Consider the following 140,391-nt stretch of genomic DNA (forward strand, 5'->3'; position numbering starts at 1 on the left):
ACTTTGTAGATGAACAAAAATGTGCTTAAAGAAGTATAATCATATCTATCTTGGTAATAGCTTCAACAAGCATTAAAGCTGTGTTGGTGATGCAGATCTGTGAGGGCAGCTTAGTATCCTCGTCCTCAGTTTAATAGTTTATGTACTTGTACAATGTTCAAAGCTGTTGATCTAGAGCTCACTGCTCCGTCTATGTGTTTTAGTGGAGGTAAATTATTGCTCTGTGTTGTATTCATCTTGAATTATAATGAGATTGTAAAAATTGACGATGGAGATGACCTTTCTTCTTCAGATGACTATTAGATACTTTTGATACATGCTCATGTAGTTTAACAAAAGTTATTATAAGTTTTTTTTCTTTGTTAGTAGTGAGTTGGGTGCCACCTATGCTTGGGAATAGAACTTAATTTTCTCCTGGGTTTGTTTGTTATTTTATTTGTGTTGCATTTTTTTTCTTTTAGGGTAGTTAGTTTATGTTAAGGTAGTGGAGTTATGTTTGTTATTTTGGCTGCAGCCCCTCATAAACTTTAAAGGGGGGGTTCAATGGTATTTTATGCATTCTGACTTATTAACACAGTTATAGAGTTGTTTCCTCATGTCAAACATAGAAAAAGTGTCAAAAAAGCAGTGTTACAGAGTATTTCTGTGCCGAATGCACGTCGCCAGGGTTTGTACAAGTTTCTGAAAGTTTTTTTTTCAATTACAGGTCCAACTGACGTTTCGGGGGTTTCTATAAGTATTACTTCTTTTTATGGGCACTTCCCCTGGAAAACCCCGCCCACCCGTCAATCAGCGGGAGACGCTAGAACTTACAAAAATTACATCACGTGACAGCTTTGTTTAATTTAAAAACTCAACAATGGCATGAAAGAAGAAGTGTGTTTTTGGATGTAAGGAGAAGAAAGCCAGCCTTATGGAAACAATGGATATAGCCACAGACAGTACATAATCATTAACACTTAGCATGAAATAAGTGCATTTTAAATACAAATGTAGTATACATATTTTTTTTTACTATGGAGATTTCCCCATTTCCCCATTATTCAATAGGTGTATTCATTTAGTTAAATCATATGCATTAGATGTACTAACACGTATGACTACGTTCAATCGAACCGTGTGACCAGAAGTGACAAAACAACCAGGAGTGAAGCCGTCAACATGCTGGTCTGACTGCTCGCTTCACCTGAAGAGTAAGCTGTGTTACAAAGGAAAAAAAATATAACATCATTTATTTATATTATTCATTTATTTTTAATAAGGAATATTGTCTCAAATACATTCACAGAAAAATACTCAGTAAAAAAATAACATTGAGCCTGTCACATACCTGTTCCATTTATCACGATTGAATAAGTGAAGATTTTGAAGGGCAGCGTGTTGTTGTTGGCAGCTCGGACTATAGTGTTCACGATCTGGGTGCTATTGGGTAAAGTGCTGTTCGCTGCAAAAGTAAGATCCATTGTGTTTCGAATCGTAGCCTCACTGATTGATTTTACACTGGCATCACTGGAGAACAAGAGTCAATAATCAGAATAAATGTTTTCTTGAATTAAAGCTGTTTTCAAGAAAAGAAACCCCATTGTCCATGTACATACCTGATGTTTGTTAAAGATAAAACTATGAAGGATGTTGGATAATCAGCAATGAAAAATGGTTCCAGCTACAGAAAACAACAACAACAACAAAAAAAACTTGATTAACAGAGAATGGTCTTTTAAATAAAGCTAATTGTAACACATAGCCAAGAAATAATGTGTACTTTTTTTAAACCCCCAAAAAAATAAAAATGGCCCCATGATTTACTCACCCTCAAGCCATCATTGATGTATATGATTGTCCTTTTTCAGACAAACACATTCAAAGTCAAATTTAATAATGCCCTTTCTCTTCCAAGCTGTATAACATAATGTTGTGTCTGATTTATTCGTGATACGATCACAAAAAAAGGATCACGAACAAGAATGAAAAAATTACATGACTATAGGTACGTAATTTGGCGTGACTGGGCTGCACATGTTTACAAGAGAGTGCATTTCCAGCGATTCTTTTTCTTCTTTTTATTATTTTCTCTGCCATTGACGAGTTAGAGAAATCGCCTCCCTGCCAATGACGAGTTTTTATGGCAAACTATATTTCTGCTATTATCCACTAGGTGGCGCTCTTACTCAACTTATAAAATACTGAGGCATCCACTGATCCAAAACAGTAAAAACTCTGTATGTTTTGTTCATCGTTCTGAATCTGCTATCTACTTTCCGGCTTGAAACATCATTGACTTGCCGCAAGTGTCTGACTTGACCACTCCATTTTCAACTCCAAAACTCATCATTCAGTTTTCACAGCGGTGCAAAAAAATGAAAATGATTTATTTTCATCATACTTACCCCGGTTTTAATCATGGATGTCCTGTTACGATATTCAGGTGAACTTGAGTTTGAGAGAGCAGCCACAAAAGTGCCATTGGTCAAGATGGTCACTGGAATTGTCTGCAATGCTCCTAACATGTTTGTTGTTGTTATTTTAGACAAAGAAAAATAGTATCATAAATTTTAAAACTCACATAACCCAGAGTGTTAGATAATTTGTGAAATTGTGCTTTTCTTACTAATAACAGCGATGGATGCAATATCAATGCTGAGGTTCAATCCTGAGGCTTGGTTTGAAGCTGCTTCTTTAAGCGTTTCAACGATCTCACTGGAACCTGGTATCGGATCAGCAGAGGATCCATCGAAGACCAACTCGAGCTCCGTCTCCACATTACCCGTCATTCGGGTTCTGACGACTTGTCTGAAATGAAACAAAGCACATATGTCATATGTCAAGGCAAATGTTTTGTGACAATGGGATTTAAGTTTGTAAGTCACTCTTTAATACTTTAAGATTGTCAAATACGTAATCTGCCTGGCAGTAAAGCCGTGACACAGTCATTCATGAGAAACAGAGTTCATTAAGTAATGATTGTGAAGTAGTTAGATATGCACTGACATACCTGAAAGCGATCACAATGGTCCAGAGGAAATGAGGTCCAAACTTGTTTTTATAGATGGTATCACACTGCAAAAGTCAATTGTTTTGTTGAATGTCAAGAATTCTATTTCATGTCAGTAGATCATGATAGACTCATAAATAGAAGTGCTTGAAATGTTTACTGTAGATGTTTTTGTTCCAAAGCACTTGGATGATTGCAATAGCAGTCTTTTTCTCTCTTTAAAATTTGATTATTTAAGTCAATAAACATACATAGAGAACAATCTCTAAATTCTTGTTAAAGGACAAGTTGGGTATTTTACACTACAAGCCCTGTTTTCAGATTGTTTATGATGAAATAGAACGGTTTTGACTGAAATTTCGACATATGCGGCTGCCCAGAGAATTTTTGGGTGTTTGTGTTTCACCTCACACCTTTACAATGGGTTTAATGGTGCACTGGAACAATCCTTCCTAAAATGCATTAAACTTTCGTTTACAAAGACGTGAAACTCAGCGAGTGGTCAGGGGTGTTCACTGGTATGCTCACACAAAAATCGCAGCAAAATACGCATTCCAACAGGTTTTATCGTGGTTTTTGCCAACTCCATTGACTTGTATTAGTTGTGCTGTGAGGTACGGTATTACTCCACGCCGGGAACTTTGTTTCTATTCTTGAAATTGGCAATGGCGGATTAGCGCCACCAACTGGGATGGAGTGTCTACTATTCAAGTTCTCAGCGGAAGAATATACGGGTGTGAGGTGTTTGGAAAAAAACGTTCTATTTCATCATAAACAATCTGAAAACAGGGCTTTAAGTGTAAAATACCAAACTTGTCCTTTAATGTCATCCGAAACTTACCCCCTTTTTGACGACTGCTGCTAGTCTCTTAAATGTGTTACTTTGGTGATTTCCAAGGTCTGGCTCATACAAGACTGTCAGGACAAATGCTATGGCCACTTTTGGCAGAGGAATGGTTGGATCGGGCGTTAAGATCGGCACTGTTGTTGTTGGCATTGTAGTGGTTGTTGTTGTTGTCTGCGTTGTGATGATTGTTGTCGTCGGCGGTGGCGATGCTGTAGTAGTTTCTATAGTTGAAGTAGTGGAAAGCTGGGGGCTTGTTGTCACTGAAGCCGTGGTTGTTTCTAGAGTTGTAGAAGCTGAAAGCTGGGGAGTTGTTGTCTCTGAAGCCGTGTTTTTTTCTGGAGTTGTAGTAGAGGAAAGCTGGGGGCTTGTTGTCCCTGAATCCATGGTTGTTTCTGGAGTTGAACTAGGGAAAAGCTGGGGGCTTGTTGTCTCTAAAGCTGTACTTGTTTCTAGAGTTGTAGTAGCAGAAAGCTGGGGGCTTGTTGTCTCTAAAGCTGTACTTGTTTCTAGAGTTGTAGTAGCAGAAAGATGGGGGCTTGTTGTGCCTGAAGCCATGGTTGTTTCTACAGTTGTAGTAGCTGAAAACTGGGGGCTTGTTGTCTCTGAAGCCATTGGTGTTTCTAGACTTGTTGTAGCTGAAAGCTGAGGGGTTGTCGTCTGCAAAGTCGTGGTTGTTTCTAAACTTGTAGTAGCTAAATGTAGGCAAGTGTATTTGTGAAACATGTTATGAAGCCTTGAAAACAATCAACCTTTTTCTTTTTTAAGACATCAGGTTTTGTGTGTGATAGTGTCACTTAACTTTGGTGATTCATGAAACAAGTGTGCACGATGCAGTTTTACGTCATTGAATCATGACACAAGTGTACGTGATACAGCATCACTTCACTGATTCATTACATGAGTAAACGCGATACAGCACCACTCCGATGATTTATGACAAGATGGGCCCTTTCATACATCTGGCGCAATGCAGCACAAAGAGAGTGTTCAGGCGCATTGTTGGCGCATTACTATTTTGAGCCAACTAAAACCTAGTCTAAAGTCAATGGCACAATATTTTTATTGTTATCAGTAATATGCACTTATAAACAGGACGACAAAACACATTTGCTTTTTAGACGCATGGATGCGCAGCAGCACACAAATGTTTTTAAATATGAACAATTAAATTATTCAAATTTTAAAGATTATTATTGAGTCTCTTGGACATAAATAACTTTAGGAAAGTGAAACAGTAGCCTTTTTCACACAGTAATTCTGGTAAATTACCATGAATTTACCAGAATGAATTTACCAGTAAATACAAAAATGTGCTGTTCACACATGCAGTGACGTTCCGTCTTTTGTCCGCCGTGTCGTATTTGTAAACGGCGGGTTATGACTTAATATCCACGGCCCGTATTTTGTTGTTTTCACATCTGTGGCAAACGGTCGCGAAGTTGCTCGTGACCAAACAACATTGCGTTAGGCGGCGGCAAACGGAACCTGGCCGTTTTTGCACATTAGGCTTCACAGATGGTGTGCTAAGGACGTCGGCAATTTGGCAATTAGATGGTAAGCTGTTTTAAAAAACTTTGGTGAAGAAATGTGGATGTTAACTTCAGGTGTGCTCGACTTTTAAGCAACATGTGTGTGGAAACGTCCGTAAACAGTCTGGGGGAAACCGCGTCACCTGTATAAAAAACTTTCTGATTGGCCCGCCCGATCTGTCAGCGCGGTCTGACGTCATCTAAATGCCGGTAATGCTATATTTTTCGTTCACACACTGTAAAATATTTCTGTAGAAATTACTGTATTACTGGGTATTACTGGCAACTAGCTGCCAGTAACTTACTGTAGATTTTACATTTATGTTATTTACTGGAAACAGTTTGTTTAAAGTTAAATGAACATAAAACATTTTCAGTTTTTATCTTCTACAGTAAGTTACTGGCAACCAGCTGCATAATTACAGCTAATTTTTTTACAGTGCACACAGCGCTTACCGTTAAATTACCGTTAATCTTACAGCCTGTCTTACTGGTAAATTCGGAGCACTGATTTACCGGAAAGGTTCTGTTCACACATGACATGTTAACTGCAATTTACCAGTAAATTACCAGTAAAGACTGTATGTGTGAAAGGGACTAGTATCTTACTGAATAAAGTAACATGGAATTTATTTCTTAATATTAAGTAATTAAATTCTGTTTTGTCGTTAATTATACAATATTTTGATCTATAAGCAGCAATTATTTAACCTCATTACAATTTTTACCTCATTGAAATTTATTTGAATTATTTAAATATTGCATAAATATGCAAAATAAATGTTTATTCAGTTTTACTAATTGTTTGTATGTTTCTCAGTTACTATGATTATATATCTTAAATATCGGCTTTATATCGGCCAATCAGCCAGATTGCTTTCTTTATATCTGCATCTGCCATAAAACCCCATCGGTCGACCACTAGACATGAGTGTGCATGATACAGCACCGCTTCCGTGTTTTTAATGACACAAGTGTTTGTGATACCGTGCCACTTCAGTGATTTATGACGTGTGTCCGATATAGCATTGCTTTGGTGATTCATGACATAAGTGTGCACGATACAGCGCCAATTCAGTGATTTAAATGCCTAAATAACACTGCTCCCCCTCCTCTTTTCAAACTAATAACAAGACTGCAAAATTGTACTACATACACCCGAGCAGCGTTAAATAGCAATTGAATTATCCCTTACTGCAGAACATTATTTGCCCAAATTGCCTTTTCAATTAAAGGGGCGAAATTATGAAATTATTTGCCAGGACATTTGAAATGTATAAAAAAATTGGCTAATTCAGGAACAAAAATGCTCTCATAATTATTTTTTAAATAAACGTATAAATAAATTAAATTAAATTAAAAAGTGTGTGTAATACATTTATTAAAGATTTAAAATAAAATGTGAAAAGTATAATCAATAAAATCAAGAGAGAATCACTAACCTGCTGACATAAACACTGTAATTATTAGCACTGTGCTTCTCATCTTGAAAATTCTCACCTATAAAGATATAAGAATGAGTATGTAGGTAAATGCTTTTTTGCTTTATTCTGACATTGGGGGCATACAAAAAATAAAGCATGCCCTGCAAATCGACTTTGCCGTGTCACCAGAAGTAAATTAACATGGAGTATTCCTGTAATTAAATTGTAATATTCTATATCATATATAATTTATATCTATAACTCAGCTTATTCTACTAACCCTAACCTCTTTCTGAACCCCACCCCATCTGTCTACTAAGTTATATTGTATTTAATCAAATTTCCAAAGTGAATGTTTGAAATCATAATCATGTTTAGTGCATTTTTAATATGCATATTTTCATAATAGCGCCAATACTAAACCCATCCATTATAGTCCTACAGACAATTCTTTTTTACAGTAAGTACAAATATCTAAACAAAAATTAAATTAAAATGTATTTTCTTGATGAGAAAAATGACCTTAGAAAAAAAAGTCCAGTTTTTAGACAAAAATATCTTTATTTATTTATTAAACAGTTAATAAAAAAATTCAAGAAAAAGTGCTTACCCCATTTGCAGATTTTTTTACTTGTTTTAAACACAAATTCACCTAAATTGTATATTTCTGTCTTAAAACTAGACTTTTTTTTAAATGCAAAGCGTTCTGGGAACCAGACATCCTCATCAACCTTTTTCAGTTTAATCCTTCAGATTTTGTTTCCCATAATGAGGCACGAGGCTGTTATTTTATAGTTTTATTCTGTAAAGATAAAGACTTGTTATATTTAATGTTTTGTAAATAAGATCAATTTAAATCTACTGTCAATTTTTGGCAAACAGCTGACAGCAATCCTGTCATTTCTACAGACGTTTTTAACAGTGCATATATGTGTGTGTGTGTGTGTGTTAAAAATGTGTTATATATGTTAAATATATATGTTAAAAATGTCTGTAGAAATTACAGTATTGCTGTCAGCTGTTTGCCAATCTAACTGTATCTTTACAGGAATAAACCGTCCCCTACAAAACTATGGTAAGCATGCGTTCCTTCATTTTACGTTTTTTTTTGCCCTACATGGTTAAAAGTATTTGACAGAAATATGACAAAGCTATAAACTCACCCAATCCATTTGTCTGCTGTTACGAATTTAAGTCTGGTGTAGAACTGCTGCTACACGCTGATGGTCGATTGTTTTTTTATTAGCTCTGTTTATCTGTTATCTTCCCAGGTCATATGACGTGAACATAAAGCACATTTGTTATCTATCTAATCTAGGTACTTCTCTTCCTTAAAAGAAATGAGATATAACTTAACGAAAAACACATTCCTACTTAGACATGCACTTAAGATAATCAGATTAGATAAATATACATTTACCCTATAGATTAATTCAAGAGAAACTGAAGTTTTCTTAAAAAACTAGAGTATATAGAGTATATATATATATATATATTACTTCAGCAGCAACAACATAAACAAACGGCTTTTGTGGACTAAACGTAAATTCTGGAAGACTTACAAATATAATCAATAACAACAGAGTGCTTTTACAGTAGTTTATTTCTCATAACAAGTGAAGTAACTGACCTTTATTCATATATCATATCTACAGTGTATCAACTATTACACAGAGTTAACATTACTGTGTGAAATGAATGTATACAATGTGAGCGATTCTTACCTGACTGCCAAACCTCTCCACACAGCCGTGATCCACGCTCGTCGTCTACCTGGTCATCGGCTAAGAATAGTCACTGTTAGTTAATAGGTTTAGCTACAACTTTGTGAGTGTTGGTGGTTTGGTATGCTGCTATTGTATGTTTTTTAAAGTGAAATGTGATGAATACGAAAAGTATTAATGAAGAAGAAGAAATATAATAGATTGAAACATGGTGGTGTACGTAAGAATATGGTGGTATATGCAAAAGTCTTATAGGCCACCCTTAGATATTTTTGCAATGGTTTAGTACATATAGACCGTTTCAGCAGTAACAACATAAACAAGCGGCTGTCGCGGTCCGCACGTAACTTCCGGTAAACTCCGCTAAGAATAAATAACAACAAAGTTCTTTAAACGTAGTTTATTTATATAACAAGCAAATAAACAGCACATTGATTACCTAGGAAACCAAAACATTTGTTATTTTCGACGAGGCATTTGTTCAAGAGATCAGTTTAGCAACTTCAGTCAGACCATTAAAAAAAACGAAACCGGAAGTAAAGTTCGGATCCAGACGTGTATCACGTGCGCCCGATGAAACCGTCTATACAGTACTGTGCAAAAGTCCACCATGCAGTCTTAAGAAAAATGGTCCTATATAGTACCAAATAAGGGTTCTTCGGCTTGTAACAATAGCAGCACCCTTTTTGGTGCTATACAGAACCCTTTTTAGATAGTTGTATATAAAACCTTGCCTTGAAAAGTGCTACATAGAACCACAGTGGTGCTCTGATGAACCTTTAATTTATCAGCTGTCAGGAGGATTGTTTTTAATATTTATTCACTTTTCTACTTACAGCGCCTTATAAGGTTTAACAGTTTAAAAACAAAACTGCAAGACATCAGAAAAATACTTTTATTTTCACTTTTTCATTACATGGGGTGTCATACTATAAAAAAATATGTGCATTAAAATCACATTTCTAAGTTAAAAATATACATCAAAATAAATATATAAATTATTATGCAAATATAATAAATCACTACTCAAATGAGATGGAATGGATGTTAAATAACTGCTTCAATATTAAACAAACAATAAAATTTGGCAAAGACAACCATTCTAAATAGACAACAAGTAAATAAAATCATTAAAATCATGACATATGTCACACCAAAACATTCAAATGATAATAAATACTGAATATTAACATATTATGACATTACATCCAGATGTATACATTTTAGCACAAATAAATATACAACATAAAATACAAATTAATGTGATGTTAATAATATACATTACTCACTGTAAGAATAAAAGTCAATAGGATTGTGTCAATCTTTGTAGAAGCTAGCCAAAAAAGTCCATATTATTTTGTTACAGTACATACTCCATCCAATGTTTCTTTTGTGGCAGTGACGTTAAACATTTAGTCAGATAAGAGTAAGATAAGAGATGGTCTGCTATTGTCACGTTGATCTTGAGATGCAGGCTGTGATTACCACAGATTCCCGTCACCTTGCAGTGGTTATCATTTGATGGACTGTAAGGTTGAGCATCAGGCCAAACAAGATTTGGGTCTGTTGGTCATGGGTAAAAAAAGACATGGAGATGTAGTACAGCTGGTATATAATAAACTTTATGTTTATTAATGAAGAGACACTATAAAACCATTAAACCTCAGGTGGTGTTGCTAACCCAAATTTAACCCTCAGGTTGAACTGGTTACAGACATGAAACTCTGTCCTCCTAATCTCTTCATCACAAAGGCTTTTGCATTGTTAGCCTTTAGGCTCACATCACTGGGTATCTGCTGAAATATATATGATATTATGTATATATGTTGTTCTGAGATTGCAATTTTATATTCATGTTTGGTTTCATTTTAAAGGTCATGGTGCGATAAGTAAAAAGGTCTCATTTCTATAAGTCTAAGATAAGATGGATCATGGTTTTAGAACTTAGGATAAAATATGCATTTCTTGTAGAGGTGGGGTTTTGCCAGACACTTCTGGCTAGTTTGACCAGGTGCTCTTTAGTATCACTTGGCACAGGTCAAACTGGATCTTGACCAGGTGTTCTTTAGTATCACTTGGTACAGGTCAAACTAGATTTTGGTAGTTTTCTCAAGCTGTGTATAAAAGGTGGCCTGGCAAAATGTTTTGGGAGGCATCCTGTAACCAGGAGCTCCCACACTCTGTGTGTATTCAAACTTTATGGAGTCATCCTGTAACCAGGAGCTCCCACACTTTGTGTGTGTATTAAAACATCATGGAAGAAATCTTTAACAAGAGTCTTCCTACACCATTTGGGTGTATTATATTAATGATAGAAGTACTCTGTAGCCAGAGTGTCTATTGCCAGGTATGACTTTGTAACTTTTGCAACTGTTGATCATTTTAATTGGAATTGAATCATATTCTGTGTTATATTATATTCTTTAAGCTGGAACCTGCCTGGTATAATAAATTGTTAAAATTGATTCATTTTAATTCTTCAGAAATTGTATTGATTTATTCAAATTCTTTCAGAAATTGTTATGACCAGTAGATTAGAAGGAGTCTGGTATTACCGCAAGATTATTCTGTCAGGATATGTTCACACTGGGGGTTTTGATGGTCGAATGGAGCATGGGGCACATTCATTAAAACTCTCAGATTTATGTCTATCACCTGCCTTAGCAAGTTGCATGAGAGCTAAACTAAAGTAACTATTTTTATGATCGGAGCAAGCATGGAGCGGGCAGACATAGAAATATTAGTTTTCCCGGCAACCTCTGACTAAGATCAGACTGACAATTTTGTGTCCGTGAGATGTACGCAAACGGCCGACGTATACTCTGTGCGATACCGGGTCCCTAATGAACGAATAACTAAGACTATGGGAATTTATAAATAATCAATATCTAAATTATGATCAAGAGATAATTGGAATAATACACTACATTCTTACTTATAAATTGGAGTCATATTATAATTTAACCACAGAGGTCAAAGAAATAAAGTAAATAAATGGAATTATTCTTCTAGAAGCGCTACTGAAGGAAAGAACACGTGATACCTTCACCACCGCATTGGACTGCGACGTTGGGCCAATTGGGTGGCGTCTTACAGAGACAAAAAGTTTATATTAGCCTGGAGTTTGCTTACATACTGTATGTAAAACATGATTTGACAGAAGTTTTAATATGATTCTGCTCAAGATACCCGTTTTGTCAGTAAATTAGGTAAATGCTTGGTAAAAGATTTATTCTTAAATGTGACCCGTCACGGAAACTAGTGACACAAGTTGGCAGCACGAGTTTTGAGATTTTTTTCAAAATTTGTGATTTTCGTTTTATTGCAGAATCTGTTAGTTGAGATCACAAAGAAGCCCCCTTATGTTTGATATAGCCGTTTTTTGTATGTTTAAAAGTACATTTTGCAGTTGAAATCGGCTTGTTTTTCCAGAGATTCTAGCGTGCAGCGGGGGGCGTCAATGTCTCTGTGTATTTACATACTGTATAAGCAGCTTGTGTTTTCGCCCTCGCCCCCATAGGGAACAGCGTGACTACTAAATAGGGATAGTTCACCCAAAAATGAAAATAATGTCATTATTGACTCACGCTTATGTCGTTCTAAACTCGTAAGACCTCTGTTCATCTTTGGAACACAGTTTAAGATGTTTTAACGTCAGATTTAGTCCGATATAATTGGCTACATTTTTGTCTATCAATATTTTCCATGAAGTTATTGGCTGATGGAGGAACGAGCGAGTGATTGGTTACATCCCTAAAGGACGTCACGTTTTTGACGGTGCTGTTTGGATTATCTATTATACTGCCACCCTATTTTAAATACAAACTTTGAAGGCGGATTCATGTGTTTAACGGAACGTAAATTACATGAGTGTTACATGTTACAACGTAAATAGTCCTCAGATTGTATATTATATTCTATTACCAGAAGTTCATGCAAAATCTGATGTAAACAATAGACTATATATCTAGATTTCACGGATTGTACGCATTTTTGGACAAAAATGGTCATGGGATGATTCACACATCTGAAACAGACTGGATTCGACTTGTGATCAACACAACGGTAAAAAGGCATGTTTATTTTTGCATGTTGTCATTTTTGGACTTCTGTCACAAAATACTACATATGATGCTAGAACATCTGTATCTCAAAATGGCTTTACAAGGGGTATGGCTTAGCTAAATGAGATGTAAATGAGCCCTGTTGTCTCCCCCAGCTGGAAAAGAGAGTCCCGTTCGTATCTATTATCTCGGTTTGAGCTTTTCTAAGCTCCTACATTCAAATGGCCTCAACTTCTCCAAATCTTATCAGATTTCCATGTGTTACACATCTTTGGAAAGCTTAGAAACGTCACTTTCAGAATGTGTGAATAACTCAAAATGGCCCAGATCCGACTTGTGTCCCTACTTTCCGTGACTGGTCACAAATTTCCTTGACGTCTCTCTTTCCTGTGAATGTGTCACTGAATTCACATAAACCACTGTTATCAAGCCAATGGCTGACCTGCAGCTATCCTTCACTCATGATCCACCTACAACAGATAACCTACAAGGCACTGCCTTCACTCGCAGCATAAGCAAGATTACCTCACATACGAAAACTCTGAAATATTAATTAAAAAACATAAACATATGTCGTACCACATTCTTAAGATAATTAGTTTAATAAATGTGATGTAAACTATACATGTATTAGTTTTATAAATCATTATCCTAAGTCATTGTTAAAGCAGAGTCCCCTAAATATATCATTTAAAACAGTATGAAGCTTACATGCTATAAAGGGAATGAAACTTACAGTATAAAGTTATAAAATAAATAAAGTACAATAAGAACAAACAAAACTTCAATTTTCATAATGTTTTTAACAGTAAATGATGATTATTTTCCTCTCTTACCTGTTTGTGTTGTAAGTCTGCAGGCGGTTCAGCAGGACCAGGGCCGGCCCTGGGCATAGGCGAAATAGGCAAATGCTAAGGGCGCCGCCGACCCCTTGGGGCGTCCGTGCGCCCAAATTATTATTTTTTTAATATATGTATATAAACATTTAACTATAAATATTTAATTTTGCACAAGAAAACAGCAGTTATTAATGAATTATTAGTAGCATATAATCTCGGAAGAACGTGCTTGTTAAATAGCTCTGTGGCTATACTGTAGTGAAGCGGCAGTTTAAAATATAAACCCAGAATTCAGCAAACGTCAAGAACAAGAAAACGGAAACAACAATCAGACAGAGACGCGGAATTTACATAATGTTACACAGACCATGTTTACATTTCAATGTTTCTGCACAGAATACCAACTTGTTCACTTTGTTTGGTATTAATAAGCTGCGCATTGGAGTGCTGGTCGCGGTGCTGAAGACGCGCTCGGACGGAGTACTGATGGCAGCACAGATATTTACGTGCAACCTTTGCAAACTATTATTCGTTATTATATAATTATTATTCGTTATTTTACTTTATTACTTCCACTTAAGAAGAGTTCTGCGCTTTTTATTTCAATATTTCTCTTTATATAAATACTATTTTGTACTTAAATCTATAATTTTTCATTATTTTACTAACCCAACTAACTCATCTGCGCTTTCCGATAGGTTGCATGTAAGGGGAAAAGTATAGCTTTCTTCCCCTTGAGAAGAGTTGTGCAATTTTAAACTTTTTTTAAAAAAATATCTCTTTACAAAAAAACTGTTTTCTTCTATTTAAAAGCTATAATTTCGTTATATATACGCCGTCGGTGTATGAATGTGCGCGTGAATGGGTGAATGTGAGGCTAATTGTAAAGCGCTTTGGATGGCCATAGGTCTGTTAAAAGCGCTATATAAATGCAGTCCATTTCCATTTACCATTTTACTAACCCAACTAATGACTCCTCCGCTTTCCAATAGATTGCAAGTAAATATGTGTGCATATGTGCCATCAGTACTCTGTCAGAGCGCGTCTTCAGCACCGCGAGGAGCAGCCAGCACTCAAATATCCAACTTATTAATACCAGACAAAGTTGGTATTTCTGTCCAGAAACATTTAAATTTAAACATGGTCCCTGTAACGTAATTTAAATCCGCGTCTCGGTCTGATTGTTGATTGTTTCCGTTTTCTTGTTCTTGAATTCTGGGTTAATATTTCAAACTGCCGCTATAGTGCAGTATAAGTATAGCCACAAAGCTATTTAACAATGAGCACAATCTCCCGGGACACTACAACATGCTACTAATAATTCATTAATAAGAGCTGTTTTCTTGTACAAAATTAAATATTTTAAGTTAAATGTACAGTGTTAAAACATGTAAAAAAGACAAGATTTTAACAATGTCAAGATCAAATGCCTGAGTGACAGGGTATTGTGTGTATGTGTGCGTGTGCGTGCGTGTGTTTGTGTGTGTTTCCAAAATATTTTTTAAAATAAAGAAAAGCAAGACAAAGCTGTTCAGTTTAGGACTGATGAGTCAGGGCGTTTACAGGTGAAAATAAAAAGGCGAGAATTAAAGAACGCTTTTGCCAAGACAAAGAACCATTTCAGCAAAAAAAAAGAGTTCTTTAGTAAGATATGGTTCTATTTAGAACCTTTGTCATTGTTTAAGAAACTTTTAAGAACCATTTTTTAAGAGTGTGCTATACCATTAGATTTGTTGTTTTTGCAATGTTGTAGTGATCATATATAATTATTTCTAAGGCTCTTTATTAGAATACAACCAGAAAATACAAGAAATGTTTATATAGTATAAGTATAAGCTGACCCTTATAAAAATTAACCATGGTTTTATTGTGGTAAAAGTGTAGTAACCATGGTTTTTGGGTGTATTGATTACTATTATCAAAACCATGGTTATTTTGTGGTTACCATGATTTTACTACAGTAACCATGTTTTTTTAACTGTAGTAAAACCTTAGTTAATTTCGTAAGGGGAAGTGTGAAGTATTTAGGGTAAACTCCCATCCCACTTGAGCAATAGCAGGAAACTGCAGGATCTTTTAAAACTAAATGAAACTAAATCCTAATTTCTAATCGAATTACCTCAGGACTTCAATCTCCTAAAAAAAATTCAAGATGTGTTCATTGCCGAGGTCAGACTAAATACTGACTGATGCTGGTACTATTTTTTAATTTTGTGTTCTCTATGCATTTTCTGTTTGTGTCTTGTGCAGTTTTGCTTTATTTCCTGATGTTTGATTCAATCACAAGTTTCCTCTTACGTGACTCTGGGCACATAGACATCTGCTCAATCTTCAACGCTTAAACTCTCTTGACAAATGAAACGGCGTATAGAGGAATTTGCATGTATGGAATGATGTATATAAACTGTACTGCAAGTTTCCTGCTCAAAGACTACATGTCATCCTAACACAGAACTAGCCATACAGTAGCTGGAGAGCTCTAGTTCAAACCACACACGGTTATGAGGCAGTTTTCAAATACTCATTGTCGGGCTAAGCGATTTGGTTTAAAAGTTTGAACATTTGACTGATTCACGATTTTGATTTTTTTTACTCCAATAAAAATCTTTTTATAAGATACACAAACATCTGGTTCAAGAAACTCAAGTTGCACTACATTATATTGCACTATAATTAACTATTAACTATATCATACATTATAGTTCTACATGGTATAAATATAATTTTTTTTATATCTATGCAGAAGTTAGGCAATGTTTAGAAATTTAAGGGTAGCCTAAATGTGAAATCTATCTATGTGCAGGCAATGTTTTGATTGTAGTTTAAGTATTCTCACATCACTTTGTTAAAGGAGCATTTCACCCGTGGAAACATTAATCTATATTAAAAGTGGATCATATTTGTAGTCGAAATGTAACATAAATGTAGAAATTGGTGCCTATTTGACAGAGAAAAGGAGTGTTTGTAGTCTCACCCCCTCTACAAAGATATAGGACTTCCTTCTTTCAATGATGCAATATGATGATTTTTACATCATTGAAAGAAGGAAGTGTAACACTGAAATCCATATTTCTCCCGTCTCAGGGGAAACAGAGGGAATGAGGCACGATCATTCAAAAACATGACTGGGGTTCTAACTATACAAAGCTTAATGCAAATGGGTGAAGTGTCCCTTTAAACTAAACATTTCCAGTACTATTTGTCTTTTAATAATTTATAACATTCTCCTATAATTTGTTTAAAATCTGATTAGTCCTTCAATATTTTGTATAACATATGCTCTGATTGTCTTCTTTTTAACCATTCTTTAAAATGAATCTGTAAAAATACAACTGACATGTGAGGTTTAGGTCATGGTTTCAGTCATCTCTACTTTTATTTGTTGTTTTTGAAGAATAGAGCTGAGGGACAGAGCGTGAACGCAGGAGGGAGAGAGAGATCAAACGCGTACACAGAGGGATAACGGCGGCGCTCTCTATTACATCTTCCATAACGTACACAGAACAAAAGCGCAAATAATAATATAGACTATAGGTTTTGGAGTTCAGAAATTTTTCCTGGGCAGCTGCCATTTCATTTTCAATGGAAAAATTCTGCTGTGCTGTTTCACTTTGAATGTAAAGAACCTCCATTCAAAATCTCCATTACCTGATTTAAATATAATTAAAATTGTGTTAAAACTTACATTTGAATTAATCTAAAAAATGAAATCGCCCAGCACTTAGCTCACTGGAACAATGGTTTCAGGAAACAAAGGAGTAACGGATGCTTATGAAAATTAACCATGTTTTTTGTGGTAAAACTGTTTTGTTTCTTGGTGTATTGATACTACTATTGTACTATTAGCAAAACTATGTTTTTACTACAGTAATCATATGTTTTTGAAAACCATGATTTTACTACAGTAAGCATGATTTTTTTGTTTTAAGTGTAATAAAACCATGCGTAATTTTCTTAAGGGTGGAAGTACTACAATAAACACACCCATATATGTGCCAATCCTGTGGGGCTCGGCTTGAGCACTCCCAGAAATGGCCAAGCACATATATGCCTACATGCTTCACATTTGCTTGACTGTTCGCATCTAAAACAAAGCAGAATATGTGAAGCGCCACTTCCCTGATCGCACATATGTTTAAATCCGCAAAATGTATGTTTTTGATTGTTTGCTCATCTGCAGGGGCAGAATTTAACTCCATTCCAGGCCACCTTGACTACGCCCTTCACCATGTTTCACCAGACTTGCTAATCTTATAGGTTAATATTATTAGTTGAAATAACAGGTACACTTCCAGACGAGTTATAAACTCAGCCACTGTGTTCATCTGACTGGGAACAAATTTATACCAATTTAAAATATAAATCTTACATTGAGTCAGTCTTGTCCTTTTTGTTGGTTTGGTAACTTGAGTGTTAAACAAAAATGCATTAAACAGAATAATTACCCTAAGTGGGAAGATCATAGGCAAGAAGCAAAGAAGCTTATCATCCCTGTTTAATAGAATGACTTGTGCCCAATCTGTGGCTTTAGACAGTGACCATCCACCGTATCCAGAGTTTTCTATGTTCTCCCTCAGGTTTACGTTACAGACTTCCAATGATGAAAAGCAATCGTTACAAATACTTGTTTGTCCCTTGTGCTATCTGGCTGTTAAATGGCCATGGGGATACTTTTAAGGAAACTTAATGTCTAATGTTTAATGTTTTATATCTATTTATATGTATGTTTTTTACTGTAATGTATGAGTGTCACGGGTGAGAACCAGGTTGGACAAGATGAGGCAAAAAGTCAGATCCAAGTGCAGTTTATTCCAAATATAAGTGTAAACAATGAAAAACAGAAATCAGAGAACACTATGAACTTGGGACATCATATAACAAACCACAATCACAGAATGAACAGGCAGGCTATAAATGCAAGACAAAGACCAATGACAGAGCAGATACAATCAGTGACCATGACAACAAACAAGGGGAAGACCATGATAACAATGAATGTCCATGGTAACAAACAAGGGGGCAGAGACACTAATTAACACAGGGAGATACAACTAGGAACAAGGGTACACAAGTAAACCACATAACACACAGAGACACAAGTATAACCAAAACACAAGTATAACAAAACACAGGGAACACTGTTACATAGCCCCCCCCCCTCAAAAGGGCGGATTCCAGACGCCCACCAGAAAAAACCCAAAGTATATAAGTCCAGGTGGGCGGTGGTATGGAGGTGGACCCGGGGGAGGGATGGTGGGCCAAGGCCATGAAAGTCCAAGGGGCAAGGCGGAGCCGCGGGCGGAGGCAGGGACCAAGGCGGAGCCGCGGGCGGAGGCAGGGACCAAGGCGGAGACTGGGACCACGGCGGAGCCGCGGGCGGAGCATGGGACCAGGGCGGAGCCGCGGGCGAAGCAGGCAACCAGGGCGGAGCAGGAACCCAGGGCGGAGCCGGCAGAGCAGGAACCCAGCGCGGAGCCGGAAGAGCAGGAACCCAGGGCGGAGCCGGCAGAGCAGGAACCCAGGGCAGAGCCGGCAGAGCAGGAAGCCAAGGCGGAGCCGGCAGAGCAGGAACCCAGGGCGGAGCCGGCAGAGCAGGAACCCAGGGCGGAGCAGGCAGAACAGGAACCCAGGGCAGAGCCGGCAGAGCAGGAACCCAGGGCGGAGCCGGCAGAGCAGGAACCCAGGGCGGAGCCAGAGACCAGAGAGGGACTGGATACCAAGGTGATGCTGGTGGTATCAGGAACCTGGGTAGAGGGAAACAACAGAAAGAGGCTCTCTGGGCCAGGTTAGACAGGACAGCAAGTTCAAATTTAACCATCTCGGACCAGACAGTGAGGGCAAGGAGCTTGGGGACAGCCATCTTGGGACAGGCAGAGAGTTCAAAACTGGCCATAGTTTTGATAACAATAGGGCAAGACGGGCAGACGACACGCTCGGCTCAGACGGCTCAGACGACACGCTCGGCTCAGACGGCTCAGACGACACGCTCGGCTCAGACGACACGCTCGGCTCAGACGGCTCAGACGACACGCTCGGCTCAGACGGCTCAGACGACACGCTCGGCTCAGACGGCTCAGACGACACGCTCGGCTCAGACGGCTCAGACGACACGCTCGGCTCAGACGGCTCAGACGACACGCTCGGCTCAGACGGCTCAGACGACACGCTCGGCTCAGACGGCTCAGACGACACGCTCGGCTCAGACGGCTCAGACGACACGCTCGGCTCAGACGGCTCAGACGACACGCTCGGCTCAGACGACACGCTCGGCTCAGACGACTCAGACGACACGCTCGGCTCAGACGACTCAGACGACACGCTCGGCTCAGACGACTCAGACGACACGCTCGACTCAGACGACACGCTCGACTCAGACGACACGCTCGACTCAGACGACACGCTCGACTCAGACGACACGCTCGACTCAGACGACACGCTCGACTCAGACGACACGCTCGACTCAGACGACACGCTCGACTCAGACGACACGCTCGACTCAGACGACTCTGTTTCAGGTTTCTCAGATTTAACAGGCACCACAGAGCTGGAGACCACAGGACGGGGAACCCCAGCCACCCGTACAGATATCAATGGTGTATCCACTAGGCTGGCGATGAATCACCGGTACTTTGGCAGTGCTGAAGAGTTCATCAATGCAGTTTGGTGTGGCAGTCATTATGTGAAACGGTTCGGGTATGGGAGCCATCTTGAGAACGGGTGCAGGTGTAACAACTGTACCTTTAACGACTGGTACAGTGATGATGGTGGCATTCTGACAAATCGGAGCTGTTATGGTTGTGGCAAACTCGAAAACTGTGGCAGGTTTAACAACAGCGAACTGAGGCATGGAATGGGATGAAGTGGCAGCCATCTTGAGCACGGGCGCTGACACAGGGGAAACAGAACTCGGGGAATTAGTGTCCGTACTAACAGTGGCTTGCTCGGGCCTGGATTTCTTCCTCCGTCGCCGGTGTCGTGGGCAACGCGAAGGGATAGCGTTCACCGGCACGGAAAGTCTCAATAGTCCTATGCACAGGGGCAGCGGACCGGAACTCAAGTGTCTCTGGCGTGAATCGTGCATACCTCCCGCTCCGCTTGTCCACGTAATGGACGAATTCAAAAAACTCCATCTGTTCGAGCTCCGCCATTTTCCAAAGCGGTAGAGGCTCGTCCAAACAGTTGTTGAAACCGTAGTTTAGCTCCGTTTCGTTGTAGCCCAAACCAGACACCAATGTTAAAAAGACTTGAGCAAGACTACTCACAGTTTGCCCCCGCTAACGGAGGGCGTCTAAGTCCACTGCTCTGTCCCACAACTCCTGCTCCGTGGAGGGAGGACAAACCTGTATTTGGACGCTGCCAACACGCTGCATGCTAACACTAGGGATACTCCAGTGGGTTTGAAGAAACACGGGAGATGAGAAATCGCTGCTGGATCGGTTTGTTCTGTCACGGGTGAGAACCAGGTTGGACAAGATGAGGCAAAAAGTCGGATCCAAGTGCAGTTTATTCCAAATATAAGTGTAAACAATGAAAAACAGAAATCAGAGAACACTATGAACTTGCGACATCATATAACAAACCACAATCACAGAATGAACAGGCAGGCTATAAATGCAAGACAAAGACCAATGACAGAGCAGATACAATCAGTGACCATGACAACAAACAAGGGGAAGAGCATGATAACAATGAATGTCCATGGTAACAAACAAGGGGGCGGAGACACTAATTAACACAGGGAGATACAACTAGGAACAAGGGTACACAAGTAAACCACATAACACACAGAGACACAAGTATAACCAAAACACAAGTATAACAAAACACAGGGAACACTGTTACATAGCCCCCCCCCCCCCTCAAAAGGGCGGATTCCAGACGCCCACCAGAAAAAAACCCAAAGTATATAAGTCCAGGTGGGCGGTGGTATGGAGGTGGACCCGGGGGAGGGATGGTGGGCCAAGGCTATGAAAGTCCAAGGGGCAAGGCGGAGCCGCGGGCGGAGGCAGGGACCAAGGCGGAGACTGGGACCACGGCGGAGCCGCGGGCGGAGACTGGGACCAGGGCGGAGCCGCGGGCGGAGCCTAGGACCAGGGCGGAGCCGCGGGCGAAGCAGGCAGCCAGGGCGGAGCCGCGGGCGAAGCAGGCAGCCAGAGCGGAGCCGCGGGCGGAGCAGGCAACCAGGGCGGAGCAGGAACCCAGGGAGGAGCAGGCAGAGCAGGAACCCAGCGCGGAGCCGGAAGAGCAGGAACCCAGGGCGGAGCCGGCAGAGCAGGAACCCAGGGCAGAGCCGGCAGAGCAGGAAGCCAAGGCGGAGCCGGCAGAGCAGGAACCCAGGGCGGAGCCGGCAGAGCAGGAACCCAGGGCGGAGCAGGCAGAACAGGAACCCAGGGCAGAGCCGGCAGAGCAGGAACCCAGGGCGGAGCCGGCAGAGCAGGAACCCAGGGCGGAGCCAGAGACCAGAGAGGGACTGGATACCAAGGTGATGCTGGTGGTATCAGGAACCTGGGTAGAGGGAAACAACAGAAAGAGGCTCTCTGGGCCAGGTTAGACAGGACAGCAAGTTCAAATTTAGCCATCTCGGACCAGACAGTGAGGGCAAGGAGCTTGGGGACAGCCATCTTGGGACAGGCAGAGGGTTCAAAACTGGCCATAGTTTTGATAACAATAGGGCAAGACGGGCAGACGACATGCTCGGCTCAGACGGCTCAGACGACACGCTCGGCTCAGACGGCTCAGACGGCTCAGACGACACGCTCGGCTCAGACGTCTCAGACGACACGCTCGGCTCAGACGGCTCAGACGACACGCTCGGCTCAGACGGCTCAGACGACACGCTCGGCTCAGACGGCTCAGACGACACGCTCGGCTCAGACGGCTCAGACGACACGCTCGGCTCAGACGACACGCTCGGCTCAGACGACACGCTCGGCTCAGACGACACGCTCGGCTCAGACGACACGCTCGGCTCAGACGACACGCTCGACTCAGACGACACGCTCGACTCAGACGACACGCTCGACTCAGACGACACGCTCGACTCAGACGACACGCTCGGCTCAGACGACACGCTCGACTCAGACGACACGCTCGGCTCAGACGACACGCTCGGCTCAGACGACACGCTCGGCTCAGACGACACGCTCGACTCAGACGACACGCTCGGCTCAGACGACTCAGACGACACGCTCGGCTCAGACGACACGCTCGACTCAGACGACACGCTCGACTCAGACGACACGCTCGACTCAGACGACACGCTCGACTCAGACGACACGCTCGACTCAGACGACACGCTCGACTCAGACGACACGCTCGACTCAGACGACACGCTCGACTCAGACGACACGCTCGACTCAGACGACACGCTCGACTCAGACGACACGCTCGACTCAGACGACACGCTCGACTCAGACGACTCGCTCGACTCAGACGACTCGCTCGACTCAGACGACACGCTCGACTCAGACGACACGCTCGACTCAGACGACACGCTCGACTCAGACGACACGCTCGACTCAGACGACACGCTCGACTCAGACGACACGCTCGACTCAGACGACAAGCTCGACTCAGACGACTCTGTTTCAGGTTTCTCAGATTTAACAGGCACCACAGAGCTGGAGACCACAGGACGGGGAACCCCAGCCACCCGTACAGATATCAATGGTGTATCCACTAGGCTGGCGATGAATCACCGGTACTTTGGCAGTGCTGAAGAGTTCATCAATGCAGTTTGGTGTGGCAGTCATTATGTGAAACGGTTCGGGTATGGGAGCCATCTTGAGAACGGGTGCAGGTGTAACAACTGTACCTTTAACGACTGGTACAGTGATGATGGTGGCATTCTGACAAATCGGAGCTGGTATGGTTGTGGCAAACTCGAAAACTGTGGCAGGTTTAACAACAGCGAACTGAGGCATGGAATGGGATGAAGTGGCAGCCATCTTGAGCACGGGCGCTGACACAGGGGAAACAGAACTCGGGGAATTAGTGTCCGTACTAACAGTGGCTTGCTCGGGCCTGGATTTCTTCCTCCGTCGCCGGTGTCGTGGGCAACGCGAAGGGATAGCGTTCACCGGCACGGAAAGTCTCAATAGTCCTATGCACAGGGGCAGCGGACCGGAACTCAAGTGTCTCTGGCGTGAATCGTGCATACCTCCCGCTCCGCTTGTCCACGTAATGGACGAATTCAAAAAACTCCATCTGTTCGAGCTCCGCCATTTTCCAAAGCGGTAGAGGCTCGTCCAAACAGTTGTTGAAACCGTAGTTTAGCTCCGTTTCGTTGTAGCCCAAACCAGACACCAATGTTAAAAAGACTTGAGCAAGACTACTCACAGTTTGCCCCCGCTGACGGAGGGCGTCTAAGTCCACTGCTCTGTCCCACAACTCCTGCTCCGTGGAGGGAGGACAAACCTGTATTTGGACGCTGCCAACACGCTGCATGCTAACACTAGGGATACTCCAGTGGGTTTGAAGAAACACGGGAGATGAGAAATCGCTGCTGGATCGGTTTGTTCTGTCACGGGTGAGAACCAGGTTGGACAAGATGAGGCAAAAAGTCGGATCCAAGTGCAGTTTATCCAAATATAAGTGTAAACAATGGAAAACAGAAATCAGGGAACACTAGGAACTTGCGACATCATACAAGAAACCACAAACACAGAATGAACAGGCAGGGTATAAATGCAAGACAAAGACCAATGACAGAGCAGATACAATCAGTGACCATGACAACAAACAAGGGGAAGAGCATGATAACAATGAATGTCCATGGTAACAAACAAGGGGGCGGAGACACTAATTAACACAGGGAGATACAACTAGGAACAAGGGTACACAATCCGTAGTAGAGTAACATAATTGATTTCCCAAGGAGTTCACACCTCAGTCCAGAAGATGGCGCTAATGCACACTGTTTGCAAACTGCCAGTAAAAACTACCGAAGAAGAAGAAGGGTACACAAGTAAACCACATAACACACAGAGACACAAGTATAACCAAAACATAAGTATAACCAAAACACAAGTATAACAAAACACAGGGACACAGGGAATACTGTTACAATGAGCCTGTTGAGTGTTGTCTTTCCTTCGAGATTTGTGGTATCCAAAATTGCCCGCAAGGGATTTAAATAAAGCTTGACCTTGGTATATAAACCCACAAGTGATCTACCTTAATGATGATTTGTCAAGAATCATTATGCAGTCTATGTCTATAGGTGAACCCCCAAAAACTTACTAGGAATACACAATGTATACACTGCAAAAAATGACTTTCGTACTTAGTACTTTTGTCTTTTTTTCACTAGAAATATCTAAAAATTCTTAAATCAAGATGTATTTTCTTGATGAGCAAAATGACCTAAGAAAAAACTAGTTTTTAGACAAAAAATATACAATTTAAGTGAATTTATGCTTAAAACAAGCAAAAATATCTGCCAATGGGGTGAGAAAATTTTACTTGAATTAAGTGTTTAAGAAAAAAGAAATCTTATTTTACAATTTTTTTTCTCACCCCATTGGCAGATAATTTTGCTTGTTTTAAGGACAATTTCACTTAAATTGTATATTATTTGTCTTAAAACTAGACTTATTTACTTAGGTCGTTTTGCTCATCAAGAAAAAAACATCTTGATTTAAGAATTTTTAGATATTTCTATTGAAAACAAGACAAAAATACTAAGTAAGAAAGTCATTTTTGCAGTGTACCACCATACCGAGATATACACAGTTGGCTTACACTTTTTAAAGGGATGAGATTTATATTTTAAATGAAATGAAACAAATAATATTTAATAATCTATACTTTACTTTTTTTAAAAGACCTTTTTAATAGTTGCAAAGTTTTATAAAATGATAAACTTCACACATTGCCCTTGATGTTTCACTGTGGTTGCATGAAAAGCAGGACTTAATGAAAATGCAAACTAATGATCTACCTGATGCGTTCAGAGCGGCAGTATAGGAGTTTCCCCGGTAAGGACTGTACACAAAGTAACGCATCACGCCAGCACCTGACTTTAAAACATGTTGGGCTCTATCATACACCTGGCGCAATGCGCAACACAAGTGTCTCTTGCTAGTTTCAACCCGGCGCAATTATCATTTTCACGTTTAGTGCCACGTTATTTAAATAGCAAATGCATTTGCGCTCAATTGTTTTCTGGTCTGAAAACGAGTTGTGTTCAGTTGCATTGTTGGTGTGTTGCTATTTTGAGGCAACTAAAATAGACTACACCAATGACCAACTAAAATCTGCTCAATATTGTTTTTGTTATTTATTTAAATATGGGACGACAACGTGCGTTTGCTTATCATACACATGGATGCGCAGCAGAACACAAACCTTTTTATAAAATGAAAAATCAAATTAATATGTAAACAATTATTATTGAGTCTCTTGGACACAAAGGAGGACCGATTATGAGACGTTAGAAGGAGTAAAGAGCTGCTTTACCTGTAGCCTGGTAGTAATTAAATGTTTTGCTTTAAACACATGCAAATATTGCATCTATTTTTAAATGTTTTTTAAATGCTATACCCCACGGATGTATTGTATATGATGACTCTGTACCTGTGGATATGATGAGATGAGAAACATTTTTAAGTAAAGATTTTTAAAAAATCTTTTAAAAGCTCATGACGCTGTCCGAGTGTTAAAACGTTTCGGCTCTCAGCACACTTGTGAATTCTTTATCTCCTGTTCTTGGTGACTTTTTATGTGATTTTGAAGCATCTGGCCAGTCCACCCCTGCTCATCTGCAATTTGTCTCTGATACATTTCCACACAGAAGTCATATAGACATATTATAGATGTCTAAAAGATGTTGAATGTATGTAAAACAGTTCTTTCTAAGACCTTAATCAGATGTTTTTATACACCAGATGTTTTCAGATCTTTAACAGGCATCTTACAGACGTACCTGTGCTTCTTTTCAAAGCGCTTGGGTGATCCAGAGCCTCTGCCATTTCTAAGTAACTTACACATTGCTTGACGTTGTGATGAGCGGAAAAAGAAATTTGTTAAGAAACATATATCTAATCCTCATTTACATTATTACATTTCAAAATATATGTACGCATTATAAGCCTATAAACATCAATGCGCACATGCACATACCCCCCCACATACACATTTAAAGGAACAGTATGTAGGATTGTGGCCAAAACTGGTATTGCAATCACAAAACTTGTGGCTAAAACTGGTACTGTAATCACACAACTGGTGGCCAATACACAACATGACAACATAAACATCAGTTGAGGGCTGCAACTCCACTTTTTAAATGACAATATCCTGGCCAGACCACTGTTGTCGGTGATATCAGTATTTGAAATTAAAATTATTTCTTAATGTCTAGTGCCACATAAGGGCCATTTTATGATTAATTGATATAAATTTCTTAAATACTGTTCCTTTAAGGCTAATTCACACTGATCCAACAAACGCCAACACATTGGACAGTGCAAAACCCCTGAAAGTTGTAAGTTTTGTCAAGTAAGCAACGCTGCTTACTCAAAATGTGACCTCTGCATTTAACCCATCCCGGTGAGTAATGAACACACACACACAACTGGAGCAGTGGGCAGCCATCTCAGCACCCGGGGAGCAATTGGGGTTAAGGTGCCTTGATCAAGGGCACCACAGTCGCAACCTGCCGGCCGAGACTCAAACCGGCAACTCTTGGGTTACAAGCCCGACGTTCTAAACACTAGACTACATAACAAAGATGTTGTTTGGTACTGACACAGTCCTCCTACATCCTGTCTTTGTCACTAATCTCCTGACTATTCTCTTCCACTACTTCTCTTTGGTTTAAGCATAGTAGACGATGATGTACATAAAATAAAATATGCATGGTTATTGTTTGTAACTTACAGTATATAACCTTAATGAATAACTGCTAGCCTAACTGATATAAATTAAAATAATATAAGTTAAAGACATGTAAATGGTCAGTAATAAAAAATAATCAAGTTTGAGCAATTACACAAACAAATACAATAGCACAAACATACAAATGAAATAAATGGTGCTGTTTATGTTTTCAGGTTGGTCTGTAGGTTGGTTTGTCAGAGAAACTGAATAAAGTAATCAGATAATACCGCAGGGCTCAACCCAAAGAATGTTTTATACTTGTCCAAAAAAAGATTTCAGTGTCACATATTTAAAAAAAAAATAGTTCAAAAGTAAAATATAACTGTATAAATATACATTTCATTTATCATTTGTTAAGACATTTGGCAATTTTGAATACAAACTCTGTTTCTGAAATTTGGCAATCCTCTCATCAGGATCAATAGTTTCAGGTACATCAGGATTAACTGTGCTGTGTTGTAAGGAAGATAATGAACCAATATTAATAAGACAAGAGTTATTAAAGGGACACAAGGCAAGTCTGAGTATTATTTCTCTACTAGCTCCCCCTAGTGTCTGGGAGTAAATGCTTTCTATATCTGAGACTTTACGAGACTGAAGGACACCGGGTCGGATACAGCGAACTTGCAAGTGGGGTATTCTTCCTACAGACGGTAGGGGCGGGCGAGAGAGACTTCATTCGTCATGTAATGAGTCATTTAACCATATACAGACTTACGATGATGATTTATTAACATAAAAATGCTGCCTTGTGTCTCTTTAATATGCTGTGTTGATGTCTCTCAATGCTCTTAAAATTTAATTTTAAGTGGAGCAGATGAAGGGTTAATGGCAACCCTGTTAGACACCATGCATGTTATGTGCTGTCGGCTTTTCTCATGAGCTTCAAGGTTTTGCTTATGGTAGTTGCTTGTTCCAACAAAAAAGGCTCCTGACTTTTCTGCTTTATCTTGGAACTGACAGCAAACTGGGCAAAACATTGCATAGTTTCTTTCATCGTGTTTATCAAAGTAAATGTCTGCTTTCAAGATGTTAAATAATTAAGTTTTTCATTTGGCCTTAAAATTGGAGTGCGCCACCGCCATCTTAACGTCTCTTTGCTCTCCCAGATGATGTAACACGCTACAGTGTGCACAACAACCAATAATGTACAGTAGGAGAAACCTCATGCTGAGAAGTTAACCCTCTGGGGTCCGAACATTTTGGGACACTCTCAGAGGTTCTGACATGCTCTTACATTTGGTCTTTTTTCAGTTGCTTTAAAACATAATAATGGCAAGTGTCTCCTACCACTGTGTTCAGCTCAAACTGGGCTAAAATATTATATGAGCTACATGTATGTACATGTTTGTATTTTTGAGAGAAAAAGGTTTATGCGTGGTTTTTAAAAAAGCTAAAATTTTAAGTCACTGATATATGTTTTTTTTTTTGTTGAGTTTTTTTAGTTTTTTCTTTAAAATAATGTGAAAATCATCCTGCCTACTCATTCACATAAACCAATATATTGATTTAGAAATTGTAAGACACTTTTTGTTTAGAGGGGCCGTATGCGAGAAGGATTGATTGACAGCTAGCAAACAAAGGCTCTCATAATGAGCTGCATAATGAGGCAGGAGGGAACTACAGTAAAGAATGTGAGGACAAATGAACATGTTTGTTTGAGGTTTATTAAGAAGTTAACAATATAATCAAAATAGAAATGAAGGTCTGTAGGACATTATCAGTTTATTTGGAAACTTAACTTGTATAAGAAACTGATAAACAACAGAGCTGTAAACTTCATGTGGCTTATGTTGCCATATAACTTTGTCCAAAAAGTGTGAATATGTTTTTCCACTTCATAGTTCTGTACTGATGAGAGGGATGCAGACAGTGCCGGTCCTAGATGCTGGGGGGCCCTAAGCAAAGCTTTGTGAGGGGCCCTCTGTCAGTGCATTCAGACCCTGATAGCACACATACATCTCGGAGACGTCTATTTGATGTCTGTGTTTACATTTGCAAGATGTATTATTTAGATTGTTTTCTCACCTGCAATACATCTGTGAGACGTCTCCTAAAAGATGTCATATAGACATATTGAAGATGTCTGCAAGACATTTTTGATTTAGAATGTATGTAAAGCAGCTCTTTTCCTTTTATAAGATGTTTTTACACACCAGATGTATTCCAGATCTCCAGGGGCATCATTTATCAAACGTTTGTACGCACAGAAGTGTGCGTAAAGTGTGCGTAGGAACAGTTTTACGCAAAGTGTGGAATTTATCAAATTGCACTTATACGTAGAAATTTGTGTAAATATACGCACACCTCTGAGTATGCGTACGCAGAGCATCTAGTGGTAGAATAGCGATACTACATAGGACCCTGTTCCAGTGAGTAAAGAAGTGTCTATTTTTTATCCACAAGCAGGTGTTAAAAATGATTAATGTCAGTATGGTAACAGCAAATCAGTATAATGATTTATTTGTGATATGTATCTGTATCTGTGAAAGCTCTACGTGTGATTTGTATAAATGAAGTCTCCGACAAATGCTTGACACAGTGCAATGGCTTATCCTTGCGTTATTGGAAGACTTGGCAAATAATCCATTCCGCCGGTAGCGCGTTTTCAAAGATCGCGCCAATGATGCTGGTTATATATGCTGCTGTCCAAGGTGGAAAGTTGTCTGTCCTCCTCCAGTTGCACCGATTTCACGTCGGTGTGCTGTGACGCGTTATTTTTTTATTTTTTTGGCTGATAATTTAATGTCAAACCACTTTTTATTTCTAGAAGTGTTCTTATACACAACGGTAACGGTATTAAACTCACTGGTAACATATTCCCATGCAGATTTGTTTTCTTTTGTTAGTCATTCCTCCCGCACTAAGTAAACCAAACAGGATGTGTTATTTGGATTCAAACTCATCCACCAGTAACTCAATTTCTGTGTCTGTAAAGTTCCTCTTTTTCGCTCTTTGCCATTTTTGCAGTGAGGGAAAAAGCACAACCACGTGACATATAACGGGAGGTGTTGTCGCCATATATGGTTCATTGGAGGCGTTTCGGAATGCAAATGATTATGAACGTGCACGAGCATGGTGCTTAAGAACAAGTGGGATTTATCATCAAGGATTACTTACTGATGTGCGTACGAACCACGTGCGCACGTTTGATAAATCCCGATTTTTTTGTACTTAGGCACATTCTAAATTTCATTTGTAGGTACAAATATAGAACATTTTCTACGCAATGTTGATAAATGAGGCCCCAGATCTTTACCAGACATCTTACAGACGTACCTGTGCTATCTGGGTAAAACCCAGTCAATGTTGCTGTTAGTTAGTTGTTAACTAACCACATAGTGTATTATCTTATAGCTGTAAATTATTCCCATATGCACATTACTTTGAGACCCTGACTGATAACCTTGCTGATTATAACATGAAACATGTATTTGCTGATAAGTTGTTTTGATTTCAAATGTGTTGTGAGAAGCACAAAAAAATTAACCTGATCTAAATGAATGTAAAGAATCAAATTAAATTAAATATAAATACATACTGTTAATACACAGGGGTTAAATTGGGATTTGTTATGTGTGTGTGTGTGTGGGGGGGGGGTATGTGGGGAGGGTACTTCGAGGGGTAACATGTTTAATACTGATGACAGCAAAGCCACTGGTGTGTTTCAATGACATTCTGGACCTCTGATAGGATTTGATAAGTTTCAGCTTTAAAAGAGCATTTCACCCGTAGAAACATTAATCTTTATTGAAAGTGTTATATTTGTAGTCGAAATGTAACATACATTTAGAATTTGGTGCCTATTTTACAGAGAAAAGGGGTGTTTGTATTCTCACTCCCTCAACAAAGATATTGCACTTCCTTCTTTCAATGATGCAAAATGATTTTTACATCATTGAAAGAAGGATGTGCAACACTGAAATCTGTATTTCTCCTGTCTCAGCAGCAACTGAGAAAATGATGCATGACCATTCAAAAACATGACTGGGGATCTAACTATACAATGTCATTATGCACAATTGATCAAACTTTAAAGGAAGTTAAAAGAATCATTGAATAATTCTAGGCATAAGATGCCCAAAAAGACTCAATTAGCAAGATAAGGTACAACACACAGTACTGTATCAGCAACATGTCTTATAAATTAGCCATAGAAATTCCCTATGCTGGTCAGCACCTAAAACAATCATATAGTTAGGTTTGATTTGTGTAATCAAAATACATTATTTTATTAAACTATACAATGAGTTATATGCAGTGTTATCCAGTTAACATACTGTAATTAAACGAGTGACATATACTTTAATCCTTTACAAATTTCAAGTCTTCTAATAAGTTTTCTCGACGTGGGCACTAGTGATGCGCGGGTCGGCGTTTTTTCCAACCCGCGGGTCCCGCTTTTATGAAATATTTGGCCCGCCCCAACCCGCACCGCAACACTGTATCTATTTTTACAACCCGCACCGCCCCGCGCCCATTAAAATAGACATACAAGGCATTTGTAATGTAAATAAAAAGAGGCTTTATTTCAGCCTAAGAGTGCTTGGAAACAGCCATTAGATTACATCGCCCTGTAAACTGGCAACAACATACACCAATGAGCCATAGAAACCAGCATGGTCATATTAATATAGAGATAGGATAATGATAAACCAGGGGTGTCCAATACATCGATCGCAAAGGCAATGCCGGTAGATCGCACAAGTTAACTGTGTATTCTCATGCTGCTCCATGCCTCCACGGGAAAATTGGCATTATGAGTAATTGTGAAACACTTAAGTCTTTTTGAGTTGCTGTGCCTTTCTTCTCATATGTGTTTTTATAAACCTTATGCCTGCCCGCTGCAGCTTCGTCGTGTAAACTTCCGACATTGCTTTCATGCACGAGCTGAAGCACGCGAGAGCGAGCGAACGAGGGAAAGAGAGAGAGAGAGAGAGAGAGAGAGAGAGAGAGAGAGAGGCAGCGTTGTGCTGATATATGCTTCTGATACTATTGTAATTTTCTTTTAAGTTTGTTTCACTAAATCTCCGCTATTTTAAACAGTACTCGACATGTGCTCCAGGATTTTTTTTAACTTTTTTAAAATAGAGTAATGGTGACATCCCTAAATCCAATGTAGAGATATATGCAGTATAGTCCACGCATTTAAAGTGTTTTTAGCATGTAGAACTTGTCGGCTTTATCATTTTAAAAGTAGATCACCACACAAAAAAGCAGCATTTGTATTATCTATTCACAAATTCCCTACCTTAATTTCTCCTGCAGATCGTCTTTCATCTTTTAATTCTCCGTTTGTTTTGTTGTTGTGGCTGGCAGCCAGCGGGAGCTTGGCGCTTCCGTGACGTCAAAGGTTTGGGGATATCAAGTTACGTTGCGCAAGTTACGTTGCGGAAGTTACATTGCCACATAGGCCTACGTAATTTAACCTTATCAAAGAACGTAATTAAATGTAAAAAATATATATTCCCAAATATTTAATATATATGCTACAGGGAATTAGACGCAATATATCAGTTTTTTAATTTTGTTTTTAATGACCCGCCCCAACCCGCCCCGCATTAAAGTTACAATTTCTTTACCCGCCCCAACCCGACCCGCGGGTTACCCGCGGGGCCCGCGGGTTACGAGGCGACCCGCGCATCACTAGTGGGCACCATTCTTACCCCCCCCCCCCTCTCTCTCTCTCTCTCTCTCTCTCTCTTATGTCAAATTATCCTGCGCGAGAGCGCGTTCTTGAAGTTCAAAGGGAAAAGCGCGTGTTTTCGCGGAAATTGCGTCACCCAATTCGCGTCATTTGCATCGCCCCATGCTAGGACGCGTGTGGATGCGTCTTTGCATTGACTTTGTATGTAATCTGCTCGCGCAAATCCTTTAGCTTGTTCCCTTGCTTCACGTTTTTTCCCCTTTATTCTGCCCCAGACGGATAGCTTTGCCTTTGTTTTAAATCAATGGTGGGCATATAATATGCGCATCGTTACCAAATCACTCTTCTGCGTCATGCACGCGGCCGTTTCTAAATTTGAAGGCTGCAACCTCCGGATGTTGCATATGCGCGCTGCATACTACATCATCAAGCCTGATTTATTTAAGTTAAATAAGCATTTCATTTGCAAGTCATAAGCATAATATAACAATTAACCAAGAATAATAGTCAACATTATAATTGTTAGTATTCTGAAGTACGTTTTTATGACGCATATGCAGCCTACAAATGTGACCTCTGAAGGCTGCAGCCTTCGGATTGAGAAACTGCCTGCATGTTGTCCGAGTACATTTCAGTGATTTAAGAAATCATTAAGTATTTTTAAAAACCCGCCTAAATTCGGAAGTTTGCAAATTATTTAAATTATAGCGTCTTGTTTTCGTTAAACATAATAATAATTTTTCTTTGATATAATAGTTTTAAATAATTCTGAGATCAAGGGGGCCCTCTAGTGGTGCGGGGCCCTATGCAAATTGCGTAAGACCGGCACTGAGTTATGAACAGCTGTTAGCATAAATTGTCCACAGAAATACCCTTACATAGCCTACATAACTGATGGGTAAATGATAGCACTACATTCAGATAAACTATCATAAACTAAATTAGTATCTCAGATAAACATCTGCAATGATTAGTTATATAAAAAGCTGTTTTCAGATGACTGTTTTCAGATGCCTATCCCCTTCTCGTCTAGGTGTTTTAAACGTGTTTCTGTAAGCGAGTATGAACTTTAAAAACACATCGCATATGGATGTGCGCGAGCTCGCGTCTCCTTGTAAACAAAGCGGAGCTCATAATAAAACGGTGTCGCGTGTAAAGCGCAATGTATGGAATGCGTTGCACGTAAACAATATCATATTACAGTAGATCCCCCAGTGCAGCATTACTCAAAGTTGCCATGAAGGATACGAAAGTGAATAACTGTGTCTTATGCTGCGTTCCAGGTAGGTTTTTGAGCCCGTGAATTACGACTTCAAAACCACGACTCGCGATGTGTTCCAGGCAGCCTGTAACCCGTGTTTTACAACCTTCTACCTGTGAAAGTGCACTGGAACGGCAGTCAAACCCGTGACTTCCCACCCGTGAGTCGTAGTTTTGAAGTCGTGATTTACGGGTTACAGGTTGCCTGGAACGCAGCATAACACTGTAGGCTACAGCATGTAACAATGAAATCCGCCATTACGTGATCACGCGTACTCGTTTGTAAATAAGCATGTAAACATGGAATCATATTACAGCACACACTTAAAAGATACAGCAGTGCAGCATTACTCAACGTTGCCATGAAGGATACGAAAGTGAATAACTGTGTCTAACAATGTAACAATGAAATCCACCAGTTCATGAAATCACGCGCTCTCGTTTGTAAACAATGCGAAAGTTTTTAAATCCGAAGCGTGCAGTCTGCTGATGTTGCTTATGTAGGCTGAACTGCACAAGCCATAACATATTAAATGATAGCAAATATAAATGAAGACAAATGACTTACAGTTTCTTCAGGAATATATCCATTGCGTCTTTCATTGTTGTTCTTCTTAGGTAACGTTAAAGATAAATGCTTCTCTTCCTCAATGTCCAGACATAAATGAAGATATTCCTCACGTGTGTGTATAAAGTTTATAATCCAAACATGCTGTAAAGTCTTTAAATCTGATAAAACTTTACGCTTTGTTTATTATTGTTGGAACTGCTGTCTCTTCATTACCATGTCAACAGCGTGTGGGCGTGAGCGCATTAGAGATAATGAGCTCAGCCAGTAAAAACGGTACTCTCTTTACTTCAATGCAGATTATATAAACAGGAAATATTTATGTTTGATTATAATTAGCTTGTTTAAAAGTAGACATTTCAGGCTTTCTTTTGATATGTGTATCATGTTTGTGTGACGAGTATTCGCGGGGTTTCAGATGATTTTTGTAAGGTGATTTGAGAGACAGCTGGTGGAGACAGAAATGTCTGAATGTGCACCCTGTTTATTTTCTTTATTTGACAAAAACACAAAGGTCTCTTGTTATTGTGAATGTACACTAATTAAAGAGGACCCTTCAGAGTTTCAAATGATGTCAAACACGTAAGTGTTTGATTATTAATGATGGAGTTGATTCTGCTATGATAAGGAGAAAACACGTCAAAACGCGCACCATCTTCTATACGTTACATTAGTAATACGCTTGCTTATAATGTTGATTCATAGCCACAGTAAATGTAGCTGCTTTTGCTATTGTGTATTATGTTATGCTATCGGTCATTTTTCTGTGCTTTTCACTGCTCATATTAACTCATTCACCGCCAGCCTTTTTGAGAAAAGTTGCCCACCTGCATTTTTGTGATTTTCACAAAATTTTCAGAAAATTCCTTGCAGGAAAAATTATTTTCTATAAATATATAAACATACAAATTATATCAAATTAAAGAACACACCCTCTGCTTTCAAACAAACAATAAACAAACAAACAAACAAACAAAATGGGGAAAAAACGTTTCATTATATATTTACTTTTTCCACTTAATTTAACCACTGAAATATGGATATTTCTCTTCAAAAATACAACATTTTGAGCAAAAAGCTTAAAAAAATTGCGTTTTTTTTAAAGGAATTTATGTTAGAGATCAGACTCAGAATGACTATCAAACATAAAGGCATTTAAAATAAATCTTAAAATCTTTTTAACATCCGTTTTTGATAAATTCGTTTTGGCGCCATCTGGTGGATAAAAGCGGTATTTCACTTTGAAATTCGTCCAGAAAGGCATTTTTATTAGTTAGATATGAACTCATAAATGACGAGATAACTCGTCAATGGCGGTGAATGAGTTAATGTAAAGCTGCTTTGAAATAATTAACTATTGTGAAAAGCGCTATATAAATAAAATTCAATTGAAAAAAATTGAATTGTTTTGTGGATGTACTGTTTAGTGGGGTTAATAACTGCACTTTGACACTGTTTGCGGGGAGGTGTCCCGAAGGGGGCAATAGAGGGTTGGGGAGGCAGTCAAATTTAGGGGGAGAAGAAATGTTTTTGTTGTTAGACTACTGTGCCTTAACATAGTCGTTTTTGTTTCTTTGGTGCCTGCTAGTTTGCACGCGAGGGAGTTAAGGACACCTCCTAATACCCGTGTTAGTCTGGACAAATACAGGCAATAATCCAACAACCCGTTTGGGTTTTGTGTGAAATCTATCCGGTCTCCTGCTCGTTCTTCTGGGGAAATAATACACGCCGCCACAATATGACCATTATGTCGGAGTCAAGTCTGCGGCACAAGCCCTGAAAAGTGAAGCCAAAACGTCTCGATTGCCCCCCAGTGACCGGTCCCAGTATAGGTCATAAAGCCCGCCTCCCCATGTTATTCAATGGGACTTGTGACCAACTAAAAAAATTAATTACACTTCAATTATCTTTTTTCCGAAGCTGGTTTCTGTCATGTACTGTAGTTTTTATCACGCTGATGTAAATTCAAATGTTTGTTTTTAAAATAGGTTTGCGTTTAGTTAGTTATTTAATGATATAAAAACGGTGGTGTCACGTCATGATTGACAGCTGTGATATCGTGTGATATGCGCATTTTACGAGAGCGAGGGCGGGGTTTTGACTTCGCGCTTTCCCTTCCTGCTCACTACTGTGCATGACTGGTCCGAAATCGCTATTGCGCAGACTCAAGACCCAAGATGTCAGCGCCATATCGGGCAACTGGCGGCTTCACTTTTCACCAATGGAAGAGAGCGCACAGGTGTTGTCCATCTTTTTTACAGTCTATGGTCGGAGTAGGTAATTTATGTTAAAAAATTGGTCTTGTTTTAAACCATGCAATAAGCTTCCCTTACAAAAATTAACCATGGTTTTACTACAGTTAAAATCAAAAAACATGGTTACTGTAGTAAAACCATGGTAACCACAAAATAATCATGGTTTTGATATCCATGGTTTTTAAAAACCATAGTTAAACCACGGTAATTGTAGTAAAACTATGGTGTTGCTGATAGTAATCAACACACTAAAAACAACATGGTTACACTTTTACCACAATGTAACCATGGTTAATTTTCTTAAGGGTCCAAACATAACCAAACAATAATGCTCATTTTAAGGTATTCATTTTGTCCAGTTTTTTATTTATACATATATACACATACACATTTATACACACCAACACAGCAGTCCATGATTTCTTTATAGTGAGTTTGTGTATGTATGTATATGTATGTATCATTTCTGGTAATCTTTGTTTACACAATACTTTACACTATACTACTGTTCCATTTGACGTTTTTTTAACTATCTTACATCTATTCCTTCTGATTTTATTTGTACACAGCCCAACTGAAAATGCTATACATGTACAGTCTTTGTCATGCTGATAAGCAGTAGCGGAACTAGAATTTTTTTAATGGGGTGGCCAAAGCTACTTTAGGGGGTCCATAGTCCATAAAAGAAAATGACGTGTAACCACATGTCAAGAAAGCATAAATTAATCTTTTGATCGCATTAGATGTAAACATAATAAGGGTGAATTTTAAATCTTTCTACTGTATTTCTAACATCTGATTTACTGTCTGTTAAAGGGATTCACCCAAAAATGAAAATTCTGTCATCATTTACTCACCCTTATGTTATTCTAAACCTGTATTTTATTTTAATAAACACAAAATAATATATTTTGATAAATGATGGTAAGCACACAATTATTGGTATATCCATTGAATTCCATCATGTTGTTTTTATTCCTACTAGTCAATGGTTACAGCTGTGTGCATACCATCATTTATCAGGGTATCTTCTTTTGTGTTCATCGGAAAATAGAAATACGTACAGGTTTAGAAAAACATGAGGATGTAAGAATAATGACAGGATTTTCATTTTGTGAACTATCAATGAAGCAAAAGATCAGGAAATCTAAACTCCACGATAAACCTTAAACTTACTTCAAATAGCAGAGCTCAACACAAAGGATGTTTGGATTAATCTTTATTTACGAAGATACAGAAGATGCAAAAGTTTTCTTTTTTCTTTTGATATTTAATTAACTTTAATGACAGAGAGACTTCGACAGGTTAGGCTAAGACCGAATGCAATAAAATGTTTATTCGTTTAAGACGTACAGTAACCAAATGTTTAGTATGAAAATCACCAAAACAGCTATTTTGACATATGAGCATTTGTCAGTTTAAGCCAAAAAGACGCGAACAGTCGTTTAAGCTCTGGCTGTGCATCGGATATCCGCGTCGCGCTTTCAAGTTCAATGTGGCAATCCAGTCAAATTAACAATCATACAGTAGCCTATAAAGATCACATCAAGAATGAAAACATGGTGCTGGGTTTTGTTGTAAAAAGAATTGACAATCTTAGACTTAATTCAGTCCACAAGAAAATTACCACACTTCCAGCATATACAGTGAAATCATGTAGTATTAGCAAAATGTACGACTTCACTTACATCATTTTAAAGATTCCAAGCATTATGTTGACATGACATTTATCTTCTGATGGTATGAAAAGTATTCGTTAAGTTACAGTAATTTTTCTGACGCGTTTTTGAAAAGACGTCACTGATGGAGAGATAACAGAACGCGCATTATGTATATTTTCTTAATTTTGTCAAAAGCGCAACATTCAGTTTTTATAGACACACAAAAAATGACACTTTAACGTTTTAAATGATGAATAAATCATATCTGTATGTCCAAAATCAGCAGAGTAATCCAAGTCTCTTTGCACAGTGATTGATAAATAAAGAGTTTGCGCTGCGACCGCAGGGAGGGTTAATATTCATAATGTTTGTTTTTAACAATGTGCTGCGCTGCCGCACGTCGAAAATAAACATGGCGATTAAGTGAAAGTAGCGCATTAAATTTGGGGTGGCACACAGGGTGGCCAGTGACATGTCAAGGGTGTCCAGTGCCACCCTGGACACCCCTCTGGCTCCGCCACTGCTGATAAGGAACAGTAAAATTAAAATTGTTAGATAATATCACCTTTTTTGATAAAGTTTTGTACAGGACTATACTAAAGTTTGCTAATGCTATGTCTGAACCAACTCTGTGACCTGACAATGTCAATATGGAGCCTACAGTATATATTGCAAGATGATAAACGGTAAACAAGATATATAATAAAATTGGCATTATTGTTTGGTTTGCAGCCTATTTCATGGATCAAACAAGACTAATGTTTTAAAATGATGTGCTCCGACATGATGGTTATATAAACGTGTCTTCTCTACCTAGATTGGATGGATACGTATAGTGGAACAAGAGATCTTGCGTGTCACTAATCAAATCAAACAACCAAATCACAGAGGCGGAGACATCAGTCAACTTTTGGGTCTGATTAAACGCCATACTCGTCCCACTGCAAAATGCCTTCTGCAGTTTATATTATAGTTTATATTATTATTATTATTATTTGTTGTTTATTATCTATGTTTATTTATTATTATGGATTATTGCATTGTACCGTAAATATTTATTTGGGTTCTTTAATCAGATGCCATACCCTTTAAAACATTTTTATTTTACTGTAGCCAAGATGAATTATAGCAGCAATTGGTAGGAACAACTATCAATTTGCTAGTACCAACTTTTACCAAAATTGTACCAAATACGTTTTCCTTCTTAATTAATTTATGTTTAGTCATTTAAATTGTATTTCTCATTTGAATTTTAAATATATTATATTAAAGTAATTTAAACAAATAAACAAAGAAAACCCCAATTAATAAATATAGCCTACATTTAAAACATTACATTATCGTTATTGCAGGAGTGCAATTACCTGGTTGTCCTGCAGGTGACCTTGTAACTCTGTTGTCTTACAATGCACTTATGAATTAACGATTACTCCAGACCACTCACAGATCTATGATTTTCAAGTGCTACTTAAGCTACAAAGCTTTTGGAAAACAGACCATAATTCTAAGATGATTCGTATAGTTTTTACTTCTACTTAGCCTTACAATGCTTTTGGGAAACCCGGCCCAGTTCTGTAACACATGAAACCAGAAACACAACACGTTATAAGAAAAAATGACTGCTTTTGGAATTTACTTAACAGCTTTCTGGACCTCACGCATGAAACGATGATGAAATAACGCAAGGATTGTGTGCTAAAGATGATGTCATAGTTTGGAATGCAAATAAAATCACTTTGTTACTTTCGTCCCGTGTTACTTTTGTCCCGGTTCTTCCCTATTTATATTTAAATATCCTAAAGGAAAATAGCCTTCCAACAAGCATGTTGCCGAGCCCATATATTCTAAGCAACAAGTGCATTGTTAATATCCAGATATGCTTTGAGCAACAAGCGTGTTGCTAAAACACATATTATTACACATTATTACACCTCCTGACTCTTGCAATAGTGTATTTTCTATATCCAATCAAGGGAACAACGTAAAGGATTTCTAATAATACTTTATTTAGCACAAAACAGTGAATTACAGCTTGATTTATGTATTTAAACTGCTGATTGCATTAACACATACCTAAGAGAAAATAATTATATATTACTATCTATCTATCTATCTATATATATATCATTACTATATAAATTAAAATTTTACAGAATTATAACATAAATCATAGTTAATTTAGTTTAAAGCTAAAACAAAAAACAATAAGAATAAATACATGAGGGTCTCTATTCTAGAACCCACATTACATTCTTAAACCACATCCAGTGTGAACACTTTTAACAAAGAATATATTTGGATAAATACAATTTTTATGATTAAATTAACACCGGAGAGATATTTAATTTGAGACTTTGAGATATGACCATTTGTCTAAATTCAACACAATGACTTAATGTGGACTTAAACAGCACACCAGAGACAGACGCATACATGTATACAAATAAAAGAAAGTCCAGGACTTTCATTAGGATTGCCCTCAAAAAAGATGAACAGAAAGTAAAATCCATGGGTTCATTGGATTTCCCTGGGCCTCAGAGGTGCATAAACACGGAAAGGATCAGTTCTATAGACCTCCATTACATGATTACAAGGAGAAATCTAACAACACATACATAACTTACTAACTAACTACCATACAAGAGGAGTAAGTGCTTACTGAGAATTCATTTTGTGTTAGTGTAGTGTGTTGTAAAGATGGATATTTATGACACAACAACCTGAGAGTACAGTTGATCGGGTGAATCTCAGGAGGAGTTTTATCTCAGATGTTTTTGGCATTGGGTCCTTTCACAGTTTGTCGTATATCTGAGCTGGGGCTTTGGTGTTGCATTAGAGAGTTACAAATATCCTGGGGAGGCACAGCGTTTTTATGTACATGTAGTAGAAGATCAATCGAAGCGCGTGACTAGAAGTGACAAAACAACCAGGAGCGAAGCCGTCAACATGCTGGTCCGACTGCTCACTTCACCTGAGGAGTACGCTGTGTTACAAAGAAAAGAAATAAAACAACATTTATTTATTTAAAAAAGAGCAGTACGGTAAATACTATAGATAAATAATCTTATTATTAACAGATGGCAAAAACAAAAAAGAATAACATACGCTGTGCCATTGACCACAATTTCATAAGTGAAGATTTTAAAAGGTAATGTCTCGTTGTAGGCGGCTCGGAGCATAGTGTTCACTATCTGTGTGTCATTGGGTAAAGTTGTGTTTGCTGGAAAAGTAAGATCCATTCCATTTTTGATTGTGGGGATGTTCACTTTTAGACCAGTGTTTTTGGAATAAGAACTGGGGACAAACCAGATTCAAGCAGAACAAATTATTTTCAACATAAAAATAACAAGACAAGAAAATTTGATCAGAACAAACGGTTTTGTTGTTGGTGGCTTTACAATGCCTTTAAAGTCTCTACCGTATGTTAGTTTGAACAAAATCTCACAGCTGATGTTTATATAATATGAATCATTTTCTCAGCATTAATGGCTAGACAGACGTGTGCATACCTGTAGTTGGTTAAATATAAAACACTGAATGATGCTTTATAATCTGTGATGAAGAAAGGTTCAAGCTAAAACAAAAACAAAAATAATAAAATTATCCATCAATCCACGCCAAATAAGATGGCTTATTTCTGAAGTACACATAATAATGTCAAGTTGACACTTTAAGCTTACCCATAGTTTAATCATTGATGACCTGTTTAGAAAATCATTGGATGCTGAATCTAAGAGGGCCGGCACGTACGTGCCATTGGTCAAGAAGGTCACAGGGATTCTCTGCATTTGTTCTGAGGATGCACAAAGGAAAAACATGAATGCACATAAACCACACGTGGAAAGATCTTCTTAAGTAAAATCAAACAGGTCACATCAAGAGAGCTGTAAAAACAACTTACTAGTCACAGTAATGGAGTTAGGAGAAATGGGGAGGTTAGCTTGGAAGGTTGCATTTGCTGCTGCTGCCTTTAGGTCTTCCGCAACCTTAACGTCGCTTGGGATAGTTTGAGGAGAAGTTTCATTGAACACGACCTGAATCTCCGCTTCAACATATTGTCCCATTCGGGTTCTGACAACACCTCTGCAATAAAACATCATAACCATGTGCTTTACAGATTACAACCACCTCAAAATATACAGTATTTAAAACTAAATAAACATGACATCCTTTACATATTCAAGAATATATTTTGTCTAATACTTGAATAATGCATGTCAATGAAATTTAAACTGTATTATTAAGAGAAATAATCAAGCAGACCATTGACTGACCTGAATGAAACCACAATGATTCTGACAAAAAGTAATCCATACTTGCTTCTGTAAACTGGCTCACACTTAAAAAAAAGACAAAAAAAAAAATAATTATGTTTAGTGTAAGTAGGTTATACTTTACATTCTTTTAATGGATCAGAGAATTGAAATGGTTCTACTTTTATACCCAAGCTAATAGGACACAATGGGCCTCATTTATGAAACAAGTGTATAACAGAAAACGGTGTACAGTTGTTTCCATGCAAGACTTGACATTTATCATTATAAACGTGAGCAGTGGCTACGATCAAATCTCACGTCAGGTTTCACCTTCTGTACGCAAGTTTTAAATGAGTGTTAAGATGTATGTTTTACCTGTTTGATATCCTTTCCCAAAAATAGTAAAACTGATAACAATCACTGTAGTTTGGGCTTCAAAGCTTTAACGAAATAAAACAGCCATCCAAGCTTAGAAATATATGATACTGCATTAATTTACGCAGCTCCAGGTGTGCGAGAGGGAAAGGGTTATTACAGTTAAAATACATACTAAATGGCCCACATATATAATAATCATGATAATATTTATTTAGGCCACCCAACCCAGTCAAAGCTTGAACTGGGGACCTTCTTGCTGTGAGGTAACAGTGCGCACTCAAAAAAAAAAAAAAAATGATTCATTGGATTAACTCAATAAAATTGTGGGCAGGATTTCCATCCAATATGAATGTGTACACCTAACTCATAAAAAACTGCTTTACACAATAAAAATATATTGAGTTAGTCCAACTCAATTTAATGTAAATGGCAATACTCTATTAGTTGCCTCAACTCAATTTAGTGTAGTCTGAATAACTCGATTTAGCATAGTTTGAATAACTCAATGTAGTGTAGTCTGAATAACTCAATTCTGTTATTTTATACAAACATTTTTATATCATACTAATTAGCATAAGCACATGTTAGCATGCTAATAATAATAACATATGATACTTTGGATGAGCATGTGAGAAGAGACTGATCTCCAAACAGGCATTAACACAATCAGTGCTCATTGAGCGAAATATGTCAAATCCACAACCTAACCACAAGCGCCACTCTTCTGCACGATGGTAACCAAACAATTTGAAAATATATAACACAAACACTTCTAAATCAACAAGATAAATGGACATTAAACACTATTAAGTCTTTCTCTTTACCTTAAAATGCATAAAATATCACTTAATTAAAAAATGACTCTCTAAAAGCAGTTGCATGCAAAGCATGCTGGGAAATTATTTTTCCAGAACCCAGACTCAAACTAATTGTGTTAATGCAATTAAAAAGAAATCAATAAATTATAGTACATATTTATTTTGTGTTAGACTAATTAAATATATATTTGGGTCAAGTGTGCAGTAATGGCTGCTTATAAACATGTTATAATTGCAACAAAGCACAAAGATGTGCTTTTATTTATTAGGTAAACTTACCCATGTAGTAATACGCTGTGCCATTTCCTTAAATTGAATACTTTGATGGTCTTCGAGTGCTGGAACAAAATCAAGTAATATCACAACACTTATAGTTACAGTTGGTGGAGGGCGGGTTGTAACTGGAGTTGTTGTGATGGTTGCTGGACGTTTTGTGGTTGCTGGACGTTTTGTGGTTGCTGGACGTTTTGTGGTTGCTGGACGTTTTGTGGTTGCTGGACGTTTTGTGGTTGCTGGACGTTTTGTGGTTGCTGGATGTTTTGTGGTTGTTGTTAGACGTTTTGTGGTTGCTGGACGTTTTGTGGTTGTTGTTAGACGTTTTGTGGTTGCTGGATGTTTTGTGCTTGCTGTTGTTGTTGGTGCAGCTGTCATGGTTGTTGGTGCAACTGTCGTGGTTGTTTGTGCAACTGTTGTAGTTGTTGGTGCAGCTGTTGTGGTTGTTGGTGCTTTTGTTGTGGTTGTTGGTGCTTGTGTTGTGGTTGTTGTTGCTTGTGTTGTGGTTGTTGGTGCAGTTGTTGTGGTTGTTTGTGCAGCTGTTGTAGTTGTTGGTGCAGCTGTTGTGGTTGTTGGTGCTTGTGTTGTGGTTGTTGGTGCTTGTGTTGTGGTTGTTGTTGCTTGTGTTGTGGTTGTTGGTACAGTTGTTGTGGTTGTTGGTGCATATGTCATGGTTGTTGGTGCAGCTGTTGTGGTTGTTGGTGCAGCTGTCATAGTTGTTGGTGCAGATGTTGTGGTTGTTTTTGCAGCTTTTGTAGTTGTTGGTGGAACTGTTGTGGTTGTTGGTGCAGCTGTTGTGCTTGTTGGTGCAACTGTTGTGGTTGTTTGTGCTTGTGTTGTGGTTGTGGGTGCAACTGTTGTGGTTGTTTGTGCTTTTGTTGTGGTTGTTTGTGCTTGTGTTGTAGTTGTTGGTGCAGCTGTTGTGGTTGTTGGTGCAACTGTTGTGGTTGTTTGTGCAGCTGTTGTTGTAGTTGTTGGTTCAGTTGTTGTAGTTGTTGGTGCAACTGTTGTGGTTGTTTTTGCTTGTGTTGTGGTTGTTGGTACAGTTGTTGTGGTTGTTGGTGCAACTGTTGTAGTTGTTGGTGCAGCTGTTGTGGTTGTTGGCGCAACTGTCATGGTTGTTGATGCAGTTGTTGTGGTTGTTTGTGCAGCTGTTGTAGTTGTTGGTGGAACTGTTGTGGTTGTTGGTGCAGCTGATGTAGTTGTTGGTGCAACTGTTGTGGTTGTTTGTGCTTGTGTTGTGGTTGTTGGTGCAACTGTTGTGGTTGTTTGTGCTTTTGTTGTGATTGTTTGTGCTTGTGTTGTAGTTGTTGGTGCAGCTGTTGTGGTTGTTGGTACAACTGTTGTGGTTGTTTGTGCAGCTGTTGTGGTTGTTGGTGCAGTTGTTGTGGTTGTTGGTGCCACTGTTGTGGTTGTTTGTGCAGCTGTTGTTGTGGTTGTTGGTGCAGTTGTTGTAGTTGTTGGTGCAACTGTTGTGGTTGTTTTTGCTTGTGTTGTGGTTGTTGGTGCAACTGTTGTAGTTGTTGGTGCAGCTGTTGTGGTTGTTGGCGCAACTGTCACGGTTGTTGATGCAGTTGTTGTGGTTGTTGTTGCAAGTGTTGTGGATGTTTGTGCTTGTGTTATGGTTGTTGGTCCAGCTGTTGTAGTTGTTGTCGCTTCTGTCTTGGGTGTGGGTTCTGCTTTCGGGGGTGTCGGTTCAGCTGTCGTGGTTGTTTGTGCAGCTGTTGTGGTTGTTGGTGCAACTGTTGTGGTTGTTTGTGCTTGTGTTGTGGTTGTTGGTGCAACTGTTGTAGTTGTTGGTGCAGCTGTTGTGGTTGTTGGCGCAACTGTCATGGTTGTTGATGCAGTTGTTGTGGTTGTTTGTGCAGCTGTTGTTGTTGTTGTTGGTGCAACTGTTGTGGATGTTTGTGCTTGTGTTGTGGTTGTTTGTGCAGCTGTTGTGGTTGTTTGTGCTTGTGTTGTGGTTGTTGGTGCAACTGTTGTAGTTGTTGGTGCAGCTGTTGTGGTTGTTGGCGCAACTGTCATGGTTGTTGATGCAGTTCTTGTGGTTGTTTGTGCAGCTGTTGTAGTTGTTGTTGGTGCAACTGTTGTGGATGATTGTGCTTGTGTTGTGGTTGTTTGTGCAGCTGTTGTGGTTGTTTGTGCTTGTGTTGTGGTTGTTGGTGCAACTGTTGTAGTTGTTGGTGCAGCTGTTGTGGTTGTTGGCGCAACTGTCATGGTTGTTGATGCAGATGTTGTGGTTGTTTGTGCAGCTGTTGTAGTTGTTGTTGGTGCAGCTGTCATGGTTGTTGGTGCAACTGTTGTGGTTGTTTGTGCTTGTGTTGTGGTTGTTGGTCCAGCCGTTGTAGTTGTTGGTGGAGCTGTAGTAGTTGTTTGTGCTTGTGTTGTGGTTGTTGGTGCAGCTGTTGTGCTTGTTGGTGCAGCTGTTGTAGTTGTTGGTGCAACTGTTGTGGTTGTTTGTGCTTGTGTTGTGGTTGTTGGTGCAACTGTTGTGGTTGTTTGTGCTTTTGTTGTGATTGTTTGTGCTTGTGTTGTAGTTGTTGGTGCAGCTGTTGTGGTTGTTGGTACAACTGTTGTGGTTGTTTGTGCAGCTGTTGTGGTTGTTGGTGCAGTTGTTGTGGTTGTTGGTGCCACTGTTGTGGTTGTTTGTGCAGCTGTTGTTGTAGTTGTTGGTTCAGTTGTTGTAGTTGTTGGTGCAACTGTTGTGGTTGTTTTTGCTTGTGTTGTGGTTGTTGGTGCAACTGTTGTAGTTGTTGGTGCAGCTGTTGTGGTTGTTGGCGCAACTGTCATGGTTGTTGATGCAGTTGTTGTGGTTGTTTGTGCAGCTGTTGTTGTTGTTGGTGCAACTGTTGTGGATGTTTGTGCTTGTGTTGTGGTTGTTTGTGCAGCTCTTGTGGTTGTTGGTGCAACTGTTGTAGTTGTTGGTGCAGCTGTTGTGGTTGTTGGCGCAACTGTCATGGTTGTTGATGCAGTTGTTGTGGTTGTTGGTGCAACTGTTGTGGTTGTTGGTGCTTGTGTTGTGGTTGTTAGTGCGACTGTTGTGGATGTTTGTGCTTTTGTTGTGGTTGTCAGTGCAGCTGTTGTGGTTGTTGGTGCAGCTGTTGTGGTTGTTGGAGCTTGTGTTGTGGTTGTCGGTGCAGCTGTTGTGGTTGTTGGAGCTTGTGTTGTGGTTGTCAGTGCAGCGGTTGTGGTTGTTGGTGCAGCTGTTGTGGTTGTTGGTGCAGCTGTTGTGGTTGTTGGAGCTTGTGTTGTGGTTGTTTGGGCAGCTGTTGTTGTTGTTTGTGCTTGTGTTGTGGTTGTTGGTGCAACTGTTGTGGATGTTTGTGCTTGTGTTGTGATTGTTTGGGCAGCTGTTGTGGTTGTTTGTGCTTGTGTTGTGGTTGTTGGTGCAACTGTTGTAGTTGTTGGTGCAGCTGTTGTGTTTGTTGGCGCAACTGTCATGGTTGTTGATGCAGTTGTTGTGGTTGTTGGTGCAACTGTTGTGGTTGTTGGTGCTTGTGTTGTGGTTGTTTGTGCGACTGTTGTGGATGTTTTTGCTTGTGTTGTGGTTGTTTGTGCAGCTGTTGTGTTTTTTGGTGCAGCTGTTGTGGTTGTTGGTGCAGCTGTTGTGGTTGTTGGTGCAGTTGTTGTGGTTGTTGGTGCTTGTGTTGTGGTTGTTTGTGCAACTGTTGTGGATGTTTGTGCTTGTGTTGTGGTTGTTGGTGCAGTTGTTGTGGTTGTTTGTGCAACTGTTGTGGATGTTTGTGCTTGTGTTGTGGTTGTTTGTGCAGCTGTTGTAGTTGTTGGTGCAACTGTTGTGGTTGTTTGTGCTTGTGTTGTGGTTGTTGGTGCAACTGTTGTGGTTGTTTTTGCAGCTGTTGTTGTGGTTGTTGGTGCAGTTGTTGTAGTTGTTGGTGCAACTGTTGTGGTTGTTTTAGCTTGTGTTGTGGTTGTTGGTGCAGCTGTTGTGGTTGTTGTTGCAAGTGTTGTGGTTGTTGGTGCTTTTGTTGTGGTTGTTGGAGCTTGTGTTGTGGTTGTTGGTGCTTTTGTTGTGGTTGTTGGAGCTTGTGTTGTGGTTGTCGGTGCAGCTGTTGTGGTTGTTGGTGCTTGTGTTGTCTGTGCTTTTGTTGTGGTTGTCAGTGCAGCTGTTGTGGTTGTTGGTGCAGCTGTTGTGGTTGTTGGAGCTTGTGTTGTGGTTGTCGGTGCAGCTGTTGTGGTTGTTGGAGCTTGTGTTGTGGTTGTTTGTGCTTGTGTTGTGGTTGTTGGTCCAGCCGTTGTAGTTGTTGGTGCAGCTGTTGTAGTTGTTGGTGCAGCTGTTGTGGTTGTTGGTGCAGCTGTTGTGGTTGTTGGTGCAGCTGTTGTAGTTGTTGGTGCAACTGTTGTGGTTGTTTGTGCTTGTGTTGTGGTTGTTGGTGCAACTGTTGTGGTTGTTTGTGCAGCTGTTGTGGTTGTTGGTGCAGTTGTTGTGGTTGGTGTTGCAAGTGTTGTGGTTGTTTGTGCTTGTGTTGTGGTTGTTGTTGTGGTTGTTGGTGCAGTTGTTGTAGTTGTTGGTGCAACTGTTGTGGTTGTTTTTGCTTGTGTTGTGGTTGTTGGTGCAGTTGTTGTGGTTGTTGTTGCAAGTGTTGTGGTTGTTTGTGCTTGTGTTGTGGTTGTTGGTTCAGCTGTTGTAGTTGTTGGTGCTTTTGTTGTGGTTGTTGGAGCTTGTGTTGTGGTTGTCGGTTCAGCTGTTGTGGTTGTTTGTGCAGCTGTTGTGGTTGTTGGTGAAACTGTTGTGGTTGTTTGTGCTTGTGTTGTGGTTGTTGGTGCAACTGTTGTAGTTGTTGGTGCAGCTGTTGTGGTTGTTGGCGCAACTGTTATGGTTGTTGATGCAGTTGTTGTGGTTGTTTGTGCAGCTGTTGTTGTTGTTGTTGTTGGTGCAACTGTTGTGGATGTTTGTGCTTGTGTTGTGGTTGTTTGTGCAGCTGTTGTGGTTGTTTGTGCTTGTGTTGTGGTTGTTGGTGCAACTGTTGTAGTTGTTGGTGCAGCTGTTGTGGTTGTTGGCGCAACTGTCATGGTTGTTGATGCAGTTGTTGTGGTTGTTGGTGCAACTGTTGTGGTTGTTGGTGCTTGTGTTGTGGTTGTTTGTGCGACTGTTGTGGATGTTTGTGCTTGTGTTGTGGTTGTTTGTGCAGCTGTTGTGGTTGTTGGTGCAGTTGTTGTGGTTGTTGGTGCTTGTGTTGTGGTTGTTTGTGCAACTGTTGTGGATGTTTGTGCTTGTGTTGTGGTTGTTGGTGCAACTGTTGTTGTTGTTGGTGCAACTGTTGTGGTTGTTGGCGCAAATGTTGTGGTTGTTTGTGCTTGTGTTGTGGTTGTTGGTGCAACTGTTGTAGTTGTTGGTGCAACTGTTGTGGTTGTTGCTGCAGTAGTTGTGGTTGTTGGTGCAACTGTTGTGGTTGTTTGTGCTTGTGTTGTGGTTGTTGGTGCAACTGTTGTGGTTGTTTGTGCTTGTGTTGTGGGTTTTGGTGCAGCTGTTGTGGTTGTTGGTGCAGTTGTTGTGGTTGTTGGTGCAACTGTTGTGGTTGTTGGTGCAGCTGGTGTGGTTGTTGCTGCAGTAGTTGTGGTTGTTGGCGCAACTGTTGTGGTTGTTTGTGCTTGTTTTGTGGTTGTTGGTGCAACTGTTGTGGTTGTTTGTGCAAATGTTGTGGTTGTTGATGCAGCTGTCGTGGTTGTTGGTGCAACTGTTGTTGTTGTTGGCGCAAATGTTGTGGTTGTTTGTGCTTGTGTTGTGGTTGTTGGTGCAGCTGTTGTGGTTGTTTCTGCAGTAGTTGTGGTTGTTGGCGCAACTGTTGTGGTTGTTTGTGCTTGTTTTGTGGTTGTTGGTGCAACTGTTGTGGTTGTTTGTGCAAATGTTGTGGTTGTTGATGCAGCTGTCGTGGTTGTTGGTGCAACTGTTGTGGTTGTTGATGCAGCTTTTGTGGTTGTTGGTGCAGCTGTCGTGGTTGTTGGTGCAGCTGTTGTGGTTGTTGGCGCAACTGTTGAGGTTGTTTGTGCTTGTGTTGTGGTTGTTGGTGCAGCTGTCGTGGTTGTTGGTGCAACTGTTGTGGTTGTTGGTGCAGCTGTTGTGGTTGTTGTTGCAGCTGTCGTGGTTGTTGGTGCAGCTGTTGTGGTTGTTGGCGCAACTGTTGTGGTTGTTGGTGCAACTGTTGTGGTTGTTGCTGCAGTAGTTGTGGTTGTTGGCGCAACTGTTGTGGTTGTTTGTGCTTGTGTTGTGGTTGTTGGTGCAGCTGTTGTGCTTGTTGGTGCAGCTGTAGTGGTTGTTGTTGCAGTCGTTGTGGTTGTTGGCGCAACTGTTGTGGTTGTTTGTGCTTGTGTTGTGGTTGTTTGTGGAACTGTTGTGGTTGTTTGTGCTTGTGTTGTGGTTGTTTGTGGAACTGTTGTGGTTGTTTGTGCTTGTGTTGTGGTTGTTGGTGCAGCTTTTGTGGTTGTTGCTTCAGTAGTTGTGGTTGTTGCTGCAGTAGTTGTGGTTGTTGGCACAACTGTTGTGGTTGTTTGTGCAGCTGTTGTGGTTGTTGCTGCAGTAGTTGTGCTTGTTGGTGCTTTTGTTGTGGTTGTTGGAGCTTGTGTTGTGGTTGTTGGTGCTTTTGTTGTGGTTGTTGGTGCAGCTGTTGTGGTTGTTGGTGCAGCTGTTGTGGTTCTTGGGGCTTTTGTTGTGGTTGTCTGTGCAGCTGTTGTGGTTGTTGGTGCAGCTGTTGTGGTTGTTGGTGCAGCTGTTGTGGTTGTTGGTGCAGCTGTTGTGGTTGTTTGTGCAACTATTGTGGTTGTTGGCGCAACTGTTGTGGTTGTTTGTGCTTGTGTTGTGGTTGTTGGTGCAGCTGTCATGCTTGTTGGTGCAGTTGTTGTGGTTGTTGGCGCAACTGTTGTGGTTGTTTGTGCTTGTGTTGTGGTTGTTTGTGGAACTGTTGTGGTTGTTTGTGCTTGTGTTGTGGTTGTTTGTGGAACTGTTGTGGTTGTTTGTGCTTGTGTTGTGGTTGTTGGTGCAGCTTTTGTGGTTGTTGCTTCAGTAGTTGTGGTTGTTGCTGCAGTAGTTGTGGTTGTTGGCACAACTGTTGTGGTTGTTTGTGCAGCTGTTGTGGTTGTTGCTGCAGTAGTTGTGGTTGTTTGTGCTTGTGTTGTGGTTGTTTGTGCTTGTGTTGTGGTTGTTTGTGCTTGTGTTGTGGTTGTTTGTGCAGCTATTGTGGTTGTTGGTGCAACTGTTGTGGTTGTTTGTGCTTGTGTTGTGGTTGTTGGTGCAGCTGTTGTGGTTGTTGGTGCAGCTGTAGTTGTTCTTGGTGCAGCTGTTGTGGTTGTTGGTGCAGCTGTTGTGGTTGTTGGTTCAACTGTCGTAGTTCTTGGAACAGCTGTTGTGGTTGTTTGTGCTTGTGTTGTGGTTGTTGGTGCAGCTGTCATGCTTGTTGGTGCAATTGTTGTAGTTGTTGGTGCAGCTGTTGTGGTTGTTGGTGCAGCTGTTGTGGTTGTTGGAGCAGCTGTTGTGTTTGTGGGTGAAGCTGTTGTGGTTGTTGGTTCAACTGTCGTAGTTCTTGGAGCAGCTGTTGTGGTTGTTGGTGCTAGTGTTGTGGTTGTTGGTGCAACTGTTGTGGTTGTTGGTGCAGCTGTTGTGGTTGTTGCTGCAGTAGTTGTGGTTGTTGGCGCAACTGTTGTGGTTGTTTGTGCTTGTTTTGTGGTTGTTGGTGCAACTGTTGTGGTTGTTTGTGCAAATGTTGTGGTTGTTGATGCAGCTGTCGTGGTTGTTGGTGCAACTGTTGTGGTTGTTGGTGCAGCTGTTGTGGTTGTTGGTGCAGCTGTCGTGGTTGTTGGTGCAGCTGTTGTGGTTGTTGGCGCAACTATTGTGGTTGTTGGCGCAACTGTTGTGGTTGTTTGTGCTTGTGTTGTGGTTGTTGGTGCAGCTGTTGTGGTTGTTTCTGCAGTAGTTGTGGTTGTTGGCGCAACTGTTGTGGTTGTTTGTGCTTGTTTTGTGGTTGTTGGTGCAACTGTTGTGGTTGTTTGTGCAAATGTTGTGGTTGTTGATGCAGCTGTCGTGGTTGTTGGTGCAACTGTTGTGGTTGTTGATGCAGCTTTTGTGGTTGTTGGTGCAGCTGTCGTGGTTGTTGGTGCAGCTGTTGTGGTTGTTGGCGCAACTATTGTGGTTGTTGGCGCAACTGTTGTGGTTGTTTGTGCTTGTGTTGTGGTTGTTGGTGCAACTGTTGTTGTTGTTGGCGCAAATGTTGTGGTTGTTTGTGCTTGTGTTGTGGTTGTTGGTGCAGCTGTCGTGGTTGTTGGTGCAACTGTTGTGGTTGTTGGTGCAGCTGTTGTGGTTGTTGTTGCAGCTGTCGTGGTTGTTGGTGCAGCTGTTGTGGTTGTTGGCACAACTATTGTGGTAATTGGCGCAACTGTTGTGGTTGTTGGTGCAACTGTTGTGGTTGTTGCTGCAGTAGTTGTGGTTGTTGGCGCAACTGTTGTGGTTGTTTGTGCTTGTGTTGTGGTTGTTGGTGCAGCTGTTGTGCTTGTTGGTGCAGCTGTAGTGGTTGTTGTTGCAGTCGTTGTGGTTGTTGGCGCAACTGTTGTGGTTGTTTGTGCTTTTGTTGTGGTTGTTGGTGCAACTGTTGTGGTTGTTTGTGCTTGTGTTGTGGGTTTTGGTGCAGCTGTTGTGCTTGTTGGTGCAGTTGTTGTGGTTGTTGGTGCAACTGTAGTGGTTGTTGGTGTAACTGTGGTGGTTGTTGGTGCAACTGTCGTGGTTGTTGGTGCAACTGTTGTGGTTGTTTGTGCTTGTGTTGTGGTTGTTGGTGCAGCTGTTGTGGTTGTTGCTGCAGTAGTTGTGGTTGTTGGCGCAACTGTTGTGTTTGTTTGTGCTTGTGTTGTGGTTGTTGGTGCAACTGTTGTGGTTGTTGGTGCAGATGTTGTGGTTGTTGGTACAACTGTAGTGGTTGTTTGTGCTTGTGTTGTGGTTGTTGGTGCAGCTGTTGTGGTTGTTTGTGCATATGTCGTGGTTGTTGATGCAGCTGTCGTGATTGTTGGTGCAACTGTTGTGGTTGTTGGTGCAGCTGTTGTGGTTGTTGGTGCAGCTGTCGTTGTTGTTGGTGCAACTATTGTGGTTGTTGGCGCAACTGTTGTGGTTTTTTGTGCTTGTGTTGTGGTTGTTGGTGCAACTGTTGTTGTTGTTGGTGCAACTGTTGTGGTTGTTGGCGCAAATGTTGTGGTTGTTTGTGCAACTATTGTGGTTGTTGGCGCAACTGTTGTGGTTGTTTGTGCTTGTGTTGTGGTTGTTGGTGCAACTGTTGTTGTTGTTGGTGCAACTATTGTGGTTGTTGGCGCAACTGTTGTGGTTGTTTGTGCTTGTGTTGTGGTTGTTGGTGCAACTGTTGTGGTTGTTTGTGCAAATGTTGTGGTTGTTGATGCAGCTGTCGTGGTTGTTGGTGCAACTGTTGTGGTTGTTGGTGCAGCTGTTGTGGTTGTTGGTGCAGCTGTCGTGGTTGTTGGTGCAGCTGTTGTGGTTGTTAGCACAACTATTGTGGTTGTTGGCGCAACTGTTGTGGTTGTTTGTGCTTGTGTTGTGGTTGTTGGTGCAACTGTTGTGGTTGTTGGCGCAAATGTTGTGGTTGTTTGTGCTTGTGTTGTGGTTGTTGGTGCAACTGTTGTAGTTGTTGGTGCAACTGTTGTGGTTGTTGCTGCAGTAGTTGTGATTGTTGGCGCAACTGTTGTGGTTATTTGTGCTTGTGTTGTGGTTGTTGGTGCATCTGTTGTGGTTGTTGGTGCAGCTGTTGTGGTTGTTGCTGCAGTAGTTGTGGTTGTTGGCGCAACTGTTGTGGTTGTTTGTGCTTGTGTTGTGGTTGTTGGTGCAACTGTTGTGGTTGTTTGTGCAAGTGTTGTGGGTTTTGGTGCAGCTGTTGTGCTTGTTGGTGCAGTTGTTGTGGTTGTTGGTACTTGTGTTATGGTTGTTGGTGCAGTTGTATTGGTTGTTGGTGCTTGTGTTGTGGTTGTTTGTGCAACTGTTGTGGTTGTTGCTGAAACAGTTGTGGTTGTTGGTGCAACTGTTGTGGTTGTTTGTGCTTGTGTTGTGGTTGTGAGTGCAGCTTTAGTGGTTAATTGTGCTTGTGTTGTGGTTGTTTGTGCAGCTGTTGTGGTTGTTGGTGCAGCTGTTGTGGTTGTTGCTGCAGTAGTTGTGGTTGTTGGCGCAACTGTTGTGGTTGTTTGTGCTTGTGTTGTGGTTGTTGGTGCAACTGTTGTGGTTGTTTGTGCATGTGTTGTGGGTTTTGGTGCAGCTGTTGTGCTTGTTGGTGCAGTTGTTGTGGTTGTTGGTGCAACTGTTGTGGTTGTTGGTGCAGCTGTTGTGGTTGTTTCTGCAGTAGTTGTGGTTGTTGGTGCAACAGTTGTGGTTGTTTGTGCTTGTTTTGTGGTTGTTGGTGCAACTGTTGTGGTTGTTTGTGCTTGTGTTGTGGTTGTTGGTGCAACTGTTGTGGTTGTTTGTGCTTGTGTTGTGGGTTTTGGTGCAGCTGTTGTGGTTGTTGGTGCAGTTGTTGTGGTTGTTGGTGCAACTGTTGTGGTTGTTGGTGCAGCTGTTGTGGTTGTTTCTGCAGTAGTTGTGGTTGTTGGCGCAACTGTTGTGGTTGTTTGTGCTTGTTTTGTGGTTGTTGGTGCAACTGTTGTGGTTGTTTGTGCAAATGTTGTGGTTGTTGATGCAGCTGTCGTGGTTGTTGGTGCAACTGTTGTGGTTGTTGGTGCAAATGTTGTGGTTGTTGGTGCAGCTGTTGTGGTTGTTGGTGTAGCTGTTGTGGTTGTTGGTGCTTTTGTTGTGGTTGTTGGTGCAGCTGTTGTGCTTGTTGGTGCAGCTGTAGTGGTTGTTGTTGCAGTCGTTGTGGTTGTTGGTGCAGCTGTTGTTGTGGTTGGAGCAATTGTAGTGGTGGTTGGAGCAACAATTGTTGTTGTTGTTTGTGCTTGTGTTGTGGTTGTTGGTGCAACTGTTGTTGTTGTTGGTGCAACTGTTGTGGTTGTTTGTGCTTGTGTTGTGGTTGTTGGTGCAACTGTTGTTGTTGTTGGTGCAACTGTTGTGGTTGTTGGCGCAAATGTTGTGGTTGTTTGTGCTTGTGTTGTGGTTGTTGGTGCAACTGTTGTAGTTGTTGGTGCAACTGTTGTGGTTGTTGCTGCAGTAGTTGTGGTTGTTGGCGCAACTGTTGTGGTTGTTGGCGCAACTATTGTGGTTGTTGGCGCAACTGTTGTGGTTGTTTGTGCTTGTGTTGTGGTTGTTGGTGCAACTGTTGTTGTTGTTGGCGCAAATGTTGTGGTTGTTTGTGCTTGTGTTGTGGTTGTTGGCGCAACTGTTGTGGTTGTTTGTGCTTGTTTTGTGGTTGTTGGTGCAACTGTTGTGGTTGTTTGTGCAAATGTTGTGGTTGTTGATGCAGCTGTCGTGGTTGTTGGTGCAACTATTGTGGTTGTTGGTGCAAATGTTGTGGTTGTTGGTGCAGCTGTTGTGGTTGTTGGTGCAGCTGTCGTTGTTGTTGGTGCAGCTGTTGTGGTTGTTGGCGCAACTATTGTGGTTGTTGGCGCAACTGTTGTGGTTGTTTGTGCTTCTGTTGTGGTTGTTGGTGCAACTGTTGTTGTTGTTGGCGCAACTGTTGTGGTTGTTTGTGCTTGTGTTGTGGTTGTTGGTGCAACTGTTGTAGTTGTTGGTGCAACTGTTGTGTTTGTTGCTGCAGTAGTTGTGGTTGTTGGCGCAACTGTTGTGGTTGTTTGTGCTTGTGTTGTGGTTGTTGGTGCAACTGTTGTGGTTGTTTGTGCTTGTGTTGTGGGTTTTGGTGCAGCTGTTGTGGTTGTTGGTGCAGTTGTTGTGGTTGTTGGTGCAACTGTTGTGGTTGTTGGTGCAGCTGGTGTGGTTGTTGCTGCAGTAGTTGTGGTTGTTGGCGCAACTGTTGTGGTTGTTTGTGCTTGTTTTGTGGTTGTTGGTGCAACTGTTGTGGTTGTTTGTGCAAATGTTGTGGTTGTTGATGCAGCTGTCGTGGTTGTTGGTGCAACTGTTGTGGTTGTTGGTGCAGCTGTTGTGGTTGTTGGTGCAGCTGTCGTGGTTGTTGGTGCAGCTGTTGTGGTTGTTGGCGCAACTATTGTGGTTGTTGGCGCAACTGTTGTGGTTGTTGGCGCAACTATTGTGGTTGTTGGCGCAACTGTTGTGGTTGTTTGTGCTTGTGTTGTGGTTGTTGGTGCAACTGTTGTTGTTGTTGGTACAAATGTTGTGGTTGTTTGTGCTTGTGTTGTGGTTGTTGGTGCAACTGTTGTGGTTGTTTGTGCTTGTTTTGTGGTTGTTGGTGCAACTGTTGTGGTTGTTTGTGCAAATGTTGTGGTTGTTGATGCAGCTGTCGTGGTTGTTGGTGCAACTGTTGTGGTTGTTGGTGCAGCTGGTGTGGTTGTTGCTGCAGTAGTTGTGGTTGTTGGCGCAACTGTTGTGGTTGTTTGTGCTTGTTTTGTGGTTGTTGGTGCAGCTGTTGTGGTTGTTGGCGCAACTATTGTGGTTGTTGGCGCAACTGTTGTGGTTGTTGGTGCAACTGTTGTGGTTGTTGGTGCAACTGTTGTTGTTGTTGGCGCAAATGTTGTGGTTGTTTGTGCTTGTGTTGTGGTTGTTGGTGCAGCTGTTGTTGTTGTTGGCGCAAATGTTGTGGTTGTTTGTGCTTGTGTTGTGGTTGTTGGTGCAACTGTTGTTGTTGTTGGCGAAAATGTTGTGGTTGTTTGTGCTTGTGTTGTGGTTGTTGGTGCAGCTGTTGTGGTTGTTGTTGCAGCTGTCGTGGTTGTTGGTGCAGCTGTTGTGGTTGTTGGCACAACTATTGTGGTTGTTGGCGCAACTGTTGTGGTTGTTGGTGCAACTGTTGTGGTTGTTGCTGCAGTAGTTGTGGTTGTTGGCGCAACTGTTGTGGTTGTTTGTGCTTGTGTTGTGGTTGTTGGTGCAGCTGTTGTGGTTGTTGGTGCAGCTGTTGTGGTTGTTGGCGCAGTAGTTGTGGTTGTTGGCGCAACTGTTGTGGTTGTTTGTGCTTGTGTTGTGGTTGTTGGTGCAGCTGTTGTGGTTGTTTCTGCAGTAGTTGTGGTTGTTGGCGCAACTGTTGTGGTTGTTTGTGCTTGTTTTGTGGTTGTTGGTGCAACTGTTGTGGTTGTTTGTGCTTGTGTTGTGGTTGTTGGTGCAGATGTTGTGGTTGTTGGTGCTTGTGTTGTGGTTGTTGGTGCAGCTGTTGTGGTTGTTTGTGCAAATGTCGTGGTTGTTGATGCAGCTGTCGTGGTTGTTGGTGCAACTGTTGTGGTTGTTGGTGCAGCTGTTGTGGTTGTTGGTGCAGCTGTTGTGGTTGTTGGTGCAACTATTGTGGTTGTTGGCGCAACTGTTGTGGTTGTTTGTGCTTGTGTTGTGGTTGTTGGTGCAACTGTTGTTGTTGTTGGTGCAACTATTGTGGTTGTTGGCGCAACTGTTGTGGTTGTTGGAGCATCTGTTGTGGTTGTTTGAGCAACTGTTGTGGTTGTTGGTGCATCTGTTGTGGTGTTTGGAGCAACTGTTGTGGTTGTTGGAGCTTTTGTTGTGGTTGTTGGAGCAACTGTTGTGGTTGTTTGGTGCAGTTGTTGTGGTTGTTGGTGCAACTGTTGTGGTTGTTGGTGCAGCTGTTGTGGTTGTTTCTGCAGTAGTTGTGGTTGTTGGCGCAACTGTTGTGGTTGTTTGTGCTTGTTTTGTGGTTGTTGGTGCAACTGTTGTGGTTGTTTGTGCAAATGTTGTGGTTGTTGATGCAGCTGTCGTGGTTGTTGGTGCAACTGTTGTGGTTGTTGGTGCAAATGTTGTGGTTGTTGGTGCAGCTGTTGTGGTTGTTGGTGCAGCTGTCGTTGTTGTTGGTGCAGCTGTTGTGGTTGTTGGCGCAACTATTGTGGTTGTTGGCGCAACTGTTGTGGTTGTTTGTGCTTGTATTGTGGTTGTTGGTGCAACTGTTGTTGTTGTTGGTGCAACTGTTGTGGTTGTTGGCGCAAATGTTGTGGTTGTTTGTGCTTGTGTTGTGGTTGTTGGTGCAACTGTTGTAGTTGTTGGTGCAACTGTTGTGTTTGTTGCTGCAGTAGTTGTGGTTGTTGGCGCAACTGTTGTGGTTGTTTGTGCTTGTGTTGTGGTTGTTGGTGCAGCTGTTGTGGTTGTTGGTGCAGCTGTCGTGGTTGTTGGTCCAGCTGTTGTGGTTGTTGGCGCAACTATTGTGGTTGTTGGCGCAACTGTTGTGGTTGTTTGTGCTTGTGTTGTGGTTGTTGGTGCAACTGTTGTTGTTGTTGGCGCAATTGTTGTGGTTGTTTGTGCTTGTGTTGTGGTTGTTGGTGCAGCTGTTGTTGTTGTTGGTGCAAATGTTGTGGTTGTTTGTGCTTGTGTTGTGGTTGTTGGTGCAACTGTTGTTGTTGTTGGCGCAAATGTTGTGGTTGTTTGTGCTTGTGTTGTGGTTGTTGGTGCAGCTGTTGTGGTTGTTGTTGCAGCTGTCGTGGTTGTTGGTGCAGCTGTTGTGGTTGTTGGCACAACTATTGTGGTTGTTGGCGCAACTGTTGTGGTTGTTGGTGCAACTGTTGTGGTTGTTGCTGCAGTAGTTGTGGTTGTTGGCGCAACTGTTGTGGTTGTTTGTGCTTGTGTTGTGGTTGTTGGTGCAGCTGTTGTGGTTGTTTCTGCAGTAGTTGTGGTTGTTGGCGCAACTGTTGTGGTTGTTTGTGCTTGTTTTGTGGTTGTTGGTGCAACTGTTGTGGTTGTTTGTGCTTGTGTTGTGGTTGTTGGTGCAGATGTTGTGGTTGTTGGTACAACTGTAGTGGTTGTTGGTGCTTGTGTTGTGGTTGTTGGTGCAGCTGTTGTGGTTGTTTGTGCAAATGTCGTGGTTGTTGATGCAGCTGTCGTGGTTGTTGGTGCAACTGTTGTGGTTGTTGGTGCAGCTGTTGTGGTTGTTGGTGCAGCTGTTGTGGTTGTTGGTGCAACTATTGTGGTTGTTGGCGCAACTGTTGTGGTTGTTTGTGCTTGTGTTGTGGTTGTTGGTGCAACTGTTGTTGTTGTTGGTGCAACTATTGTGGTTGTTGGCGCAACTGTTGTGGTTGTTTGTGCTTGTGTTGTGGTTGTTGGTGCAACTGTTGTTGTTGTTGGTGCAACTGTTGTGGTTGTTGGTGCAACTGTTGTGGTTGTTTGTGCTTGTGTTGTGGTTGTTGGTGCAACTGTTGTGGTTGTTTGTGCTTGTGTTGTGGGTTTTGGTGCAGCTGTTGTGGTTGTTGGTGCAGTTGTTGTGGTTGTTGGTGCAACTGTTGTGGTTGTTTGTGCAGCTGTTGTGGTTGTTGGCGCAACTGTTGTGGTTGTTTGTGCTTGTGTTGTGGTTGTTGGTGCAGCTGTTGTGGTTGTTGGTGCAGCTGTTGTGGTTGTTGCTGCAGTAGTTGTGGTTGTTGGCGCAACTGTTGTGGTTGTTTGTGCTTGTGTTGTGGTTGTTGGTGCAGCTGTTGTGGTTGTTTCTGCAGTAGTTGTGGTTGTTGGCGCAACTGTTGTGGTTGTTTGTGCTTGTTTTGTGGTTGTTGGTGCAACTGTTGTGGTTGTTTGTGCTTGTGTTGTGGTTGTTGGTGCAGATGTTGTGGTTGTTGGTACAACTGTAGTGGTTGTTGGTGCTTGTGTTGTGGTTGTTGGTGCAGCTGTTGTGGTTGTTTGTGCAAATGTCGTGGTTGTTGATGCAGCTGTCGTGGTTGTTGGTGCAACTGTTGTGGTTGTTGGTGCAGCTGTTGTGGTTGTTGGTGCAGCTGTTGTGGTTGTTGGTGCAACTATTGTGGTTGTTGGCGCAACTGTTGTGGTTGTTTGTGCTTGTGTTGTGGTTGTTGGTGCAACTGTTGTTGTTGTTGGTGCAACTATTGTGGTTGTTGGCGCAACTGTTGTGGTTGTTTGTGCTTGTGTTGTGGTTGTTGGTGCAACTGTTGTTGTTGTTGGTGCAACTGTTGTGGTTGTTGGTGCAACTGTTGTGGTTGTTTGTGCTTGTGTTGTGGTTGTTGGTGCAACTGTTGTGGTTGTTTGTGCTTGTGTTGTGGTTGTTGGTGCAGCTGTTGTGGTTGTTGGTGCAGTTGTTGTGGTTGTTGGTGCAAATGTTGTGGTTGTTTGTGCTTGTGTTGTGGTTGTTGGTGCAACTGTTGTAGTTGTTGGTGCAACTGTTGTGTTTGTTGCTGCAGTAGTTGTGGTTGTTGGCGCAACTGTTGTGGTTGTTTGTGCTTGTGTTGTGGTTGTTGGTGCAACTGTTGTGGTTGTTTGTGCTTGTGTTGTGGGTTTTGGTGCAGCTGTTGTGGTTGTTGGTGCAGTTGTTGTGGTTGTTGGTGCAACTGTTGTGGTTGTTGGTGCAGCTGGTGTGGTTGTTGCTGCAGTAGTTGTGGTTGTTGGCGCAACTGTTGTGGTTGTTTGTGCTTGTTTTGTGGTTGTTGGTGCAACTGTTGTGGTTGTTTGTGCAAATGTTGTGGTTGTTGATGCAGCTGTCGTGGTTGTTGGTGCAACTGTTGTGGTTGTTGGCGCAACTATTGTGGTTGTTGGCGCAACTGTTGTGGTTGTTTGTGCTTGTGTTGTGGTTGTTGGTGCAACTGTTGTTGTTGTTGGCGCAAATGTTGTGGTTGTTTGTGCTTGTGTTGTGGTTGTTGGTGCAGCTGTTGTGGTTGTTTCTGCAGTAGTTGTGGTTGTTGGCGCAACTGTTGTGGTTGTTTGTGCTTGTTTTGTGGTTGTTGGTGCAACTGTTGTGGTTGTTTGTGCAAATGTTGTGGTTGTTGATGCAGCTGTTGTGGTTGTTGGTGCAACTGTTGTGGTTGTTGGTGCAGCTGTTGTGGTTGTTTCTGCAGTAGTTGTGGTTGTTGGCGCAACTGTTGTGGTTGTTTGTGCTTGTTTTGTGGTTGTTGGTGCAACTGTTGTGGTTGTTTGTGCAAATGTTGTGGTTGTTGATGCAGCTGTCGTGGTTGTTGGTGCAACTGTTGTGGTTGTTGGTGCAAATGTTGTGGTTGTTGGTGCAGCTGTTGTGGTTGTTGGTGCAGCTGTCGTTGTTGTTGGTGCAGCTGTTGTGGTTGTTGGCGCAACTATTGTGGTTGTTGGCGCAACTGTTGTGGTTGTTTGTGCTTGTGTTGTGGTTGTTGGTGCAACTGTTGTTGTTGTTGTTGGTGCAACTGTTGTGGTTGTTGGCGCAAATGTTGTGGTTGTTTGTGCTTGTGTTGTGGTTGTTGGTGCAACTGTTGTAGTTGTTGGTGCAACTGTTGTGTTTGTTGCTGCAGTAGTTGTGGTTGTTGGCGCAACTGTTGTGGTTGTTTGTGCTTGTGTTGTGGTTGTTGGTGCAACTGTTGTGGTTGTTGGTGCAGCTGTCGTGGTTGTTGGTGCAGCTGTTGTGGTTGTTGGCGCAACTATTGTGGTTGTTGGCGCAACTGTTGTGGTTGTTTGTGCTTGTGTTGTGGTTGTTGGTGCAACTGTTGTTGTTGTTGGCGCAAATTGTTGTGGTTGTTTGTGCTTGTGTTGTGGTTGTTGGTGCAGCTGTTGTTGTTGTTGGTGCAAATGTTGTGGTTGTTTGTGCTTGTGTTGTGGTTGTTGGTGCAACTGTTGTTGTTGTTGGCGCAATGTTGTGGTTGTTTGTGCTTGTGTTGTGGTTGTTGGTGCAGCTGTTGTGGTTGTTGTTGCAGCTGTCGTGGTTGTTGGTGCAGCTGTTGTGGTTGTTGGCACAACTATTGTGGTTGTTGGCGCAACTGTTGTGGTTGTTGGTGCAACTGTTGTGGTTGTTGCTGCAGTAGTTGTGGTTGTTGGCGCAACTGTTGTGGTTGTTTGTGCTTGTGTTGTGGTTGTTGGTGCAGCTGTTGTGGTTGTTGGTGCAGCTGTTGTGGTTGTTGCTGCAGTAGTTGTGGTTGTTGGCGCAACTGTTGTGGTTGTTTGTGCTTGTGTTGTGGTTGTTGGTGCAGCTGTTGTGGTTGTTTCTGCAGTAGTTGTGGTTGTTGGCGCAACTGTTGTGGTTGTTTGTGCTTGTTTTGTGGTTGTTGGTGCAACTGTTGTGGTTGTTTGTGCTTGTGTTGTGGTTGTTGGTGCAGATGTTGTGGTTGTTGGTGCAACTGTAGTGGTTGTCGGTGCTTGTGTTGTGGTTGTTGGTGCAGGTGTTGTGGTTGTTTGTGCAAATGTCGTGGTTGTTGATGCAGCTGTCGTGGTTGTTGGTGCAACTGTTGTGGTTGTTGGTGCAGCTGTTGTGGTTGTTGGTGCAGCTGTTGTGGTTGTTGGTGCAACTATTGTGGTTGTTGGCGCAACTGTTGTGGTTGTTTGTGCTTGTGTTGTGGTTGTTGGTGCAACTGTTGTTGTTGTTGGTGCAACTATTGTGGTTGTTGGCGCAACTGTTGTGGTTGTTTGTGCTTGTGTTGTGGTTGTTGGTGCAACTGTTGTTGTTGTTGGTGCAACTGTTGTGGTTGTTGGCGCAACTGTTGTGGTTGTTTGTGCTTGTGTTGTGGTTGTTGGTGCAACTGTTGTGGTTGTTTGTGCTTGTGTTGTGGGTTTTGGTGCAGCTGTTGTGGTTGTTGGTGCAGTTGTTGTGGTTGTTGGTGCAACTGTTGTGGTTGTTGGTGCAGCTGTTGTGGTTGTTTCTGCAGTAGTTGTGGTTGTTGGCGCAACTGTTGTGGTTGTTTGTGCTTGTTTTGTGGTTGTTGGTGCAACTGTTGTGGTTGTTTGTGCAAATGTTGTGGTTGTTGATGCAGCTGTCGTGGTTGTTGGTGCAACTGTTGTGGTTGTTGGTGCAAATGTTGTGGTTGTTGGTGCAGCTGTTGTGGTTGTTGGTGCAGCTGTCGTTGTTGTTGGTGCAGCTGTTGTGGTTGTTGGCGCAACTATTGTGGTTGTTGGCGCAACTGTTGTGGTTGTTTGTGCTTGTGTTGTGGTTGTTGGTGCAACTGTTGTTGTTGTTGGTGCAACTGTTGTGGTTGTTGGAGCAAATGTTGTGGTTGTTTGTGCTTGTGTTGTGGTTGTTGGTGCAACTGTTGTAGTTGTTGGTGCAACTGTTGTGTTTGTTGCTGCAGTAGTTGTGGTTGTTGGCGCAACTGTTGTGGTTGTTTGTGCTTGTGTTGTGGTTGTTGGTGCAACTGTTGTGGTTGTTTGTGCTTGTGTTGTGGGTTTTGGTGCAGCTGTTGTGGTTGTTGGTGCAGTTGTTGTGGTTGTTGGTGCAACTGTTGTGGTTGTTGGTGCAGCTGGTGTGGTTGTTGCTGCAGTAGTTGTGGTTGTTGGCGCAACTGTTGTGGTTGTTTGTGCTTGTTTTGTGGTTGTTGGTGCAACTGTTGTGGTTGTTTGTGCAAATGTTGTGGTTGTTGATGCAGCTGTCGTGGTTGTTGGTGCAACTGTTGTGGTTGTTGGCGCAACTATTGTGGTTGTTGGCGCAACTGTTGTGGTTGTTTGTGCTTGTGTTGTGGTTGTTGGTGCAACTGTTGTTGTTGTTGGCGCAAATGTTGTGGTTGTTTGTGCTTGTGTTGTGGTTGTTGGTGCAGCTGTTGTGGTTGTTTCTGCAGTAGTTGTGGTTGTTGGCGCAACTGTTGTGGTTGTTTGTGCTTGTTTTGTGGTTGTTGGTGCAACTGTTGTGGTTGTTTGTGCAAATGTTGTGGTTGTTGATGCAGCTGTTGTGGTTGTTGGTGCAACTGTTGTGGTTGTTGATGCAGCTTTTGTGGTTGTTGGTGCAGCTGTCGTGGTTGTTGGTGCAGCTGTTGTGGTTGTTGGCGCAACTATTGTGGTTGTTGGCGCAACTGTTGTGGTTGTTTGTGCTTGTGTTGTGGTTGTTGGTGCAACTGTTGTTGTTGTTGGCGCAAATGTTGTGGTTGTTTGTGCTTGTGTTGTGGTTGTTGGTGCAGCTGTCGTGGTTGTTGGTGCAACTGTTGTGGTTGTTGGTGCAGCTGTTGTGGTTGTTGTTGCAGCTGTCGTGGTTGTTGGTGCAGCTGTTGTGGTTGTTGGCACAACTATTGTGGTTGTTGGCGCAACTGTTGTGGTTGTTTGTGCTTGTGTTGTGGTTGTTGGTGCAGCTGTTGTGGTTGTTGGTGCAGCTGTTGTGGTTGTTGCTGCAGTAGTTGTGGTTGTTGGCGCAACTGTTGTGGTTGTTTGTGCTTGTGTTGTGGTTGTTGGTGCAGCTGTTGTGGTTGTTTCTGCAGTAGTTGTGGTTGTTGGCGCAACTGTTGTGGTTGTTTGTGCTTGTTTTGTGGTTGTTGGTGCAACTGTTGTGGTTGTTTGTGCTTGTGTTGTGGTTGTTGGTGCAGATGTTGTGGTTGTTGGTACAACTGTAGTGGTTGTTGGTGCTTGTGTTGTGGTTGTTGGTGCAGCTGTTGTGCTTGTTTGTGCAAATGTGTTGTGGTTGTTGATGCAGCTGTTGTGGTTGTTGGTGCAACTGTTGTGGTTGTTGGTGCAGCTGTTGTGCTTGTTGGTGAGGCTGTAGTGGTTGTTGGTGCAACTGTAGTGGTGGTTGAAGCAACAGTTGTTGTTGTTTGTGCTTGTGTTGTGGTTGTTGGTGCAACTGTTGTGGTTGTTGGTGCAACTATTGTGGTTGTTGGCGCAACTGTTGTGGTTGTTGGTGCAACTGTTGTGGTTGTTGGTGCAGTAGTTGTGGTTGTTGGCGCAACTGTTGTGGTTGTTTGTGCTTGTGTTGTGGTTGTTGGTGCAGCTGTTGTGGTTGTTGGTGCAGCTGTTGTGGTTGTTGCTGCAGTAGTTGTGGTTGTTGGCGCAACTGTTGTGGTTGTTTGTGCTTGTGTTGTGGTTGTTGGTGCAGCTGTTGTGGTTGTTTCTGCAGTAGTTGTGGTTGTTGGCGCAACTGTTGTGGTTGTTTGTGCTTGTTTTGTGGTTGTTGGTGCAACTGTTGTGGTTGTTTGTGCTTGTGTTGTGGTTGTTGGTGCAGATGTTGTGGTTGTTGGTACAACTGTAGTGGTTGTTGGTGCTTGTGTTGTGGTTGTTGGTGCAGCTGTTGTGGTTGTTTGTGCAAATGTCGTGGTTGTTGATGCAGCTGTTGTGGTTGTTGGTGCAACTGTTGTGGTTGTTGGTGCAGCTGTTGTGGTTGTTGGTGCAGCTGTTGTGGTTGTTGGTGCAACTATTGTGGTTGTTGGCGCAACTGTTGTGGTTGTTTGTGCTTGTGTTGTGGTTGTTGGTGCAACTGTTGTTGTTGTTGTTGGTGCAACTATTGTGGTTGTTGGCGCAACTGTTGTGGTTGTTTGTGCTTGTGTTGTGGTTGTTGGTGCAACTGTTGTTGTTGTTGGTGCAACTGTTGTGGTTGTTGGCGCAAATGTTGTGGTTGTTTGTGCTTGTGTTGTGGTTGTTGGTGCAACTGTTGTAGTTGTTGGTGCAACTGTTGTGGTTGTTGCTGCAGTAGTTGTGGTTGTTGGCGCAACTGTTGTGGTTGTTTGTGCTTGTGTTGTGGGTTTTGATGCAGCTGTTGTGGTTGTTGGTGCAGTTGTTGTTGTTGTTGGTGCAGCTGTTGTGGTTGTTGCTGCAGTAGTTGTGGTTGTTGGCGCAACTGTTGTGGTTGTTTGTGCTTGTGTTGTGGTTGTTGGTGCAGCTGTTGTGGTGGTTTCTGCAGTAGTTGTGGTTGTTGGCGCAACTGTTGTGGTTGTTTGTGCTTGTTTTGTGGTTGTTGGTGCAACTGTTGTGGTTGTTTGTGCAAATGTTGTGGTTGTTGATGCAGCTGTCGTGGTTGTTGGTGCAACTGTCGTGGTTGTTGGTGCAACTGTTGTGGTTGTTGGTGCAGCTGTTGTGCTTGTTGGTGCAGCTGTAGTGGTTGTTGTTGCAACTGTCGTGGTTGTTGGTGCAACTGTTGTGGTTGTTGGCGCAAATGTTGTGGTTGTTTGTGCTTGTGTTGTGGTTGTTGGTGCAACTGTTCGTGGTTGTTGTTGCAACTGTCGTGGTTGTTGGTGCAACTGTTGTGGTTGTTGGCGCAACTGTTGTGGTTGTTTGTGCTTGTGTTGTGGTTGTTGGTGCAACTGTTGTTGTTGTTGGCGCAAATGTTGTGGTTGTTTGTGCTTGTGTTGTGGTTGTTGGTGCAGCTGTTGTGGTTGTTGGTGCAGCTGTCGTTGTTGTTGGTGCAGCTGTTGTGGTTGTTGGTGCAACTATTGTGGTTGTTGGCGCAACTGTTGTGGTTGTTTGTGCTTGTGTTGTGGTTGTTGGTGCAACTGTTGTTGTTGTTGGTGCAACTATTGTGGTTGTTGGCGCAACTGTTGTGGTTGTTTGTGCTTGTGTTGTGGTTGTTGGTGCAACTGTTGTGGTTGTTTGTGCTTGTGTTGTGGGTTTTGGTGCAGCTGTTGTGGTTGTTGGTGCAGTTGTTGGTGCAACTGTTGTAGTTGTTGGTGCAGCTGTTGTGGTTGTTGCTGCAGTAGTTGTGGTTGTTGGCTCAACTGTTGTGGTTGTTTGTGCTTGTGTTGTGGTTGTTGGTGCAGCTGTTGTGGTTGTTTCTGCAGTAGTTGTGGTTGTTGGCGCAACTGTTGTGGTTGTTTGTGCTTGTTTTGTGGTTGTTGGTGCAACTGTTGTGGTTGTTTGTGCTTGTGTTGTGGTTGTTGGTGCAACTGTTGTGGTTGTTGGTGCAGATGTTGTGGTTGTTGGTACAACTGTAGTGGTTGTTGGTGCAGCTGTTGTGGTTGTTGGTACAACTGTTGTGGTTGTTGGTGCAGCCGTTGTAGTTGTTGATGCAACTTTCGTAGTTGTCGGTGCAGCTGTTGTAGTTGTTGGTGCTTGTGTTGTGGTTGTTGGTTCAAGTGTCGTGGTTGTTGGTGCAAGTGTTGTGGTTGTTGGTTCAAGTGTATTGGTTGTTGGTGCAGCTGTTGTGGTTGTTGGTACAACTGTTGTGGTTGTTGGTGCAGCCGTTGTAGTTGTTGATGCAACTTTCGTAGTTGTAGGTGCAGCTGTTGTGGTTGTTGGTGCTTGTGTTGTGGTTGTTTGTGCTTGTGTTGTGGTTGTTGGTGCAGCTGTTGTGGTTGTTTCTGCAGTAGTTGTGGTTGTTGGCGCAACTGTTGTGGTTGTTTGTGCTTGTTTTGTGGTTGTTGGTGCAACTGTTGTGGTTGTTTGTGCTTGTGTTGTGGTTGTTGGTGCAACTGTTGTGGTTGTTGGTGCAGATGTTGTGGTTGTTGGTACAACTGTAGTGGTTGTTGGTGCAGCTGTTGTGGTTGTTGGTACAACTGTTGTGGTTGTTGGTGCAGCCGTTGTAGTTGTTGATGCAACTTTCGTAGTTGTAGGTGCAGCTGTTGTGGTTGTTGGTGCAGCTGTTGTGGTTGTTGGTGCAGCTGTCGTGGTTGTTGGTGCAGCTGTTGTGGTTGTTGGCGCAACTATTGTGGTTGTTGGCGCAACTGTTGTGGTTGTTTGTGCTTGTGTTGTGGTTGTTGGTGCAACTGTTGTTGTTGTTGGCGCAAATGTTGTGGTTGTTTGTGCTTGTGTTGTGGTTGTTGGTGCAGCTGTCGTGGTTGTTGGTGCAACTGTTGTGGTTGTTGGTGCAGCTGTAGTGGTTGTTGTTGTTGTGGTTGTTGGTGCAGCTGTTGTGGTTGTTGGCACAACTATTGTGGTTGTTGGCGCAACTGTTGTGGTTGTTTGTGCTTGTGTTGTGGTTGTTGGTGCAGCTGTTGTGGTTGTTGCTGCAGTAGTTGTGGTTGTTGGCGCAACTGTTGTGGTTGTTTGTGCTTGTGTTGTGGTTGTTGGTGCAACTGTTGTGGTTGTTTGTGCTTGTGTTGTGGGTTTTGGTGCAGCTGTTGTGCTTGTTGGTGCAGTTGTTGTGGTTGTTGGTGCAACTGTTGTGGTTGTTGGTGCAGCTGTTGTGGTTGTTGCTGCAGTAGTTGTGGTTGTTGGCGCAACTGTTGTGGTTGTTTGTGCTTGTGTTGTGGTTGTTGGTGCAGCTGTTGTGGTTGTTTCTGCAGTAGTTGTGGTTGTTGGCACAACTGTTGTGGTTGTTTGTGCTTGTTTTGTGGTTGTTGGCACAACTGTTGTGGTTGTTTGTGCTTGTTTTGTGGTTGTTGGTGCAACTGTTGTGGTTGTTGGTGCAGATGTTGTTGTTGATGGTACAACTGTAGTGGTTGTTGGTGCTTGTGTTGTGGTTGTTGGTGCAGCTGTTGTGGTTGTTTGTGCAAATGTCGTGGTTGTTGATGCAGCTGTCGTGGTTGTTGGTGCAACTGTTGTGGTTGTTGGTGCAGCTGTTGTGGTTGTTGGTGCAGCTGTCGTTGTTGTTGGTGCAGCTGTTGTGGTTGTTTGTGCAACTATTGTGGTTGTTGGCGCAACTGTTGTGGTTGTTTGTGCTTGTGTTGTGGTTGTTGGTGCAACTGTTGTTGTTGTTGTTGGTGCAACTGTTGTGGTTGTTGGCGCAAATGTTGTGGTTGTTTGTGCTTGTGTTGTGGTTGTTGGTGCAACTGTTGTAGTTGTTGGTGCAACTGTTGTGGTTGTTGCTGCAGTAGTTGTGGTTGTTGGCGCAACTGTTGTGGTTGTTTGTGCTTGTGTTGTGGTTGTTGGTGCAGCTGTTGTGGTTGTTTCTGCAGTAGTTGTGGTTGTTGGCGCAACTGTTGTGGTTGTTTGTGCTTGTTTTGTGGTTGTTGGTGCAACTGTTGTGGTTGTTTGTGCTTGTGTTGTGGTTGTTGGTGCAACTGTTGTGGTTGTTGGTGCAGATGTTGTGGTTGTTGGTACAACTGTAGTGGTTGTTGGTGCAGCTGTTGTGGTTGTTGGTGCAACTGTTGTGGTTGTTGGTGCAGCCGTTGTAGTTGTTGATGCAACTTTCGAAGTTGTAGGTGCAGCTGTTGTGGTTGTTTGTGCTTGTGTTGTGGTTGTTGGTGCAACTGTTGTAGTTGTTGGTGCAGCTGTTGTGGTTGTTGCTGCAGTAGTTGTGGTTGTTGGCGCAACTGTTGTGGTTGTTTGTGCTTGTTTTGTGGTTGTTGGTGCAACTGTTGTTGTTGTTGGTGCAACTATTGTGGTTGTTGGCGCAACTGTTGTGGTTGTTTGTGCTTGTGTTGTGGTTGTTGGTGCAACTGTTGTGGTTGTTGGTGCAGATGTTGTGGTTGTTGGTACAACTGTAGTGGTTGTTGGTGCAGCTGTTGAGGTTGTTGGTACAACTGTTGTGGTTGTTGGTGCAGCCGTTGTAGTTGTTGATGCAACTTTCGTAGTTGTAGGTGCAGCTGTTGTGGTTGTTGGTGCTTGTGTTGTGGTTGTTGGTGCAACTGTTGTGGTTGTTTGTGCTTGTGTTGTAGTTGTTGGTGCAACTGTTGTGGTTGTTGGTGCAGCTGTTGTGGTTGTTGGTGCAGCTGTCGTGGTTGTTGGTGCAGCTGTTGTGGTTGTTGGCGCAACTATTGTGGTTGTTGGCGCAACTGTTGTGGTTGTTTGTGCTTGTGTTGTGGTTGTTGGTGCAACTGTTGTTGTTGTTGTTTGCGCAAATGTTGTGGTTGTTTGTGCTTGTGTTGTGGTTGTTGGTGCAGCTGTCGTGGTTGTTGGTGCAACTGTTGTGGTTGTTGGTGCAACTATTGTGGTTGTTGGCGCAACTGTTGTGTTTGTTTGTGCTTGTGTTGTGGTATGTGGAGAAGCTGGTGTGGTTGTAGCTTCTGTAGTTGAGGTTGTTGGAGCTACTGTTATGGGTGTTTGTGAGTGGGTTGTGGTTGTTGATGCAACTGTTGTGGTTGTTTGTGCTTGTGTTGTGGGTTTTGGTGCAGCTGTTGTGCTTGTTGGTGCAGTTGTTGTTGGTGCAACTGTTGTGGTTGTTGGTGCAGCTGTTGTGGTTGTTGCTGCAGTAGTTGTGGTTGTTGGCGCAACTGTTGTGGTTGTTTGTGCTTGTGTTGTGGTTGTTGGTGCAGCTGTTGTGGTTGTTTCTGCAGTAGTTGTGGTTGTTGGCACAACTGTTGTGGTTGTTTGTGCTTGTTTTGTGGTTGTTGGTGCAACTGTTGTGGTTGTTTGTGCTTGTGTTGTGGTTGTTGGTGCAACTGTTGTGGTTGTTGGTGCAGATGTTGTGGTTGATGGTACAACTGTAGTGGTTGTTGGTGCTTGTGTTGTGGTTGTTGGTTCAGCTGTTGTGGTTGTTTGTGCAAATGTCGTGGTTGTTGATGCAGCTGTCGTGGTTGTTGTTGCAACTGTTGTGGTTGTTGGTGCAGCTGTTGTGGTTGTTGGTGCAGCTGTCGTTGTTGTTGGTGCAGCTGTTGTGGTTGTTGTGCAACTATTGTGGTTGTTGGCGCAACTGTTGTGGTTGTTTGTGCTTGTGTTGTGGTTGTTGGTGCAACTGTTGTTGTTGTTGTTGGTGCAACTATTGTGGTTGTTGGCGCAACTGTTGTGGTTGTTTGTGCTTGTGTTGTGGTTGTTGGTGCAACTGTTGTGGTTGTTGGTGCAACTGTTGTGGTTGTTGGCGCTGTTGTGGTTGTTTGTGCTGTTGTGGTTGTTGGTGCGCTGTTGTGTTGTTGGTGCAACTGTTGTGGTTGTTGCTGCAGTAGTTGTGGTTGTTGGCGCAACTGTTGTGGTTGTTTGTGCTTGTGTTGTGGTTGTTGGTGCAACTGTTGTGGTTGTTTGTGCTTGTGTTGTGGGTTTTGGTGCAGCTGTTGTGGTTGTTGGTGCAGTTGTTGTGGTTGTTGGTGCAACTGTAGTGGTTGTTGGTGCAGCTGTTGTGGTTGTTGGTACAACTGTTGTGGTTGTTGGTGCAGCCGTTGTAGTTGTTGATGCAACTTTCGTAGTTGTAGGTGCAGCTGTTGTGGTTGTTGGTGCAGCTGTTGTGGTTGTTGGTGCAGCTGTCGTGGTTGTTGGTGCAGCTGTTGTGGTTGTTGGCGCAACTATTGTGGTTGTTGGCGCAACTGTTGTGGTTGTTTGTGCTTGTGTTGTGGTTGTTGGTGCAACTGTTGTTGTTGTTGTCGCAAATGTTGTGGTTGTTTGTGCTTGTGTTGTGGTTGTTGGTGCAGCTGTCGTGGTTGTTGGTGCAACTGTTGTGGTTGTTGGTGCAGCTGTTGTGGTTGTTGTTGCAGCCGTCGTGGTTGTTGGTGCAGCTGTTGTGGTTGTTGGCACAACTATTGTGGTTGTTGGCGCAACTGTTGTGGTTGTTTGTGCTTGTGTTGTGGTTGTTGGTGCAGCTGTTGTGGTTGTTGTGCAGTAGTTGTGGTTGTTGGCGCAACTGTTATTTTTGTTTGTGCTTGTGTTGCGGTTGTTGATGCAACTGTTGTGGTTGTTTGTGCTTGTGTTGTGGGTTCTGGTGCAGCTGTTGTGGTTGTTGGTGCAGTTGTTGTTGTTGTTGGTGCTTGTGTGGTGTTTGTTGGTGCTGCTGTTGTGGTTGTTGCTGCAGTAGTTGTGGTTGTTGGCGCAACTGTTGTTGTTGTTTGTGCTTGTGTTGTGGTTGTTGGTGCAGCTGTTGTGGTTGTTTCTGCAGTAGTTGTGGTTGTTGGTGCAACTGTTGTGGTTGTTTGTGCTTGTTTTGTGGTTGTGGTACAACTGTTGTGGTTGTTTGTGCTTGTGTTGTGGTTGTTGGTGCAGCTGTTGTGGTTGTTGCAAACTGTAGTGGTTGTTGGTGCAGCTGTCGTGGTTGTTGTTGGTGCAACTGTTGTGGTTGTTGGTGCAGCTGTTGTGGTTGTTGGTGCAGCTGTCGTTGTTGTTGGTGCAGCTGTTGTGGTTGTTGGTGCAACTATTGTGGTTGTTGGCGCAACTGTTGTGGTTGTTTGTGCTTGTGTTGTGGTTGTTGGTGCAACTGTTGTTGTTGTTTGTGCAACTATTGTGGTTGTTGGCGCAACTGTTGTGGTTGTTTGTGCTTGTGTTGTGGTTGTTGGTGCAACTGTTGTTGTTGTTGGTGCAACTGTTGTGGTTGTTGGCACAAATGTTGTGGTTGTTTGTGCTTGTGTTGTGGTTGTTGGTGCAACTGTTGTAGTTGTTGGTGCAACTGTTGTGGTTGTTGCTGCAGTAGTTGTGGTTGTTGGCGCAACTGTTGTGGTTGTTTGTGCTTGTGTTGTGGTTGTTGGTGCAGCTGTTGTGGTTGTTTCTGCAGTAGTTGTGTTTGTTGGCGCAACTGTTGTGGTTGTTTGTGCTTGTTTTGTGGTTGTTGGTGCAACTGTTGTGGTTGTTTGTGCTTGTGTTGTGGTTGTTGGTGCAGATGTTGTGGTTGTTTGTGCTTGTGTTGTGGTTGTTGGTGCAACTGTTGTGGTTGTTTGTGCTTGTGTTGTGGTTGTTGGTGCAGATGTTGTGGTTGTTTGTGCTTGTGTTGTGGTTGTTGGTGCAACTGTTGTAGTTGTTGGTGCAACTGTTGTGGTTGTTGGTGCAGCTGTTGTGGTTGTTGGTGCAGCTGTCGTGGTTGTTGGTGCAGCTGTTGTGGTTGTTGGCGCAACTATTGTGGTTGTTGGCGCAACTGTTGTGGTTGTTTGTGCTTGTGTTGTGGTTGTTGGTGCAACTGTTGTTGTTGTTGGCGCAAATGTTGTGGTTGTTTGTGCTTGTGTTGTGGTTGTTGGTGCAGCTGTCGTGGTTGTTGGTGCAACTGTTGTGGTTGTTGGTGCAGCTGTTGTGGTTGTTGTTGCAGCTGTCGTGGTTGTTGGTGCAGCTGTTGTGGTTGTTGGTGCAACTATTGTGGTTGTTGGCGCAACTGTTGTGGTTGTTTGTGCTTGTGTTGTGGTTGTTGGTGCAGCTGTTGTGGTTGTTGCTGCAGTAGTTGTGGTTGTTGGCGCAACTGTTGTGGTTGTTGTGCAGTTGTGTTGTGGTTGTTGATGCAACTGTTGTGGTTGTTTGTGCTTGTGTTGTGGGTTTTGGTGCAGCTGTTGTGGTTGTTGGTGCAGTTGTTGTGGTTGTTGGTGCAACTGTTGTGGTTGTTGGTGCAGCTGTTGTGGTTGTTGTGCAGTGTTGTGGTTGTTGGCGCAACTGTTGTGGTTGTTTGTGCTTGTGTTGTGGTTGTTGGTGCAGCTGTTGTGGTTGTTGTGCAGTAGTTGTGGTTGTTGGCACAACTGTTGTGGTTGTTGTGCTTGTTTTGTGGTTGTTGGTGCAACTGTTGTGGTTGTTTGTGCTTGTGTTGTGGTTGTTGGTGCAACTGTTGTGGTTGTTGGTGCAGATGTTGTGGTTGTTGGTACAACTGTAGTGGTTGTTGGTGCTTGTGTTGTGGTTGTTGGTGCAGCTGTTGTGGTTGTTTGTGCAAATGTCGTGGTTGTTGATGCAGCTGTCGTGGTTGTTGTTGCAACTGTTGTGGTTGTTGGTGCAGCTGTTGTGGTTGTTGGTGCAGCTGTCGTTGTTGTTGGTGCAGCTGTTGTGGTTGTTGGTGCAACTATTGTGGTTGTTGGCGCAACTGTTGTGGTTGTTTGTGCTTGTGTTGTGGTTGTTGGTGCAACTGTTGTTGTTGGTGCAACTGTTGTGGTTGTTGGCGCAAATGTTGTGGTTGTTTGTGCTTGTGATGTGGTTGTTGGTGCAACTGTTGTAGTTGTTGGTGCAACTGTTGTGGTTGTTGCTGCAGTAGTTGTGGTTGTTGGCGCAACTGTTGTGGTTGTTTGTGCTTGTGTTGTGGTTGTTGGTGCAACTGTTGTGGTTGTTTGTGCTTGTGTTGTGGGTTTTGGTGCAGCTGTTGTGGTTGTTGGTGCAGTTGTTGTGGTTGTTGGTGCAACTGTTGTGGTTGTTGGTGCAGCTGTTGTGGTTGTTGCTGCAGTAGTTGTGGTTGTTGGTGCAACTGTTGTGGTTGTTTGTGCTTGTGTTGTGGTTGTTGGTGCAGCTGTTGTGGTTGTTTCTGCAGTAGTTGTGGTTGTTGGCGCAACTGTTGTGGTTGTTTGTGCTTGTTTTGTGGTTGTTGGTGCAACTGTTGTGGTTGTTTGTGCTTGTGTTGTGGTTGTTGGTGCAACTGTTGTGGTTGTTGGTACAACTGTAGTGGTTGTTGGTGCAGCTGTTGTGGTTGTTGGTACAACTGTTGTGGTTGTTGTTGCAGCCGTTGTAGTTGTTGATGCAACTTTCGAAGTTGTAGGTGCAGCTGTTGTGGTTGTTTGTGCTTGTGTTGTGGTTGTTGGTGCAACTGTTGTAGTTGTTGGTGCAACTGTTGTGGTTGTTGCTGCAGTAGTTGTGGTTGTTGGCACAACTGTTGTGGTTGTTTGTGCTTGTGTTGTGGTTGTTGGTGCAGTTGTTGTGGTTGTTGGTGCAACTGTCGTGGTTGCTGGTGCAACTGTCGTGGTTGTTGGTGCAAGTGTCGTGGTTGTTGGTGCAACTGTAGTGGTTGTTGGTGCAACTGTCGTGGTTGTTGGTGCAAGTGTCGAGTTTGTTGGTGCAAGTGTCGTGGTTGTTGGTGCAACTGTTGTGGTTGTTGGTGCAGCCATTGTAGTTGTTGATGCAACTTTCGTAGTTGTAGGTGCAGCTGTTGTGGTTGTTTGTGGTTGTGTTGTGGTTGTTGGTGCAGCTGTTGTGGTTGTTGGCGCAACTGTTGTGGTTGTTTGTGCTTGTTTTGTGGTTGTTGGTACAATTGTTGTGGTTGTGTGTGCTTGTGTTGTGGTTGTTGGTGCAGTTGTTTTGGTTGTTGGTGCAACTGTTGTGGTTGTTTGTGCTTTTGTTGTGGTTGTTTGTGCTTGTGTTGTGGTTGTTGGTACAACTGTTGTGGTTGTTTGTGCTTGTGTTGTAGTTGTTGGTGCAGCTGTCGTGGTTGTTGGTGCAACTGTTGTGGTTGTTGGTGCAGCTGTTGTGGTTGTTGGTGCAGCTGTTGTGGTTGTTGGTGCAGCTGTTGTGGTTGTTGGTGCAACTGTTGTCGTTGTTTGTGCTTGTGTTGTGGTTGTTGGCGCAGTTGTTTTGGTTATTGGGGCAACTGTTGTGGTTGTTTGTGCAGCTGTTGTGGTTGTTGGTGCAACTGTTGTGGTTTGTGCTTGTGTAGTGGTTGTTGGTGCAGTTGTTGTGGTTATTGGTGCAACTGTTGTTGTGGTTGTTGGTGCAGCTGTTGTGGTTATTGGTGCAACTGTTGTTGTGGTTGTTGGTGCAGCTGTTGTGGTTGTTGGTGCAGCTGTTGTGGTTGCTGGTGCAGCTGTTGTGGTTGTTGATGCAGTTGTTGTGGTTGTTGGTGTAACTGTTGTGGTTGTTTGTGCAGCTGTTGTGGTTGTTGATGCAGTTGTTGTGGTTGTTGGTGCAGCTGTTGTGGTTGTTGGTGCAGTTGTTGTGGTTGTTGGTTGAACTGTTGTGGTTGTTTGTGCTTTTGTTGTGGTTGTTGGTGCAGCTGTCGTGGTTGTTGGTGCAGCTGTTGTGGTTGTTGGTGCAGTTGTTGTGGGTGTTTGTGCAGCTGTTGTGGTTATTGGTGCAGCTGTCGTAGTTGTTGGGGCTTGTGTTGTAGTTGTTGATGCTTGTGTTGTGCTTGTTGGGCCTTGTGTTGTGGTTGTCGGTGCAGCTGTTCTGGTTGTTGGAGCTTGTGTTGTGGTTGTTGGTGCAGCTGTAGTGCTTGTTGTTGCTTGTGTTGTGGATGTTGGTGCAGCTGTCGTAGTTGTTGTTGCCTTTGTTGTAGTTGTTGGTGCTTGTGTTGTGGTGGTTGATGCAGTTGTCGTAGTTGTTGGTGCTTGTGTTGTGGTTGTTGGTGCGGCTGTAGTGTTTGTTGGTGCTTGTGTTGTGGTTGTTGGTGCAGTTGTCATAGTTGTTGGGGCTTGTGTTGTGGATGTTGGTGCAGCTGTTGTAGTTGTTGGGGCTTGTGTCATAGTTGTTGGTGCTTTTGTTGTGGTTGTTGGTGCAGGAGTTGTAGTTGTTGGTGCTTGTGTCCTCGTTGTTGGTGCTTGTGTTGTGCTGGTTTGGGCAGCTGTTGTAGTTGTTTGGGCTTGTGTCGTAGTTGGTGGTGCTTGTGTTGTGCTTGTTGGGCCTTGTGTTGTGGTTGTCGGTGCAGCTGTTGTGGTTGTTGGAGCGGCTGTTGTGGTTGTTGGTGGTTGTGTTGTGGTTGTTGGTGCAGCTGTTGTAGTTGTTGGTGCTTTTGTTGTGGTTGTTGGTGCAGCTGTCATAGTTGTTGGGGCTTGTGTTGTGGTTGTTGGAGCAGCTGTTGTGGTTGTCGGTGCTTGTGTTTTGGATGTTGTTGCAGCTGTCGTAGTTGTTGGTGCTTTTGTTGTAGTTGTTGGTGCTTGTGTTGTAGTTGTTTGTGCTTTTGTTTTGGTTGTTGGTGCAGCTGTTGTGGTTGTCGGTGCAGCTCTTGTGGTTGTCGGTGCAGCTGTTATGGGGGTTGGTGTTTTAGTTTTCATTACTGCTGTAGTTGACCCTGTGATTGAAATGTAAATAAATGTTTATTATTACACTGTAAAATATGATTAATTTTATTCATATAGCGCTTCTTTACAGTTGTTTCTCGTACCAAAGAATCATCATATGAAATAGAAACAAAGAAAATACAGATAATAGCAAAGAAAAACACAGCGTGATAAAAACACAGGGTTTTTAAATATAGTTTAGCATGGAGTTTTTAAAGTTAATGTTGTTACAGTTTTTCTGGATTCTCCCTTCATTCTCATAGATGTTAATTGTATAAGTTTGCACACATTGTTTAAAAAATATTTAACAACTTGTTATAGAAAAAAAACTTTTTAATGAATTTTTGAATTAATGAATGACTTTCCTTTGGTGGTGGTGTATGAGTGACACTTACCTGAGTTAGTTGTCGTATCTAGGTTTGGAGTTGATGTAGGAGTTGGAGTTGTAGAAAAGAATGTTGATGTGACCTCTGTTATGTATAAAACATTTTAAAAAATCAATATTAATTTTCCTTATAAATATATTTAAGACAGTTTCACCTTATTGTTGGAACATATATCTGTATATATCTAACTGGCATGTTTTTACTTTATTAGCTTATTTATATTTATTATTCATATGAAGTCTCTTATTTGTTGTTATCATTAAAACTGATGTTAATGTTAAGTTTCATAGCTTAAATCAAAATTTTACATATAATCTTAAAACTGTAGTAAATCACTGCATTTTACTTTAACTGGATTTTTTGTGTTTATTTCATGTTGTACAGACATTTTGTAATATTAAAATAAATGGCTGTGTTTTACATCATAATTCTTTCGGTAATAAATAAAGCTAATCTCCGTTTCATGGTTGCCTTAACCACATATTTTCAAAACAAAAACAAACAGGTTTTTTTGCATTTTAGATATTTTGTTTTTTTTTTAAATACATTAAAATAAGAATAGCCAGGAGTGCAGGTTTTGGTTAGACTGAATGACGACCTCAAGTACTCTGCATTACATTTGTTATATAACTGGACTCGCGTCCTCCCGTCCTCAGGAGTTCATTCCTCCGTGTCTGAACTTGCAAGCCCGAACTATGAAAGATACAATTTGGTATTGGTAAACGCACCACGATTCCCCCCCACCCCAAACACAGGGATTTATTTTTAAATGATTTAATAAAAGGCAAAACATTTTAATGAATGATTAGAGGTAATGGTAACAATTTACCAATTTATTTGTTGACAAATAGTTAATGCATTAGCTAACACGAACTAATGATGCAATACTCCTAGAGCATTTATTAATCTTATTTCATGTTCAATTCAGCTTTGACTAATACCTTTAGTAAATTAAGCGCTTTAGCTGGTAAAGTTAATTAGTATTATGCACCATGAAGTAACATTAATAACTGTATTGACCTTAACAATAACAGAAATGAATACATGTTAAAAAACGATATTGTTCATTGTTTGGTCATGTAAGGTGATGCATTTACTAATGTTTACTAATAAAAAATTATTGTAAACTATTACAGACCTAATAAATTAATACATATGGTACACAACATTTTAAACATATTTTGTCAATTGAAGGAGTCCCAGTGCTTTAGTTGTCTGTTTTGTCCTTTCAGTCTGTCTGTCTGTCTGCTTTCTTGTTGTTTGTCTTGTTCCTTCTTTAATATTAAATGTTTCTCTCCTGTTGTTGATCAACCCGTCTTTGACTATTCTCTTATTTTATATTATTGTATATTTTTATATGTTGCTTATCTAAGTTTGTCAAAGTCATCCGTCATCTTCTTGTTTGTCGTCATGATATCTCTCCTCTGTTTTTCTTTCATGTTATTTATTTAATTGTTAGCTCTCTTTAAATGCTTTATGCATGTGTTTCGGACCATTTTTTCTTATTATAAATAATGTGATTAAAGTTATTTAATATGATTAAAACAACAAACTTACAAAGTGACATTGTAGACTGTGAAAATTAAAGTTTAGAATAGGCTCATCGAGTAAATGAATAACAGCATTGCCACCTGCTGGCCATATGGTTTAACAGCACAACATGATGAAGAGAGGTTAGACCTTTTTTAACTTTTCAGAAAATCTGATTCCAAACATGATTGATTTTTATAAAGTAATGGTTCCCCAGTCAAAATGTTAATTGCACAGGTTTACAAAAAGATTATTACTAGTGATATATATTTAAAATGACACTGCATTACAGTTTTTCTGAATTGCTAAAACACTAAACCCCAATCTCTGAACCAAATTCATAGTGGCCTAAACCCATTTGTCAAATCATGCAATCTTTTTGCAAAACTCTAAACACAAACCTCTCACTAAAACACATTCTACACTGCAATGCACTTGTTTTATAACAATGTATTTGAACACAACTGCAACACAGTTGCCATCAAGCAAACACAACAACTCAAAATTGTACACACTTTTTTCTAATGGTATTTTTTATCAATTGTGTGGTTTGGAAACAGTCTGAGAGGCAGATGAAGATAATGATGAAGAAACGGACACAAGACACGATGCAAATGGCAAAATTTCCAAAATTTGCAGTTGGATTGCTGACTTTTTACAAAATACATGTGCTGATTACAGTTATATTGAAAGCTTACTATTACTTGCAGTACTTACATTAAAGTATTCACTATATTGACCGAACTAAACATGTGATTACAGAACGTCTCAGGTTACGAATGAAACCATTGTTCCCTGAGAAGGGAACTAGGTGCTGCATCACCGAAGCTACGCTATGGGAACGCCCTCTGCGTGATTGTGTCCGAAGCATGTATGTTAAATCAATCCAATGGTCAAGTGACACGTTATGGGCAGGTTCTGCTAGATTGTGATAAAGCAATGTGTGACAGGGATGCTGGGAGTTTGGCAGGGAGATGCAGCATCTAGTTCCCTTTTCAGGTAACAATTGTTACATTTGTAACCTAAGACGTTCCCTTATGGGGGAACTTGAGCTGCGTCCCTGAAGCTATGCCATAGGAACAATGTACCAAAACACCATACTACCAAGTGCCTGTCTGTGTGTAGCAGTGCGCACAGCTAAAACATAAGCACCTGGGCTCCAGGTGTAGCGCCAATATCTAATTCTGAGAACTGAACAAACATAAGCGGAGAGGAGCAGCCTGCCGCATCACAGACATCCTGAACTGAAGCCACTAGCCACAAGGCCTTAGAGGCTGCCATACCCTGAGAAGAATGAGCTCTGACAGCAATAGATTAATTCTGTCCAGAGGTCTCGTAAGCAAGAGAAATAGCCTCAACTATCTACTTACTAACTGTCTGCCTGGTCGCCGGGAGACCCTTCTTGGGTAAGCCAAAGCACACAAAAAGTTGCTCAGATCTCCTCCACAGAGAACATCTGTGAACATAGGCACCGGATGCACCAAGTTAAGATTTTCCTGATTCCTATCCCTAAACGGGGGACTGCTCTTGAAAATACAACAATATGTCCCTCAGGACTTTTTCGCTGAAGCCTTCCTAAACATGATAACAACGCTCATGTCTGTTTTCTTTTTGGAAGATTTCTGAGTGCAGCTGCCTGCTCCCTAGTTTCTCTGAGTCAAGGGTTCTGTGAATTTAGTTTGACAATTTGGATTTGTGTTTAATGTTTTGAGAAAATGAGTCATAGTTTTGAAAAATGTGTTTAGCAATGCAGAAAAACTGTAATAGTGTATGACTGAAACTTACCCACATAGGTGACATCATAACTTGTATTAGCACTAAGGAGTGCCGTTTCAACATCAGTATTATTGGGTGGTTGAGAGAATATGCCATTCATCTCTGTTACAATTGATCCTTCCCTGGAAGAAGAAAGAGAAGACTAATGGGCTCATGTTTTTCAATGAACTGTGTTATGAATCCTGTTGATTGCAATGAAATAATGCTTTACTTTAATGCACAAATGATATTTACACATAGAAACCACTTTAGATTACACAGATATATTGTTGTTTAAAAATGAAACACTTACGTGAACTGAATAATTATCAGTCTAATAAAATATGTAAATTTACTCCTCAAGACTGCCTCAAACTGTAAAAAAAAGCAAAACACATGTAGTTGTCAACAGTGAACTGTACCACAGAAACACTTTATAATAAACTCAATTACTGGAATATAAACTCACAGAAATTGTTTTGACGTTATACCTCCGGTTTCACAGACAAGGCTTAAGGTTATTGCTAGACTAAGACACATGTTGGAGCTGTCTCAGCTGAAAATAACTTGCACTGACAGATCTTAAAATATGCCAGTGTCATTGATTTGTCTCAAGATACACACCAGTAACATCTTTATCTAAGGCAGGTTTATAAAAGATGTTTAAACGTCTTAATTTAACTAAGGCCAAGTCTTGGTTTAGCTAAACCTTGTATGTAAAATCAGGCCATAAAACAAAAAGTTTTAATAGTAAGAATCTCTAAATTATAGTGCACATGCCAGTTCTCATTGCTCTACTGTATTTTATATGATTTTGTATTAAACTGTGTTTTCTTTAAACTTGTTTTAAGTGTTTATGTAGCACTGTACCTCATATATCATTTTTTCTTCCCGACTTTTATAAACATTAGAAGATGGGGTTGACAGTTCAGGGACAAAATTTTCTCGTGTAACCACTTTGATACGGACTGTGTATGCTTTTGTAGTGGTTGTTGGTGCTTTTGTTGTGGTTGTCAGTGCAGATGTTGTGGTTACTGGTGCTATTGTTGTGGTTGTCGGTGCAGCTGTTTTGGTTGTTGGTGCTTTTGTTGTGGTTGTCGGTTCAGCTGCTGTGGTTGTCGGGGCTTTTGTTGTGGTTGTCGGTTCAGCTGTTGTGGTTGTTGGGGCTTTTGTTGTGGTTGCAGGTTCAGCTGTTGTGGTTGTTGGTGCTTTTGTTGTGGTTGTCGGTTCAGCTGTTGTGGTTCTCGATGCTTTTGTTGTGGTTGTCAGTGCAGATGTCGTGGCTGTTGGTGCAACTGTCGTGGTTGTTGGTGCAAGTGTCCTGGTTGTTGATGCAACTGTCGTGGTTGTTGTTGCAACTGTAGTTGTTGTTGCTGCAACTGTCGTGGTAGTTGGTGCAACTGTCGTTGTTAGTGCAACTGTCGTGGTTGTTGGTGCAAAGGTCGTGGTTGTTGGTGCAAGTGTCGTGGTTGTTGGTGCAACTGTCGTGGTTGTTGGTGCAACTGTTGTGGTTGTTGGTGCAACTGTCGTGGTTGTTGGTGCAACTGTCGTTGTTGGTGCAACTGTCGTGGTTGTTGGTGCAAGTGTTGTGGTTGTTGGTGCAACTGTCGTAAATGTTGGTGCAACTGTCTTGGTTGTTGGTGCAACTGTCGTGGTTGTTGGTGCAACCGTAGTGGTTGTTGTTGCAACTGTAGTTGTTGTTGGTGCAACTGTCGTGGTTGTTGGTGCAACTGTCGTTGTTGGTGCAACTGTCGTGGTTGTTGGTGCTAGTGTTGTGGTTGTTGGTGCAACTGTCGTAAATGTTGGTGCAGCTGTCGTGGTTGTTGGTGCAACAGTAGTGGTTGTTGGTGCAATCGTCGTGGTTGTTTGTGCAAACGTTGTGGTTGTTGGTGCCAGTGTCGTGGTTGTTGGTGCCAGTGTTGTGGTTGTTTGTGCAACTGTTGTGGTTGTTTGTGCTTGTGTTGTGGTTGTTTGTGCAACTGTTGTGGTTTTTGGTGCAGTTGTTGGTGCAACTGTAGTTGTTGTTGGTGCAACTGTCGTGGTTGTTGATGCAACTGTCGTGGTTGTTGGTGGAACTGTCGTGGTTGTTGGTGCAACTGTCGTGGTTGTTGGTGCAACTGTCATTGTAGTTGTTGCAACTGTAGTTGTTGTTGGTGCAACTGTCGTTTTTAGTGCAACTGTTGTGGTTGTTGGTGCAAGTGTCGTGGTTGTTGGTGCAACTGTCTTGGTTGTTGGTGCAACTGTCGTGGTTGTTGGTGCAACTGTCGTGGTTGTTGGTGCAACTGTCGTGGTTGTTGGTGCAACTGTCGTGGATGTTGGTGCAACTGTCGTGGTTGTTGGTGCAACTGTTGTTGTTGTTGTTGGTGCAACTGTCGTGGTTGTTGGTGCAACTGTCGTGGTTGTTGGTGCAACAGTTGTGGTTGTTGGTGCAACAGTAGTGGTTGTTGGTGCAACCGTAGTGGTTGTTGTTGCAACTGTAGTTGTTGTTGGTGCAACTGTCGTGGTTGTTGGTGCAACTGTCGTTGTTGGTGCAACTGTCGTGGTTTTTGGTGCAACTGTTGTGGTTGTTTGTGCAAGTGTCGTGGTTGTTGGTGCAACTGTCGTGGTTGTTGGTGCAACTGTCGTGGATGTTGGTGCAACTGTCGTTGTTGTTGGTGCAACTGTCGTTGTTGTTGGTGCAACTGTCGTTGTTGTTGGTGCAACTGTCGTGGTTGTTGGTGCAACTGTCGTAATTGTTGTTGGTGCAACAGTTGTGGTTGTTGGTGCAACAGTAGTGGTTGTTGGTGCAACCGTAGTGGTTGTTGTTGCAACTGTAGTTGTTGTTGGTGCAACTGTCGTGGTTGTTGGTGCAAGTGTTGTTGGTGTAACTGTAGTGGTTGTTGGTGCAACTGTCGTGGTTGTTGGTGCAAGTGTCGTGGTTGTTGGTGCAACTGTCGTGGTTGTTGGTGCAACTGTCGTGGTTGTTGGTGCAACTGTCGTGGTTGTTGGTGCAACTGTCGTGGTTGTTGGTGCAACTGTCGTGGTTGTTGGTGCAACTGTCGTTGTTTTTGCAACTGTCGTAGTTGTTGGTGCACCTGTCGTTGTTGTTGGTGCAACTGTCGTTGTTGTTGGTGCAACTGTCGTGGTTGTTGGTGCAACTGTCGTGGTTGTTGGTGCAACAGTTGTGGTTGTTGGTGCAAAAGTAGTGGTTGTTGGTGCAACCGTAGTGGTTGTTGTTGCAACTGTAGTTGTTGTTGGTGCAACTGTCGTGGTTGTTGGTGCAACTGTCGTTGTTGGTGCAACTGTCGTGGTTTTTGGTGCAACTGTCGTGGTTGTTGGTGCAAGTGTCGTGGTTGTTGGTGCAACTGTCGTGGTTCTTGGTGCAACTGTCATTGTAGTTGTTGCAACTGTAGTTGTTGTTGGTGCAACTGTAGTTGTTGTTGGTGCCAGTGTTGTGGTTGTTGGTGCAACTGTAGTGGTTGTTGGTGCAACTGTCGTGGTTGTTGGTGCAAGTGTCGAGGTTGTTGGTGCAAGTGTTGTGGTTGTTGGTGCCAGTGTTGTGGTTGTTGGTGCAACTGTTGTGGTTGTTGGTGAAAGCGTCATAGTTGTTGGTGCAACTGTAGTGGTTGTTGGTGCAACTGTCATTGTAGTTGTTGCAACTGTCGTGGTTGTTGATGCAACTGTCGTGGTTGTTGGTGGAACTGTCGTGGTTGTTGGTGCAACTGTCGTGGTTTTTGGTGCAACTGTTGTGGTTGTTTGTGCAAGTGTTGTGGTTGTTTGTGCTTGTGTTGTGGTTGTTTGTGCAACTGTTGTGGTTTTTGGTGCAGTTGTTGTGGTTGTTGGTGCAACTGTAGTTGTTGTTGGTGCAACTGTCGTGGTTGTTGATGCAACTGTCGTGGTTGTTGGTGGAACTGTCGTGGTTGTTGGTGCAACTGTCGTGGTTGTTGATGCAACTGTAGTTGTTGTTGGTGCAACTGTCATTGTAGTTGTTGCAACTGTAGTTGTTGTTGGTGCAACTGTTGTTGTTAGTGCAACTGTCGTGGTTGTTGGTGCAAAGGTCGTGGTTGTTGGTGCAAGTGTCGTGGTTGTTGGTGCAACTGTCGTGGTTGTTGGTGCAACTGTCGTGGTTGTTGGTGCAACTGTCGTTGTTGTTGGTGCAACTGTCGTGGTTGTTGGTGCAACTGTTGTGGTTGTTGGTGCAACAGTAGTGGTTTTTGGTGCAACACTAGTGGTTGTTGGTGCAACCGTAGTGGTTGTTGGTTCAACTGTCGTGGTTGTTGGTGCAACTGTTGTGGTTGTTGGTGCAACTGTCGTGGTTGTTGGTGCAACTGTCGTGGTTGTTGGTGCAACCGTAGTGGTTGTTGTTGCAACTGTAGTTGTTGTTGGTGCAACTGTCATGGTTGTTGGTGCAACTGTCGTTGTTGGTGCAACTGTTGTAGTTGTTGGTGCAAGTGTTGTGGTTGTTGGTGCAACTGTCGTAAATGTTGGTGCAGCTGTCGTGGTTGTTGGTGCAACAGTAGTGGTTGTTGGTGCAATCGTCGTGGTTGTTTGTGCAAACGTTGTGGTTGTTGGTGCCAGTGTCGTGGTTGTTGGTGCTAGTGTTGTGGTTGTTTGTGCAACTGTTGTGGTTGTTTGTGCTTGTGTTGTGGTTGTTTGTGCAACTGTTGTGGTTTTTGGGGCAGTTGTTGTGGTTGTTGGTGCAACTGTAGTTGTTGTTGGTGCAACTGTCGTGGTGGTTGAAGCAACTGTCGTGGTTGTTGGTGCAACTGTCGTGGTTGTTGGTGCAACTGTCATTGTAGTTGTTGCAACTGTAGTTGTTGTTGGTGCAACTGTCGTTTTTAGTGCAACTGTTGTGGTTGTTGGTGCAAGTGTCGTGGTTGTTGGTGCAACTGTTGTGGTTGTTGGTGCACGTGTCGTGGTTGTTGGTGCTAGTGTCGTGGTTGTTGGTGCAACTGTAGTGGTTGTTGGTGTAACTGTGGTGGTTGTTGGTGCAACTGTCGTGGTTGTTGGTGCAACTGTTGTGGTTGTTTGTGCTTGTGTTGTGGTTGTTGGTGCAGCTGTTGTGGTTGTTTGTGCTTGTGTTGTGGTTGTTGTTGGTGCAACTGTCGTGGTTGTTGGTGCAACTGTCGTGGTTGTTGGTGCAACTGTCGTGGTTGTTGGTGCAACTGTCGTGGTTGTTGGTGCAACTGTCGTGGTTGTTGGTGCAACTGTCATTGTAGTTGTTGCAACTGTAGTTGTTGTTGGTGCAACTGTCGTTGTTGTTGGTGCAACTGTCGTGGTTGTTGGTGCAAAGGTCGTGGTTGTTGGTGCAAGTGTCGTGGTTGTTGGTGCAACTGTCGTGGTTGTTGGTGCAACTGTCGTGGTTGTTGGTGCAACTGTCGTTGTTGTTGGTGCAACTGTTGTGGTTGTTGGAGCAACTGTTGTGGTAGTTGGAGCAACAGTAGTGGTTGATGGAGCAAGTGTTGTTGTTGTTGGAGCAACAGTAGTGGTTGTTGTAGCAAGTGTTGTAGTTGTTGGAGCAAGTGTTGTGGTTGTTGGAGCAACTGTTATGGTGGTTGGAGCAACCGTAGTGGTTGTTGTTGCAACTGTAGTTGTTGTTGGTGCAACTGTCGTGGTTGTTGGTGCAACTGTCGTTGTTGGTGCAACTGTCGTGGTTTTTGGTGCAACTGTCGTGGTTGTTTGTGCAAGTGTCGTGGTTGTTGGTGCAGCTGTCGTGGTTGTTGGTGCAACAGTAGTGGTTGTTGGTGCAACTGTCGTGGTTGTTGGTGCAAGTGTCGAGGTTGTTGGTGCCAGTGTCGTGGTTGTTGGTGCTAGTGTTGTGGTTGTTTGTGCAACTGTTGTGGTTGTTTGTGCTTGTGTTGTGGTTGTTTGTGCAACTGTTGTGGTTTTTGGTGCAGTTGTTGTGGTTGTTGGTGCAACTGTAGTTGTTGTTGGTGCAACCGTAGTGGTTGTTGTTGCAACTGTAGTTGTTGTTGGTGCAACTGTCGTGGTTGTTGGTGCAACTGTCGTTGTTGGTGCAACTGTTGTGGTTGTTGGTGCAAGTGTTGTGGTTGTTGGTGCAACTGTCGTAAATGTTGGTGCAGCTGTCGTGGTTGTTGGTGCAACAGTAGTGGTTGTTGGTTCAATCGTCGTGGTTGTTTGTGCAAACGTTGTGGTTGTTGGTGCCAGTGTCGTGGTTGTTGGTGCTAGTGTTGTGGTTGTTTGTGCAACTGTTGTGGTTGTTTGTGCTTGTGTTGTGGTTGTTTGTGCAACTGTTGTGGTTTTTGGTGCAGTTGTTGTGGTTGTTGGTGCAACTGTAGTTGTTGTTGGTGCAACTGTCGTGGTTGTTGATGCAACTGTCGTGGTTGTTGGTGCAACTGTCGTGGTTGTTGGTGCAACTGTCATTGTAGTTTTTGCAACTGTAGTTGTTGTTGGTGCAACTGTCGTTGTTAGTGCAACTGTTGTGGTTGTTGGTGCAAGTGTTGTGATTGTTGGTGCTAGTGTTGTGGTTGTTGGTGCAACTGTAGTGGTTGTTGGTGCAACTGTCGTGGTTGTTGGTGCAACTGTTGTGGTTGTTGGTGCAACCGTTGTGGTTGTTGGTGCTAGTGTTGTGGTTGTTGGTGCAACTGTAGTGGTTGTTGGTGCAACTGTCGTGGTTGTTGGTGCAACTGTTGTGGTTGTTGGTGCAACCGTGGTGGTTGTTGGTGCAACTGTCGTTGTTGTTGGTGCAACTGTGGTTGTTGTTGGTGCAACTGTCGTGGTTGTTGGTGAAACTGTCATGGTTGTTGGTGCAACAGTAGTGGTTGTTGGTGCAACCGTAGTGGTTGTTGTTGCAACTGTAGTTGTTGTTGGTGCAACTGTCGTGGTTGTTGGTGCAACTGTCGTTGTTGGTGCAACTGTCGTGGTTTTTGGTGCAAGTGTCGTGGTTGTTTGTGCAAGTGTCGTGGTTGTTGGTGCAACTGTCGTGGTTGTTGGTGCAACTGTCATTGTAGTTGTTGCGACTGTAGTTGTTGTTGGTGCCAGTGTTGTGGTTGTTGGTGCCAGTGTTGTGGTTGTTGGTGCAACTGTCGTGGTTGTTGGTGCAAGTGTCGAGGTTGTTGGTGCAAGTGTCGTGGTTGTTGGTGCCAGTGTTGTGGTCGTGGTTTTTGGTGCAACTGTCGAGGTTGTTTGTGCAAGTGTCGTGGTTGTTGGTGCAACTGTCGTGGTTGTTGGTGCAACTGTCATTGTAGTTGTTGCAACTGTAGTTGTTGTTGGTGCAACTGTAGTTGTTGTTGGTGCTTGAGTCGTGGTTGTTGGTGCCAGTGTTGTGGTTGTTGGTGCAACTGTAGGGGTTGTTGGTGCAACTGTCGTGGTTGTTGGTGCAAGTGTTGAGGTTGTTGGTGCAAGTGTCGTGGTTGTTGGTGCAACTGTTGTGGTTGTTGGTGCGAGCGTCATAGTTGTTGGTGCAACTGTCGTGGTTGTTGATGCAACTGTCGTGGTTGTTGGTGGAACTGTCGTGGTTGTTGGTGCAACTGTCGTGGTTTTTGGTGCAACTGTTGTGGTTGTTTGTGCAAGTGTCGTGGTTGTTGGTGCAACTGTTGTAAATGTTGGTGCAGCTGTCGTGGTTGTTGGTGCAACAGTAGTGGTTGTTGGTCCAATCGTCGTGGTTGTTTGTACAAACGTTGTGGTTGTTGGTGCCAGTGTCGTGGTTGTTTGTGCAACTGTTGTGGTTGTTTGTGCTTGTGTTGTGGTTGTTTGTGCAACTGTTGTGGTTTTTGGTGCAGTTGTTGTGGTTGTTGGTGCAACTGTAGTTGTTGTTGATGCAACTGTCGTGGTTGTCGATGCAACTGTCGTGGGTGTTGGTGGAACTGTCGTGGTTGTTGGTGCTACTGTCGTGGTTGTTGGTGCAACTGTCGTGGTTGTTGGTGCAACTGTCGTGGTTGTTGGTGCAACTGTCATTGTAGTTGTTGCAACTGTAGTTGTTGTTGGTGCAACTGTCGTTGTTAGTGCAACTGTCGTGGTTGTTGGTGCAAAGGTCGTGGTTGTTGGTGCAACTGTCGTGGTTGTTGGTACAACTGTCGTGGTTGTTGGTGCAACTGTCGTGGTTGTTGGTGCAACTGTCGTGGTTGTTGGTGCAACTGTCGTGGTTGTTGGTGCAACAGTAAAGGTTGTTGGTGCAACAGTAGTGGTTGTTGGTGCAACCGTAGTGGTTGTTGTTGCAACTGTAGTTGTTGTTGGTGGAACTGTCGTGGTTGTTGGTGCAACTGTCGTAGTTGTTGGTGCACCTGTCGTGGTTGTTTGTGCAACAGTAGTGGTTGTTGGTATTTGTGTTGTGGTTGTTGTTGCAACTGTAGTTGTTGTTGGTATTTGTGTTGTGGTTGTTGTTGCAACTGTAGTTGTTGTTGGTGCAACTGTCGTGGTTGTTGGTGCAACTATCGTGGTTGTTGTTGCAACTGTAGTTGTTGTTGTTGCAACTGTAGTTGTTGTTGGTGCAACTGTCGTGGTTGTTGGTGCAACTGTCGTGGTTTTTAGTGGAACTGTCATGGTTGTTGGTGCAACTGTAGTTGTTGTTGGTGCAACTGTAGTTGTTGTTGGTGCAACTGTCGTGGTTGTTGGTGCAACTGTTGTGGTTTTTAGTAGAACTGTCATGGTTGTTGGTGCAACTGTAGTTGTTGTTGGTGCAACTGTCGTGGTTGTTGGTGCAACTGTCGTGGTTGTTGGTGCAACTGTCGTGGTTGTTTGTGCAACTGTCGTGGTTTTTGGTGCAACTGTCGTGGTTTTTGGTGCAACTGTCGTGGTTGTTTGTGCAAGAGTCGTGGTTGTTGGTTCAACTGTGGTGGTTGTTGGTGCAACTGTTGTGGTTGTTGGTTCAAGTGTCGTGGTTGTTGGTGCAACTGTTGTGGTTGTTGGTGCAAGCGTCATAGTTGTTGGTGCAACTGTAGTGGTTGTTGGTGCAACTGTCGTGGTTGTTGGTGGAACTGTCGTTGTTTTTGGTGCAACTGTCGTGGTCGTTTGTGCAAGTGTCGTGGTTGTTGGTGCAACTGTCGTGGTTGTTGGTGCAACTGTTGTGGTTGTTGGTGCAAGTGTAGTGGTTGTTGATGCAACTGTCGTGGTTGTTGGTGCAACTGTTGTGGTTGTTGGTGCAAGTGTAGTGGTTGTTGATGCAACTGTCGTGGTTGTTGGTGCAACTGTCATTGTAGTTGTTGCAACTGTAGTTGTTGTTGGTGCAACTGTCGTGGTTGTTGGTGCAACTGTCGTTGTTGGTTCAACTGTCGTGGTTGTTGGTGCAACTGTCGTTGTTGGTGCAGCTGTCGTGGTTGTTGGTGCAACTGTCGTTGTTGGTGCAACTGTCGTGGTTGTTGTTGCAACTGTAGTTGTTGTTAGTGCAACCGTAGTGGTTGTTGGTGCAACCGTCGTCGTGGTTGTTGCAACTGTAGTTGTTGTTGGTGCAGTTTTTGTGGTTGTTGGTGCAACTGTAGTTGTTGATGGTGCAACTGTCGTGGTTGTTGGTGCAACTGTCGTGGTTGTTGGTGCAACAGTGGTGGTATTTGGTGCAACAGTAGTTGTTGTTGGTGGAACTCTCGTGGTTGTTGGTGCAACTGTCGTGGTTGTTGGTGCAAGTGTTGTGGTTGTTGTTGCAACTGTCGTGGTTGTTGGTGCAAGTGTCGTGGTTGTTAGTGCAAGTGTCATGGTTGTTGGTGCAACTGTTGTGGTTGTTGGTGCAACTGTTGTGGTTGTTGGTGCAAGTGTCGTGGTTGTTGGTGCAAGTGTCGAGGTTGTTGGTGCAAGTGTCGTGGTTGTTGGTGCAACTGTCGTTGTTGGTGCAAATGTCGTGGTTGTTTTTGCAAGTGTCGTGGTTGTTGGTGCAACTGTCGTGGTTGATGGTGCAACTGTTGTTGTTGGTGCAACTGTCGTGGTTGTTGGTGCAACTGTCGTTGTTGGTGCAACTGTCGTGGTTGTTGGTGCAACTGGCGTTGTTGGTGCAACTGTCGTGGTTGTTGGTGCAACTGTCGTTGTTGGTGCAGCTGTCGTGGTTGTTGGTGCAACTGTCGTTGGTGGTGCAACTGTCATGGTTGTTGGTGCAACTGTCGTGGTTGTTGGTGCAGCTGTCGTGGTTTTTAGTGGAACTGTCATGGTTGTTGGTGCAACTGTAGTTGTTGTTGGTGCAACTGTAGTTGTTGTTGGTGCAACTGTCGTGGTTGTTGGTGCAACTGTTGTGGTTTTTAGTGGAACTGTCATGGTTGTTGGTGCAACTGTAGTTGTTGTTGGTGCAACTGTCGTGGTTGTTGGTGCAACTGTCGTGGTTGTTGGTGCAACTGTCGTGGTTGTTTGTGCAACTGTCGTGGTTTTTGGTGCAACTGTCGTGGTTTTTGGTGCAACTGTCGTGGTTGTTTGTGCAAGAGTCGTGGTTGTTGGTTCAACTGTGGTGGTTGTTGGTGCAACTGTTGTGGTTGTTGGTTCAAGTGTCGTGGTTGTTGGTGCAACTGTTGTGGTTGTTGGTGCAAGCGTCATAGTTGTTGGTGCAACTGTAGTGGTTGTTGGTGCAACTGTCGTGGTTGTTGGTGGAACTGTCGTTGTTTTTGGTGCAACTGTCGTGGTCGTTTGTGCAAGTGTCGTGGTTGTTGGTGCAACTGTCGTGGTTGTTGGTGCAACTGTTGTGGTTGTTGGTGCAAGTGTAGTGGTTGTTGATGCAACTGTCGTGGTTGTTGGTGCAACTGTTGTGGTTGTTGGTGCAAGTGTAGTGGTTGTTGATGCAACTGTCGTGGTTGTTGGTGCAACTGTCATTGTAGTTGTTGCAACTGTAGTTGTTGTTGGTGCAACTGTCGTGGTTGTTGGTGCAACTGTCGTTGTTGGTTCAACTGTCGTGGTTGTTGGTGCAACTGTCGTTGATGGTGCAACTGTCGTGGTTGTTGGTGCAAGTGTCGTGGTTGTTAGTGCAAGTGTCATGGTTGTTGGTGCAACTGTTGTGGTTGTTGGTGCAACTGTTGTGGTTGTTGGTGCAAGTGTCGTGGTTGTTGGTGCAAGTGTCGAGGTTGTTGGTGCAAGTGTCGTGGTTGTTGGTGCAACTGTCGTTGTTGGTGCAAATGTCGTGGTTGTTTTTGCAAGTGTCGTGGTTGTTGGTGCAACTGTCGTGGTTGATGGTGCAACTGTTGTTGTTGGTGCAACTGTCGTGGTTGTTGGTGCAACTGTCGTTGTTGGTGCAACTGTCGTGGTTGTTGGTGCAACTGGCGTTGTTGGTGCAACTGTCGTGGTTGTTGGTGCAACTGTCGTTGTTGGTGCAGCTGTCGTGGTTGTTGGTGCAACTGTCGTTGGTGGTGCAACTGTCATGGTTGTTGGTGCAACTGTCGTGGTTGTTGGTGCAGCTGTCGTGGTTTTTAGTGGAACTGTCATGGTTGTTGGTGCAACTGTAGTTGTTGTTGGTGCAACTGTAGTTGTTGTTGGTGCAACTGTCGTGGTTGTTGGTGCAACTGTTGTGGTTTTTAGTGGAACTGTCATGGTTGTTGGTGCAACTGTAGTTGTTGTTGGTGCAACTGTCGTGGTTGTTGGTGCAACTGTCGTGGTTGTTGGTGCAACTGTCGTGGTTGTTTGTGCAACTGTCGTGGTTTTTGGTGCAACTGTCGTGGTTTTTGGTGCAACTGTCGTGGTTGTTTGTGCAAGAGTCGTGGTTGTTGGTTCAACTGTGGTGGTTGTTGGTGCAACTGTTGTGGTTGTTGGTTCAAGTGTCGTGGTTGTTGGTGCAACTGTTGTGGTTGTTGGTGCAAGCGTCATAGTTGTTGGTGCAACTGTAGTGGTTGTTGGTGCAACTGTCGTGGTTGTTGGTGGAACTGTCGTTGTTTTTGGTGCAACTGTCGTGGTCGTTTGTGCAAGTGTCGTGGTTGTTGGTGCAACTGTCGTGGTTGTTGGTGCAACTGTTGTGGTTGTTGGTGCAAGTGTAGTGGTTGTTGATGCAACTGTCGTGGTTGTTGGTGGAACTGTCGTTGTTTTTGGTGCAAGTGTAGTGGTTGTTGATGCAACTGTCGTGGTTGTTGGTGCAACTGTCATTGTAGTTGTTGCAACTGTAGTTGTTGTTGGTGCAACTGTCGTGGTTGTTGGTGCAACTGTCGTTGTTGGTTCAACTGTCGTGGTTGTTGGTGCAACTGTCGTTGTTGGTGCAGCTGTCGTGGTTGTTGGTGCAACTGTCGTTGTTGGTGCAACTGTCGTGGTTGTTGTTGCAACTGTAGTTGTTGTTAGTGCAACCGTAGTGGTTGTTGGTGCAACCGTCGTCGTGGTTGTTGCAACTGTAGTTGTTGTTGGTGCAGTTTTTGTGGTTGTTGGTGCAACTGTAGTTGTTGTTGGTGCAACTGTCGTGGTTGTTGGTGCAACTGTCGTGGTTGTTGGTGCAACAGTGGTGGTATTTGGTGCAACAGTAGTTGTTGTTGGTGGAACTCTCGTGGTTGTTGGTGCAACTGTCGTGGTTGTTGGTGCAAGTGTTGTGGTTGTTGTTGCAACTGTCGTGGTTGTTGGTGCAAGTGTCGTGGTTGTTAGTGCAAGTGTCATGGTTGTTGGTGCAACTGTTGTGGTTGTTGGTGCAACTGTTGTGGTTGTTGGTGCAAGTGTCGTGGTTGTTGGTGCAAGTGTCGAGGTTGTTGGTGCAAGTGTCGTGGTTGTTGGTGCAACTGGCGTTGTTGGTGCAAATGTCGTGGTTGTTTTTGCAAGTGTCGTGGTTGTTGGTTCAACTGTCGTGGTTGATGGTGCAACTGTTGTTGTTGGTGCAACTGTCGTGGTTGTTGGTGCCACTGTCGTTGTTGGTGCAACTGTCGTGGTTGTTGGTGCAACTGGCGTGGTTGTTGGTGCAACTGTCGTTGTTGGTGCAGCTGTCGTGGTTGTTGGTGCAACTGTCGTTGGTGGTGCAACTGTCATGGTTGTTGGTGCAACTGTCGTTGTTGGTGCAACTGTCGTGGTTGTTGGTCCAAGTGTTGTGGTTGTTGGTGCAACTGTCATGGTTGTTGGTGCAGCTGTCGTGATTGTTGGTGCAACAGTAGTGGTTGTTGGTGCAACCGTAGTGGTTGTTGGTGCAACAGTAGTGGTTGTTGGTGCAACCGTAGTGGTTGTTGGTGCAACCATTGTGGTTGTTGGTGCAACTGTCGTGGTTGTTGGTGCAACTGTCGTGGTTGTTGGTGCAACTGTCGTGGTTGTTGTTGCAACTGTAGTTGTTGTTGGTGCAACTGTCGTGGTTCTTGGTGCAACTGTCGTTGTTGGTGCAACTGTCGTGGTTGTTGGTGCAGCTGTCGTGGTTGTTGGTGCAACAGTAGTGGTTGTTGGTGCAACCGTAGTGGTTGTTGTTGCAACTGTAGCTGTTGTCAGTGCAAGTGTCGTGGTTGTTGGTGCTGCTGTCGTGGTTGTTGGTGCAGCTGTCGTGGTTGTTGGTGCAGCTGTCGTGGTTGTTGGTGCAGCTGTCGTGGTTGTTGGTGCAACTGTAGTTGTTGTTAGTGCAACCGTAGTGGTTGTTGGTGCAACCGTCGTCGTGGTTGTTGCAACTCTAGTTGTTGTTGGTGCAACTGTCGTGGTTGTTGGTGCAACTGTCGTGGTTGTTGGTGCAACAGTAGTGGTATTTCGTGCAACAGTAGTTGTTGTTGGTGCAACCGTAGTGGTTGTTGTTTCAACTGTAGTTTTTGTTGGTGGAACTCTCGTGGTTGTTGGTGCAAGTGTTGTGGTTGTTGTTGCAACTGTCGTGGTTGTTGGTGCAAGTGTCGTGGTTGTTGGTGCAAGTGTCGTGGTTGTTGGTGCAACTGCCGTGGTTGTTGGTGCAACTGTTGTGGTTGTTGGTGCAAGTGTCGTGGTTGTTGGTGCAAGTGTCGAGGTTGTTGGTGCAAGTGTCGTGGTTGTTGGTGCAACTGTTGTTGTTGGTGCAACTGTCGTGGTTGTTTTTGCAAGTGTCGTTGTTGTTGATGCAACTGTCGTGGTTGTTGGTGCAGCTGTCGTGGTTGTTGGTGCAACAGTAGTGGTTGTTGGTGCAACCGTAGTGGTTGTTGTTGCAACTGTAGTTGTTGTTAGTGCAACTGTCGTGGTTCTTGGTGCAACTGTCGTTGTTGGTGCAACTGTCGTGGTTGTTGGTGCAGCTGTCGTGGTTGTTGGTGCAACAGTAGTGGTTGTTGGTGCAACCGTCGTGGTTGTTGGTGCAACTGTCGTGGTTGTTGGCGCAACCGTCGTGGTTGTTGGTGCCAGTGTCGTGGTTGTTGGTGCCAGTGTCGTGGTTGTTGGTGCAGGTGTCTTGGTTGTTGGTGCAATCGTCGTGGTTGTTTGTGCAACCATCGTGGTTGTTGGTGCCAGTGTCGTGGTTGTTTGTGCAACTGTTGTGGTTGTTTGTGCTTGTGTTGTGGTTGTTTGTGCAACTGTTGTGGTTTTTGGTGCAGTTGTTGTGGTTGTTGGTGCAACTGTAGTTGTTGTTGCAACTGTCGTGGTTGTTGATGCAACTGTCATGGTTGTTGGTGCAACTGTCGTGGTTGTTCGTGCAACAGTAGTGGGTGTTGTTTCAACTGTAGTTGTTGTTGGTGCAACTGTCGCTGTTGTTGGTGCAACTGTCGTGGTTGTTGGTGCAAGTGTTGTGGTTGTTGGTGCAACTGTCGTGGTTGTTGGTTCAACTGCCGTGGTTGTTGGTGCAACTGTTGTGGTTGATGGTGCAACTGTTGTGGTTGTTGGTGCAAGTGTCGTGGTTGTTGGTGCAAGTGTTGTGGTTGTTGGTGCAAGTGTCGAGGTTGTTGGTGCCAGTGTCGTGGTCGTTGGTGCAACTGTCGTGGTTGTTGGTGCAACTGTCGTTGTTGGTGCAACTGTCGTGGTTGTTTTTGCAAGTGTCGTTGTTGTTGATGCAACTGTCGTGGTTGCTGGTGCAACTGTTGTGGTTGTTGGTGCAAGTGTCGTGGTTGTTGGTGCAACTGTCGTGGTTGTTGGTGCAACTGTTGAGGTTGTTTGTGCTTGTGTTGTGGTTGTTGGTGCAGCTGTTGTGGTTGTTGATGCAACTGTCGTTGTTGTTGGTGCCAGTGTCGTGGTTGTTGGTGCCAGTGTCGTGGTTGTTGGTGCCAGTGTCGTGGTTGTTGGTGCAACTGTCGTGGTTGTTGGTGCAACTGTTAAGGTTGTTTGTGCTTGTGTTGTGGTTGTTTGTGCTTGTGTTGTGGTTGTTTGTGCTTGTGTTGTGGTTGTTGGTGCAGCTGTTGTGGTTGGTGGTGCAGTTGTTGTGGTTGTTGGTGCAACTGTTGTGGTTGTTTGTGCTTGTGTTGTGGTTGTTGGTGCAACTGTTGTGGTTGTTTGTGCTTGTGTTGTTGTTGTTGTTTCAACTGTCGTGGTTGTTGATGCAGCTGTTGTGGTTGATGGTGCAGTTGTTGTGGTTGTTGATGCAGCTGTTGTGGTTGATGGTGCAGTTGTTGTGGTTGTTGGTGCCAGTGTCGTGGTTGTTGGTGCAACTGTCGTGGTTGTTGGTGCAACCGTCGTGGTTGTTGGTGCAACTGTTGAGGTTGCTTGTGCTTGTGTTGTGGTTGTTGGTGCAGCTGTTGTGGTTGTTGATGCAACTGTCGTGGTTGTTGGTACAACCGTAGTGGTTGTTGTTGCAGCTGTAGTTGTTGGTGGTGCAACTGTCGTGGTTGTTGGTGCAACTGTCGTTGTTGGTGCAACTGTTGTGGTTGTTGGTGCAAGTGTTGTGATTGTTGGTGCAAGTGTGGTGGTTGTTGGTGCAAGTGTCGTGGTTGTTGGTGCAAGTGTCGTGGTTATTGGTGCCAGTGTTGTGGTTGTTGGTGCCAGTGTCGTGGTTGTTGGTGCAACTGTAGTGGTTGTTGGTGCAAAAGTCGGAGTTGTTGATGCCAGTGTCGTGGTTGTTGGTGCCACTGTCGTGGTTGTTGGTGCAACTGTTGTGGTTGTTTGTGCAAGTGTCGTGGTTGTTGGTGCAACTGTTGTGGTTGTTGGTGCCAGTGTTGTGGTTGTTGGTGCCAGTGTCGTGGTTGTTGGTGCAACTGTTGTGGTTGTTGGTGCAAGCGTCATAGTTGTTGGTGCAACTGTCGTGGTTGTTGGTGCAACTGTCATTGTAGTTGTTGAAACTGTAGTTGTTGTTGGTGCAACTGTCGTGGTTGTTGATGCAACTGTCGTGGTTGTTGGTGGAACTGTCGTGGTTGTTGGTGCAATTGTCGTGGTTGTTGGTGCAACTGTCGTGGTTTTTGGTGCAACTGTCGTGGTTGTTTGTGCAAGTGTCGTGGTTGTTGGTGCAACTGTCGTGGTTGTTGGTGCAACTGTCATTGTAGTTGTTGCAACTGTAGTTGTTGTTGGTGCAACTGTCGTGGTTGTTGATGCAACTGTCGTGGTTGTTGGTGGAACTGTCGTGGTTGTTGGTGCAAGTGTTGTGGTTGTTGGTGCAAGTGTCGTGGTTGATGGTGCAACTGTCGTTGGTGCAGCTGTTGCGGTTGTTAGTGCAACTGTTGTGGTTTTTGGTGCAGATGTTGTGGTTGTTGGTGCAACTGTTGTGGTTGTTTGTGCAACTGTTGTTGTTGTTTGTGCTTGTGTTGTGGTTGGTGGTGTAACTGTTGTGGTTGTTTGTGCTTGTGTTGTGGTTGTTGGTGTAACTGTTGTGGTTGTTTGTGCTTGTGTTGTGGTTGTTTGTGCAACTGTTGTGGTTGTTGGTGCAACTGTTGTGGTTGTTTGTGCTTGTGTTGTGGTTGTTGGTGCAGCTGTTGTGGTTGTTGGTGCAAGTGTCGTGGTTGATGGTGCAACTGTCGTTGGTGCAGCTGTTGCGGTTGTTAGTGCAACTGTTGTGGTTTTTGGTGCAGATGTTGTGGTTGTTGGTGCAACTGTTGTGGTTGTTTGTGCAACTGTTGTTGTTGTTTGTGCTTGTGTTGTGGTTGGTGGTGTAACTGTTGTGGTTGTTTGTGCTTGTGTTGTGGTTGTTGGTGTAACTGTTGTGGTTGTTTGTGCTTGTGTTGTGGTTGTTTGTGCAACTGTTGTGGTTGTTGGTGCAACTGTTGTGGTTGTTTGTGCTTGTGTTGTGGTTGTTGGTGCAGCTGTTGTGGTTGTTGGTGCTTCTGTTGTGGTTGTAGGTGCAGCTGTTGTGGTTGTTTGTGCAGCTGTTGTAGTTGTTGGTGCAGCTGTTGTGGTTTTTTGTGCAACTGTTGTAGTTTTTGGTGCAGCTGTTGTTGTTGTTGGTGCAGCTGTTGTTGTTGTTGGTGCAGCTGTTGTTGTTGTTGGTGCAGCTGTTGTGGTTGTTGGTGCAACTGTTGTGGTTGTTGGTGCAGTTGTTGTGGTTGTTGGTGCAACTGTTGTTGAAGTTGGAACAACAGTTGTGGTGGTTGGGGCAACCGTTGTTCTTAGAGGAACTCTTGTTATAGTTGAAGCAACTGTAGTGGTGGTTGGAGCAACTACTGTTGTTGTTAGAGCAACAGTTGTTGTTGTTGGAGCAACAGTTGTTGTTGTTGGAGCAACAGTTGTTGTTGGAACAACAGTTGTTGTTGGAGCAACTGTTGTTGTTGGAGCAACAGTTGTTGTTGTTGGAACAACTGTTGTTGTTGTTGGAGCAACTGTTGTTGTTGGAGCAACAGTTGTGGTGGTTGGAGCAACTGTTGTGGTGGGAGCAACTGTTTTGGTGCTTGGAGCAATAGTAGTGGTGGTTGAAGCCACTGTAGTGGTGGTTGGAGAAACTGTTGTTGTACTTGGAGCAATGGTACTGGTAGTTGGAGCAACTGTTGTTGTAGTTGTACCAACTGTTGTTGTTGTTGGAGCATCTGTATTGGTGCTTGGAGCAACTGTAGTAGTGGTTGGAACAACTGTTGTTGTAGTTGGAAAAACTGTTGTTGTAGTTGGAGCAACTGTTGTTGTATTTGGAGCAACTGTACTGGTGGGTGGAGCAAATGTTGTTGTTGTTGGAACAACTTTTGTTGTAGTTGTAACAACCGTTGTTGTAATTGGAGGAACCATTGTTGTAGTTGGAGCAACTGTACTGGTGGTTGGAGCAACTGTTATTGTAGTTGGAGCAACTGTAGTAGTTGAAACTGTTGTTGTGGTTGGAGATACTGTTGTTGTAGTTGTAGGAACTGTTATTGTAGTTGAAGCAGCTGTAGTGGTGGTTATAGCAACTGTAGTGGTGGTTGGAGCTTCTGTTGTTGTAGGAACTGTTATTGTAGTTGAAGCAACTGTTGTGGTTGTTGGAGCAACTGTTGTGGTCGTTGGAGCAACTGTTGTGGTGGTTGGAGGAACTGTTGTGGTGGTTGGAGCAACAGTAGTGGTGGTTGGAGCAACAGTAGTGGTGGTTGGAGCAACTGTTGTAGTGGTTGGAGCAAATGTTGTTGTAGCAACTGTTGTGGTGGTTGGAGCAACTGTGGTGGTTGGTGCAACTGTTGTTGTTGGTTCTGTTGTCTTCATTGTTGGTGCAGCTGTTGTTGTCATTGGTTCAACTGTAGTTGACACTATGATTCATGTGTAAATAAATGAATATTACTACACGTTAAAATGTATTATCTATCAAGACACACCCCAGTACCATGTTTTTAAGGCATGTTTGTAAAAGATCAGTGTAAACATGTCATTCATCAAAGCTTAGTATTGGCTTTAGCTTTTTCTGTGAAACATACCTGATACGTTCAATTACCATTACGTCTCATCATATTCATGTTTTTGTTAAATAAAAAAAAATAATCACAAAGCTTTAATAGCATTGAAGATTGTTTATATGGTGGTGGTTTGCATTTGTGTAAGCATCTTATAGCAATTTGTTTTACAGAGCGCATAGTCATGTTCTGGTGTGTAAATGTAATGTTTTGGTTGTTGCATTAAATTATTCTGAATTTGCAGTGTAGAAATGTCCATTTGACCACCTAATGTAGCTCTAGATGTTTATCAATAACTCTGATTTGCAGTTAGTTTTAGTGTTTTATGAGGTAAGTGCATGTTTACTTTAAGCAAATTACTTTTTGTACCCTAAGCCTTATAAATGTGTATTGGTTTTAAGCAGTGTACTGAGCATCGTTGGAGAGGGAACCATAAATCTCAGGTTTAAATGCACACAAGGGGAATAAACACTGCCACTGTAGGCTACATCACCATTAAATGTTTATTGTGCCTGTCGGCACAGTTCCATGAGACCCATTCTTTCTAAATGAGTGCGATGTTTTCAGAAAAAAATAAGTAGCCTACATTAATCCCTCATCTAGTGATTCAAATATAGTAATTAAACATCTAAAATGATAGTTATTTGTAAGTTTTCTAAAAGAGTGAAATATAACCTAATACTATTCATATATATCCATGTCTCACATCTTGGTTTCGTTTTAAAAACATGCAGGAATTTGAAAATAAAATGCAGGACTTGCTTGATGTTTAAAGAGTTATGAAGGGAGATAAAGTTCGGGATCTGATTTATGTTAAAAAGTTATTAAGATCGACAAACTCGCGCTGACTGACAGATCCGAAATGCAACGCAGATACACGCAAGTGGCGCAGTCTGTCTGCATTCCATTTCGGATCTGTCAGTTTGCGCGAGTTTATCGAGCGCAGTATATGCACAGAATAGTTCAAAAACATCTGTTTTGATAAGAATTTACGAAAGCATAAGCATTTCAACAAACTTGCTGAGCTCATTTTTATCTATGTCCATATAGCGTTTGCGCGAATATAATGAATTTAAAAAAAACTTTCTTATTAATCTTCATCTTAATGAATAAATAATCAGATATTTGTTTAAATTCTCAAATAACAAAATGCTTTATTAAAAATCAGTTTTGACTTAGTACACAACCAGCAACATGATTTAAAACAATAATGTAATTAGAAAGATTTAATTCAAATGTTTCAGTTGTGATTTGCTTACTTTATTTTTATGTTAATTGCAATTCATGTCATAGTAATCTTCAGTTTCAATTTTGCTTTTAAAATGTTACATTTTCATATTTTTATCTATTTACTTATTTATTTTATATTCACCTAGATTGACAATAAAGCGTGCTTCGACTAGAAGTAATTAAAAGATCATCTACCGGAGTCACACGGACATACAGAGTTATTAACGAATATTTTATTATCAGAGTGCAGCATTTTATCAAGGTTTTCTGGTCTAATTAAATAAAACGGAAAAAAAACTAAAAGAGTAATTTTTACAGTTGGGTTAAAAGAAGTTTGATATTAGCAGCGTTTTTAAGATTTTAATCTAATTTCGAAACAGCTCGGGTTTCTAAATAAGGCTTGCGAAATAGATTTCACTCATTCCCTTCACACACATATTATTCGTGCTTTAAGGGGTTTATAATTTAGAGCTGGTCCAGTAAACATGTGATTATATCTGGCCGAATATTTTCTTTGATATTCAGATGAATTTGTTATTCGTTTTGAAACTATTATCCGTGCCCTTCCGAATAACGTGTTCGGCTTCGGGCACATCCCTAGTTAACACTATTCCAGGAAATATTTTTTGGCATATTTATTTTACTGTTCTTCAGATTGTTTCAGGTATTTTCACAATAATAGAGAATATTTTAAATGATTGTGTTTGACGAGTGTTGATTTTTTAAATGTACGTTATAAACGAGTCAAACTTGTGGTGATTTTAGATTGATAAGGACTTCCTACTGATCACGGAGCCGTAGTACATGCACAAGCTGTGCATGAAACACTGAATCGGAGCCTTACGATTCGGAATCGATTTTAGACACGTCTTTTTAATGGGAACGCGATGCATCGATGCACATTCCTAGTGCTCGATGTGAAGGTCGTCACAACATGTATGTAGCCCATCATGTGTGTGGCTTGTCTTGTCAAAATTTGTGTTTGGCGTGTCATGTAAACTTATGTGCACAGAAGCTTCAAAGGTTTTTTTTTAAAGATACTCACGTTTCCCAGATACTCGTTTCCCATAGAGGGACACTTTAATAATCGTTTCCCAATTATATGTGTACATAACTGATTTCATCAGGTCTCTTTATAAGTCACAGCTAACCAGTTTTGTATCATTATGGACTTTATTCTTTGGCATGGAAACTTTCTTAAGTAGGCTTGTTGCATAAAATAAGCAGCTTGTAATTCACTGGAGGGTGAAGGTCATCACACTTCTCTCATTTTGCAACACAGCAAAAAGTTAAGAAGATGGTCTTTATGTGAGGGATAATGTACAGTATAGGCAGAAGTAATTTACAAACACATTTAGATATAAGTAACTTACTTTGCATAATACTATTTTGTACTTAAATCTATAATTTCATTATTTTAATAACCCAACTAACTCATCGGCGCTTTCCGATAGGTTGCACGTAAGGGGAAAAGTATAGCTTTCTTCCCCTTGAGAAGAGTTGTGCACTTTTAAACTTAAAAAAATACATTTCTTTACAAAACAAAAACTTTTTTCTTTATTTTACTAACCCAACTAATGACTCCTCCGCTTTCCAATAGATTGCACGTAATTATCTGTGCATTTGTGCCATCAGTACTCTGTCAGAACGTGTCTTCAGCACCGTGCAGCTTATGTCCAATGTGCAAATATTTGGTATTTCTGTCCAGAAACATTGAAATTTAAACACGGTTCGCGATAACGTTATGTAAATGCCGTATCTCGGTCTGATTGTCGTTTCCGTTTTCTTGTTCTTGATGTTCGTTGAATTCTGGGTTTATATTTTAAACTTCCACTTCAGTGCAGTATAGCCACAAACCTATTTAACAATGAGCACAATCTCCCGAGACACTACAACACGCTACCAATAATTCATTAACTCATGCACCGCCATTGACGAGTTATCTCTAGTTTTCTTGTCAATTATGAGTTAATATCTAACTAATAAATATGCCTTTCTGGACGAATTTCAAAGTGAAAGTGTAATATCGCTTTTATCCACTAGATTGCAAACCGAATTTATCAAAAACAGAAGTTAAAAAGATTTAATGATTGAATTTAAATGCCTTTATGTTTGATAGTCATTCTGAGTCTGATGTCTAACATAAATTCCTTTACAAAAACACATTTTTTTAAGCTTTTTGCTCAAAATGTTGTATTTTTGAAGAGAAATATCCATATTTCAGTGGTTAAATTAAGTAGAAAAAGTAAATATATAATGAAAGTTTTTTTCCCCATTTTGTTTGTTTGTTTGTTTATTTATTGTTTGTTTGTTTGAAAGCAGAGGGTGTGTTCTTTAATTTGATTTCCTGCAAGGAATTTTGTGAAACTTTTGTTAAAATCACAAAAATGCAGGTGGGCAACTTTTCTCAAAAAGGCTGGCGGTGAATGAGTTAATAAGAGCTGTTTTCTTGTACAAAATTAAATATTTTAAGTCAAATGAACAGTGTTAAAACATGTAAAAAAGACAAGATTTTAACAATGTCAAGATCAAATGCCTGAGTGACAGGGTATTGTGTGTATGTGTGTGTGCGTGCGTGTGTGTGTGTGTGTTTCCAAAATATTTGCAAAATAAATAAAAACAAGACAAAGCTGTGCAGTTTGTTTCTGTGTAAGTTTATGAACAAAATGATTGGAACACAATTGTGATTCTCTGATTCTAAAGGGCACCAGGTAAAATCTTGCCTCGGGCAGCAAATTGGCCAGGGCCGGCCCTGTGTTTAACCTAAAATGTGTTAAATGAGATAGAAACTGCCAACTGACCAGCGCAACATTCAAGTAATGGCCCTTGATATGTCACCATGGAAACTCAAACATTAAAACATCCATTAATTTCTGCTACTAAATATTAATCTCTACAGGAATAGTTGGAACATATTAAAGCAACACCAAAGAGTTTTTTTTTTACCTTAAAATAACGCTTCCAAAACAGTTTCAGTCGTTCATCCACTCTAAACAGGGTGAACAGCACTTTCACATTCGCTTTGCAGCCCTCTATCGGCCAAAACCGCACTAAAGAAGTTTCCAACCGTCGGGTAGCGGTAGTAGTCCGAGTGAATACTACAAAAACTTGCTTTACGGCAGACCTACAATCCAATCAGAGCCAGCTATGCCTCAGTATTTATGACAGTGAGTAATGGACAATTACGCTTCTAACCTGTAGGGGGAGCAAAGAGCAAAAACTATTTGGTGTTGCTTTAAACATATCCCTGAATAACTTAAAAATACAAGCAGTGTTAAAATGCTTTTGTATAACGAGTTATTTCAAGCTTAGCATTGCTCCACAAATATGAATTTATAGAATACATAGGATTCAAGTTGTATTTCTTTCCCTAACTTTTGCGAGTTTGTCCATTGTTTATATTGTTGTAGTTTTATATTGATTAAACTAAACAAATGATTGGTTTGCTTTTTTTAAATAAATCTAAGGATCTTTAGATGAATTTATGTAATAAGGCAGGTAAAATGTTTTCCATTTATTCGTTTTTGTTAAACCTTCTCCTTAGCGAGTCATTTTAGTAATTTGTTGTTCTTCTGTTTTAGTAAAAAATAATAATAAACAAATACTAGCAATTCGTAGTAATGGAAAATTATGTAAATTATGTACACAGAAGAATTTTCGTTCTGTTTTATTTATCCATCTTGATGTGTGGCGCAAGAACGTATAACATTCCGATCACAGACACCTTTACACTTGTCTTTTTAATGTGTATGTGGACAACATCGGATACAGGTCGCATGGACGCTTTGTGATCGGATCTCACTCAGTGTAATGTAAACGCAATCCAGCCATGGAATCTGCATTTACAGGTCAACAACTATCATTATTCTTCTCCCTGACAGCTGTCAAAAATAAAGGAGGTTAGATCATGGATCGCATTTTAACACTCCTGATTGTATTTTTTAGTTATTCAAGGATATGTTTAATATGTTCCAACTATTCATGTAGAGATTTAATATTTAATAGCCGAATTGAATGGATCGTTTTAATGTTTGAGTTTCCATGGTGCCATATCAATGTTGCGCTTCTTTCTGGTCAGTCGGCAGTTTCTATCTCATTTAACAAATTTTAGGTTAAACACGTACAAACCATAATACCATTGACTAAATACATTTGTTCAGTGTTGGTTTTATGCAAAGTAAGTTACTTATACCTAAATGTGTTTGTAAATTACTTCACTTCTTACGCAGAAGACTAGAGGGAGACATGAACAGGAAATTTAGGAAATTGTTAGCTCTTTTATTTAAATCATATTAAACTTATCATAGGTAACAACAGTTTATGGTTGATATAGAAATATGTGAGTGAACAAAGTAGGCTACAGAACAAAAACGTTCAGACAGAGCCGAAAGGCCGTTATTAATGCAGACTAAAACAGTGGAGTCGGGATGGTCATCCTAATGTTTCACATGGATTTTTTTGTTGATAAAAGCATGTGGGTGAAAGTCAAGTTCAGGTAAAGTCTGCGGTGCGGACGCTAAAGATCAATATAGATAAAACCTTTAAAGCTAAAAATATAAAGCTTAAAATGTGAATCACGGTTATTAGGGTTGCTAGTTATTCTCTGCTGTTTGCTTCTCAGTAGAACTGTACAATACGGGAGTGCGGTTACTGCAACAACCCTGAATCATATGGCTAAAGCCAGTTGTAGCCATTTGTGATTGACAGCTATTCATCCAGCGTGTCTCACCACACGGGATCGATCACACATCCAGATACAGAAGCCACTTTGATGTTGATAAATGTAAACGGACTGTGTCCTGATATACTGATGATACGATCTGCCAGATGTGAAAAATGTGAGATTTCGTATATTAATGCAAATAAACCCTTTGCCTGAACTTCACTCCCTTCCTGTTTCCGTGTCATATGACCAATGGAGCAATGGAGTAAATGATTGGCTGGATGTTGAATGATTTGATACAGGGATCGATTGCTTCTTGCTTCCCCGGATGTTGACTCTGAATTTTTTTACACAGAATTTTTTAGACATTGATTTTTTTACACCGAATCTTTTGAGACATTGAATTTTTTTACACAGAATTTTTTAGACATTGATTTTTTTACACCGCATCTTTTGAGACATTGAATTTTTTTTACACTAAATTTTTTTACAACATTAAAAAAATGTCATAGCAAAAAACAGTGCTAGAAATTCAATGGCTTTTAATATTCAAGTCTGATTTAGATGCAAAATAAAATTCAGTGTTAAAAATTCAGTGTAAAAAATTCAGTGCTATGAATTAGAATTCAAAATCCAAAGGCACAGATTTACTTCCATACATTCTGGCACTCTATTGGTTTGTACCTGATCCCCGCACCCCCACCTGACTGCAGATGATCAACAGTGTGTTTGATAGGGCTGCACAGATAAACATAAAAGAAAGCATGTGCAGCAGTCTGCTCACGCAATACTTTGATATCATAGGCAATCCATTTGCACAGTAACACAAATCACAATTGATGGACACCTGTACTCGTGAAGATGCAGCTTTCTGGCCGTTTCTCAATATGCGTTCTTGTCTGTACTTGTGTTCTTGTGGACTTGTAAAATGTCATCAGTCGCGGCCCAAGTACTGTTCCAAATCAAAGTTCGTATCAAGCCAAGTTCACATAACATCCCCGAATGTGTTCTTGATCCCCCCATTTTATCGGCATCAGGTGGTGACTTGTGCGGACTTCCGACATCCAAGTTTCCCAGAATGCATTCCGCGTCAACGGCAAAAGCTTAGACAATATTCTAAATATTACTCTTTCTGTGTCATAAAATTTAGTTTTAAGAGCTATTTAGTTGAGAAAATAGATGAATAAACTTCAAATATGAGGTAAGTAAAGATAGCGCCTATATTAAATTTTTTTGGGGGATATGTAAGTTCTGGTGAATCAGTGGGTAGTTAACGGCATATACACTGACGAGGGCAGCCTCATCTCGGCAAGTCCTTTTTAAATTTGCTGCAATCTCAGTGCAGCCTCTCTGCCCTCTGCACTGTAAAGTTTTCCAAGCAGCACTTCATCCAATTAATAATTTGTCTTTTAATTCAGTTTAATATTATTTGTTTTATTTTTCAAGTAATATTTTTTTAGTTCAAAACATTGTTAAACATAAATATTTTAAATTAAAAGCTCAACTAAGATATTTTTGTTTTGACGAATGTACAATTTTAAGGTTACACGCCGGCCAGCGCATGCACACGTAACATAATCTCGGCTAGTCACTCACCACCTGTTTGTTTTGCGTTCAGTCGTAATTTTCTTCTGCACCTGAGGAAACGGTTGCATTGCGGATAAAACAAGTAAGTGAAACAACTATTTACTCCTGCATCTAGTCTTATGCCTGACATTATGTCGCTCTGCGGACCTTTTCTGGTAGATAACTTTAGTTTAAAAACGTTAACTTGGTGTTCGCTCGTGTACACCGTAATGGTGCATGTTGACGTTAATCAATGCCTGACCGATTTCAAAGGGGAACATGAGTACAAAAATATACCTGTGGGTATTTCAGGATGGTAAGTTAGTTTAACGTGAACGTTTATTTGAGCATCTCGAGTCAGCGTACACGTTAAGTAACATTAACGGTACCGTTAAAACCGTAGAACAACTAAGTAAAGAGCTAGTTACATGTAACTTAAAGGGACTGGGTAATATGTGTGATTAATGGTAACCCAGACAGCAGACGACTCTGGGCCAGATTGGCACCGTATCAGTGCCAGAGCTGTTGACTTTGGCACAGATCCGGAGCGGATCCGGCCCAGAGTCGTCTGCTGTCTAGGAAGTTAACATTTAATGCAGTTTTGACTTGTGGTCATTTATTTATGCTTTTTAAGTAGAAGTATTGCTGCATTGGCGCCAATCGTGCGACGACGGTTGCTTTTCAAAATAACGTTAGTTTAATAAGCGGCAATACAGTTAACTTACATTACATTTTTGTTAATTTGTTTCACTCTGTCAACTGAGGCAGCAGTCCACTCATATTAATGACATTATTATAATTGGTGTGTTTATTAGGAAAATTATCATCTTTTTTTCTCTGTCTCATCCTATCTAACTTACTCACTTCTCTCACTCTGTTGCAGGATATTGGAGGTGGGATAGCATGTGGAAACGGCCTCAAGTTACATTACCATAGCTGCTGTTATGGTGGGAAAAATGAGTCTAACCATTACCTATTTCTACCTCTCATTGAGATCCCAGAGTCCCTTTAGCAATAGAGAATTGCACTTTTGTCTGAGGTAAAGATTGGGATCAATGTCAAAACAATAAGAGAGAGGAGGGTTAAGACGTTGGCATTTCGGTGGCAAGAAATTGTTAACAAGAAAAAATCTTTGCTCCGTATTATTGCAAGATGGCCAGCACTCTTCAATTCAAAGACCAAGAGGTACAATAGCATTATTCATATCATATGGATTAAGGAATGTTATCAAATATATGTTAAATCACATGCTGTGCTTTTAAACACATCACCTATCTTTATTTGACACATGTTCCCCAGGTGAGTCCCTGAAAGTAACCACAATACCCTTTGAAGCCAGATTAACGCAAGAACGCAATAAAAAGTGCAGTGGGAACTGATCCTACACAGCAAAATCACCAGTGTTAAATGTACACTGCTGGTGTATAATAGGTCTATAAACACCAGCAGTGTACTTTTAACACTAGTGATTTTGCTGTGTAGTTGTCAGAAAGAAGGATGGAGCCACCTGGGAGAAGACAAGGCTGCTGCCAATTGTAGAAAAGGTATAGATGCTTTTAACTTTCATTCTTACACTCGTGTCCTATTAAGTAGGGCTCTGTATCGCCAACAAATTTCTGCTACGACACGACAAATTTTAAAGTACTTTTTGTTTACTAACTTAGTTTATTGTACATTGAATAAGCTGTGAGTTAATTGTATTAAAAGGTCAATCTGGGGGAAACCCAAGCTCTATTAATTCCTGATTTGTTTTCCAGGTGTCTGATGAAAAAAGAGGCTGAACAAATTCCTCAACAGGAAACCATTGCAATCTTCATCATTAGAGCTGCGCAAGGTGAACCCATAGACATTGGCATCATGCTTGAGGGACAAGAAGTTCTGAATGAGTGCTGTTGCCATTCTCCTGGGCCTCCTTTATACTTTTAAATCTGGAATATCCCAAGACATTTGCATGTATCCAGAAAGTGATCATCAAGCTGGACCCAAAAGGCATGACCAACAAAGTTAAGAGGCCCTACGGCCAGCTCTACCATAGAGCTTAATTAAGAGTTCCTATACATCCCAGTTTACATGTTTGAGTGGTGTCTATGTTTGGCATTCTAAAGTAGGTTCAGTATTTCAGTAGTAGAAGCTGTCAAGCCCAGTTCAAATTAAATTGTGATGTGACTACTTAAAACCTGCAACTCGCTCCAATGCTATATTCTGCTGAAAGCTGCAAGTTTACACCAATGTGATGAGATGGGATTGTGTGTCATAATAAACTTAAGAAAACAACAGCCTTAATCGAGAACAATGCAGTAAATTATGGAAATGCATCTCTCTATCTTTATCCTCATTGTATTTTATGATGCTACAAATTATATACAACTGTAAAAAAAACTTTGTTGAAAAGTCAGATAGTACTGAATTGTTGCTATACACTAGGGGGTGGTTTCCCAGACAGGGATTAGCTTAAAAAAAATCAGTAGAAATTGCAATGGTATTGCAGCTGGGTTGCCGGTAAATTACCGTATATTTAAATTTATGTTATTTACTGGCAAGAGTTTTTTCAAAGTTAAACAAATGTTTAAACTTAATTTTTAAGTCTTTATCTTTACAATAAAACTATACAATAACAGCCTCATGCAAAGCATTCTGAGGAACCAGAGATAATCATCAACCTTTTTCTGTTTTTTGCTTCAGATTTTGTTTCCCAGAATGTTTTGCTTGATGCTGTTTTTCTAGTTTTATTCTGCAAAAAAGACTTATAACCCAGCTGCAAATTTTTACTGAATTTTTTTACAGTGTACTAAAACATTACTTTTGTGCATTTTGTTTTTCAGTACAAGTTGTTTTCAGTTTGGACAGCTCTTACATTTATTTTAGTCAAGGAATAGTCTAATCCCTGTCTGGGAAACCACACATAGGAGTTAAAAGTTAAATCATGAGGACTGAAATTGTGGATGTTTGGAAGTCATATACGAGTTAATAGATATTGATGTAATGAAAATGATTTTTTTTTTAGATTTTATTTAAGATTGTTCCTTTAATGTTTTAATAAATCCACATCTTTCCATTTTAGTTTTTTTTAAAACAAATAATTTCTATTAACTTGTATTTTTGAAAATGAAAATAATTGTTTGATTAAATCTTTCTCTTTGATTGGATAAAGCAAATAACTGTTAATGCATATTATATTTGAAATAAAAAATACTTGATTAAATGTATATCTATTTGATTTGAAAAAAAAAACTTAAAACACAATTTTTTAAATTAAACTTTTTGTTTTAATTGAATCGATATCTTTTTGTTTTGATCAAAAATAGAATTTAAATTAATTTACTTTTTTTCAACAAGAAAAATATACTTTGTGCCGAGTTTTATAAAATAGTTTTTATAGACATAGAAAATATTGTTCAGGTCAAGTTATTTATTTTTCATTGGCTCAAGTAAAAAAATAGATGTGAATCATTACCCTAATTTTTTAATTGGTTGAACGAAAAAGTTTATGCAGTATGGTGTCTGATGGTCAAACATAAAATATTCCTTTCTAACTGGCATTTTTTGTGTCATCAATTAATTTCTCTTTATTATTCATATAAAGTCTGTTATTTGTTATCCTTTTAACGGATGGTAAAGTTACATTTCATAACTTAGATCACATATATTTTATATAATCTTAACACTGTATTAAATTACTGCACTTTACTTTAACTGGGTGTTTTTCTTGTGTTTATTTCATGTTGTACAATCATTTAGTAGTATTAAAATAAATGGTTTTATAATAAAATAAATAAATGTGTTTTTTATCATACTTCATTTTGTGATAAATACATTAAGCTAATCAGCGTATTCACGTGTTGCCTTAACATATTAAGTTTTTTGCATTTGATATATTTAATTAAAAATACATTAAAATAAGAATAGCCAGGGCTGCACGTATTGGTTAGACTGAATGATGACCTCAAGAACTCTGCTGTTTCATTTGCAATATAACCGAACGACGAAAGATGCAAGTCCGAACTTGGCGTACTTGGTTTTGAGAAACGTCCGTTCTGTCTTCAAATGGGAAAGTCAGAAATAAGACTTTCTGGTCAATTCACATTCACAAGCCTGTGTAAATGTATAGCTGGCTGCTGACACCAACTCGTCTGCGTGATTGAAATAGTACAAATTACTATTTGCTAAATGCTAAAGAAATCGGTTGTTTTGTATATGCTAATAACTACACTTATTTATTATTTGACATGTAATATTAGCTTTGTCACATTAAATTAAGCTAAAGTCCATTAACTACACAAGTACAGATGCAAAAATATAGACTATATAAGTCCCGCTCTGAAGTTTGACTCTTAGCACCATACAATACTTATAGGCAATTAGTCATCGTATCTTCCTCTCCATGGAACACATGTTAATGCTCAGTAGTACACATATGCTTCTTTAATGCAGTGGTTCTCAAACCTTTTTTGCGCCCCTTTGTGTACGGTGCATTTCTTTGAGGCCTCCCAAAGACAATGTATGACATAAAACATTATAACTATTGTAATTAAACAAAACATATTTAATACAATGTATTGCTAGCCTTATTTTTCTGAGGTTTAATTACACAGAAATTATGATAATGTCTTTTATAAAATATTATAAAACTGGATCCCCTGGCACCATCTCACGGCCCCCAGTTTGAGAACCACTGCTTTAATATATTTGTTTGCATTGTACTAAAATGTTTTAATACATTTTAATATAACACTATAGTTATTATGGCCTTTAGAAAAGTTTTTTGAGCAGATAAGGTAGTGCACAATAGGCCCCTTTGGCTCGGCCTAGGCTTTTTTGGCATTTTTTCCTTACATTACTTTATCTTTTATACTTTAAGTAGTTTTGAAACCAGTACTTTTACACTTCTACTTGAGTAAAAAGAATGTGTTGATACTTTAACTTCTACAGAAGTCTTTTTAAGCCCTCGTATCTGTAATTCTACCTGAGTAATGAATGGGAATACTTTTGACATCACTGCTTATTACACGGCTATTTACCTCATAATTAACATTTATTCATGAAGCTGACTCTTTTATCCAAAGTGACTTACAATTGCAATATATATATCAGAGGCTGCACACCTCTGGAGCAACTAGGGGTTAAGTGTCTTGCTCAGGGACACAATGGTATGTCACAGTGGATTCGAACCCAGGTCTCTCACACCAAAGGCGTGTGTCTAATCCACAAATGCACCATCACCACCCCATATCACCATTAACGAATGTTGACCTTCTGTAAGGAAAATGTGTTTACTTTTGATTTTAAGATAAGACAAGATGTTTAATGTCCCCTATTTGTTATTATTTTACTAGTAAATTGTTTTTAACAATATTTCAAATGTATACATGTCACTTTTTATATACCTGCTTCAATGAATATGTAAAACCTGCATGCACATATAATAATAATAATGATACAAAAGAAAAACATTCAAAAAGGTCCAGTTTTGAAAAAGTAACCCCCTCCACTAGGCTGACTGTGGCCCTGTATTTCTAGAAAAAATAATGATTTTTTTTATTGTGGTGGTGTATGAGTGAGACTTACCCGAGTTAGTTGTGGTATGTAGACTTGGAGTTGATGTAGGAGTTGGAGTTGTAGAGAAGAATGTTGATGTGACCTCTGTTATTCATAAAACAAAATATATATATATATATATACACATTAATTTTCCTTATTTAATATATTTAAATCAGTTTCACCTCAGTGTTAGAAAAAACGTTTCTTTTCTGTTTATCACTACCAGTTTTATCCACAATTCTTGAAATGTGTCATTCAGAGCCAACACAGCCACTTTCAATTCAACATGAGCAGTTAGGAAAATAAGTAGACACACCAATCAAACTGATTAAAGCCCACATTTCCTATGTTTAATTGCAAATGTTGGTGGATGGGGAAGAGAAGGGGCTTAAGCCCTTGTGAACAAGATTCCCCCCACTCCAAACACAGGAAATCATTTTTGAATGATTTAACCCTCATAAGCCCCTATTTTCCTGTATACGTTAAAGTTCCCTAGGGGTAAAAATGACCCCAGAAATTAAAAGGGTGATTACAATAAATATATATACATTTTTAATGATACAAATAATATATCTTTTTTTGTTTACTTCCAATCTATACATTAATGCTGTGTCCGTGTGTGTTTGTGTGCACGCGTGCGTGCGTGTTTGTGACTTTTTGTGTGTGTCTGTGTCTTTATTTGTGTGTAAGTTTTACTCTGTCTTTGAGCACGTGTGTGTGTGTGTGAATTTGTCTTTTTGTGTGTGTCTGTGTCTTTATTTGTGTATAAATTTTACTCTGTGTGTGTTTGTGTGTTTGTTTGTTTGTGTGTGTGTGTGTGTGTGTGTGTGTGTGTGTGAGCATTTTACATCTTTGTTTTGCATCTGTGGCTGTTTTTTGCCAAATTCTATAAAAAAATGCTCTCTGTGGCAGTCATACCTTTGTGTGTGTTTGTCTGTGTGTGTGTGTTTGTGTGTTTGTCTGTGTGTGTTTGTGTTCGTGTTTGTGACTTTGTCTTTTGTGTGTGTCTGTGTCTTTATGTGTGTGTAAGTTTTACTCTGTCTTTGCGCGCGCAATAATTTTTAATTTTTTTTTGCATTTCCCATTCATTTCAATTGGGGTCATTTTACCCCCAAAGGGCCTCTTTTGGGTGAATTTTTTACAACTCTTTAGAACGGCCGAATCAAGCCCAGTTTTTTTATGAATCTTGACAGATAATCTGAAAAAGTCACAACATCTTATTCCACTGAGATGAAGGGAACTATGTAAATAAAAGTGGCTTAGGGTAAGATTGACCCCAAGGGACTTATGAGGGTTAATGACTGGCAAAAACATTTAATGACTTATAAGAGATAATGGTAACACTTTGCAAAAAGGTTGTATATGTTGGCAATTAATGCAGTAGCTAACATGAACTAACGGCGAGGAATACTCCTACAGCATTTATTAATCTTAGTGCATTTACTAATACTTTTATTAAATCAAGAGCTTTAGCTTGTAACGTTAAGTAATGCACCATAAACTAACATGATATAACTGTATGAACATTAACTAACGATAACAAGAATTAATGTTGAAAAACTATATTGTTTGTTCATGTTAGGTGATGCATTTACTAATGTTTACTAATACAACCTTATTATAAAGTGTTACAGATCTAATAAGTTAATACATATGGTACACAACATTTTAAACAAATATTGTGAAGATTCCAAGTTCTTTAGTTTGCCTTTAGTCTGTATTGTCCTTTTAGTCTGTCTGCCTTTATGTGGTTTCTTCTTTAACTTTAAACGTTTCTCTCCTCTTCTTGATCAACCCTTACATTGCCAAAAAAACTGCTTACAGTAATATTTAACAGTTACTATTACTTGCAGTACTTACAGTAAAATATTAACTATATTCACTGAATTAAACTTGTGATTACAGTAATACAGATTGTTAACAGTATTTCTCAAGTGTGTTGTTATAAACATGCATTTTTCTGTAAGCAGATGTCCTATGATTTGAAAGCTTAGTTCGATTTTAAGTACAGGTGAAATAGTTTTGAAGAGTCAGGGGTTCTGTGAATTTTGTTTGAAATTTTGGATTTGTGTTTAAGGTTTTGAGAAAATAAGTGATGGTTTCGAAAAATGTGTTTTAGCGATGCAGAAGAACTGTAGTATATGAGTGAAACTTACCAACACTGATGACATCATAACTTGTATTAGCACTAAGGAGTGCAAGTTCAACATCAGTATTATTGGGTGGTTGAGAGAATGTGCCATTCATCTCAGTGACGATTGATCCTTTCCTGCAACAAGAAATAGAAGACTAATGGGCTCATGTTTTTCAATTAACTGTGTTGTGAATCCTGTCATTTGCAGTGAAATAATGCTTTACTTTAATGCACAAATGATATTTACATGCAGAAACAACTTTAGATTATAAAGAAATATTGTTGTTTACAAATCAAACACTTACGTGAACTGAATAATTATCAGTCTAATGAAATATCTGAATGTACTCTTCAAGACTGCCTCAAACTGTAAAAAAAGCAAAAAACATTCAGTTTACAACTGTGAATTGTACCACAGAAACGCTGCATAATGAAGTCAGTTACTGGAATATAAACTGTAGAAATGTTTTATGTAATACCCTCCGGTTTCAAAGACAAGGCTTAAGGTTATTGCTTAAAATATTGCCAGTGTCTTTGATTTTTCTCAGTATACACACCAGTAACATCTTTATCTAATGCAGGCTTATAAAAGATGTTTAAACGTCTTAATTAAGGCCTAATTTTAGTTAAGCCTTGTTTGTAAATCCAGACAATAAAACAAAAAGTTTCAATAGTAACTGTTACGACAGTTACCTGTTTGACTGTTGTTATTGTCAAGGGAATTGGGTAGCGAACACAAGAAAATAAAGAAATTTGAAAAGACATTGATATTGTCTACATTATGTCTACATTATAGTGCATATTCCAGTTCTCATTGCTCTACTGTTTACTGTATTTTATATTATTTTTGTATTAAATTCTGTTTCTTTTTAAAACTGTTTAAAGTGTTTGTGTAGCATTGTACCTCATATATCATTCTGTGTTCCCGACTTTGAAAAGCATTGGAAGATCGGTCTGACAGTTCAGAGATGAAAGTTTCTTTTGTAACCATTTTGATACGAACTGTAAATGGATTGGCTGTGGTTGTTGGTGCAGCTGTCGTGGTTGTTATGGCTTGTGTTGTGGTTGTTGGTGCAGCTGTCATGGTTACTGGTGCTGCGGTTGTGCTGCTTGGTGCAGTTTTTGTGGTTGTTGGTGCAGCTGTTGTGGATGTTGGTGCAGCTGTTGTAGTTGTAGCTTTTGTGGTTGTTGGGGCAGCTTTTGTGGTTGTTGGGGTTTTTGTTGTGGTTGTTGGGGCAGATGTAGTTGTTGTTGGTGGAAATGTTGTGGTTGTTGGGGCTTGTGTTGTGGTTGTTGGTGCTTGTGCTGTAGTGGTTGTTTGTGCAGCTGTCGTGGTTGTTTGTGCTTGTGTTGTGGTTGTTGCTGCAGCTGTCGTGGTTATTGGTGCAACTGTCGTGGTTGTTGGTGCTTGTGTTGTGGTTGTTGGTGCAACTGTCGTGGTTGTTGGTGCAGCTGTTGTGGTTGTTGGTGCAATTGTTGTGGATGTTTGTGCTTGTTTTGTGGTTGATGGTGCTTGTGTTGTGGTTGTTGGTGCAACTGTCGTGGTTGTGGGTGCAACTGTCGTGGTTGTGGGTGCAACTGTTGTGGTTGTTGGTGCAGCTGTTGTGGTTGTGGGTGCATTTGTTGTGGATGTTTGTGCTTGTTTTGTGGTCGTTGGTGCAACTGTTTTGGTTGTTGGTGCAACTGTAGTGGTTGTTTGTGCAGCTGTCGTGGTTGTTTGTGCTTGTGTTGTGGTTGTTGCTGCAGCTGTCGTGGTTGTTGGTGCAATTGTCGTGGTTGTTGGTGCAGCTGTCGTGGTTGTTGGTGCAACTGTCGTGGTTGTTTGTGAAACTGTCGTGGTTGCTTGTGCTTGTGTTGTGGTTGTTTGTGCTTTTGTTGTGGTTGTTGCTGCAGCTGTCGTGGTTGTTGGTGCAACTGTCGTGGTTGTTGGTGCAGCTGCCGTGGTTGTTGGTACAACTGTCGTGGTTGTTGGTGCTGCTGTCGTGGTTGTTGGTGCTTGTGTTGTGGTTGTTGGTGCAGTTTTTGTGGTTGTTTGTGCTTGTGTAGTGGTTGTTGGTGCAGCTGTCGTGGTTGTTGCTGCAGCTGCCGTGGTTGTTGGTGCAACTGTCGTGGTTGTTGGTGCAGCTGTCATGGTTGTTGGTGCTTGTGATGTGGTTGTTGGTGCAACTGTCGTGGTTGTTTGTGCTGCTGTCGTGGTTGTTGGTGCAGCTGTTGTGGTTGTTTGTGTTGTGGTTGTTGGTGCAGCTGTTGTGGTTGTTTGTGCAGCTGTTGTGGTTGTTTGTGCAGCTGTTGTGGTTGTTGGCAAAACTGTCGTGGTTGTTTGTGGTTGTGTTGTGGTTGTTTGTGCTTCTGTTGTGGTTGTTGGTGCTTGTGTTGTGGTTGTTGGAGAAGCTGTTGTGATTGTTTGTGCTTGTGTTGTGGTTGTCGTTGCAGATGTCGTGGTTGTTGGTGCATGTGTTGCTGTTGTTGGTGCAGCTGTTGTGGTTGTTGGTGCAACTGTTGTGGTTGTTGGTGCTTGTGCTGTGGTTGTTGGTGCAACTGTCGTGGTTGTTCGTGCTGCAGTCGTGGTTGTTGGTGCAGCTGTTGTGGTTGTTTGTGTTGTGGTTGTTGGTGCAGCTGTTGTGGTTGTTTGTGCAGCTGTTGTGGTTGTTTGTGCAGCTTTTGTGGTTGTTGGCAAAACTGTCGTGGTTGTTTGTGGTTGTGTTGTGGTTGTTGGTGCAACTGTTGTGGTTGTTGGTGCAGCTGTCGAGGTTGTTGGTGCTTGTGTTGTGGTTGTTGGAGAAGCTGTTGTGGTTGTTTGTGCTTGTGTTGTGGTTGTCGTTGCAGATGTCGTGGTTGTTGGTGCATGTGTTGCGGTTGTTGGTGCAGCTGTTGTGGTTGTTGGTGCAACTGTTGTGGTTGTTGGTGCAACTGTTGTGGTTGTTGGTGCAACTTTTGTGGTTGTTGGTGCAACTGTTGTGGTTTTTTGTGCAACTGTTGTGGTTGTTGGTGCAACTGTCGTGGTTGTTTGTGCTGGTGTTGTGGTTGTTTGTGCAGCTGTCGTGGTTGTTGGTGCTTGTGTTGTGGTTGTTGGTGCAGCTGTTGTGGTTGTTTGTGCTTGTGTTGTGGTTCTTTGTGCTTGTGTTGTGGTTGTTGGTGCAACTGTCGTGGTTGTTGGCACAACTGTCGTGGTTGTTTGTGCATGTGTTGTGGTTGTTTGTGCTTGTGTTGTGGTTGTTGTTGCAACTGTTGTGGTGGTTGGTGCAGCTGTCGTGGTTGTTGGTGCTTGTGTTGTGGTTGTTTGTGCTTGTGTTGTGGTTGTTGGTGCAGCTGTTGTGGTTGTTTTTGCTTGTGTTGTGGTTGTTTGTGCTTGTGTTGTGGTTGTTGGACCTTGTGTTGTGGTTGTTGGTGCAGCTGTTGTGGTTGTTTGTGCTTGTGTAGTGGTTGTTGGTGCAGCTGTCGTGGTTGTTGGTGTTGCTGTCGTGGTTGTTGTTTCTTGTGTTGTGGTTGTTTGTGCTTCTGTTGTGGTTGTTTGTGCTTGTGCAGTGGTTGTTGGTGCAGTTGTCGTGGTTGTTTGTGCTTTTGTTGTGGTTGTTTGTGCTTCTGTTGTGGTTGTTGGTGCAGCTGTCGTGGTTGTTGGTGCAGCTGTTGTGGTTGTTTGTGCATGTGTTGTGGTTGTTGGTGCAACTGTTCTAGTTGTTGGTTCTTGTGATGTGGTTATTGGTGCAGCTGTTGTGGTTGTTTGTGCTGGTGCTGTGGTTGTTTTTGCAGCTGTCGTGGTTGTTGGTGCAGCTGTGGTGGTTGTTGGTGCTTGTGTTGTGGTTGTTGGTTCAGCTGTTGTGGTTGTTTGTCCTTGTGTTGTCGTTGTTGGTGCAACTGTTGTGGTTGTTTGTGCTTGTGTTGTAGTTGTTGCTAGAGTTGTCGTGGTTGTTGGTGCAACTGTTGTGGTTGTTGGTGCAACTGTTGTGGTTGTTGGTGCAGCTGTTGTGGTTGTTGGTGCAACTGTTGTGGTTGTTGGTGCAGCTGTCGTAGTTGTTGGTGCAACTGTCGTGGTTGTTGGTGCTGCTGTCATGGTTGTTGGTGCTTGTGTTGTGGTTGTTGGTGCAACTGTTGTGGTTGTTTGTGCTTGTGTTGTGGTTGTTTGTACTTGTGTTGTGGTTTTTGGTGCAACTGTCGTGGTTGTTGGTGCAACTGTCATGGTAGTTGGAGCAGATGTTGTGGTTGTTGGTGCAGCTGTCGTGGTTGTTGGTGCAACTGTCGTGGTTGTTGGTGCTGCTGTCGTGGTTGTTGGTGCTTGTGTTGTGGTTGTTGGTGCAACTGTCGTGGTTGTTGGTGCAACTGTCGTGGTTGTTTGTGCTTGTGTTGTAGTTGTTGCTAGAGCTGTCGTGGTTGTTGGTGCAACTGTTGTGGTTGTTGGTGCAGCTGTCGTGGTTGTTGGTATTTGTGTTGTGGTTGTTGGTGCAGCTGTTGTGGTTGTTGGTGCAGCTGTTGTGGTTGTTGGTGCAGCTGTTGTACTTGTTGGTGCAACTGTTGTGGTTGTTGGTGCTGCTGTCGTGGTTGTTTGTTCTTGTGTTGTGGTTGTTGGTGCAGCTGTTGTGGTTGTTGGTGCAGCTGTTGTGGTTGTTGGTGCAGCTGTCGTGGTTGTTGGTATTTGTGTTGTGGTTGTTGGTGCAGCTGTTGTGGTTGTTGGTGCAACTGTCGTGGTTGTTGGTGCTGCTGTCGTGGTTGTTTGTGCTTGTGTTGTGGTTGTTTGTACTTGTGTTGTGGTTGTTTGTACTTGTGTTGTGGTTGTTTGTGCTTGTGTTGCTGTTGTTGGTGCAGCTGTTGTGGTTGTTGGTGCAACTGTTGTGGTTGTTGATGCAACTGTCATGGTTGTTGGTGCAGATGTTGTGGTTGTTGGTGCAACTGTTGTGGTTGTTGGCACAACTGTTGTGGTTGTTTGTGCTTGTGTTGTAGTTGTTGCTAGAGTTGTCGTGGTTGTTGGTGCAACTGTTGTGGTTGTTGGTGCAGCTGTTGTGGTTGTTGGTATTTGTGTTGTGTTTGTTGGTGCAGCTGTTGTGGTTGTTGGTGCAACTGTTGTGGTTGTTGGTGCAGCTGTCGTAGTTGTTGGTGCAACTGTCGTGGTTGTTGGTGCTGCTGTCATGGTTGTTGGTGCTTGTGTTGTGGTTGTTGGTGCAACTGTTGTGGTTGTTTGTGCTTGTGTTGTGGTTGTTTGTACTTGTGTTGTGGTTTTTGGTGCAAATGTCGTGGTTGTTGGTGCAGCTGTTGTGGTTGTTGGTGCAACTGTCATGGTTGTTGGTGCAGATGTTGTGGTTGTTGGTGCAGATGTTGTGGTTGTTGGTGCAGATGTTGTGGTTGTTGGTGCAGCTGTCGTGGTTGTTTGTACAGGTGTCGTGGTTGTTGGTATTTGTGTTGTGGTTGTTGGTGCAGCTGTTGTGGTTGTTGGTGCAGCTGTCGTGGTTGTTGGTATTTGTGTTGTGGTTGTTGGTGCAGCTGTTGTGGTTGTTGGTGCAGCTGTTGTGCTTGTTGGTGAGGCTGTAGTGGTTGTTGGTGCAACTGTAGTGGTTGTTGGTGCAACTGTCGTGGTTGTTGGTGCAACTGTCGTGGTTGTTTGTACAGGTGTCGTGGTTGTTGGTATTTGTGTTGTGGTTGTTGGTGCAGCTGTTGTGGTTGTTGGTGCAGCTGTCGTGGTTGTTGGTATTTGTGTTGTGGTTGTTGGTGCAGCTGTTGTGGTTGTTGGTGCAGCTGTTGTGGTTGTTGGTGCAACTGTTGTGGTTGTTTGTGCTTGTGTTGTGGTTGTTGGTGCAGCTGTCGTGGTTGTTGGTTCTTGTGATGTGGTTATTGGTGCAGCTGTTGTGGTTGTTGGTATTTGTGTTGTGGTTGTTGGTGCAGCTGTTGTGGTTGTTGGTGCAGCTGTCGTGGTTGTTGGTATTTGTGTTGTGGTTGTTGGTGCAGCTGTTGTGGTTGTTGGTGCAGTTGTTGTGGTTGTTGGTGCAACTGTTGTGGTTGTTGGCACAACTGTTGTGGTTGTTTGTGCTTGTGTTGTAGTTGTTGCTAGAGCTGTCGTGGTTGTTGGTGCAACTGTTGTGGTTGTTGGTGCAACTGTCATAGTTGTTGGTGCAGATGTTGTAGTTGTTGCTAGAGCTGTCGTGGTTGTTGGTGCAACTGTTGTGGTTGTTGGTGCAGCTGTCGTGGTTGTTGGTATTTGTGTTGTGGTTGTTGGTGCAGCTGTTGTGCTTGTTGGTGAGGCTGTAGTGGTTGTTGGTGCAACTGTAGTGGTTGTTGGTGCAGCTGTCGTGGTTGTTGGTATTTGTGTTGTGGTTGTTGGTGCAGCTGTTGTGGTTGTTGGTGCAGCTGTTGTGGTTGTTGGTGCAGCTGTCGTGGTTGTTGGTATTTGTGTTGTGGTTGTTGGTGCAGCTGTTGTGGTAGTTGGTGCAGCTGTTGTGGTTGTTTGTGCAACTGTTGTGGTTGTTGGTGCAACTGTTGTGGTTGTTGGTGCAGCTGTCGTACTTGTTGGTGCAACTGTCGTGGTTGTTGGTGCTGCTGTCGTACTTGTTTGTGCTTGTGTTGTGGTTGTTTGTACTTGTGTTGTGGTTGTTTGTACTTGTGTTGTGGTTGTTGATTCAACTGTCGTGGTTGTTGGTGCAGCTGTCGTAGTTGTTGGTGCAACTCTCGTGGTTGTTGTTGCTGCTGTCATGGTTGTTGGTGCTTGTGTTGTGGTTGTTGGTGCAAATGTTGTGGTTGTTTGTGCTTGTGTTGTGGTTGTTTGTACTTGTGTTGTGGTTTTTGGTGCAACTGTCGTGGTTGTTGGTGCAACTGTCATGGTTGTTGGTGCAGATGTTGTGGTTGTTGGTGCAACTGTCGTGGTTGTTGGTGCTGCTGTCGTGGTTGTTTGTGCTTGTGTTGTGGTTGTTTGTACTTGTGTTGTGGTTGTTTGTACTTGTGTTGTGGTTGTTGGTGCAACTGTCGTGGTTGTTGGTGCAACTGTTGTGGTTGTTGGTGCAACTGTCATGGTTGTTGGTGCAGATGTTGTGGTTGTTGATGCAGCTGTTGTGGTTGTTGGTGCAACTGTTGTGGTTGTTGATGCAACTGTTGTGGTTGTTGGTGCTGCTGTCGTACTTGTTGGTGCAACTGTCGTGGTTGTTGGTGCTGCTGCCGTGGTTGTTTGTGCTTGTGTTGTGGTTGTTTGTACTTGTGTTGTGGTTGTTGGTGCAGATGTTGTGGTTGTTGGTGCAACTGTTGTGGTTGTTGGCACAACTGTTGTGGTTGTTTGTGCTTGTGTTGTAGTTGTTGCTAGAGTTGTCGTGGTTGTTGGTGCAACTGTTGTGGTTGTTGGTGCAGCTGTCGTGGTTGTTGGTATTTGTGTTGTGTTTGTTGGTGCAGCTGTTGTGGTTGTTGGTGCAGCTGTTGTGGTTGTTGGTGCAACTGTTGTGGTTGTTGGTGCAGCTGTCGTAGTTGTTGGTGCAACTGTCGTGGTTGTTGGTGCTGCTGTCATGGTTGTTGGTGCTTGTGTTGTGGTTGTTGGTGCAACTGTTGTGGTTGTTTGTGCTTGTGTTGTGGTTGTTTGTACTTGTGTTGTGGTTTTTGGTGCAACTGTCGTGGTTGTTGGTGCAACTGTCATGGTAGTTGGAGCAGATGTTGTGGTTGTTGGTGCAGCTGTCGTGGTTGTTGGTGCAACTGTCGTGGTTGTTGGTGCTGCTGTCGTGGTTGTTGGTGCTTGTGTTGTGGTTGTTGGTGCAACTGTCATGGTTGTTGGTGCAGATGTTGTAGTTGTTGCTAGAGCTGTCGTGGTTGTTGGTGCAACTGTTGTGGTTGTTGGTGCAGCTGTCGTGGTTGTTGGTATTTGTGTTGTGGTTGTTGGTGCAGCTGTTGTGGTTGTTGGTGCAGCTGTCGTGGTTGTTGGTATTTGTGTTGTGGTTGTTGGTGCAGCTGTTATGGTTGTTGGTGCAGCTGTTGTGGTTGTTGGTGCAACTGTCGTGGTTGTTGGTGCAGCTGTCGTGGTTGTTGGTATTTGTGTTGTGGTTGTTGGTGCAGCTGTTGTGGTTGTTGGTGCAGCTGTCGTGGTTGTTGGTATTTGTGTTGTGGTTGTTGGTGCAGCTGTTGTGGTTGTTGGTGCAGCTGTTGTGGTTGTTTGTGCAACTGTTGTGGTTGTTGGTGCAACTGTTGTGGTTGTTGGTGCAGCTGTCGTACTTGTTGGTGCAACTGTCGTGGTTGTTGGTGCTGCTGTCGTACTTGTTGGTGCAACTGTCGTGGTTGTTGGTGCTGCTGTCGTGGTTGTTTGTGCTTGTGTTGTGGTTGTTTGTACTTGTGTTGTGATTGTTTGTACTTGTGTTGTGGTTGTTGGTGCAACTGTCGTGGTTGTTGGTGCAGCTGTCGTAGTTGTTGGTGCAACTCTCGTGGTTGTTGTTGCTGCTGTCATGGTTGTTGGTGCTTGTGTTGTGGTTGTTGGTGCAAATGTTGTGGTTGTTTGTGCTTGTGTTGTGGTTGTTTGTACTTGTGTTGTGGTTGTTGGTGCAGCTGTTGTGGTTGTTGGTGCAGCTGTTGTGGTTGTTGGTGCAGCTGTTGTAGTTTTTGGTGCAACTGTCGTGGTTGTTGGTGCTGCTGTCGTGGTTGTTTGTGCTTGTGTTGTGGTTGTTTGTACTTGTGTTGTGGTTGTTTGTACTTGTGTTGTGGTTGTTGGTGCAACTGTCGTGGTTGTTGGTGCAACTGTTGTGGTTGTTGGTGCAGATGTTGTGGTTGTTGATGCAGCTGTCGTGGTTGTTGGTGCAACTGTTGTGGTTGTTGGTATTTGTGTTGTAGTTGTTGCTAGAGCTGTCGTGGTTGTTGGTGCAACTGTTGTGGTTGTTGGTGCAGCTGTCGTGGTGGTTGGTATTTGTGTTGTGGTTGTTGTTGCAGCTGTCGTGGTTGTTTGTGCTTGTGTTGTGGTTGTCTGTACTTGTGTTGTGGTTGTTGGTGCAACTGTCATGGTTGTTGGTGCAGATGTTGTGGTTGTTAATGCAGTTGTTGTGGTTGTTGGTGCAACTGTTTTGGTTGTTGGCACAACTGTCGTGGTTGTTTGTGCTTGTGTTGTGTTTGTTGGTGCAACTGTCGTGGTTGTTGGTGCAGCTGTCGTGGTTGTTGGTGCAACTGTCGAGGTTGTTTGTGCAGCGGTCGTGGTTGTTTGTGCTTGTGTTGGGGTTGTTGGTGCAACTGTCGTGGTTGTTGGTGCTGCTGTCGTGGTTGTTGGTACTTGTGTTGTGGTTCTTTGTGCTTGTGTTGTGGTTGTTGGTGCAGCTGTCGTGGTTGTTGGTATTTGTGTTGTGGTTGTTGGTGCAGCTGTTCTGGTTGTTGGTGCAGCTGTTGTGGTTGTTGGTGCAACTGTTGTGGTTGATGGTGTAGCTGTCGTACTTGTTGGTGCAACTGTCGTGGTTGTTGGTGCTGCTGTCGTGGTTGTTTGTGCTTGTGTTGTGGTTGTTTGTACTTGTGTTGTGGTTGTTTGTACTTGTGTTGTGGTTGTTGGTGCAACTGTTGTGGTTGTTGGTGCAGCTGTCGTAGTTGTTGGTGCAACTGTTGTGGTTGTTGGTGCTGCTGTCATGGTTGTTGGTGCTTGTGTTGTGGTTGTTGGTGCAACTGTTGTGGTTGTTTGTGCTTGTGTTGTGGTTGTTTGTACTTGTGTTGTGGTTGTTGGTGCAACTGTTGTGGTTGTTGGTGCAACTGTCATGGTTGTTGGTGCAGATGTTGTGGTTGTTGGTGTAGCTGTCGTGGTTGTTGGAGCAACTGTTGTGGTTGTTTGTGCTTGTGTTGTGGTTATTGGTGCAGTTGTTGTGGTTGTTGGTGCAACTGTTGTGGTCGTTGGTGCAGCTGTTGTGGTTGTTTGTGCTTGTGTTGTGGTTGTTGGTGCTTGTGTTGTGGTTGTAGGTGCAGCTGTTGTGGTTGTTGGTGCAGCTGTCGTGGTAGTTGGTGCAATTGTTGTGGTTGTTGGTGCAACTGTTGTAGTTGTTGGTGCAGCTGTTGTGGTTGTTGATGCAGTTGTTGTGGTTGTTTGTGCAGCTATTGTAGTTGTTGTTGGTGCAACTGTTGTGGTTGTTTGTGCTTGTGTTGTGGTTGTTGGTGCAGCTGTTGTGGTTGTTGGTGCAGTTGTTGTGGTTGTTGGTGCAACTGTTGTGGTTGTTGGTGCTTGTGTTGTGGTTGTCGGTGCAGCTGTTGTGGTTGTTTGTGCAATTGTCGTGGTTGTTGGTGCTTGTGTTGTGGTTGTTTGTACTTGTGTTGTGGTTGTTTGTACTTGTGTTGTGGTTGTTGGTGCAACTGTCGTGGTTGTTGGTGCTGCTGTCATGTTTGTTGGTGCTTGTGTTGTGGTTGTTGGTGCAACTGTTGTGGTTGTTTGTGCTTGTGTTGTGGTTGTTTGTACTTGTGTTGTGGTTTTTGGTGCAACTGTCGTAGTTGTTGGTGCAACTCTCGTGGTTGTTGGTGCTGCTGTCATGGTTGTTGGTGCTTGTGTTGTGGTTGTTGGTGCAACTGTTGTGGTTGTTTGTGCTTGTGTTGTGGTTGTTTGTACTTGTGTTGTGGTTTTTGGTGCAACTGTCGTGGTTGTTGGTGCAACTGTCATGGTTGTTGGTGCAGATGTTGTGGTTGTTGGTGCAACTGTCATGGTTGTTGGTGCAGATGTCGTGGTTGTTGGTGCAACTGTTGTGGCTGTTTGTGCAGCTGTCGTGGTTGTTGGTGTTTGTGTTGTGGTTGTTGGTGCAGCTGTTGTGGTTGTTGGTGCAGCTGTCGTGGTTGTTGGTATTTGTGTTGTGGTTGTTGGTGCAGCTGTTGTGGTTGTTGGTGCAGCTGTTGTGGTTGTTGGTGCAACTGTTGTGGTTGTTGGTGCAGCTGTCGTACTTGTTGGTGCAACTGTCGTGGTTGTTGGTGCTTTTGTTGTGGTTGTTGGTGCAGCTGTTGTGCTTGTTGGTGAGGCTGTAGTGGTTGTTGGTGCAACTGTAGTGGTTGTTGGTGCAGCTGTCGTACTTGTGTTGTGGTTGTTGGTGTTTGTGTTGTGGTTGTTGGTGCAACTGTCGTGGTTGTTGGTGCAGCTGTTGTGGTTGTTGGTGCAGCTGTTGTGGTTGTTGGTGCAACTGTTGTGGTTGTTGGTGCAGCTGTCGTACTTGTTGGTGCAACTGTCGTACTTGTTGGTGCAACTGTCGTGGTTGTTGGTGCTGCTGTCGTGGTTGTTTGTGCTTGTGTTGTGGTTGTTTGTACTTGTGTTGTGGTTGTTGGTGCAACTGTCGTAGTTGTTGGTGCAACTCTCGTGGTTGTTGGTGCTGCTGTCATGGTTGTTGGTGCTTGTGTTGTGGTTGTTGGTGCAACTGTTGTGGTTGTTTGTGCTTGTGTTGTGGTTGTTTGTACTTGTGTTGTGGTTTTTGGTGCAACTGTCGTGGTTGTTGGTGCAACTGTCATGGTTGTTGGTGCAGATGTTGTGGTTGTTGGTGCAACTGTCATGGTTGTTGGTGCAGCTGTCGTGGTTGTTGATGCAACTGTCGTGGTTGTTTGTGCAGCTGTCGTGGTTGTTGGTATTTGTGTTGTGGTTGTTGGTGCAGCTGTTGTGGTTGTTGGTGCAACTGTCGTGGTTGTTGGTATTTGTGTTGTGGTTGTTGGTGCAACTGTCGTGGTTGTTGGTGCAGCTGTTGTGGTTGTTTGTGCTTGTGTTGTGGTTGTTGGTGCAGCTGTTGTTGTTGTTTGTGCTTGTGTTGTGGTTGTTGATGTAGCTGATGTGGTAGGTGCAACCGTTGTGGTTGTTGGTGTTTGTGTTGTGGTTGTTGCCGCAACTCTCTCGGTTGTTGGTGAAGCTGTAGTGGTTGTTGGTGCTTGTGTTGTGGTTGTTAGTGCAGCTGTTGTGGTTGTTGGTGCAATTGTTGTGGTTGTTTGTGCACGTATTGTGGTGGTTGTTGGTGCAACTGTTGTGGTTGTTGGTTCAACTGTAGTGATTGTTTGTGCAGCCGATGTGGTTGTTTGTGCTTGTGTTGTGGTTGTTGATGTAGCTGTTGTGGTTGTAAGTGCAACTGTTGTGGTTGTTGGTGTTTGTGTTGTGGTTGTTGGCGCGACTGTCGTGGTTGTTGGTGAAGCTGTAGTGGTTGTTGGTGCTTGTGTTGTGGTTGTTAGTGCAGCTGTTGTGGTTGTTGCTGTTTGTGTTGTGGTTGTTTGTGCTTGTGTTGTGGTTGTTGGTGCAGCTGTTGTGGTTGTTAGTGCAGCTGTAGTGGTTGTTGGTGCATGTGTTGTGGTTGTTGGTGCAGCTGTTTTAGTTGTTGGTGCAACTGTTGTCGTTGTTTGTGCTTTTGTCATGGTTGTTGTTGCAGTTGTTGTGGTTGTTGGTGCAGCTGTTGTGGTGGTTTGTGCTTCTGTAGTGGTTGTTGGTGCAACTGTTGTGGTTGTTGGTGCTAGTGTTGTGGTTGTTGGTGCAGCTGTTGTGGTTGTTGGTGCAACTGTCGTGGTTGTTGGTGCAGCTGTTGTGGTTGTTTGTGCTTGTGTTGTGGTTGTTTGTGCTTGTGTTGTGGTTGTTGGTGCAGCTGTTGTTGTTGTTTGTGCTTGTGTTGTGGTTGTTGATGTAGCTGATGTGGTAGGTGCAACCGTTGTGGTTGTTGGTGTTTGTGTTGTGGTTGTTGCCGCAACTCTCTCGGTTGTTTGTGAAGCTGTAGTGGATGTTGGTGCTTGTGTTGTGGTTGTTAGTGCAGCTGTTGTGGTTGTTGGTGCAATTGTTGTGGTTGTTTGTGCACGTATTGTGGTGGTTGTTTGTGCACGTATTGTGGTGGTTGTTGGTGCAACTGTAGTGGTTGTTTGTGCAGCCGATGTGGTTGTTTGTGCTTGTGTTGTGGTTGTTGATGTAGCTGTTGTGGTTGTTTGTGCTTGTTTTGTGGTTGTTGGTGCAGCTGTTGTGGTTGTTAGTGCAGCTGTAGTGGTTGTTGGTGCATGTGTTGTGGTTGTTGGTGCAGCTGTTTTAGTTGTTGGTGCAACTGTTGTAGTTGTTTGTGCTTTTGTCATGGTTGTTGTTGCAGTTGTTGTGGTTGTTGGTGCAGCTGTTGTGGTGGTTTGTGCTTCTGTCGTGGTTGTTGGTGCAACTGTAGTGGTTGTTGGTGCAACTGTTGTGGTTGATGGTGCAGCAGTCGTGGTTGTTGGTGTGACTGTCGTGGTTCTTGGTACAACTGTTGTGGTTGTTGGTGCTAGTGTTGTGGTTGTTGGTGCAGCTGTTGTGGTTGTTGGTGCAATTGTTGTGGTTGTTTGTGCAGCCGATGTGGTTGTTTGTGCTTGTGTTGTGGTTGTTGATGTGACTGTCGTGGTTCTTGGTACAACTGTTGTGGTTGTTGGTGCTAGTGTTGTGATTGTTGGTGCAGCTGTTGTGGTTGTTGGTGTAAGTGTCGTGGTTGTTGGTGCAGCTGTTGTGGTTGTTTGTACTTGTGTCGTGGTTGTTGGTGCAGCTGTTGTTGTTGTTTGTGCTTGTGTTGTGGTTGTTGATGTAGCTGATGTGGTAGGTGCAACCGTTGTGGTTGTTGGTGTTTGTGTTGTGGTTGTTGCCGCAACTCTCTCGGTTGTTGGTGAAGCTGTAGTGGTTGTTGGTGCTTGTGATGTGGTTGTTGGTGCAGCTGTTGTGGTTGTTGGTGCAATTGTTGTGGTTGTTTGTGCTCGTATTGTGGTGGTTGTTGGTGCAACTGTTGTGGTTGTTGGTGTAACTGTAGTGGTTGTTTGTGCAGCCGTTGTGGTTGTTTGTGCTCGTATTGTGGTTGTTGATGTAGCTGTTGTGGTTGTAGGTGCAACTGTTGTGGTTGTTTGTGTTTGTGTTGTGGTTGTTGGCGTGACTGTCGTGGTTGTTGGTGAAGCTGTAGTGGTTGTTGGTGCTTGTGTCGTGGTTGTTGGTGCAACTGTAGTGGTTGTTGGTGCAACTGTTGTGGTTGTTGGTGCAGCAGTCGTGGTTGTTGGTGTGACTGTCGTGGTTGTTGGTGCAACTGTTGTGGTTGTTGGTGCAGCAGTCGTGGTTGTTGGTGTGACTGTCGTGGTTGTTGGTGCAACTGTTGTGGTTGTTGGTGCAACTGTTGTGGTTGTTGATGCAGCAGTCGTGGTTGTTGGTGTGACTGTCGTGGTTGTTGGTGCAACTGTTGTGGTTGTTGGTGCAACTGTTATGGTTGTTGGTTCAGCTGTAGTTGACACTGTGATGAAGTGTAAATGAATGAATATTTCTACACTTATATATTATATTATATCCACTTTTGATGTATCAATATATTTTTAGGTCTGTTAAAATTGTTTATTCATTTATATCAGCAACTGCTGAAATTAATTATTCACAAAGCTTGTTTGGCATCATAAAGTTTTTTCAGAGTGTTCTGGAAACAAGTGAGGTTCTGCAGTTTTAAAGTAACATTTTGGTTGATGCATTAAGTTACTCTGACTTTGCAGTGAGTAAATGTCATCTCCCAATTCAGCTATAGGTTTATATAGTTTTGTTTGCTTTAATTTACTCTAAGTAAAAACCTATTTATGTCATGCAACATCAGTGATTATTTAAACAGCAGACTGCATGGTGATATTAATACGTAATTTGTCTGTTTTACATATAGTTTTAAGACTGATAAACACCCCGTTAAAGCAAACCAGTCTTATAGGCGTATTTATTTTATATATGTACATTTTTATATTATTTTTTGTTGTTTAAACTGTTTTGTGACCTCTGTGGAGTAACAATGCTTGCTTTGGCACTTATTTTGTCTCTGACTTCACAGCATGGTTAAAATATCTGAAGTGTTTTAATCATATAAATCACATACTTTATACTAATGACCAAGTTTACAGGAGCAAGATCTTTGATAAACAATGTGCTTCATTCTGCTGCATTATGATGAAGCTGTTGTCAGACTTTCAAATGTTTAATGAATGCTTGAATATGTGATGTGCCAATATTTCAACTATTGCTCATTTCTAGCTCACCACCTGGTAAGATTACTCAAGTTTGAAAACATCTTCCTCATAGTATGTGTCTGTTCTAGCCACGTTAAATCTGCAAAAAACGTCATTTTTTAGTATTTTTGTCTATTTTTAGTACAAATATCTAAAAATCCTACAATTATTTTTAGACAAAAATATACAATTTATGTATATATTAGGGGTGTGCAGCAGAGTCAGTATTTGTATCTGTAACAAATCTCAAAATTATTTGTATCTGTTTTTGTATTCGGATGGAACCGGATATGGGCGGGTCTTAAACCGGAAATTTGTCATATTACATGAAAATGGCATTTTAAATGTATTTTTGCTTTTTATTATAATTGTAACTTAAATAACTGTAAATATTTATTAAAAATAATAATACAACATTTTAATCAAAAAGACAAATAACTCGATTCTTGTTTATACGCATGGAAAGCAAACTTCTCATTTTTAAAGCCTCATACAGCTGGGCCTATGTGCTATGCATCATTGTATTGTCGCATTAAAATAACAAACTTGAAAGCACGTTGACAAAACTGTAGGCTACATCACCTTCAAGCGTTTATTGTTTCTGTCAGCACAGTTCCATGTGACCCATTCTGTCTAAATGAGTGGGAGGTTTTCAGAAAAAAATAAGTAGCCTACATTAATCCCTCGTCTAGCGATTCAAATATAGTAATTAAACATCTAAAATGATCTTTATTTGAACGTTTTCTGAGAGTGAAATGATTACCCCAATACTACACATACATCCACATGTCTGACATCTTGCTTTTGGTTTTAAAAACATGTAGTAATTTGAAAATAAAATGCAGGACTTGCTTAATGTTCAAAGAGTTATTAAGGGAGGAAAGAGATAAAGTTCGGGAACTGATTTATGTAAAAAAGTTATTAAGATCGACAAGACTCGCGCTGACTGACCGATCCGAAACGCAACTCAGAGACACGCAAGTGCGTGCACTCATATACACAAAATAGTCCAAAAACATCTGTTTTGACAAGAATTTACAAAAGCATTACAACAAACTTCCTGAGCTCATAATTATCTATGTCCATACAGCATTTGCGTGTACGAATTTCTTTGTTCTGCTGATCACAAATGAAGAAATGACGGTAAGCACATAGTTGACAGTACCCATTGACTTCCATAGTAGGAAATGCAAATACTATAGAAGTCAACAGTGTGCTTTCTGATCCCATACCCCTCCCTCCTCCCTGTAATTCCTGTCCTCTCCTAAAATGGGACATTGCATTTAGTGTGTTTTCCCAGAATCAACACTAATGTCATGTTTTTAACACATCTGTTCTAAGAGTGCATCAAAATATCAAACACACCTTTCCATAAACACAGCAGGGATAATCATCTTCACTGTTAACATCATCATACTGGTAATTTACAGGTAATGTTACAACTTCGCACATTACCAGGACTGATTTACCAGTATTTTTTAAAGATCCTGTTCGCACGTGATAACATAACGATGATTTACCAGTAAAGATTGGATATGTATAAGATGCAGGCTTCATTTAAAAACAGTAAGCAGATGATTTCATTCTGGTATCTTTGAAATAAATACTGTATCTTTAAACTGCACAAAACTAACTAGAGCAATATTATTAGATGTTAATTTCTCCATTCTTAGTAATGTTAAATGTGTAGTTGTCACACATTGTTTAAAAGAATGACTTGAGTATGGCTTTGGTGGTGGTGTATGAGTGAGACTTACCAGAGTTAGTTGTCGTATCTTGGCTTGTAATTGATGTAGGAGTTGGAGTTGGAGTTGTAGTTGGTGATATGATATCTGTTATTCATAATTTAAAAAAAAGATTACTTTCCAGTACACACACACACGCACGCACGCAGGCACGCACGCACGCGCACGCACGCACACACACACACACACACACACACACACACACACACACACACACACATAAATGAACATATAAAGAGACTACCTCAAGGTTATTTTCAGTTTTTCTAAATTTACTATTTATAGGTAAGTGTTGAAATGTGCATTATGTAACTTATAGAAGGATCTCTTAACAGAAATGCAATATAATCATAATCTAAATAAATATATTATCAGTAATGTATAAAGGCATTATTTGTGTTGTTTTTTATTACCTTAAAATTAATAATATTTATCTGCATTCCACGGGTCCTCTTACATGGAAGTCAACATCATGTCACAGTGGCCCTATACCAGAGGTTGCCAAACTACGACCCGGTGGCCACATGTGGACCCCTGGGCACTTTCATACGACCCACAAAGTAGTTTATAATTGTATGAAACAGTGTAGGATTTTGGTCCAGAATGGCTTTTTTGATGGAGGAGTTTCTACCTTAAATCCATATTTCCACTTTTATCCACTAGGTGGCGATCTTACCAAACTTAAACACTGACACATTCACTCAACCCTAAAAACACAGTGTATGTTTTGATCATGGCTATGAATCTGATCTTGTTTAAGTTTTATTTGTCTATTATCTTCTTGTTTGTCATCTTGATATTTCTCCTCTGTTTTTCTATTATGTTGTTCTCATCGTACGCTCTCCCCAAATCCTTTTCATGTGTGTTTCTAACCATTTTTTCTCCTTTTATTTTTAAATAACTAGATTAAAGAATAAACTTGGATTCAAAACGTGATTGATTTTTGATAAGTTATGCTTCACCAGAATCTGTGTTGTCTGCTTTCCTCAGTCAAAATAATGTTAACTGCATAACTTTCGAACAGGTTTATGAAAAGATTATAATTAGTGATAGAGAAAATCTTTAACATGACTTTGCATTATTAGTGTATGAGTGAAACTTACCCACACTGATAACATCATAACTTGTATTAGCACTATAGAGTACATCTTCAACTGCAGTATTATTGGGTAGGGAGGAGAATGATGCATCCATCTCTGTTACAACTGATCCTTCCCTACAACAAGAAAGAGAAGATTAATGGGCTCATGTTTTTCAATGAATCCTGTCATTTGCAGTGAAAATGCTTTACTTTAATGCACAAATGATATTTACATGCAGAAACAACTTTGAATTACATAGAAATATTGTTGTTTAAAAATAAAAAACTTACGTGAACTGAATAATTATCAGTTTAATAAAATGTGCCTGAAATGCTTTCTTCAAGGCGTTCCCAAACTATAGAAAAAGCAAAACACATTCAGTTTTCAACAGTGAACTGTTCTACAGAAACACTTTTTAATAAACTCAATAACTGAAATATAAACTGACCGATTTTTTATGTTATAACTCCGGTTTCACAGACAAGGCTTAAGGTTAGTCCTAGACTAAGACACATGTTTGAGCTGTCTCATCTGAAAATAACTTGAACTGACAGATCTTAAAATATGCCAGTGTATTTGTCTTAAGAGGCAGGTTTATAAAAAATGCCTAATCATCTTAATTTAACTAAGGCCTAGTGATGGCTTTGGCTAAACATTGTTTGTAAAACCAGGTCATCAAACAAAAAGTTTTAATAGTAACAGTGTCTCAATTATACTGCACATTCCAGTTCTCATTGCTCTACTGTTTACTGTATTTTATATTATTTTGTATTAAATTGTGTTATAAGTTATTAAAACTGTTATAAGTGTTTGTGTAGCAATGTACCTCATTTATCATGTTTTTTTCCCGACTTTTATAAGCATCAGAAGATTGGTCTGCCAGTTCAGAGATGAAAGTTTCTTTTGTGACAATTTTTATACGGATTTTGAATGGTTTTGATGTGGTTGTAGGTGCAGCTGTTGAGGTTGTAGTTGCCTGTGTTGTTGTTGTTGCTGCTTTTCTTGTGGTTGTTGGTGCAGCTGTTGTGATTGTTGGTGCAACAGTTGGGGTTGATTGTGCAACTGATGTAGTTTTTGAAGCAGTTGTTGTGGTTGTTGGCGCAAATGTAGTGGTTGTTGGCACAGCTGTTGTGTTTGTTGGTGCAGCTGTTGTGGTTGTTGATGCAGTTGTTGTGGTTGTTGGTGCAACTGTCGTAGTTGTTGCTGCAGCTGTTGTGGTTGTTGGCACAACTGTCGTAGTTGTTGTTGTTGCAGCAGCTGTTGTGGTTGTTTGTGCAGCTGTTGTGGTTGTTGGTGCTTGTGTTGTGGTTGTTGTTTCAGCTGTTGTGGTTGTTGGTGCTTGTGTTGTGGTTGTTGGTTCAGCTGTTGTGGTTGTTGGTGGAGCTGTAGTAGTTGTTGGTGCAGCTGTTGTGGTTGTTTTTGCAACTGTAGTGATTGTTGTTGCAGCTGTTGTGGTTGTTGGTGCAGCTGTAGTAGTTGTTGGCGCAACTGTAGTGGTTGTTGTTGCTGCTGTTGTGGTTGTTGGTGCTTGTGTTGTGGTTGTTGGTGCAGTTGTTGTGGTTGTTGGTGCATATGTTGTGGTTGTTGGTGCAGCTGTTGTAGTTGTTGATGCAGCTGTCGTGGTTATTGGTGCAGCTGTCGTGGTTGTTGGTTCAACTGTCGTAGTTTTTGGAGCAGCTGTTGTGGTTGTTGGTGCAACTGTCGTGGTTGTTGGTGCAACTGTTGTAGTTGTTGGTGCAACTGTCATAGTTGTTGGTGCAGCTGTTGTGATGGTTGGTGTAGATGTCGTGGTTGTTGGCGCAACTGTCATGGTTGTTGATGCAGTTGTTGTAGTTGTTTGTGCAGCTGTTGTAGTTGTTGGTGCAACTGTTGTGGTTGTTGGTGCAGCCGTTGTAGTTGTTGGTGCAACTGTCGTAGTTGTTGGTGCAGCTGTTGTAGTTGTTGGTGCAGCTGTTGTGGTTGTTGGTGCAACTGTTGTGGTTGTTGGTGCAGATGTTGTAGTTGTTGGTGCAACTGTCGTGGTTGTTGGTGCAACTGTTGTAGTTGTTGGTGCAGCTGTTGTGGTTGTTGGCGCAACTGTTGTGGTTGTTTGTGCTTCTGTTGTGGTTGTTGGTGCAGCTGTTGTGGTTGTTGCTGTAGCTGTTGTGCTTGTTGGTGCAGCTTTTGTGGTGGTTGATGCAGCTGTCGTGGTTGTGGGTGCAGCTGTCGTGGTTGTTGGTTCAACTGTCGTAGTTGTTGGAGCAGCTGTTGTGGTCGTTGGTGCAACTGTTGTAGTTGTTGGTGCAACTGTCATAGTTGTTGGTGCAGCTGTTGTGGTGGTTGGTGCAGATGTCGTGGTTGTTGGCGCAACCGTTATGGTCGTTGATGCAGTTGTAGTTGTTGTTTGTGCAGCTGTCGTGGTTGTTGGTGCAACTGTTGTGGTTGTTTGTGCTTGTGTTGTGGTTGTTGATGCAGTTGATGTGGTTGTTTGTGCAGCTGTTGTTGTAGTTGTTGGTCCAGCTGTTGTGGTTGTTGGTGCAACTGTTGTGGTTGTTTTTGCTTGTGTTGTTGGTGCAACTGTTGTGGTTGTTGGTGCAGCTGTTGTGGTTGTTGGTGTAGCTGTTGTGGTTATTGGTGCAACTGTCGTGGTCGTTTGTGCAACTGTTGTAGTTGTTGGTGCAACTGTCATAGTTGTTGGTGCAGCTGTTGTGATGGTTAGTGTAGATGTCGTGGTGGTTGGCGCAACTGTCATGGTTGTTGATGCAGTTGTTGTAGTTGTTTGTGCAGCTGTTGTAGTTGTTGGTGCAACTGTTGTGGTTGTTGGTGCAGCCGTTGTAGTTGTTGGTGCAACTGTCGTAGTTGTTGGTGCAGCTGTTGTGGTGGTTGGTGCAGCTGTTGTGGTTGTTGGCGCAACTGTCATGGTTGTTGATGCAGTTGTTGTGGTTGTTTGTGCAGCTATCGTGGTTGTTGGCGCAACTGTTGTGGTTGTTTGTGCAACTGTTGTGGTTGTTGGTGCAACTGTTGTGATTGTTGGTGCAGCCGTTGAAGTTGTTGGTGCAACTGTCGCAGTTGTTGGTGCAATTGTTGTGGTGGTTGGTGCAGATGTCGTGGTTGTTGGTGCAACTGTTGTAGTTGTTGGTGCAGCTGTTGTGGTTGTTTGTGCAGCTGTTGTTGTAGTTGTTGGTGCAGCTGTTGTGGTAGTTGGTGCAACTGTTGTGGTTGTTTGTGCTTGCGTTGTGGTTGTTGGTGCAGTTGTTGTGGTTGTTGGTGCAGTTTTTGTGGTTGTTGGTGCAGTTGTTGTGGTTATTGGTGCAAATGTTGTTGTTGTTTGTGCAGCTGTTGTGGTTGTTGGTGCAACTGTTGTAGTTATTGGTGCAAATGTCGTGGTTGTTGGTGCAACTGCCGTAGTTGTTGGTGCAGCTGTCGTGGTTGGTGGTGCAACTGTTGTGGTTGTTGGTGCAACTGTTGTGGTTGTTGGTGCAGCCGTTGTAGTTGTTGGTGCAACTGTTGTAGTTGTTGGTGCAGCTGTTGTGGTTGTTGGCGCAACTGTCATGGTTGTTGGTGCAACTGTCATGGTTGTTGATGCAGTTGTTGTGGTTGTTTGTGCAGCTGTTTTTGTAGTTGTTGGTGCAACTGTTGTGGTTGTTTGTGCAACTGTTGTGGTTGTTGGTGCAGCTGTTGTAGTTGTTGGTGCAACTGTCGTAGTTGTTGGTGCAGTTGTTGTGGTGGTTGGTGCAGATGTCGTGATTGTTGGTGCAACTGTCATGGTTGTTGATGCAGTTGATGTGGTTGTTGGTGCAGCTGTCGTGGTTGTTGGTGCAGCTGTCGTGGTTGTTGGTGCAACTGTTGTGGTTGTTTGTGCTTGCATTGTGGTTGTTGGTGCAGTTGTTGTGGTTGTTGGTGCAGTTTTTGTGGTTGTTGGTGCAGTTGTTGTGGTTATTGGTGCAAATGTTGTTGTTGTTTGTGCAGCTGTTGTGGTTGTTGGTGCAACTGTTGTAGTTGTTGGTGCAACTGTAGTGGTTGTTGGTGCAACTGTCGTAGTTGTTGGTGCAGCTGTCGTGGTTGGTGGTGCAACTGTTGTGGTTGTTGGTGCAACTGTTGTGGTTGTTGGTGCAGCCGTTGTAGTTGTTGGTGCAACTGTTGTAGTTGTTGGTGCAGTTGTTGTGGTTGTTTGTGCAGCTGTTGTTGTAGTTGTTGGTGCAACTGTTGTGGTTGTTGGTGCAACTGTTGTGGTTGTTGGTACAGCCGTTGTAGTTGTTGGTGCAACTGTCGTAGTTGTTGGTGCAGTTGTTGTGGTGGTTGGTGCAGATGTCGTGGTTGTTGATGCAGTTGTTGTGGTTGTTGGCGCAACTGTTGTGGTTGTTGGTGCAACTGTCGTGGTTGTTGGCGCAACTGTCGTGGTTGTTGGTGCAACTGTTGTAGTTGTTTGTGCAGCTGTTGTGGTTGTTGGTGCTTGTGTTGTGGTTGTTTGTGCAGCTGTCGTGGTTGTTGTCGCAGATGTCTTGGTTGTTGTTTCAGCTGTTGTAGTTGTTGTTGCAGCTGTTGTTGTTGTTGTTGATGCAGCTGTCGTGGTTGTTGGTGCAACTGTTGTGGTTGTTGGTGCAGCTGTCGTGGTTGTTGGTGCAGCTGTCGTGGTTGTTGTTGCAGCTGTTGTGGTTGTAGGTGCAGCTGTCGCGGTTGTTGGTGCAGCTGTTGTGGTTGTTGGTGCAGCTGTTGTGGTTGTTGGTGCAACTGTTTTGGTTGTTGGTGCAACTGTTGTGGTTGTTGGTGCAACTGTTGTGGTTGTTGGTGCAGCCGTTGTAGTTGTTGGTGCAACTGTCGTAGTTGTTGGTGCAGCTGTTGTGGTGGTTGGTGCAGATGTCGTGGTTGTTGGTGCAACTGTCATAGTTGTTGGTGCAGTTGTTTTGGTGGTTGGTGCAACTGTTGTGGTTGTCTGTGCTTGTGTTGTGGTTGTTGGTGCAACTGTTGTGGTTGTTGATTCAGTTGATGTGGTTGTTTGTGCAGCTGTTGTTGTAGTTGTTGGTGCAGCTGTCGTGAATGTTGGTGCAACTGTTGTGGTTGTTTGTGCTTGTGTTGTGGTTGTTGGCGCAACTGTTGTGGTTGTTTGTGGTTCTGTTGTGGTTGTTGGTGCAGCTGTTGTGGTTGTTGGTGCAGTTGTTGTGGTTGTTGGTGCAACTGTCGTGGTTGTTGCCGCAGATGTCTTGGTTGTTGTTTCAGCTGTTGTAGTTGTTGATGCAGCTGTCGTGGTTGTTGGTTCAACTGTCGTAGTTTTTGGAGCAGCTGTTGTGGTTGTTGGTGCAACTGTCGTGGTCGTTGGTGCAACTGTTGTAGTTGTTGGTGCAACTGTCGTAGTTGTTGGTGCAGCTGTTGTGGTGGTTGGTGCAGATGTCGTGGTTGTTGGTGCAACTGTTGTAGTTGTTTGTGCAGCTGTTGTGGTTGTTGGCGCAACTGTCATGGTTGTTTGTGCAGCTGTTGTTGTAGTTGTTGGTGCAGCTGTTGTAGTTGTTTGTGCTTGCGTTGTGGTTGTTGGTGCAGTTGTTGTGGTTATTGGTGTAAATGTTGTTGTTGTTGGTGCAGTTGTTGTGGTTGTTTGTGCAGCTGTTGTTGTAGTTGTTGGTGCAGCTGTCGTGGTTGTTGGTGCAATTGTTGTGGTTGTTTGTGCTTGTGTTGTGGTTGTTGGTGCAACTGTTGTAGTTGTTGGTGCAACTGTTGTGGTTGTTGGTGCAACTATTGTAGTTGTTTGTGCAGCTGTTGTGGTTGTAGGTGCAGCTGTTGTGGTTGTTGGCGCTTGTGTTGTGGTTGTTTGTGCAGCTGTCGTGGTTGTTGGTGCAACTAACGTGGTTGTTGCCGCAGATGTCTTGGTTGTTTTTTCAGCTGTTGTGGTTGTTTGTGCTTGTGTTGTTGTTGTTGGTTCAGCTGTCGTAGTTGTTTGTGAAGCTGTTGTTGTTGTTGATGATGCAGCTGTCTTGGTTGTTGGTGCAACTGTTGTGGTTGTTTGTGCTTGTGTTGTTGTTGTTGGTTCAGCTGTCATATTTGTTTGTGAAGCTGTTGTGGTTGTTGGTGCAGCTGTCGTGGTTGTTGGCTCAACTGTCGTAGTTGTTGGAGCAGCTGTTGCAGTTGTTGCTGCAGCTGTTGTTGTTGTTGTTGTTGATGCAGCTGTCGTGGTTGTTGGTGCAACTGTTGTGGTTGTTTGTGCTTGTGTTGTTATTGTTGGTTCAGCTGTCGTAGTTGTTTGTGAAGCTCTTGTGGTTGTTGGTGCAGCTGTCGTTGTTGTTGGTGCTTGTGTTGTGGTTGTTGGTGCAGCTGTTGTGGTTGTTGATGCTTGTGTTGTGGTTGTTTGTGCAGCTGTTGTTGTTGTTGGTGCAACTGTCGTGGTCGTTGGTGCAACTGTCGTAGTTGTTTGTGCAGCTGTCGTGGTTGTTGGTGCAGCTGTCGTGGTTGTTGGTGCAACTGTTGTGGTTGTTGGTGCAACTGTTGTGGTTGTTGGTGCAGCTGTTGTAGTTGTTGGTGCTTGTGTTGTGGTTGTTTGTGCAGCTGTCGTGGTTGTTGCCGCAGATGTCTTGGTTGTTGTTTCAGCTGTTGTTGTTGTTGTTGATGCAGCTGTCGTGGTTGTTGGTGCAACTGTTGTGGATGTTTGTGCTTGTGTTGTTGTTGATGGTGCAACTGTTGTGGTTGTTGGTGCTTGTGTTGTGGTTGTTTGTGCAGCTGTCGTGGTTGTTGCCGCAGATGTCTTGGTTGTTGTTTCAGCTGTTGTTGTTGTTGATGCAGCTGTCGTGGTTGTTGGTGCAACTGTTGTGGATGTTTGTGCTTGTGTTGTGGTTGTTGGTGCAACTGTTGTGGTTGTTGATACTTGTGTTGTGGTTGTTTGTGCAGCTGTCGTGGTTATTGCAGCAGATGTCTTGGTTGTTGTTTCAGCTGTTATTGTTGTTGATGCAGCTGTCGTGGTTGTTGGTGCAACTGTTGTGGATGTTTTTGCTTGTGTTGTGGTTGTTGGTGCAACTGTTGTGGTTGTTGATACTTGTGTTGTGGTTGTTTGTGCAGCTGTCGTGGTTATTGCCGCAGATGTCTTGGTTGTTGTTTCAGCTGTTGTTGTTGTTGGTTCAGCTGTCGTAGTTGTTTGTGAAGCTCTTGTGGTTGTTGGTGCAGCTGTCGTGATTGTTGGTGCAGCTGTTGTGGTTGTTGATGCTTGTGTTGTGGTTGTTTGTGCAGCTGTTGTGGTTGTTGGTGCAACTGTTGTAGTTGTTGGTGCAGCTGTAGTGGTTGTTGTTGCAGTCGTTGTGGTTGTTGGTGCAGCTGTTGTTGTGGTTGGTGCAACTGTTGTGCTTGTTGGTGTAGCCGTTGTAGTTGTTGGTGCAACTGTCGTAGTTGTTGGTGCAGCTGTTGTGGTGGTTGGTGCAGATGTCGTGGTCGTTGGAGCAACTGTCGTAGTTTTTGGTGCAGCTGTCGTGGTTGTTGGTGCAACTGTTGTAGTTGTTGGTGCAGCTGTCGTGGTTGTTGGTGCAGCTGTTGTGGTTGTTGGTGCAACTGTTGTGGTTGTTGGTGCAACTGTTGTGCTTGTTGGTGCAGCCGTTGTAGTTTTTGGTGCAACTGTCGTAGTTGTTGGTGCAGCTGTTGTGGTGGTTGGTGCAGATGTCGTGGTTGTTGGTGCAACTGTCGTAGTTGTTGGTGCAGCTGTTGTAGTTGTTGGTGCAGCTGTTGTGGTTGTTGGCGCAAATGTCATGGTTGTTGATGCAGTTGTTGTGGTTGTTTGTGCAGTTGTTGTGGTTGTTTGTGCAGCTGTTGTTGTAGTTGTTGGTGCATCTGTCGTGGTTGTTGGTGCAACTGTTGTGGTTGTTTGTGCTTGTCTTGTGGTTGTTTGTGCAGCTGTTGTGGTTTTTGGTGCAACTGTCGTGGTCGTTGGTGCAACTGTCGTAGTTGTTGGTGCAGCTGTCGTGGTTGTTGGTGCAACTGTCGTAGTTGTTGGTGCAGCTGTGTTGGTTGTTGGTGCAACTGTTGTGCTTGTTGGTGCAGCCGTTGTAGTTGTTGGTGCAACTGTCGTAGTTGTTGGTGCAGCTGTTGTGGTTGTTTGTGCTTGTGTTGTGGTTGTTGGTGCAACTGTTGTGGTTGTTTGTGCTTGTGTTGTAGTTGTTGGTGCAGCCATTGTAGTTGTTGGTGCAACTGTTGTAGTTGTTGGCGCAGCTGTTGTGGTTGTTGGTGCAGCTAACGTGGTTGTTGGTGCAGCTGTTGTGGTTGTTGGTGCTTGTGTTTTGGTTGTAGGTGCAGCTGTCGTGGTTGTTGGTGCAGCTGTTGTGGTTGTTGGTGCTTGTGTTGTGGTTGTTTGTGCAGCTGTTGTGGTTGTTGGTGCAGTTGTCGTGGTCGTTGGTGCAACTGTCGTAGTTGTTGGTGCAGCTGTGTTGGTTTTTGGTGCAACTGTTGTGGTTGATGGTGCAACTGTTGTGGTTGTTGGTGCAGCCATTGTAGTTGTTGTTGCAACTGTTGTGGTTGTTGGTGCAAATGTTGTGGTTGATGGTGCAACTGTTGTGGTTGTTTGTGCAGCTGTTGTTGTAGTTGTTGGTGCAGCTGTCGTGGTTGTTGGTGCAAATGTTGTGGTTGTTTGTGCTTGTGTTGTGGTTGTTGGTGCAACTGTTGTGGTTGTTGGTGCAACTGTTGTAGTTGTTGGTGCAGCCGTTGTAGTTGTTGGTGCAGCCGTTGTAGTTGTTGGTGCAGCTGTTGTGGTTGTTGGTGCAGCTGTCGTGGTTGTTGGTGCAGCTGTTGTGGTTGTTGGTGCTTGTGTTGTGGTTGTAGGGGCAGCTGTCGTGGTTGTTGGTGCTGCTGTCGTGGTTGTTGGTGCTTGTGTTGTGGTTGTTTGTGCAGCTGTTGTGGTTTTTGGTGCAACTGTCGTGGTCGTTGGTGCAACTGTCGTAGTTGTTGGTGCAGC

At 42.2% G+C, this 140,391-nt stretch overlaps 2 protein-coding genes across 2 annotated transcripts; both read right to left on the reverse strand.

Annotated features, from left to right (window-relative positions):
• Positions 1-51: 51 nt before the first annotated feature.
• Positions 52-8,046, reverse strand: LOC129453903 (uncharacterized). Its single transcript, XM_055218304.2, has 9 exons — positions 7,956-8,046; positions 6,811-6,868; positions 3,834-4,531; positions 2,993-3,057; positions 2,609-2,790; positions 2,388-2,500; positions 1,599-1,663; positions 1,331-1,509; positions 52-1,198 (listed from the first exon to the last, which is right to left on the reverse strand). Exons 1-9 carry the CDS (start codon positions 7,962-7,964, stop codon positions 1,107-1,109), a joined length of 1,461 nt encoding a protein of 486 aa, XP_055074279.2. The 5' UTR covers positions 7,965-8,046; the 3' UTR covers positions 52-1,106.
• A 15,375-nt stretch (positions 8,047-23,421) lies between these two features.
• Positions 23,422-98,028, reverse strand: LOC129449942 (uncharacterized). Its single transcript, XM_073858863.1, has 11 exons — positions 97,764-98,028; positions 93,793-93,890; positions 85,147-85,770; positions 59,166-59,777; positions 46,628-46,738; positions 42,966-43,030; positions 42,593-42,774; positions 42,372-42,484; positions 42,201-42,265; positions 41,797-41,985; positions 23,422-23,938 (listed from the first exon to the last, which is right to left on the reverse strand). Exons 1-11 carry the CDS (start codon positions 98,026-98,028, stop codon positions 23,422-23,424), a joined length of 2,841 nt encoding a protein of 946 aa, XP_073714964.1.
• Between the last annotated feature and the right edge of the window lie 42,363 nt (positions 98,029-140,391).

This window comes from Misgurnus anguillicaudatus, chromosome 21, assembly GCF_027580225.2.
Source record: "Misgurnus anguillicaudatus chromosome 21, ASM2758022v2, whole genome shotgun sequence".
In the NCBI taxonomy this organism is placed as follows: domain Eukaryota; kingdom Metazoa; phylum Chordata; class Actinopteri; order Cypriniformes; family Cobitidae; genus Misgurnus; species Misgurnus anguillicaudatus.

What these genes read in the sequence shown, in the direction of transcription:
- LOC129453903 (XM_055218304.2), bottom strand. An exon ending in TTATCTTTAACAAACATCAG is followed by an intron (nt 1,510 to 1,598) that starts GTATGTACATGG and finishes CTTGTTCTCCAG; the next exon opens with TGATGCCAGTGTAAAATCAA. An exon ending in AATCGTGATAAATGGAACAG is followed by an intron (nt 1,199 to 1,330) that starts GTATGTGACAGG and finishes TTTGTAACACAG; the next exon opens with CTTACTCTTCAGGTGAAGCG.
- LOC129449942 (XM_073858863.1), bottom strand. Translation starts at nt 98,028, where the DNA reads ATGGTTCCTCCAATTACAACAACGGTTGTTACAACTACAACAAAAGTT. An exon ending in TACCAACAACCACAACATCT is followed by an intron (nt 46,739 to 59,165) that starts GCACCAACAACC and finishes CCAACAACCACA; the next exon opens with ACACAAGCACAAACAACCAC. An exon ending in TAACTCCATTACTGTGACTA is followed by an intron (nt 42,485 to 42,592) that starts GTAAGTTGTTTT and finishes GTGCATCCTCAG; the next exon opens with AACAAATGCAGAGAATCCCT.